This window comes from Heloderma suspectum, chromosome 2 (genome assembly GCF_057233095.1).
Source record: "Heloderma suspectum isolate Gila_16-S chromosome 2, 16-S_ref, whole genome shotgun sequence".
In the NCBI taxonomy this organism is placed as follows: domain Eukaryota; kingdom Metazoa; phylum Chordata; class Lepidosauria; order Squamata; family Helodermatidae; genus Heloderma; species Heloderma suspectum.
This window is the reverse complement of record NC_139459.1, coordinates 190,515,036-190,630,714: the sequence shown is the minus strand read 5'-3', so window position 1 is coordinate 190,630,714 and position 115,679 is coordinate 190,515,036. Positions and strand designations below refer to the sequence as shown.

Below are 115,679 nucleotides of genomic sequence, written 5' to 3'. Positions count from 1 at the left end.
AGACAATGCTGTCTGGACCTCCTTGAAAATTCTGTGGGTGAGGCTGGGCAGTTGTACAATAAAAGCCTCATCTGGAAAGCACTGTTAATTCTTCTCAGCTCCACACTGTTAGAACTCTCACCTTTTGATCAAGATTTCCAATTTTTAAAACATTGGCATTCTTGTAAATTGCAGAGAGTTCTAAAATTGATTCCTTGCTGCAGATTCTTTGCTGTAGATTCTTTGATCTATATCCTTTGTGGTATATTATTTTGCTCTTTTATTCTTCAATAAAACAGCATAACAAAATTATTGAAATTATGGGATGGCATCTCACAAATAGATGGGAGTGGGGGCACTCACAAATAGCAAACTACTTGATGTAATGTGATACATGTATCTCCATATTGCAGACAAAATGAGAGTCATTAAAAACAAAAAGTCCAAAATATCTCAAGCATATACTGCAAGCCCGCACAATCATTTTGACCTCCTGAGAGTGCATCAATCAGAGTATATCACAGCTGCAGAAAGCAAGATACATTGCTTGCTCTTGGATGGGCCTGGTTGAATGCTACTAAGGCTGCAATCCTGTACCTACTTACTGGGAGTAAGCCTCACTGAAGTCAATGGGACTTACTTCTGAGTAGACACATATAGGATTGCAGTGTAAGAGAGGCTGCAGGTTCAGCACAACTTCTAAAATGGAGGTCTGTAAAATGGAAGGCATCAATCAGTTTCATTTCTTTTTTTGGCTTACTAAACAGGGGAGCAGGGCATAGGATTAAGCTGTAGGAGTTTATCAGAGGATAATAAACTGTTACCTGTAAATAAGATGGGGAGGGGGAAAAAACAGAAACACAAATCCAGAGCAGAAATATGAACTCTGTAAATCCTAGGGTGCATTTGTCATTATTTATTACCAAGCAAATGCAAATCTCATAAAGACAGTCCTGGTTTGTGAACTACCCACCCCCCACCGCTGACTCAGAAGTTTGATGTCCACATGTCTGCTTTCAAGCAATGCTTGAGTTCTGTAGACTTTAGCTGTAGAGATTAAGGGGAGATGCTCTACATGAGAAACACCCAAAGGAGAAGAAGCTTGTTCTCCTTTGGGCACTTATAGTTCTTATTCATAAACTGTGGCTGTAAATTAATGGAGATAAATCAGATATGTTCCCTAAATTGCTTCATCCCTGATGTTCAAGAATGCTGTGAAAATCATTAGTGGTGCCTGTTCTAATAGCATCCCCTTATAGAGTACAGGATACTGAGCTAATGAGATGGGAGTCTTGCAAGAGGAGTCCTAATCACAATCCAATAGAAGCGGAGATGACTGGAAAAGTGCAATCTATCCCCCTCTTTTAATTTAGAAGGCAACTGTTTCTTATTCAGAAGTGTTCGCATTTAATAAAGCCAGTTATTATGACATGGTGTTTGAAGTGCTAAATGAGGAAGGAGTGGACCATTGTTGGACATCCACTGTCTGAGAGGATACTGCAGATGGGGTTTAAGAACATGAGAAGAGCCCTGCTGGATCAGACCAAGGGTCCATCTAGTCCAGCATTCTGCTCACTCAGTGGCCAACCAGCTGCCCACAGGAAACCTACAATCAGGACATGAGTGCAACAGCACCCTCCTGCCCATGTTCCCCAGCAACTGGTGTACATAGGCATACCACCCCTGGTATTGGAAGTAGCACATAGCCATCAAGCCTAGTAGCCTTTGATAGCCTTCTCCAGGAATTTGTCCAGTCCCCTTTTAAAGCCATCAACGTTGGTGGCCATCACTACATCTTGTGAAAGTGAATGCCATAGTTTAACTCTGCACTAATTGAAGAAGTATGTCCTTTTATCTGTCCTGAATCTTCCACCGATCAGCTTCATGGGATGATCCCGGGTTCTAGTATTATGGGACAGTTAGAAAAAATCCCTATCCACAGTTTCCTCTTTTGAAGTCAAATGTGACTGTGTTGAACTTCCTGGACAATTTTCCACTTAAGTATATATTAAATCTGATAGCACTGTGGTCACTGTTTTCAATTGGTTCAACAACATTTACATCTGGTTGCACCTGCCAGATTTCTCCTTGCCATGAAGCACTTGAAGGCACATGAGCCCTTCCATAAAAAAGTGGCAACCTTTTTGGCTAATTTGTTATTGTCAACAACAAGAGTTGGTCTGAAAATGCACGTGGACACAAAGTATTATCAGCTGCTAAGTGATGCACTTCAAAACTGCTATGAGAGAATCACTGACTAGGGGCTGGTTCAAGTGGTCACTCTGGTAACCCTGCCAACACTATTGATACATGAACATGTGGAATCTCAGAAACAGTTGAAGTTTGCTGTGTATTCATATATATTGGCTGCTGCCCACTCAGTTTCAGAAGCTTTCAGTCAGGCACCCTAAATGTATGGCAAGGCCAAGCTGAGATCTGGGCACATGTCAAAGTAACCCTTCACAACTGCCTCACTGCAAGGTTAGCTGTAAATTGAGACAACCCCATTATTCCACCCCAGTAAGGGCCAGATCAGTTGATTCCTGTCCCTAATTTATCTAGAGGGAGAGAACACTTCCCTCTCTGTGCCTGCCATGCCTCAAAGGTCACCGGAAGACCTCATCAGGGCATAACATTCGAGCAGAACTGGTGGCACACATAACCTCTAATATGCAAAAGCCCAGATCTATGGCTGATATCCCAGATAAAATCCAAGGTGGGCCAGAAGGGAAGACATTGCTCTCAGTCACTCCCCACCATGCGTATGGGATGTACTGTCCAATCAAGTCATCCAAGGGTCTTGTGAAAGCACTGTCAAACAATGCTTGAATCCAGGTTTGGCTAAATGAAGATTTCCACGCAGAGTTCTTGCAGCTGATAAGATATATACAGGCACTGAAGCTAAATAAAGTTGAAGTGTGTGTGCTTATCTGTATATATTCTGCCATCAAGAAAAGCTGAATTATCCACCGCCTGTGTACGTTTCTGCAAATGCATATAAATCAGCTTTAATTATTTCATGTTTATTCTACTTCACTTAGATTGGGGTGGGGAACATGAGGCCAACAGGGTGCTGCATGCGTTCCCATCCTCAGTGTGGCTCACCACCACTGCTCCTGCACCACCGAAACTCATGGTAAAAAAAAAAAAAGTAAAAAAAAAAAAGGTGCTTTGCTGCTGAATTTGAGTTTCAGTGGCAAATCACTATTACGCTTAAAAAGGACAAACATTGCTTGAAAACAAGCTACATTTGTCCCTTTTAAGCCTACATTGTGATTTGCCGACAATTCGGCAGAGACCTGCATATATATTATTTGCTGCCGCCAATTTTGGTGGTGACAGAAGTGCAGCCCATGGCGGGGGATGGAGGGGGTCTGGGTGGTGGAAAGTAGTTTCCAGACCCCCCCCCAATGTTGGCCACCCTTGTTTTAGGAGGCAAACAAGTGTGATTCAGGGTGCTGAAGCCTTGCTCCCAAACCATTGCACATCCCTTTCAGTATACACCAACATGGCCTATCATTGTAACTTTGAGGGACAGGAACTTAAACACACACACACACATACTTCAACAACTCCCGAAAGCTGAGACTCCAGAATTAAAGTATGAGAAGAGAATTACACCCATAACATTTGGCACTGAAAAGCACAGGCCAAATCCCCCCACCCCCGAATTCTAGGATGCCAGAAATGTCCTTGGATACTCTTGCTGTGAATACTCAGGATAATATTAATTGGTGTGTTATTTAGGGCCAATTGAGAGGTGAGATTAATTGCATTGATGCAATACATGCACATTTTCATTGTTATTGTTAGTCTACACTAGCTCTAGAAGAGCCTGAGCAGTTTTGAGTCCATGGAAGAAGGGGAGGGAAAGTTTAATCTCTTCTCCCTGCCATGAACCTGATCCTCCCCGGCTATTTGCTTGGGAGGGAAGCATCCATTGGTACAAATAACTGCATCAGTGATGATTTTCGTCAGGATCATGGGGGTGGAGGGGAGGTTGAATCGCTCTCTCTCGCCTTCCCCCCCTCCTTCCCTTCACCCTTTTCTGTAATCCTGAAGCTGTTCAGGGTGCAATCCAATGCATGTCCTACAATTCCCAGCATGCCTCAACCAGCCATGTTGGCTGGGGGCATGCTGGGAATTGTAGGATTTCTTCTGTCTAAACCTGCCTAGTTTTGGGAACAATGTCTTACCAGCTCCTGCTGCCTTACATCCTGTCTTCTTGACCATGCCTTAAGATTGGATCTCTATGCTACTGACCTTGGACTCCTGCTTGACTCTGCTTCTGGACTGTGTAACATCTCTGACTGCCTAACTGTGTTTTGATCTCTGCCTATTATCTTGGCTATTCCTGCCTTAGTCTGACCCCATGCATCGGACTGATTGCCTGTGCTTTGACTTCCTTTGTGGTTAGCTCCTCCACTGAGTCTGCTGCAGCCATTGCAGGACAATAAGGCAGAGGCTTTACCCTTGGACCGGAGAAGCTGGGGTGGTGGGGATGAGGAAGTTTCCCACTCTTGACGATGGCCCAGTTTGCATTTGTTGTTTCTGGAGGCAGCAGAAGCAATCCCCCCCCCCCATTGCTGCTATTACCATTACTTATCTTAGACACAGCAGAAGAAGCAGGAGGTCCTTTCCTGTTGGCAACCAGAACAAACAGAGGTGGCTGGGATTGATATTCTGTGATGGGGAGGCAAGTCCTGGAACTGATCCTTATAGACTTTTAAAGAAGGCATGCCAATGCTTTCTTCCAGCAAACAAGAAGGCAAGTGGTTGTGGCAAGGGCAAGGAGGTTGGCTCTAAGCAGGCTCTCATGAAATAAGTAAGGAGTGGACTGGTGGAGTGGGTAGCTTTGGGCATTTACTGGGGGGATGAGTTCAAATTCCTACCCGCCTCCATGGCAAATCCCAGGCAAATGGGACAATAAACAGGCAAATCCCAGTTTAGCCTATCCCACAAAGTTGTTTCGAGTACATCTATCTATGCTCTTCAAAGGAAGGATGGGATGTAAAGTGATCAATGGATATCTCCTTTCCTTGCTTCCTTCACTCAGCCCTCGTTACCTGGGAGAAGGCCTTGTTAGTGGCTGCCCCACGGCTGTGGAACACCCTTCCCAGGGAGGCTAGGATGGCTCCCTCCTTGATGTGTTTCTGGAGGCAGACTAAAACATTCTTTTTTAAAATCTATTTTTATAAATGAAATAAACACTACCAACAACATGACCAGAATCTTCAGTTTCCAACATTACAGTATTCTGAGGGAAAAACAAACAAAAAAGGGAGGATAGCAAAAGAAGGAAAAGAAAAAAAGAAAAGAAAAAAGGATTATATTAAACTTCAATAAGAACAAACCAAATATCCAAATATAAGTCCAATTGCAGATTATACCTATATAGCACTCTTCCAAACATTGCAAGCATTATTAAATCTTCAGTCCACTACACCACAAATGGTGAACGGAACCTAGGGATGTCAGAGAATTCTGCCACGGATCTTGGTGAGGCCGAATGCCAGTGCATTCGGCCCCCTGAAATCCATGGCAGAATGAAGCCCCCCACCCCACCACCCTGCGAAAGGCGTGTGAAACAGGACAATTACCTGGTGCCGTTCGTGCTGCTTTGCGAATGGCAGCCATATCTGCGGCCACCATTTGCTTCTCTATTGTTGCTGTGATAAGCTACATAACTACTTGCGTAGCCTATCATGGCGAAAGACAGGGTGCAAATGGCATAGCAGCTGCCATTTGCGCCCCTTTTTTTTACTGTGATAGGCTACGTAAATATTTACATAGCCTATCACGGCCAAAAAACAGGAATGCAAATGGTGGCTGCCATAGCTGCCGCCATTTGCATCCGCAGGCCCCACATGGTGCCTGCAAATGCACCTGGCTGGCGGCTCCGTGGAGTTGCTGCAGAGCGGAGCCGGCCGGGTTAGGATTTCCCCCCACCGCGAATCACCCTGTCGAAAAGGTAAGTGACTTTCGTACATCCCTAGGTAAACCTTATCTTTCAGTATCATAACCTCAGTCTTATAGTAAAGGAATGGGACCAAACAATCCATACCATTCAGTTAACACATATTGATAAACATTAAAGGGTTAGCCAACAAGAAATAGTAATAATAATCATCATCATCCCATAATGATATTAATAATAATAATAAAAAGAAAAAAAGTTTAAGAAAAAGATAAACAAAAGTAAATCATTTGTATATTTTAAGTAATATCATATCTAAAATATATATTTATATGTGTACACACACACAAATAGGCATTTTATTACAATATAACACCAAAAAAGGAGAAAAAACACAACAGAAATATCCAGACATTTACTCTGGCAAACTGCCTAGAACCATTTACGGCCGTAAAGCTGGCTGCATTTAGGCTAATCTACCAGCTTTACAGCTGCAAATGGTGCCCACTACACCATTTGCATCTGGAGACTTAGCACAGCAGTATGGCATGGGAATGGCTGCTGGCTGTATCGCCAGCGATGCAGAACAGGCAGCTGGCTCCGCAGGATCAATGCACAGAGGCAACTGACCTGGACGCATTCCGGGGGGAGGCGGAGGTGAGTGCTCTGTTCCGCCATGGGCCCCAGTGGGGCTGGATTCTTGGAATCCAGCCTCCTTGAGGTCGGTGGTGGAATTCTCCCCCATCCTTATTTGAGATAAGCAACCTGTGAAGCTCCGCAAGTCACTGCAGGATGCCATGGCTCCAACTGGATGTCCAGATTAAAACATTCTTGTTCCAGCAGGCCTTTGGGACATAGTTGGAACCTGGGAGTAGGCTGCTAAAATGCTGTTTTAAAATGCTGTTTTAATGTTCTAATATAATTTTAATTGTATTGTTTAATTTATATTTTAACTTTTGTATATTTTCATATGTTTTAATTGTATATGTTTTAATTTTTGTAAGCCACCTTGTGTCCCAGTACTGGGAAAAAGGCAGGGTATAAATAAATATTATATCAACAATCACAATAATAACAACCTCCTTCATGCAGCACCCTCTCCTGTCTCCACACATCCTGCTGGGAGACTGCCTCTACTATACCTGGAACAGATTCCCCATTCCACCTTCTCAGTCCTTCCTTGCTATCCACTCCTACCTGATTCTCCCTGAACTGCTCCCCACCATTCATTGTAAATCTATGACCTCTCTCCCCTGCCTATCTTTTCTAGTTGCATGTATTCAACTATTTTCAACCTTTCCCTTCAGAAGCCTGCTCTCAGAGCGCCTGCAACTCCCAAGTATGGCCCCAACAAGGAAGAAAAAGGAGGAAGAACAAAACAGTAGTACTGGATCATTTTGTGTCCCATCCAATATCAGTTAGAGCAGTGGATGCTGAAGGGGGTTAATGGGTGCAGTAAATCTGCCTCTTCCCTGAGGTCTTTCTGGTTAACTGGTCTTCTTCTGCAGCCCATTGTATGTAGTGAAAGAATCAACTGCCTTTACAAATTCTGGACCTAGATCAACTGTAATGTCCAAATCACAGCCTATATAATTATTATTTATTAGATTTATATCCCAGCTTTCTACCAAAAATGGCACTCAGGGTGGCTGGCTAACAATAATAAAAACAGATTTATTTTTTTTTAAAAAAAACTTCATAAAAACAAGTACATTAACACAAATTTCAGCACTGACTTGATAAGGCTAGGTGGAATGAAGATTTCCCGTTACGAACTTGGAAAGAATAATTAGGAGCTTGGCCCCAGGAAATAATCATTTTGCTTTATAGGACAGTTTGATTTGTTGCCATTGTTTATATCACCTAATAACTAAGGTACTCTGGACACTTTACAGTAAAAATAAATAAATTAAAACCATAAAAAGAATTAAAACACCAACATGTAAAAGCAGCATAAAACCATCATGACAGCACAAAACCAAGCCATGATAGGCTACGTAAATCCTTACGTAGCCCATCACGGCTGACTTTGAAAAAAAAAAAGCGCCTATTTTCACCGTAGTCTATGTAAATGTTTACGTAGACTACATGTGTCCAAATAAGGAATGCAAATGGCGGCGCCCATGGGCGCCGCCATTTGCATACGCGTTTTTTTTTCAAAGTCAGCCGTGATAGGCTACCTAAGGATTTACGTAGCCTATCACGATGTTTTTTGAAAATCTAGCCGTGATAGGCTACGTAAATCTTTACGTAGCCTATCACGTTTGCTTGAGGTTTTTTTTTTTTTAACAGGGAAATGGCGGCGGCGGCAGCTGGTCTGAAGACCAGCCGTCGCCGCTGCCAAACCGCCACTGAACCGCCGCCAGGAGCCGCCAGCACCAGGGACATTCGCCAAAGGTAAGTCCCATCCCGGGGCGGGGTGGCGGGGGGGTGGCGGACCGTTTCTCCACTAATTTTGGGGGGCCAATGCATTGGCATTCGGCCTCCTGGAGATTCGTGGAGAAATTCTCCGCCATCCCTAGTGGCCTGAGTACTCCCAGCAGCTGTGTGGGTGGGAAGCTTCAGTTGGTTTCCCGCCTCCCAGCTGAGCAGAGCAGAGCAGAGCAGAGGAAGCTGCTCCAGCTGGTCCAGGGACTACAGAAGCAGGCAAGCTCCCAGAGAGCGAGCGAACAGAGCGAGCAAACAGGGGGAGCAAACAGGAGTTGGCCAGGGGAGTTGGCCAGGGGAGTTCGGCAGGGGAGGTCAAGGGCCCCTAACATTTTTTTATTTTTTTATTTTTTCATTTTATTTTATTTTTTAACTAACTTTTTCCCATTTATTTGTCTTGTAACACACACTTCCACACCAGTGGGACTCTGCTTTTAACCTCTACTGAGTAGAGGAGCAGGCACAGGCTAGTCTAGAACAATCACAAAGCTAGACACAAAAAGGGAAAAGAGGCTATGGAAGGACAGGACTCTCGGTGGTGACCTGCAAGGTGTGTGCAATATCTGTTTTCTTGCCTGAGAACAACATGGCCTACACCTGCAACAAGTGCAAGTTGATCACGCTGCTGGAGGAAAAAGTAAGTGGACTGGAGTGGCGACTGTTGACCCTCCGGGGAATAAGAGAACACGAAGAGTTCTTGGACAGAATGGGGGAACTACAGCAGCAAAGAGAAGACCAGAAGCTTGAAGAGCAACAGCAAGATGAGGCAGTGGGAAATGCTGAGGTGAAGAAAAATGGAGTAGAGGATACTCCTTGGAAAAGGGTGACAGTTAGGAGAAGAAGAACTAGACGCCACTCTGCACCAGTGGAAGCAGTGGAGCTGTGGAACCGATTCCAGGTACTTGCGGATGAGACTGGAGGACAGCCTGCAGAGGAAGAATCATACTTACGTAGCCTATCATGGCTGCTTGAAAGGACGCAAATGGTGGCTGCTACGACGGCTGCCATTTGTGGCCGCAGCAGCCCGGCTGCGGCCGGAACTCCAGCTGTGGCCAGCCCCAGCCGGCAGCTCTGTAGAGCCACCAGGGAGCCAGCCAGGGAGGATTCTGGGGGGAGGGACGGAGCGCCTCCCCCCCACCATGGATGCCCTGGTGCGGAGCCAGGTAAGGGATTCGTACATCCCTACTTTGAGTGCTCTACAGGCAGAAAAGTGTAGTAGTAGTAGTTATAATAATAATAGATCGTCATGAAGGTTGTAACACTTTTACCATTTTGGTGAAATTATGAAACCATGTTCTTATCTCTCCCTTCCTCCCCCACCCCACACTCACAAAGGGCCATAATTGGGGGTGGGGACTTCAAAAAAGATTAAGAACATAATAAGAGTCCTGCTGGATCAGACCAAAGGTCCATCTAGTCCAGCTTTCTGTTTGCACAGTGGCCAACCAGCTGTCAACCAGGAAACTACAAGAAGGGCATGAGTGCAACAGCTCCCTCCCACCCATGTTCCCCAACAACTGGTGTACATAGGCTCACTGCCTCTGGTACTGGAGGTAGCTCATGAGGACTAGTAGCCATTGATAGCATTTTCCTCCAGGATTGCTTGCTGATGGCAAAAATTCCACTGTGCATTGCATCCTCTCCTTCAGCCTCTGGGCTGCTGCCATCAAATGATGAATGCAAAATGCATCAGTTGCTGGGAAGCTGCTAGTTTGAACCTAATACTCTGCATACATGTGAACCTCCACTGATTTGAGCCCATCACTATTAGTGCAATCTTATACATGTCTATTCAGAAGTACATCTGGTTGCATTCAATGGAGCTTATCCCCTGGTGTGTGGGTATATGCTATATACCTGGGATGCAGAACCTCTTTCAGCTCAAGAACCAAATTTCATTTTGGAGAAGCTTTTAGGAGCAACATTCCAGTGGTGGGTAGGGGCAAAGGGGGCAAAGCAACAAGGGTGTGGCCAAATAACCCCAAATGCCCACATATTTTAGCTTCAAGCTCTTCCTGCCAGCCACTAAGCCTTAGGAGAGGCACTTGACTTCAAGCTTTTAGAAAGGGGAAAAAACTGCATGGAAGCCAGGGAAGCCAAATGATTGGTGGTTGGAGGAAAGGAGGTGGGGCAGAGGAAGGAGGAGGTATAACTATCTGGGGAAACCTGGAGGGGTGATTGGGATGCCAGGAGGGCTGAACCTGAGGTTCTGAAGTCTTGCAGTATAGGATTACTGCCTGAATTATTTACCTCCCATATGAACACTGATTCAGTGGGAAGACAGTTGCACTTGGACGTGATTTATGAGAGGCATTTCTCTGTGGAGTGTGATGTAATAAAATTAACAATAGCAAACAATAATGAATAGAGGAGGAGGAAGTGTAAGATAGTATTCAACTCGAGCTGTGCTGGTTTATCTCCCTAGGTGTGATCAACCTAAATCTCTGTTGTTATGATGTGTTGTTATTATTACTACATTGCAATAAAGCTGATAAAAAACACAGAGGAGACTAAAGGCTTGTCTAAAGAAGCACCACCTGAGCCAGAAATTTGAATGAAGCTGGATGATTTGCTGTCCTTAGGAAGGGCAAGTGAATGAAATTAGGGATGTGTGAGAACTGCATTTTCTTTCATTTTTGATCAGAATTTACCAACATTTGCAAATTTCTTCATTTTCAGGATAAAAAGAATTTGAGATTTGAAAAATCTCAGTGTGGTAGAAAGCGAAACCGACAGATTCGTCCATCCATAAGAAAAATGTTGCTTTCCAAGGGGCTTCCCTTTAGGCAACCTACCTCTTTTAAAAGTTCTTTCAAAAATGTGATGCTTTTATTGGTTCATTGCTGCAACAATTCAACATACTGATGATATCTCAAAACAGCATATTTAGTTGAAGGGTGTCAGGGTGGAAACTGAGCCGATAGAACCCCAGAGCAGTTCTGATTCTGAGGAGGATCAGCAATCCGTGGGAGAGGAGTCAGCTCATCCCTCACAGGCACAGCAGTTGTCAGAGATTCCTCCTGCTGGCATTCCTGAGATAGATAGTGACCCTGGCAGTGAGCAAGTGCGGGAGGGGCGCTTGCTGGATGCTTGCTGCAGACGCAAAGAGCAACAAGTGATGGAGGGCGCGGAAAGGAGGCGTAGTGCCCGTTTGGCGCGCAAGCAACGGTCGCCTCCCATGGACTGAAGGGAAAGAGGGAGGATTTCTCCCTAGCCCATACGTTCAGGGTCTTCAAGTGATTCTCCTTCAAGCAGGGATCAACTGCCTACTTGGCATAGGCTACTCTGCTGTTCATTGCTTAGTCGCCGGTGATTAGCGTCTGAAAGAGTCATTAAGTTGTAAAAGGATTAAAGCCTTGAAAAGAATCCATTTGTCTGTGTCTTGAGTTGGCTATTGGAGTGTACTGAAAGAGGCCGCTAGGGCGCTCCTGACAAAGGGTTAGCTTAGGGGCAGGCAACCTAGTACCCACTCAATGTTTTGGACTACAACTCCCATAATCCCTTGCTAGCAGGAACAATGATGAGCGATTACAGGAGTCATAATCCAAAACATCAGGAGGGTACTATGTAGCCTATCTCTGGCATAGCTTCTGATCCAGATTTCCTTCAATCACTTTGTACAGGTGGAGATCCTGTGTGTTCATTCTGTGTGTGCATCAGAACTCCGGCACCCATCAGGAATTGATGGATGGGAATAATAACTTAAGAGCCCTGCTGGATCAGACCAAAGTCTGATCTAGTCCAGCATTCTCACACAGTGGCCAACCAGAAGACTATGAGAAGTGGATGTGAATGCGATAGCGCCCTCCCATTCATGTTCCCCAACTGGTATTGAGAGTTCTACTGCCTTTGATATTGGAGCTAATATTTAGCTATCATGTCCAGTAGCCATTGGTAGCCTTGTCCTTCATGGATGGTATGGTACCCTTCATCCTCAGTACTGACTATAGTGACTGGCAGCAGTTCTCCAGGTCTCTCTCTCATCCCTACCCGGAGATGCCAGGGATTGAACCGGGGACCTTCTGCATACAAAGCAGGGTCTCTGTCACTGAGCTATGGCCCTTCTCTTAGCAATGGTGAAAGTAAGGAAGGAAGACAGGAATGCACCAAGACTATCATGTCCAGGGGAGAAAGACATCCCATCATTATTCAGCTTGATGAACTAGCAAAAGATTATGGGAATTCTTGCAAAACATGTTAGCTACATAGTGGGGGAAAAATAGGAGAATTTGAATTGGTTCATGTGAAAATCACACGGCTTCAATTTTGCAGTTAAACCATATTTCTCCAAAATTTTGAATGGGTCTTCAGACCAAATATTGGATCCAGAGGCAAACATCTGGAGATTATCATGCATGATGACATGCATGCATTCTGTTGCCGGCTGCCGTGTGTGAAAACTAGTGGACTAATCCAATCCTAATGGAGCACAGGCATGAGAATAAGTATAGAATAGGACATGTCTGACATGCTCCTAAAGCATGCAGAGGGAAATATCAGCTTTTTCTAATAGACATTTTTCACAGCTCAGGCTGTACTGATCATGGAATTCAGTATGCAGCCAGACCTGCACATATTCAGCATGGAACAATGAGAATCTTCTTTCAAACAGCACTCAACACTCCCCTGCTGCCATCAGGGTCCATCTGGGGGAGAGAAGGCTCCATCTACCTCACGATCTTCAAAATTCAACATTTGTTTGTAGTAGGATGGGGTGGGGAATGTGTGGCCCTCCAGATGTTTTGGACTACAACTGCCGTAAAAAATAGGGTTAAGTTATCTATCACTGAATTTTCCAACATATTCTGATGTGTGAAAGTGGTCTTGATAATGGACCGACTTCTGTCTTAAGAATAACTCACCAAGTCCTACTAGTACAGTGGTGAGGAAATGGTGGCCCTCCAGATGTTGGACTGCAATGCCCAACGTCCCTCACCATTAGCCAGTGCGGAAGAGCCCACCACCTCCCTAGCTAATTGGTTCCATTGCTGTGTTGCTCTAAACATGAATGACCACAGACTAGGGAAGTGTAATCACAAACCAGTGATTGGACAACCCTGTTATTTATCTAACACGCTTTCCTTTTTTCCTACCAGACTGAGCCAACAGAACCCCATCAGCATCTGTAAGTAGCAATATTGAATATTTGTCCTTGATTTGTTCGTGTAACTTGTAGATTTGGATTTGGATAGACTACGATCGGAATAGTCGAGTGTTTCCTCTCCCCCCACCCCCACCGCTGCCCGTGGTGGATGTAGTAGGGGCAGGAGAAGCAGGAAGTGCATCTGGTGGAACAGGGAGAAGCAGAAGCTGTAGTGATCTAGGTGGCAGCGGAGGGGGCTATGGCATTTCAGAAGCTGGATCTCGAGGTCAGGGATATATTTCCAGAACTGGGAGCTACCTCTTCAGAGTCTCAGGTGCCCCTGGGAGCAGAATATCCAGCTCTAATGGTGGAGGGGCTGATTCCAACGGAACAAGCAGTTTGAGAAAAGTCACTCAGACTTGCAGGATTGGAGGCTATCGCATACACTTTGTAGGACCTAGTAGCTTAGGAGGATTAGGGAGCTCTGTGGGTACTGTTGGAGGAGGCAGACCAGCTGGTCTAGGAAACTCTGGGGGCATCCTCTGCAGCTCTGGAAGTCAGGGACGCAGTGCTGGAGGTGTGGCTCCAAAAGCATGAGCTGTTCTGGAAGTGAGAAGGGTGTCTCAGAAACTCGTGGAGCTGAGGGGCGGGGGACACACATGTTTATGGAAGTAGTGGATATGGCACAAGAGGCATAGGCAGTTCTGGGCATATGCACAACTCGGAGAAGTCAGGCTGCCATCTGAGAGATAAGAGTTATGATTTCACCAGTGAGGGATATGACTACAGAGGCATGGGAACTTCTGTAGGTAGAATGGGTGGCCTTGGAGCTAGCAGAGATGAAGGAAATGTCTTCGGGTGTAGTAAGTACAGCTCAAGGGGTTCTGGAGGTGAGGGCAACTCTGGAAGCAGGGGACATGTTTCTGGAAGTGGGGGCATGGATCCAGAGGTAGTAGCAGTTCAGGAGGAGGAATGAATAGCCCACCAGATTCTGGAAGTGGAGGATATGGCTCGGGAGCAGTTGAGTGTGGGTCCACTGAAGGTGGAGGCAGCTCTGGAACTGGGAAATATGGCTCCAGAAACATTTTCAATTCAGGAGGCAGAATGTGCAGTTCAAGAGGTTGTGAGAGTGGAGGATACAGTTCTGGAAGAGAGATCAATCCCAGAACAAGCAGAAATGCTGCTGCTGCTGATATTGTGTTTGGAAGTGGTGGATATGACTGAAGTTGAAGAACTGAGTCTGGTGGATATGGGTCTCAAGGTGGACCTGAATCACATGAAGGTGGTAGAAGTGATTCAGTCCCACTTCCTGTGTATGGAAGTGATGATTATGGCTGTGAAAGAAGTAGGCACAGCACTAGAAAGAGAGAGTTTGGTTCCAGAGGCATCAGCAGCTCTGGAGGCGGTGTGTGTAACCCATGGGCTTGTGAGAGTAGAAGATACGGTTCTGGAAATGATGCAGATGTCTCTGAGGATTCTGGAATTATGGGCACAACAGGAGGTAGGATTAACTCTGAAAGTGGGGACCATGGCTCCAGGGGCATTAGCTATCTACCTGGAGGTAGAGTGTGCAGCCCAGGAGGTTGTGAAACCAGAGAAGATGGTTCTGGAAGTAGGATCAATCCTAGAATAGGCAGGTATGGTTCTAGTGGAAATATTGGATCTGGAGGGGTTGATGAATATGGCTTTACAGAAGGGGAAGAATCTCATAGAATCATAGAGTAGTAGGTTGGAAGGGGCCTATAAGACCATTGAGTCCAACCCCCTGCTCAGTGCAGGAATCTAAGTCAGAGCATCCCTGACAGATGGCTGTCCAGCCTCATCTTGAATGCCTCCAGTGTGCGAGAGTCCACTACCTCCCTAGGTAATGGGTTCCACTGTCGTATTGCTCTAACAGTCAGGAAGTTTTTCCTGACGTTCAGCCGGAATCTGGCTTCCTGTAACTTGAGTAGGGATGTACGAAAGTGACTTACCTTTCTGCGGATTATGTTGATGGTGGGGGGGGGAGGCGTTCCATCCCTCCCCCCGGAATCCTGGCCTGGGGGGAGGCGCTCCGTTCCTCCCCCCCCCAGAATCCTGGCCGGCCAGCTGTGCTCAGCAGTGATTCTGCGGAGCCGCTGGCTGGCTCCGCCAGCAGCCGGACATCCGGCCGCTGGCTAGCAGGGACGCAAATGGCGGTGGCTGGAGCCGCCGCCGTTTGCATCCCTGCAGTCAGCCGTGATAGGCTATGTAAATGTTTACGTAGCCTATCACGGCTGATTTAAAAAAACAACAACGTGCGTATGCAAATGGCGGCAGCCATGGCCGCCAGCCATTTGCGTTCTTTATTTTGGCACGTCTTAGTCTACGTAAACATTTACGTAGACTAAGACGGTGAATATAAGGGGAACGCAAATAGTGTAGTGTCTACGCTATTTGCGTTCCCCTTATTTTCGCCGTCTTAGTCTACGTAAATGTTTACGTAGATTAAGACGTGCCAAAATAAGGAACGCAAATGGCGGCGGCTATGGCTGCCGCCATTTGCATATGCGCCTTGTTTTTTGTTTTTGTTTTAAGTCAGCCTTCATAGGCTACGTAAAGATTTACGTAGCCTATCATGGTGTTTTTTAAAAATCTAGCCGTGATAGGCTACGGAAATCTTTATGTAGCCTATCACTTTTTTTGTTTTTTTTGTTTTTTTAACCTGGAAATGGCGGCAGCGACAGCCGGTCGGAAGACTGGCCGCTGCAGCCGCTGTTGCCGAACCTCCGCCGGAGCCGCTGCCAGGAAGATCTGCCCAAGGTAAGTCTCATCCTGGGGGGGTGGCGGGGGGATAGCATGCCGTTCCGCCACCGATTTCGGGGGGCCGAATGTGCTGGCATTCGGCCTCCCTGAGATCCGTGGCGGAACTTTCGTACATCCCTAAACTTGAGCCCATTATTCCGTGTCCTGCACTCTGGCATGATCGAGAAGAGATCCTGGCCTTCCTCTCTGTGACAACTTTCCAAGTACTTGAGGAGTGCTATCATATCTCCCCTCAGTCTTCTTTTCTCAAGGCTAAACAGGCCCAGTTCTTTCTGTCTCTCCTCATAGGGTTTTGTTTCCAGTCCCCTGATCATCTTCGTTGGCCTCCTCTGAACCCTCTCCAGTTTGTCTGCATCCTTCTTAAAATGTGGTGCCCAGAACTGGACACCATACTCCAGATGAGACCTAACCAGTGCTGAGAGGAACTAGTACTTCCCGGGATTTGGAAGCTATGCTTCTATTAATGCAGCCCAAAAGAGCATTTGCCTTTTTTGCAGCCACATCACAGTGTTGGCTCATATTCAGCTTGTGATTGACAACAATTCCAAGACCCTTCTCGCTTGTAGTGTTGTTGAGCCACGTATCGCCCATCTTGTAACTGTGCATTTGGTTTCTTTTTCCTAGGTGCAGAACTTAGCATTTATCCCTATTAAATGTCACTCTGTTGTTTTCTGCCCTGCACTCCAGCCTATCAAGATCACTTTGCATTTTGTTTCTGTCTTCCAGGGTATTAGATATCCCACCCAATTTTGTGTCATTTGCAAATTTGATACAGGTAGATATGGTTCTCAGTGTAGACCTGCTGATGAAGGTGGTGTTAATCAGTCAATTCCACCTCCTGTGTGTGGTGAAGTAGTCTCTCTGGCTGTGAAGGTGAAAGAAGTAGACAACACTCTACTCTACAAAACAGAGAACTTGTTTCCCAAAGGCTAGTTAGTCCAGAACATAGAATAGCTAGCTCACATGTTGGGGAATACAGTTCTTGAGGAGGGGACAGTGGCAGATATTGTTCTGGAGGTGGAAAATATGGCTCCAGTGATAGAAGATGTGGGTCTCATGGTGGCACAACAAGCCAGAAGCGAGGACCCCAAGAATGAGAATGCCCACCAGATGAAAACCAATAATAGCATCAGAATGGAATGAGGAAACATCTCTAGAACTTTCCACTGGCTGGAAGATGGTCATTCTGACAGGGACAGTTGGTAGAGGTGTTCAGAGTACTGCAAGCATAACTACATTTATTTAAAATATGTTGAAAGCTATCCTGATGAAAACCTTTAGAATTTGGCTGGAAAATATCTTTGGACAGTTGAAAATGTAAATTTTTAAAACAATTCTTTTGTCTATGAACATATTTTTCTAGAAGGAAATAGCTATCATATTGTCCAACCTCCTTTTCATCAACAAACTGCAAATAAAATTCATCTGCTGTCCATAAATGTTTATGACAACCCACTCAAGAACACCAGTTCTTTTGCTAGGGAAAATGACACTGGGAGTAAGGGGGGGTCTCACTTAATTATTTAGACAACTTTCCATTGAAGGGGATGGGCACATGCCTTCAGGCAAGGGAGCACCGTGTGAGCATTGATACTCTCAAAGGTATCAGTGGACCAGAGTGTGACAGTTAAAACAGGAAAAAATGCTGTTTCTGATGTTACATTTTGCTTAGGGATGTCACGGATGCCCGACTGGGACCAGGATTCCATCAGCCCACCCTCCACCCATAATCCCTGGACCATTCCTGCTGAGCCCCCGCCCTCACTCGCACCCTCTTGTGCCCTCCTGGACTGACCGTGATCCATCTTGTGAGTGCCTGCCATTTAACTGCCTTTTTTTAATGAAAAAAAGGGACCTTAAAAATGTGCATATTTAAATACACACATTTTGGGGCTGGGAAAGCTTAATGTGTGCAATATTAGAGGCAAAAAAAAGGCAGCAAAATGGTGGGCGCTCACCGGATGCGCCCGGGGTGAGTGTGGTGACTCGCTGAGCTCATGGGGGCTTGAGTGTGAGTCTGGGGGGGCAACAGGGGGTGGTGCTTCAGTGGGTGCCCAGAGAACCTGAGCTGGGGTGCGTTCACACATCCCTAATTTTGCTACTGGCATGGTGCAAAAAGCATTTGGGGAAAATAGCATTAAATGGGTCAGACATGAATCACATGGCAGTTTTGCATATAACATTCTACTCTCAGCTACACACACCCAAGTATAAATGCATACACGCTTCATGAGTTATGAAGGGCAGACATGTATAAAATAGCACAATCCTATACATGTGTACTCAAACTTAAGTCCTGTTGAGTTTAATGAGGCTTAGTCCCAGGAAACTGAGTGTCCGATAGCACATCCCCTTCTTAAAATAGATAGAAGCAGTGATAGAAGCAGGGCTACTCCCTGGATTAGCATTCACCTGTATCCAAAAGTAGAAAAGTATATATAGCCAAGTTTGGATATTTGCAGAATTCATTGGAGGTCTAAAAGGAGGAGAGCTGTGCACCACCTCGTTACGAAGCCCGAATAATAAGGTGAAGCGGGCAGATTCGGACCAGCCTCCTTGTGATACCAAGTGGATCAGAGCAGAACTGAGGTGCCCCAAGGCAGAGCGCCTCCTCTGTCTCGTATATTCGGAGCTCTACTTAATGCCTGGGTAGTCCAGACAGGCTGTCTCCAAAATGTATGAACTTCTAGGGATGGTGGAGAATTCCACCACGGATTTCAGTGAGGCCGAACACACTGGCATTCGCCCCCCCAAAACACATGGTGGAATGGCCTCCCACCCCCTGCCCACATGCAGAATCCCCCCTGGGGTGAAAGCTTACCGTAGCCGCCACCATTTGCGTATGTGTGTTTTTTTTTTTTTTTTGGAAGGCTGCCCAGCAGCTGGATGTCTGGCTGCTGGCAGCCCCGTGGAATCTCCGCAGAGCAGAGCCGGCCAGATCAGGATTTTGGGGGGAGGTGCGGAGCGCCTCCCTGCCACCGCGAATCACCCAGTCGAAAAGGTAAGTGACTTTCATACATCCCTATGAACTTCTGAAAGTTCATGCAGAGGGGCAGGAGGAGGAGGAAGAAGGAAGGGGAAGGCGAGAGCAGGAGGAGGAGGGAGTGTGCTTTGGTGAATAGGAACTCTCAGCCAGAACCAATGCCAGCAGTCGCCAATCAGAGAGAGTGGTGGAGGAGGGGTGTATATGCTTCGGGGAAAGGCTGTGTTTGGTTATTGCACTAGCTGTGTCTTTGGGAGAGTGCTGGTGTATAGTTAGATGATCTGGTGTGTGTGTGTGCACGTGGGCGTTCCTTGCAGTTCCTCCTTCTTGTCTTTGTTCTGGGTTACCATAAGGCTTTCCATGATATTTAAAAGGAAACAAACAGTCAGGTTGTAGTGGGATCATTCCCTTGCTCCTTGCACGAGCTGCCCCTTTGGGACTGTGTCTTTGCAACCGTTGCAGCCACCTTCTCCTATTTCTTTCTACCTCCAACTTGTTTGTTCTATGTATTATTCATATTCATCTCTCCTTTCAATATTTTTTTCAAACAAACATAGCTTTACTGTGCTCGTTGCTGTCCCCCTCCCCCACCATTCCATTGTTCATGATGCTTGTGGATCCCAGAAAAGGCTGTGTTTGGGGGGAGTGATGCCCTTGGAGGGAGCTGAGAGGGGCCAAAGTGTTGCGTGCGTGCATGGAAACTGGGAGAAGTTATAGTGCTTTGCTTCAGGAGTTTCTGTGGAAGATATCAGATTTTAACTCCGCCTAGCACAAAAACCACTGAGCCAAACTGTCTGAAATTAGGCAGTTGGCCTCCTCTCCAGGGGGGTGGAGAGGTCCCCAAATGTCATGCCCATATCATAAAAATCAAAAAGGTTATGACCATTTGTGTTTTCCCATGCAAGTCAATGGGAAAACGCCAAAAACAGGTGATCTGGATATCCGAATCTCACTTCGGATTTGGATCTGAGTCAAAGCGGAGGGGATCCAGATTGGTCTGAGGTGGATAGGGGTCAGTTTGGAGGATCCAAAGTGGCATCTGAAGAGGATTGGGGGTCCATGCACAGCCCGAGTCTAAAGGACTGCTTCCTTCCATATGAACCTATCTGCATGCTTAGATTTCTGGCCAACCTGGTGGCCTCCAGATGTTTCAGACTTCGACTCCCATTAGCCCAGCCAGCATGGCCAATGGTAATGGGTTCAACATCTGGAAAAACCAGTCAGCAAGTCCATGGAATCCATGCAACTCGGGAAAAGGCATCCACTGCGAAATCTGCGGGTTGCATTCATAGAAATCTGAAGGCATTTGTATCCATTTTGGATTTCTCCCACATCCCTACTGGCAAATAAACCCTAAGCCTATTCTTCACCCAGCAAAAGTAACTCCCCTGCACTGGTGTGTCAGGTTTTTTTTTTTGTCCTCTTATACATGTTGTTATTGAAATGAGAGGCTGCAAACTTTAGTAGCCGTAAGCTGTTGGAAAATCACAGAAGGCGTGTACTTAATGGAGCAAATTACACCTCGGATAGAAAAGGATCCTTCCTCCAGAAGATGGTGAACTTGGCATTCCTCCTTCCACCCAATAAAATTAACATGGCGTTAACAAGGCAAACGAGTCTGATTTAACGATGCTGCAGACACGGCGCTAAATGAATGCTGTCTCAAAGGCAGACACAACTTAAATTTGAATGAGAGGGAGTTGGTTGGAACAAGGTGGGACAGAATCCCAGAAAATCTTTGTCTGGTTGCCCCACAGCCATCAGACTTGGTGGCTCCGGATCAGGATGTGATCTTTGAAAGTGGCAGCTAGGGAAGATAAATTCCATGAACAATTGCCTGAGTACCTGGCCATCGTTGCAAAATAAATAAATAAAATCATCCCCAAACAAAACACTAACCTCCTCCAACCAAGACATCCAAACTTTGGACAAGTGTGTACCTTTTCTGAATTAGTGACTCGCAAACAGATATCTGTGATGCTTTCGAACTGTGGTGCTGGAGAAGACTCTTATGAGTCCCCTGGACTGCAAGGAGGTCAAATCAGTCAATCCTAAAGGAAATCAACCCTGACTGCTCATTGGAAGGACAGATACTGAAGCTGAAGCTCAAATATTTTGGCCAATATTTTGGTGAAAAGAAAACTCCCTGGAAAAGACCCTGATGCTAGGGAAGATTGAAGGCAAAAGGAGAAGGGGACGGCAGAGGATGAGATGGCTAGATAGCATCACCGATGCAATGAATATGAACTTGAGCACACTGTGGGAGAGAGCGGAGGACAGGAAGGCCTGGAGTGCTATGGTCCATGGGGCCACAAAGAGTCGGACACGACTTAACGATTGAACAACAACAAACAGATATCTGATCATGCAAACACAGTCAGCTCAGTTCAATGGGCAGTTCAGGCTCCTGCCTGAAGTAGAGGAATTCCGGGAGCTCCAAGCTAATGCAGCCCCCTTTCCCACATTCCATGCAAGAGCATGGAGCAAATCTCCCTTCCTTTCACTCCTTTCTCTTCTATGGAAAGTGTTCCTTCCTGCTGTATACAATCAGATGTGTACATGCTGTGCGGGACGACATTAATTTTCATCTGAGCTAGCCAAAGCTTCCCAGCTGTTCCAGTGGTACATAAGATCAAAGCAGAGGAGTGAGTCAGGGAAAATGCCCAGGAACATTTCAAACTCAGGTTCTGCCAGAGGGAAAATTTCCCACCTCTGCTCAGCTTCTAAGAAACATCAGAAAGGTAAAAACAAACAAACACACACCCAAACAAACAGACCCAAACCCCAAAACATATCTTTCAGTGCAATGGATGCATCTCCATTGCATTCAGGTCATTTTGTTCACTTGTTGGGGTTTAGTCCAGGAAGACCAAACAGTTATAGCCACTGCAAGTTCGAGCCTGGGGGACAATTGCTCATCTTCCATAGACATTTTCAGCTTCATCTACAGAGGATCAGGAATTTTCTTTTCCTTCTTGTAGTGGATGATATCCTATTAGCAGCGTCACTCCGAGCAACAGCAGAGGATGAATGGATGGATGAGGCTACAATTTGATAACATCCATACAAAATCGATAACCACAAAAACTGATGGATCTGGTAGAGTCATCACATCCATTTTGAAGTTTCTGCCTTTAGAGTTCTACATGTTCTTCATTTTTGCAAACCCTCCTGTTTCCAACTCCTGTGCTTCAAGTTTTCAGAAGTAATTCTTTCTGGGTAGACTGTCATCTCAAAAAGCACCGGGAAATTCTGAGGCATCTGGAAATCTTTTCCTTTCCCTTGTTGGGTTTTACATCATTTTCTGAGAGTTTGCTCAGTTCATAACATGAGGAATATGGCCAGTACAGTTGAGCTTGCGTCTCTTGAATCACAGCACCCTAAAATCCAAGTCTGCAAAATGTTCCCTCATGCATGGCATTCATACAGAAGGGGCAGGATGGTGGAAGGGTGAAACACACAGAAGGCAAAATGCAAAGGACCTCTCTGAAGCCATTTAGTTCAAGCCTAATTGCCTATGGAAAACAGGCTTATTATTAGATAATACAGCATCATCATGGAGAGGCTTGCAAGCCCAGCGACTTTCTTCAATTTCTGATTACTTCATCAGCATAAGGTTAGCATTCTTTGATGTCTTTTTGTTTGCATGTTTAAAAACACACATATTTACCATTTATGACTTACAAGTAAACCCACCCCATGGATTAATCTGATCATTATCTTGTGGCCAAGCCCAGATCTTCCAGTGTATATAAAGGGTAACTTCTGATGGACATATGAAAGGGGTTCCATTCTCTCTTTCTCTCTCTCACTCGCTCTCTTGCTCTCTCGGTTCGCAGCTCACCTTTGCTCCATCCACCTTGGTTCCGTGTCTCAACAAGCCACCATGAGCCGGCAGTGCTACAGTTCCAGGTCCTTTAATGGAAGACGCGGTCTCTCATCTGGCTCAGCCATCCGCAGTGGATTTCAGGGTGGTCACAGTTTATCCTCCCTCTGCTACACTGGAGCAGGCCGATGCGGTGGCTACAGCAGCATCAGCCACTATAACATTGGCCAGAGCAGGAAGATCTCCGGAGGAAGCGTTGGTGGATACGGAGGAAGATCTGGTGGAAACAGTGCAGGCTTTAGGGATTATAGCAGCTTGGGCTATGGCTCTGGGCCCTTTGGTTATGGAATTGGGCCTGTAAGCTGCGGTGCTGGAATTGGGAGGCCCGGGGGATTTAGCAGTCAAAGTGCCGGGGCCCATGGACGAGCTGGAGCGTTCAACAGCCAAAGCCTTGGAGGCTATGGCAGTGGATACAGTTTCGGCTACAGATGCGGTGGCTTCAGCACCCGAAGCCTGGGTGGCAGCGTGTGTGGCGGCAGAGGCCTTCTTGGTGGTGGTCTGACTTGTGGCGGCTTAGGCTATGAGCCCATTGGCCGCTTTGGTGAAGGCAGGGGCATCCACGCAGTCAGAGTCAACGCAAACCTCTTGCGGCCCCTTGGCATACAGATTGACCCAGAGATCTCTCAAGTGAAAGAGTCAGAGCGAGAGCAAATCAAAACCCTCAATGACAAGTTTGCCTGTTTCATTGATAAGGTGAGGTGGCATAGCCATTGTCTGTTGCATTTGATTACTTTTAATAGTCTGGTATGGAAAATTAACTGTCTCACTCAGCAAAAATCCTGCAATAATTTTTGCACCTGGGTTTGTGTGGGGAAACAGAATGATGCATAACCATGTTCTGCCATAGGTTCTGAGTTCTTCAAACTGTGATTACTTTACTCCTTGCCTTTTTGAAACATCATATTTGCTTATTCAGTTATCATGTATTTGCTTATTTATTTTTATTTATTTGTCTTATTTATTTGCTTTATTTGTCTTGTTTTAGTTGCTAAATTCAGAGTAAATAGCTTTGTATATTAACAAAACTGCAAGACAGGGGTCTTTTTAACACATCAAAAAGAGCTGGAAGAAAACTTACCAGATTACAGTAACACACCGGAGCCAAATAGCTTTTCTATTAACAAGTGTGCTTCTAACTTGCATCTGCACTGATTAAAACTGGCCTGCAATGACTGATCAACTGAAGCAATCCTGCACACCCCTACAGTCCAGAGCAGCTTCAGCAACCATGGAGCCAGTGGTACAGTCAGGGGGACTTAGTGATCTTAAGGGAGTGTGGTGTTCTTTTTTGATGGTAATGAAATACCGTATTTACTTAAGAATGTGTTAAGCCAGCCCTGCTGTGTTTGGGACCACCCCTGCTCATTCTGCTGAGTGGGGCCCTGGACTCTGCCCCCTAGTCTTGCCCTGATGGTACCGTTGCATGGAGCATCAAGGAGTCCCATGTGGAAAACTGTAGGGAAAGATGCAAGGGGCAGCACAGCATCTAACTGCTTACAGTAGCTGAATCTTCAAGGTCCGTGGAGCAAGAGCAAGAGAGCAGCTCAGCTGAGGATTCTGCTGTGTGTTGCTGGATGCACTGTGGAAATTCTAGGCTGTTCTTCCTCTGGGCTACCATGCAGTGGTCCCTCCCTTCTGATTCTCTTGTTCTTCAACTGCTTTGAAACAAGAGGCGCGGGAAGCCAGGAATGCAAACCAGTCGCTCCCCAGGTCACGCCGTTGGGCATGCCGGTGCCCACAGCTGCCTCCCCTTTTCCTGGCTCCTCGTCCTGTGGTTATTCAAGCTGCTCTGACCTAGGGAGGCGGGCTGTGCTGTGATTTGCCGCTGCAGGATTTCACACGAGTAGTCCAGTCCGATCTGTGTCTAATCAGAAGTGAGCAGGGCCTGCTCAAGATACTTTGCTGCCTGGGGTGAAAGACAAGGCAGTGCCTCCCCGTTTCTGGTGCACACACCGATGGACAGGCAGTTCAATCTTATTTCGACACTAGCAGCGGGACAACATCCTCCTGAGGGCAGCAGGCCAGACTTAGGGGGCATAGGGCAGGCTGCATGACCCACACAGCTCTGTCCTCCGACAGCTCGCCCCCCCCCCCCCGATCTGCCATCTGAGGCAGCTGTCTCACTCTGCCGAATAGTAGGGCCGTCCCTGGAAGTGAGTCTCACTGTGTTCGGTGTTGCCAACTCCCGGGTAACCCTGGGTAGGATTGCAGCTGCAGTTGGCTCCTTTACCCCTTCAGTGGATTAAAGCTGCAGTTCTAAACCTACTTGCAAGGGAGTAAGTCCCACTGAAAACAGTGGGGCTTGCTACCAGGTAAGTTGGAAGCGGATTGCCCTGTAAAGCTGACACCTCTGTTCGTTTGCAAATCCTTTGCTTTTCAATGACATATTCAAAAGCCACCATTCTACCATTCACATGTTGTTGTTGTTGTTCAGTCGTTCAGTCGTGTCCGACTCTTCGTGACCCCATGGACCATAGCACGCCAGGCCTTCCTGTCCTGCGCTCTCTCCCGGAGCGTGCTCAAGTTCATATTCATTGCATCCGTGATGCTATCTAGCCATCTCATCCTCTGCCGTCCCCTTCTCCTTTTGCCTTCAGTCTTTCCCAGCATCAGGGTCTTTTCCAGGGAGTTTTCTCTTCGCATTAGGTGGCCAAAATATTTGAGCTTCAGCTTCAGTATCTGTCCTTCCAATGAGCACTCAGGGTTGATTTCCTTTAGGATGGACTGATTGGACCTCCTTGCAGTCCAGGGCACTCGTAAGAGTCTTCTCCAGCACCACAGTTCGAAAGCATCAATTCTTCATACTCAACTCAGACAGCAATATCCTCTAAGGGTTTAGCTATGTGTCACTCAAGCAAAATGTGATCGTTTATGGTTTGATGTGGGGTAGGCAAGCTGGTGCCCTCCAGATGTTTTGGACTTCAACTCCCATAATCTGTGACCACTGGCCATGCTGTCTGGGGCTGATAGGAGTTCCAGTCCAAAACATCCAGAGGGCACCAGCTTGCCTACTCACGAGTAATTCCTTTATTCTGCTTCTTTATTGTCCAGCTAATCCCTCTTTGATTTACAAAGCATAAAATATTGGTGCCCAGCTCTATCCCGCCACCCCCTGCAATCTAATGCAAGAACTCCAGAAGAGATCCCCCCTCACACCCAATAACATACTTAATAGGTATCTATTCACAGTTTGTAACAGTACAATCCCATCTTGGCACCTCTTTAATGACAGGTGCGGCACTTGGAACAACAGAATAAGCTTCTGGAAACCAAATGGAACTGCCTGCAGCAGCAGGGACCCCTTGAGAGGAAGACCATTGACCACCTGTTTACAAATTACACTGGAACCCTGAGGAGGCAGCTGGAGCGTTTGTTGAATGAGCGGGAGCAGCTGCGACAAGAACAAGCTAAATTCCAGGATTTGGTCGAAGAGTACAAATGCAGGTAAGAGAGGAGGAATGGACTGCCCAGAGAGCTTTGGCTATTGGGCAGTATAAAAAATGTAATAAATAACATAAATAAAAACAATAAATAGATGTTAGCTGGTTCAAGCCCCATCCCTTCCTCCACCATGTCCTTCATGGTGTCAGGAGCACCCTAGCGGCCTCTTTCAGTCTACTCCAATAGCCAACTCAAGACACAGACAAACAGATTCTTTTCAAGGCTTTAATCCTTTTACAACTTAATGACTCTTTCAGATGCTAATCACCAGCGACTAAGCAAAGAACAGCAGAGTAGCCTATGCTCCGGGTAGGCAGCTGATCCCCGTTTGAAGGAGAGTCACTTGTAGACCCTGAACTTATGGGCTAGGAAGAGATCCTCCCTCTTTCCCTTGGGTCCACGGGACGTGACCGTTGCTTGCGTGCCAAACGGGCACTACGTCTCCTTTCCACGCCCTCCATCGCTCATCGCTCCCTGTGTCTGCATCGAGCAAGCCCCCCTCCCGCACTCTCTCACTGCCAGGGTCACTATCTATCTCAGGAATGTCGGCAGGAGGAATCTCTGCCAGCTGCTGTGCCTGTGAGAGATGAGCTGGCTCCTCTCCCATGGATTGCTGATCCTCCTCAGAATCAGAACTGCTCTGGGGTTCTATCGGCTCAGTTTCCACCCTGACACATGGCCATGCAGGTCTTGAACCCAAATCTCCCCAGTACAAGTCCATCACTCTACCCACACCCCAACACTGGCTCCCCAACACCCTGTACAGTCTGTTTGCAGCATGGCAGGCCAAACTCTCAGGGATCTCAGTATCTCCTTCTCTTCCATTGCAAGGTATGAAGAGGAAATCAACCGACGTTTGGCTGCGGAAAACAACTTTGTGGTGCTGAAGAAGGTTAGTCATTTGGTGCACCAAAATATGGGGAAGGGCACTGGAAACCATCAAGGAGTTGGAGGTAGAATGGCCATCACAAACCTTCCAGGACTATGGTCTCCCCAATATGATCTGGTTGGCTACTGTAGGAAAAAGGATGCTACTGGACGAGATTGACCTCAGAGCTCTTCTGACTAGGGATGTACGAAAGTCACTTACCGTTTCATGGAATCTTTTGCGAAGGGGGGGGAGGCGCTCCGTCCCTCCCCCCAGGAATCCTCCATGGCTGGCTCCGCTCCACGGGGATTCCGCGGAGCCGTCGATCGGCTCCGCCGGCAGCCGGACATCTGGTCGCTGGCTAGCAGGGACGCAAATGGCTATTTGCATTCTCCTTTATTTTCACCGTCTTAGTCTACATAAATATTTACGTAGACTAAGACGGCCAAAAATAAGGAACGCAAATGGCAGCGTAGCCACCACCATTTGCGTACGCGTTTTTTTTTTAAAACCCAGACGTGATAGGCTACATAAGTCTTTACATAGCCTATCACATCTATGTAAAAAAAAAAGATGCGACCAGACTGCAAAAGGTGGCGGTGGCAGCCGGTTGGAAGACCAGCCACCGCCGCCGCCGCCGCTGAAGCCGCCGCTGGAGCTGCCGCTGGAGCCGCTGCCATCCGGAACATCCACCCCAGGTAAGTCTCGTCCCGGGGGGGATCCGTGGGGGGCGGGGGGGGTGGCAAGCCATTCCACCATGGATTTTGGGGGGCTGAATGCACTGGCATTCGGCCTCACCGAGATCTGTGGCGGAATTCTCTGACATCCCTACTTCTGACATCCTTCTGCAATTAAAAGAAAGGCCCTTTCTTTTTCACTCAGAGGCTTACATTGATGTGAGCCACTTTGAATGTTTCATAGAAAGGTGGGGTATAGATGTATATCACACGTACATCCACAACAAGAGAAAATGTCCAAATTCCTTATCACCATTACTAGGCCAACTCAAAGGTCACAAAATGCTGTGTCCACTTTCAAGTTCTCCATAATTCTTGCATTGATGGATTGCAGTACCAAGATTTTTTTTTTAAAAAAAAACACTCCCCAAAGCTAGTATCAGTTAGATGTCAGATTACAGATATGACAAAAGCAATGGCATGCACCCTGTGACAGCTACGGAACATTGCAATGAGTGAGAGTGGCGGCACAATCCTATGCATGTCTACCCAGATGTAAGTCCCACTGCATTCAGTGAAACTGACATCCAGGTAACTGTAGTGAGGGCTGCTTCAAATGTGACAAAATACCTACATGAAAAGCACCAATCACATAAGCACGCTTTTTATTGCATGTTCATGTGGTGTACAAACACTGGGAAGCTGAAGACTGATGGGAAAGGCCCCTATCTCTGACTGTGCCCCCTCCTCTCTCCCGCCTCCACTTAGGACAAGTAGAATTGCATTGCAATCCTTTACATGTCTATTCAGAAGAAAGTCTCATTGAGTCCAATGGGATTTACTCCTAGGTAAATGTATGTAGAGGACTGCAGCTTTCGTACTTTAATACAGAAAAAATGAGGTTGATTTGATCACAACACCAAAAGCACAGGTCTTGAATTTCATGAACACTGCTCCCTCTCTTTAGAACAACCGTTGTTGAGTTTCAAGAAAAATATTTCTCGTGTCATGTCTTTCAGGATGTGGATTGTGCCTATACTAACAAGGTGGAACTGGAGGTGAAAGTCGAAACCCTAAGACAGGAGTTAGACTTTCTCAGATGCGTCCATGATGCGGTAAGGATCTCCCCACCAGAGACACAGTTTATTCTTTCTTTTTCTTCCAAAATGATTATGCTCTACACTTTTTTTTTTTTACCCTACTTCCTCTCTCATTGCTAGACATCAGGGAAGCAACAAGAGAGTCTCCTGTACTTCTCCACATCCCAACATGAATGGATTGAAAAGACCTCATCTCTCCCTCAGGGGAGAGGAGGGTCTTGTCTGGCTTTGGGAAAGGCAGGTGCAGGGTGAGTCTTGCTTAGAGATTTGAAGGCTTGGAAAAAAACCAACAACTTCGAAAATGGGGGGGGGGAATCAGGGGAAAAACCCCTCCCCCAATTTCCCCCACATCCTTGGAAAATAAAAACAAAACCCTGAGTTTTTCGGTCACTCTCCCCCCGCCCCGCCCCCAGCCTTCATGTCTCTAGTCCTGCTGCTTCTGCCTTCTACAAAGCTAAGTGAGATATATCAGCCTGTCCCAACCTCAGAGTTTTCTGAACATTCCAGGGTACTCAAGGGAGGGTCCGGTTTGTTAAGGACCACAAGTCACGGTTGGCTTAGTTGTGAATTTCAGGGGCTCATAGAAGCTTGTCTCAGCTGAGATGCGAGCTTTTAAAAACTTGAATCCTTCTCCAGCTTGGATCAAAATCCGCATTGGAGAGGAATTCCCACCTTCTTTCCCCAATCCCTGCCAGCTACGAATGTTTGAGAATTTAATTTTTGCTCGCAAAACATGTGAGCGTGCTCTATTTGAACCCTGAACATGAGTGTGAGCATGGATCCACTGAAAATATTTGTGAATTGTCAAACACATGCTCACACACACCTTGTTCCTGATTGCCATTTTGATTTGTGCAAATTTCCTAATTTGTGTGAATTTCCTCAGTAGACCAAATCAGCTTTAGTCTATGGAGGGAATTGACACCAATTAGGGAATTTGCACAATTCTCCCATTCAATTGAGGCTCAGTTTGCACAAGTTTCCTCTTTGTGCAAAGTGATCAGCGATTGTGAACGGGAATCAAGGACAAGAGAAGAGGTGAGACAATGTTCGGTGAATCCCAGTGATCTCTCCTGCCAGCCCTTGCTATTGGAAAAAGCTGTCCCCATCAACGTAACACACTGTTGCCCTTCCCCTTCACATACCTGTCAAGTGGCAGCAGTGAGAACAGCAGCATCATGTGGGGAGAGAAGAGGGAGGGTTTCCCCTCCCCTCCCTTCTTCTCTGTTGCCTTGTGTGCTGGGTAGCAGCATGCTGAGTTGCGAATCCTGAGGGGCCATGGGAAACGACATCTTCCTTAGGCCCCAGGCTTTGCATTCTGGCATGCTATTATGCAGGTAAATTAAAGGAAAGAGGAGAACGTTTGAGGGCTGATGGAGAGAGATTTGGGGGAGAGTGAAAGCTGGCAGGAATGGGTGGGGGGGCATTTTTGAGCCCGCAGATTGGTTGGAAAAACTGCTGAAGTTTTTCTGATTTGGGTGTTGGTGGTGACATCTCAGATAACATCCATGTTACTCCAAGCAGTCCATGGATTAACTTGGACATTATCTAGCAGTAGCCATCTACTGCTAAACATGTAGTCTGTCCTGCAGGAGCACATGCAGCATCATGCACCCTCAAAAGTGTGTTTTCAACCCATGTACTTTTAAGCACTTGGATACATCTACATGCTAAAAACAGAATGCATGAAGCATGGGGGGGGACTTTTGGGGATCCAGGGGACAATTATCCCCTGAACCCACCATGGGCTACCTCTGCCCCCTACATCTGCCACGGAATTTAAGCGGTGCAATAGCACGGTGGCAAAAAGGGGAGATGTTTCTTTAAAACCAAAACAAACAGGCTCTTCTTTGCTGTTGCACCACCAAATTTGGCAGAGGCAGGCAGCAGTGGTGGGGCAGTGGGAGCCACAAAAAAGGCTAGGCTGAGAGGGGCGCATGCAGCCCACAGACTATGTGTTTGCGACCACCCTTGATGTAAAGCAATCCCAAATGTCTTCCTCTGGCTAAAGAGCAACTCACGAAGACATCTGTTCTGCTTAGTCAGGCAAATGGCTGCTTGGACTCTTAGGCCCTGTTCTTCCAGGAGCCCCTGCCAAAGGAAGCTAAGCAGGTGGCTGCAAGGGAGAGGGTCTTCTTAGTGGGGGCACCTCACTTATGGAATAAACTCCCCAAAGAAGTCTGCCTGGTGTAGGGATGGGTGAACTCATTGCGATCTGGGTTGCACACCGCTCGCTGGACCCCTGGCCTCCTGCCCCTGCTAGCCACACGATCCATGGGTGCCTGCCAAGTGGCACGCAGCCACCTGATCCCATGCCGAGTTGCCATTTTATGCAAATGGTGGCCATAAAGCGGCCATTTATGAAAGATTATGGGTGTGAATGGCCACTTCCACCTGTAATCTTGCATCAATGGTTACTTTAGGCTACTATTTCCATAAAATTGGCCTTGACGAAAAAGGCTGAATGGCCATTTTTATTTATTTATTTATTGCATTTATATCCCGCCTTTTTTCCTCTTGCAAGGAACCCAAGGTGGCTTACATTATCCTCCTCCTCTCCATTTTATCCTCACAACAACAACCCTGTGAGGTAGGTTGGGCTGAGAGTCTGTGACTGGCCCAAAGTCACCCAGTGAGCTTCCATGGCCAAGTGGGGACTAGAACCCGGATCTCCCAGCTCCCAGTCTGTCACTCTCACCACTACACTACACTGGCTCTCATGGCTCAGCAAGGGATCGAGGATCCCCGGAGTTGTGGGGATCCACAGACTGGTGCACAGGGGGCCAAGCAATGGGCCTCAAGCCCCAGTTGGAAGTCTGTGATATCCCTAGCCTGGTGCCTCCCTTGTTATCTTTCCAATGCCAGGCAAAGACCTTTCTTTTCTCCCAGGCATTTTAGAGACCTAGTTCTAGGTTATTATGGGCATTTTATTGGTTCCTGTGCTGTTTCTTGTTTTGCATTATATTGTATTTTATTCTTTAAAATATTTGCATTGTGTTTTATATCTTTATGTTCTATGACATTTCAGTTTTTTAACTGTTTGTAATCCACCCAGAGAACATTAGTTATTGGGCAGATGAGAAGTGTAATAAATAAATAAATAAATAAAGTCTAAACATTTTCTTGGCAGGAAATAGATAGCTTACAGACAACAACCGCTGACACCAGTGTCATCGTGTCCATGGACAACAGTCGAGAGCTGGACATGGAGGGCATAATTGAGTCTGTGAGATGCCAGTATGAGGAGATTGCACAGAGGAGCAAGGATGAGGTCAATGGTCTGTATGAAACCAAGGTAACCCTTATGTAGCCCTGTCTGCAACAGAGGGATGTGAGTGGGTTGGGTTACCACTGGGGCTTGATAACTGAATGGAAAGCTGCAAAAATAAAGGAATCCCTTCCCTCCAACATTTTAGTACAAAGAGCTGCAGTCCACATGGGGACGTCACTGCGACAACCTGTGTAGTGGCCGCCGTGAAATCCAAGACCTGACCCGTCTTATCCAGAGACTCAGGGCTGATATGGAGAATGTCAAAAAACAGGTGAGATGTGTCTCCAGTTAAGAAGAAGGAGAAAAAGAAAGGAGATGTTCTCCAGGTCTTGATGCACAGGGAGCAGTTCTCCCATCAGAACTAATAGAAAAGTTTAATATATAGGGTGTTTCAAAATGATGGACCCAATTTCAAAGCAGTATATTTCACGATGGCAACATGTTACAATTACACCAAAACTTACAAATGGTTTAATGAGTTATCAAGTTTTACTTACCATTTTATAAATGCTCTATGTACCCTCCATGTGCTGTATGGACAATATCGAGACAATAGTTGAATTCGTCCAAATTGCCTCTTAAAGTGTCTTCTTCCACTGAAGTCACCGCTGCCGTGATTCTGTTTTTGAAGTCATTCAGATTAGTCGCTAATGTTGGCACAAAAACACGTTCTTTGACATATCCCCACAAGAAAAAGTCGCAGGGTGTAATGTCTGGAGATCTTGTGGGCCAAGAGTGTAGTGCCAAGTCTTGGGGACCCATGCGGCCTATCCAACATTGAGGCAGTATGTCATTTAGAAAACGTCGAACCTGCAAGTGCCAATGTGGCGGTGCTCCGTCTTGCTGAAAAATGAAGTCATCGGAATCTTCATTAAGTTGTGGAAAAAGCCAGTTCTGCAGCATTTCAAGATATGTTTGCCCCGTAACTGTGTTTCCCTCGAAAAAGAAAGGGCCATAAACCTTTTTTTGAGAAACGGCACAAAACACGTTCACTTTCGTTCTGAATTGCGTGGTTGCCCTGTGCTCTTCGCCTTACATAAATGGCCTGTTTCCTTGAATTGTCGGTACCAATGACGAATGCTCTTTGGCATTGGCGGATCAATGCCAAAATGCCATTGAAATGCACGCCACACCACAATTGCAGATTCAGTCTTGCTGAACTGCAGAACGCAAAACGCCTTGTGTTGCGGGGTCGCCATCTTGCGAATGACTGAGGCTAGGGGCTGTTTGTGCACTGAGAGAGGCATCTAGCGGTAATCATTTGAAACTCTATGCCCCACCCTTTCAAGTGGTAAGAGTTTAATTCATGGGCAGTTTATGTTTGCAGAGATATAGTGATTTTAAATCGGGTCCATCTTTTTGAAACACGCTGTATATTTTACAATTAAAATAAATAAATGAACTGGGTGTTTTGCCATGTTTGTATTAAAATTATAGTTTGAGGGCAACATTTAGGAAATGAAGGGCTCTCTCCTGTCTGTGCACCATGTGCAGCAGTGCTTAAGAATAGCTCTCTACATGCAGGAGAATTAATGGTGGGGAGGGGGGTGGGGAGGGTCCAACAGTAAGGGAATCTTTAATATAGAGGAGAGCATACAGAGGGGGAAGGAAAGAAACAGGAAGGGACTGAGGGTCAGAGCCAATGTTATCCTGCTTGGAATAGATCCACTGAAATGAGTGGAACTTAAGTTAGACCAAAGGCCGACCTACATGTTTTACTAATTGTGTTGCTGTATTTCAACCTTCAATTTTTGTTTATGTTTGTGCAAGTCCCTGGTGCTTTAGAAGAGGAGGGTTTAAGCTTTCCCCCACCCAGTTTCCCCCCAAAATTTCTCCCCCTCCATGTAACCCATTGGCTACAACCCTGAGTCATACCACTAGTGATGATGACAAATGTGAGGGTAAGGATACTAAATGTTAACTTTTCAGAAGCAGTACTTTATAAATATTCTGATCATTCTAAAACTAGGATCTCCAACGTGATGCACGTGGGCACCAATGTGCCTGTGGGTACCTATCTTCAGGCTCCCTGCCTCTTTTGATTTTTATTTTATTAAGATTTTCAAAAATTCTTCTTCATTTTAATTGGGAGGGTGTCATGCTCCAAAAGAAAGGGCTGCCCTCCAGAGCCATTGTTATTTGGGTTTGAAAGAGTGGTTTTGTGTTTTGGAGCTCAGACACCCCTCCTCCCACCCCCAGCTCTGCCTTGCACTTAGGTTCTTGGGCAAGTTACTTTTGTTTTCATCTCACCAGTTTGCCTTCTGGGAAATGAGGGTTTTGTGACTCGTCCTGCCTATCATGGCAGCCATTTTGTGAACAGGCAAGCCCCCCCCCCCCCGGTGCTCTATCAAAATTCCTATGGGCTAGATGGTCAGATCATATTACACCAATCCTGTACCAGCTGCACTGGTTGCCAGTGCATTTCTGGGCCTAATTCAAAGTGCTGTTTTTGACCTTCAAAGCCTTGAACTGTTTGCATCCAAGTTATCTAAAGGATCACCTGTACCCATATGCACCTGCCCCCATATGCACCTGCCCATGTTTTAAGATCATCCTCATAGGGTCTGTTTGTTGTCCTCCCTCCAAGAGCAGTGATGTTGGGAGACTGCAGAGCCAGGGCCTTCTCAGAGGTGATCATTACCCCATGGAATTCCCTCCCAAGAGACAGATGGCTGGCCCAGTCTATGGCTTCTGTGGCTGAGGGTTTTAGAAAGTCATCTGTTCTCCCTGGCTTTTAATTGAATAAGTTTATGGTATTCATTGCTGATGCATATTTTGAAACTGTATTTTATTGAAACTTTACTTAAAACAATTAATATTTCATATAATGTTATTATATTTTTTATTGTCATATAGGTATTGTTTTTGTATTTTTGGTATTTATTATGTTTTTGTAATGTAAGCCGCCGTGGGAAGACCTTGGTCTTGAACAGTGGCTGAGAAATGGATTCCCATAAATAATAAACAAGATAAATAAGCCCATGAACCACTAGGTGGCACTGTGCAGGGAGGCACAGACAAATGGTCAGACAACTAAACAATATTCAGTTTGTCACTTAAACATGGAGTCCAGGTTCTCTGTTAACTCTGCATTAGAGACCAGGAAATGAGCAACAGCCAGAAAGGTCTTTAAACTCTGTGGTGTGAAGGACTTTGGAGTTGAAGCTATAACTGAATTGGTAGAGGTGTGTTTTGGGGTCATTTAAAAGGAAAAGAGTTGGGGCAGGAAAAAAGGAATGAGAGGTTAACCTCAGAGGAAACCACTGGAGAATATGAAATATGAGATACTAGGGAGTAGGGGGAATTAGAAGAGTTTGTGGAGGGGAGAATCAGAAAGGGAAACAGCTAAAAATATAGGTGTAAGCTGTGATGAAAATGAGCAGGTACATTTTTTTTAAAAAAAATCCTATTAAACTTTTGCAAACATTCCCAGTTATGTATGATCTTTGAGGTTTCATGTTTCAGAACGGGGTGCACAACCTCTTTGGCCCCCAAGCACCATACACAACGTCAGTTGGGGGCCAGGGGCCACATAAGCATGCAAGTGCACTCTTGTGAGCACACACACATACACTCCCCCCCCCCACACACACACACCAACACACTTTCCCTTGAAACCCAGAGATAGGCCCTCTGAGTGCTGTATCATAGAGCATTGTCTGGGAAGCAGGCCCTCTGAATCCTGATTCCTAGATTGACCTCTGGAAGCAGGACCTCTGAGACCTGGCTCCTAGAGTGCCCTTGGCAAAGGTGGCTGAAAATTAGATGGCAATTTCTGCTGTGGGAATCATGAGGGGCTGCAAATACGAGGGCTGCAGGGGGCCCCTCGCCTGGAATGTTCTAGGAGGCAGAGCATGGGCACATCTTTCTCTCCTTCTCTTTAAGTATTAGCAACATTATTATCTTGAGGATGCTCCTCATGGACCAGCTCAATTTTTAAAAAATCTTTGCCTTTTCAAGATTGACATGATACAGACCGGTATTGCTGACAATGAGCAGCGCGGTGAGTGTGCCTTGAAGGACGCCAAGGCAAAACTCTCTGAAGTGGAGAATGCTCTGCAGTGCTCTAAGGATGAACTCGCTCGAATGCTGAGGGATTACCAGGAATTGCTGAATATTAAGATGGCCCTGGATATCGAGATTGCTATGTACAGGTCACTTCTGGAAGGAGAAGAGAGCAGGTGGGCAAAAACAACAACAACACATCCATCCATTGCTAGCTTCCTTGTTGGAATGTTGCCCTAATATTGCTTTTGGAATGTTAATATACTGTAAACAAGAAATGCTAAACTAATCAGTGGGCATTTGGAATCCAAGGAGAAGCACTGCATCAATTATCTCACCAATTTATGGCTAACTCTTAAGATGGCTAAAGAAGATATAAGATGTAATGACCTTTTCACGTTGGTGAGCCATACTTGCCTTTAAATTCCTCAGTTCCCATCAAAGCCACATTCCAAAACTGAGATTAGAAAATATTTCAAATATTTCAATGAAGTCTTGCCAAATTGGAAAGTTGTAGACATTTCCCACTCATCTGTACAGATTTCTGGGACACGCTTCTTGGAACATTAACGAATATATATATTCTCTTTTCTCTGCAGGTTATGTAGTGATACGCCCATTAACATATGTAAGTAACTTTATGAAAATGCATCCTACATTGTCGTGAATAATATACCAGGCGTTTCACTGCCTAAGGCCCTACCTGTCTATGCCCAAGTAACGAAATGTTGTCGTTTTTCTCCTCCTGTAGCTGTGGTGGGTTGCCCCAACATCTCTGGAGCTGGTGGACCTACGTATGGTGATATGCTGGGCGGAGCTGGAGTTGGAAGCAGGCGTGCCTATGGAAACACCAGCAGCAGTGGAAGATTCAGCTCCCGGAGCGGAAGGCTGGGTTACAAAATTGGATATAGCTCTAGGAGTGGAGGACAGCTTTCTAGATGCACCATGAGCTCTGGGTTTGGGCAATGTGGTACCAGTACTATGGCCCCCTCTGTAGCTGGAGATTGTGGTCCAGTGAATGTAGGGTGCACTGGAGGTGGAGGCTATAGTTCTAGGAACAGAGGATACAGTAACAGAAGTGGGGGTTACAGCTCAAGCAAGACATGTGTTTCCTCAGTGGGTGGTGTTTGTACCTTAGGGGCTCCTGGAGGGAGCTCTGTATGTGGTGTCTACCCCCCTCAGACCAAAGCAGGCTGTGCTGTGGAGAGCTATGCCTCTGGGGGTGCTGGTGGTCCGTATTAGAACTGGGTGCAAATGGCATCTTCGGACTCTCCACCCTATTTGCAGGCAGAAAAACTGGGACTGTTTCACCACATTTCTTCAGGGGGAGGAGAAATTCTTCAACAGTTTCTCAGGGGCAGAGGGGTACTCAGCATTAGCACTCGCCATTAGCACACCTTCTTTCTTTTTCCACAAGGGTTTTATTTCGGTTTTTCTGCTCCACTCTGCTGAACGACTGAACAACAACAACAACTGCTGGCAGCCTGGCCACCATTTTGCATTCTCCACAGGGCCCCAGACTTAGCGTCACTCCAAGGCGTGGTGGAGGGGAAAGGGTGGCTCCTGCCAAAAAAAATAAAAATTGGGAGAGAATATTGAGAGAAAATTCTGCAAATTGGCCTTTCCTAGTAGGATGAGAAAAAGAGGGGGCGAAACCCTCAGAAATATTCTCAGAAGAAAAAATCTTCTGAGAAATTTCAGCTCTGCTCTGGTCTCTATACCACTGGAAACTCTCTGGTGGTGCCACCCGCACATGTCTGGAAATGGGAACTGCAGCACTGGGAATGGATGCTGATTGGGGTATGGAGGAAATTCCTCCATCATTAGATGAAGTTCAGGCACAGAGTCTTGCTTGGGGAGGGGGGATATTTCTCTGCCTGCTGATGGAAACTCCATGCCATTATTCATCAGTGTAACTGGCTTGAAAAACTACACATTAGAGAAATCTGAGCCCTTCTCAGGCATTCCTGCCTCACGGGATTCCAGTTGCATGAGGGGGGAGAGTGGGGGGAGAGTTGCTCCTTGGCCCCACACCCTCTGTCATGCCAGCTTTGTTGCTCTCCACATGTTAGGAGCTGAACGTCTGTAGTGGGGAAATGTCTCTACTTGTGTAGGTTCCCTTGGGGATTTAGAACACACACTTTCCAGGGTTCTAAACTGCACGGGTCAACCTATGTGAGGAGAAAAAACTTCCAGCTGCAGACATTATCCCTCCAACATGTGGATGGTGGATGAAGCCAATGATGGAGGGGGTAAGGTCAATGAGCTCATTCCCATTCTCCTTCTCGTCATGCAAGGGTTGGATGCCAGCAGGGGGCTCTAGGCATTAGGATAAGATAGAGTAACTTGTGGCCCTCCAGGTATTTTGGCTTACAGCTCTATCAGCCGGCATAGCCAATGATGAGGGATCATATAGGCCAAAACATCTGGAGGACCACAAGTTGCCCACCCCTGCATTAGGGAATTCCTTTCCATTTGGCCTTGTAACATCTCTGTTTTTGAAGTCAAAGGATCTGTTGGCCCGGAACAGCCTGATTCTATACATTGCTACAGACTGCTGGTCTACACAGTATGAATGACACCTTCAGGGTGAGATTGCTGCCAAAGATGGTGCCCTCATGGAGGAAGCACCACCATCCCTGCCAGAACCTTTCCAAGCTCTTACTACATGATGTGGTGAGTAGCCCTGCACTTGCCTCATGCTCATGGTGGCTGCTGAGCACAGGAAACACACTCACACACAGCCCTCAGGACATGATGCCTCTTCACATGCAAGAACTTGAAAACATGATGGCTGGGGATGTTGTTGGAGAATTCCCCACAGAGAGGGGCTATTTTTGGCAATCTCTCCATGGTGACTATAATGTACAGACCACCTCTAAGAAGTCCTTCTAAATTCAAAGGATGTCAGCACTCAGTTGTGGGGGGAAAATCCTCTGAAATTAAAGGGATTTTAGTTAGTGTGTTTAAGATTGGGCTGTGATTCTCAGCACTGGAATCAGTGGGACTTATTTCTAAGGAGATATGCTTAAGGTCACTGTATGCAGATTAGTTATCCTTTGACACCAATTAATGAGACTACTAAACTCAGAATCATAGGGCTGTCCAGAGGGTGGGTGGGGGGCAATTTGCCCAGGCCCCCTTCCTCAGCAGCTCTGCACACCATTGATCCTTGACCAAGCTCTGCCACATCGCTCACCCAGGCAGGTGTTGTGTCAACAGTGTGCCTCCCTAGGAGGCTGGGTTGAGGATACCTGCTGTTGTCAGGCCCAAAGGTAGCATCCAGGGTAGGCATGGTCAGGTATGTGCTGAGGGCCCACACCACAGCAGGCAGGAGTCCTGTGGAGGTGCTCCTCTTCACCATTGCACTCTTCACTGTTCATTCACCTGCCTCTCACTTTGACCCAGACCACAGTGTTGGTGGTGAAAAGGAGCAGCAGCAGATGTCACTGGCTCTCTCCCTGTCAAGCAAGCAAGTGGCGGCCATGATGAGAAAGAGGAGGAGGAGCAAGAGCAGCTGGCCACAATGGCGGTGAGAAGGGGACTCACTGAGGGAGGAGGCCCAAGAAGGTGCCTTGCTCAAGGGCCCTCAAAAATCTGGAGCTGGTCCCCAGGCCCATCCCTACCATCCTCGAGAGGAACTTCAGGAACTTGACCTGCTCATTAAAAAGGGAGTTTAATTGATCTATGACTGTGATTATGGAGCTTGGATCGTCTCATTATAGCATTTAATGTTCAAGGAATCAGAGTCAACCATCTCATGTCCATTACATTAGCTCATGAAGAACAGCCCTCTCTGTTCCCTCGGTCATATATCTACACTACGCCTATATTGATGCCATATCAGTTTAATGATTTGTCCCAGAAAGAATCCTGGTGTTTATTGTTTGGTGATGATCCTGATGGTTCCTTGATCCCCTCAGAGTATGGCAGTTTACAGTGTTTTCTGAAGATCAGGAAAGACAGCTAAACCATTTTTGCACTCTCTAGTTTAGATACATCACATCCCCCTACCCCAAGAATAGCTATGCTACAGACCTAGACAGTTTTAATAGTCATTCTCACATTCCAGGGATCCCATAGGACTATAATTCTGTGAGCAGGAGCTAAAATCTTCTCTAGTCGTCAGAGCAGCCTTCCCCAACCTGGTGTCCTCCAGATATTTTGGACTTCAACTCCCACCAGCTCCAGCCAGCATGGCAAATGACAAGTAATGCTGGGAGGTGTAAGTCCAAAGTTCCGGAGGGTACTAGGTTGGAGAACGCTGTGTGTGAGTCTAACAAAAGCTGTTCAGTACTGCACTTAACTACCAACTCCAGGATTCTTCAGGAAGCAGTTAAAAGTTCATGTAAAATTGATACTTATTTGTAGTGCAGGTCTGCCTTATTAAGGGCACAATCCTATGCATGTTTAGACGGAGAAAAGGCCTACAACTCCCAGCATGCCCCAGTCAGCATAGCTGGCTGGGGCATGCTGGGAGCTATAGGCCCTTTCTCTGTCTAAACATGCATAGGATTGTGCCCTTAGTCTCTCTGCTATAATTGAGAGCATACCTTCTTAAGTCAAAGCAGTTGCAATGACTAAATCGCATCCTGATAACTTGAACAGAGAGTACTAATTTCTAAGCTACACTTCTAATTTTCTTCGCAATATACATGGAAAAAAGGTGATTTTATGTTTATGTATATATGTGATGGTTATCCCATTGCCTGCCTATCACTTATCAGTTCTCCCTTTTCTCTTTGCCCTGCAAATAGACCATATTTGTAAATCTTCTTGTTTCATGTAGTTATTAATGTGAGAGGACTCAGCTGTAAGGATTCCAAGTGTCTCAGAATTGCTGTCTAAATTATAGGGGAACGGATGCAATGGCCAAGCTTTCACTTTCTAGCATTACATGTAGAATGGAAGGATGGCAGGAGGTGAACTGAACACAGTTATAGAAAAAGATACTTTCTTTATTTGGAATGATAAATGTAAACAGAACGGTTTACAGAATTGTTTTGGTTACTTATCATTTTGAGGAGAAAGTAACTTACCATTGATTTTGATTTTAGACAATACATTCTTCCTACTTTTAAAAACATCTTTTGCTATACAGTTTAAATTATGAATTGCAAAATAGAATTCAGTATTATGTGAGAATAAAGGCTGAGGTTCCTGTAGACTCACAGTATACAGGGGATCTGCAGAGTTCAAGGCGGATGGCAGTCACTGAAAAGCAGCAAAGAAGAAGCACTGACTATGTACTTAAGGAAGATAGCTACTTAGAGTTCACCTGTATCTATGCTAGCCTTCCCCAACCTGGAGCCCCCCAGATGTTTTGGACAGCAGCTCCCATCATCCCTGACTATGGGCCATGCTGGCTGGGGCAGATGGGAATTGCAGTACAAAATATCTGGACGATACCAGGTTGGGGAGGACTGAGCTGTGCTGTGCTGTGCTGTGCTATGCTATGCTATGCTGTTTTGTTTTTTGTTTTTAAATTCAGGGAAATGTAGGGTAGAATCCAACCAAAGTCCTACTTAGAGCAGATCCATTGAAATGAATGGGGCTTAAGTCAGTCATGACTAACTTAAGACCCATTCATTTCAGTCGGTCTACTCTAAGTAGGGCTTTAGTTGGATTCTATCCATAAACAGAGGTTTTGTGGTGGACCTTCTGAAATCAAAACTATCAACATTCTATTATGTGTGCTTTGTTAAATAAAGCTTCAATCTTTTAGGCTTAGACAACAGTATCAGAGGCTTAGGGATCAAGGTTGTTTTCTATGGAAATTCTCTGGGACATTATTTTGGTGGATACGTCTCCCTGGATTTGGAGGCTATGATTTACCTGATCTTTTGTGCAGGTTACCAAGGTGCACTGATTATATTGCAGCACCAACATACATCTTAATGGGATCATGGGCTCACATCATTCCCTTCCTGCTTTTTAAATCTGTTCCTGCTGTCTGCTTTGCCCATGCTTGGGGCAAGCCTGCATTTAAGGAGGTGGGTCTGCCAGTGTCCCATCTAGTTTGACTCTGAGCCTGCCAAGACGGTCTCCAGTTCAGTTCAATGATGTTGCAGTGACTTGTACACCAAAGTTGCTGGCTGTCTCTAAAAGCTGCATGATGTGCATTTTGGGAAGGAGAAGGCAAATGATGTTATTGTTTGCTTGAGACTTTGTCTTAATTGTGCCAGCCATTCCCCTTTCTTATGCTGGGGCCTGCTCTAAATAAATGAACATTTTCTCTCTAGTTGTCTGAAGTAATTGCCCATTCTGCTTTACTGGTTTTCGTTGTAGGGTTAAGTAATCACTAAAGATTTATGAGAGACTTGTTTAAGTTCATTTTTGATTAACCCAGTTTGCACCTTCCAGACCAAATACGGTTTTGAACGCAATCTGCGGTCAACGTCCATACATTTCCGAGCTTGTAATGTGATCCAAAAGTACATTCAACAGCATGCATACATTTGAAAAATCCACATGAAACAAATGCATACCTTTGGAAAATGTGCACAAACATGCTTTAATCTATGGAAGAAGAATGTGTATATTTCAAAGATATCCACAATTGATGTATACATGTGGAAAAATACTCATAAAAATGCACACACATTTTCATGTGAAAAGAAAAGATGAAGCTCGCAATCTGATATGGACTTGAGCTGGAATGAGCTTCAAGATGGAATTTGGAGAACTTTGGTGAGGTTGAGTTTTGCTGATGCTCACATCCCTAGTAATCACTAGGCTAGGTTGTGTCAATGTGCATATTCAGAACCTTATCCCGAAGAACGTGAGCTGAAAGGCCTTCCAGGCAGGAGCACCGTTCATTTGATGAATGGCCACCACGTTTTAAAAGCATGTAGGTAAACTGGAATGGGTTCAGAGGAGGGCAACAAAGATGGCAGAGTTATGGAAGACAAGTCCTTATGAGGAAAGGTTGAAGGAACTGGGCGTGTTTATCCTAGGGGGTACATGGTAGCACTCTTCAAATATCTGAAGGGCAGTCACATAGAAAAGGACAAAGCCTTATTCTCTGCTGCCGCAAAGGGCAGAACTAGATCTAATGGACTTAAGTTACAGGTTACAACCAAAGTTACTTTGGTTGGCCATTTGGAGAAATGGCTTAATGGTAAGAGACAGTTTGACAATGGAACCAATTAACCAGGGTGGTGGTGGTCTCTCCCTCACTGGAGGTCTTCAAGCAGAAGTTGGACCGCAATCTATTGGGGATGCTCCAGTGCTGGATTTCCTGCATCAAGCCGAGGGTGGACTAGAAGGCCCCTACAACTCTATGACTCTTTCATACTGATGGCTGTCATTCTCTCCAATGGGCAGCTTATGATTTCAATAGTGATGGACTCTTTCACTTGAAATGTGAGACATAACCAAGGCCTTATAAATCAAGATATGATATGCATTGACTAGCACCACCTAGTGGGAATGGCGAGACATACATGGGCAATTTGTATAAACACTGGGGCTGGAATAATTTGGAAGAAAAAGTCTCAAGCACAGTCTTCTTTTGCTTACAAAACTGTGGATTTGATTTTACTTTCTCTTTTTCAACATTCCAAGTCATAGATATTTTTGAAGGGACTTTGGGGTTCATCACACGAGGGCATAAATCTGCATCAATACTGGGATTTTCTCCATCAGGTTTCATCGTGGGATTAGATTGGGCTCCTTTACACAGTTGTTTCTATCTCATTATATTCTGTTCCTCACCTTTTCACAGGGTGGCTATTTTTTTCACAAAAAGCCATTACACACACTGGGGTCATCCTGAAATGTCCTCTCTGGTTCCTGCCCCTTTCCCTCCCTTGCGTTTTACTGGTGGTTTGGTTGTGATTGACACGCAGTGTGGGTGGACAGCAACCTCCATTGAACTGCCCAAACCCTGCCCCCACAGGCACTGGCTTCCTTGCGAACTGCGGGAATGCCAGCATGCTGGCCGTTCTGTGTTGTAGAGTATGCAGCTGAAGTCGGGAACAAAAGTCGGTGCATTGCATTTAGTCATGGCATGGTGGTAAGTCCACCACCCCAGTGTCACTGCCATCATCATGACCAGGCCCCCAACAATCACAAACTAAGTGGCTTTTTTGCGCTATGGGAGAAGTACATGGGCAGACCATGGTGCTCTTGCTGTGCAGGCTGAAAAAATACTGCATTTTCCCCCCGTTTGGGGATAACATGAGATAGATGGGGGGGAATGGTGGGAAAATCAGTGGAGGATTGCAAAGTTGTGTAATGGGCCTGCAAACTTCCATGAGTGGCCAATCATGAATGTGAGATAAATTGCAGATTTAGAGATGCGCTTTTTCTGAGGAGAGGGAAGTAAGGTATAAAACATGGACTTTAGCAAGTACTCTGTATCATTTCCTATTTGGGATGGATCCAGGATCTGCTTTCTGATCATAGGAGGAACCTCCAGCCAGTTTGGGGGGAATCCTCTCCTCCCTCACAGCACAGCTCACACCCCACTCAGCAGGGTCCCCTGACTTTCTGTGTAGCATTTCAGGGGTATGGAAGGGGCTGTTTTAATTTGCCACCATGCCAGATTGGGCCCCATTGAGCTCCCAATTACATAATCAAAATAAGAACGGCCCTTAGAGGCCTCCCTGGCCTGCAGCTGCCACACAGCCCCACATCAAGCCCTTCCTGCCATTGCTCCCTTTCCCAAATTTACCAGGGTGTTGAGGGCTCATGGCAATTGTAGCCCAGGCTGTATCCATTGTCACTGGGAAGCATGGGAATGATGGGATGGATCAATTGCTGTCCGTCCACCAGTGGAATGGACATTGCTGGCAGAAAGGTTGCCCCCCCCTGCAGTCTTCCCCCAACCTCCCCAAAATGCTCTGGAGTGTGGGAGGATCTTCTGGAGCAGACTTGGGGGCCTTGCATGGGGCTCTAGTGGGGAGCAGAGCAAGGGAAAGACCCACTTCATGAGCAGAAGTCCACATACATGATGTTGGATTGAACCCTACATTTCTCATGGATAGTAGTGTGTGTGTGTGTGTGTGTGTGTGTACACACACACACACATATGGGGGAAGTTGACACTATCTAAAAATGCAACACATCATTAAAAAATAAAAAGCACAATCAGAATAAAAGCAGCATAAAGACCGGAAACCAACATAAATACTAAAATCACTCCCTGGCACAACTAGATACTGCCATGCGTGCCTCTGGTGGAATCCGGACCTAAATCCTGAGGCCTAGATTTGCTGTGCCTCATTGTGTTTGGGGAAGGAAGTGACAGAGATGGAGTCATGGTCACCAGTTCAATGGGCCCTTTTCCAAATGGGTGCCAACGTCAAAGAAGTCTGGGCCCAATTTGAAATGGTCTTCGAGGTGGAGCCATCCAATGTGAACTTCCCCAATTACAAGTTTCACTGCACTGCTGGGCATGAGATGTCTGCATTGTGGATGAGAAAAGAGGTGAGGAAGGGTCTCGTCTTTCTAATAATGGCTGCTTGGTGTGCTATCTTATGCGCATGCTCAGCAAGGAGACACAGAAGAATCTAGGCTTTGTGCATGCATGCGCACACGCGTGCGCGCACACACACTGGAAGAGGTGGATTGTGTCCTATGCTCTTTAAAAGTATCCCTTGAAGCTGAATCTCTAAAACCACATTGGAAAAACAAGCACTGTGGTCCAGCGTTGTTAAAGAAACTGTAGCCTTCTACTGGAAACTGCAAGCTATCCAGGTTAGGATGGAGGAGGCAAGGAAAGGGTGTGTTTTTTTTTGCTCAAGATTGGTCTTATTTGTTCCATTTCCCCCTCTTCTTCTTCACATGTAAGCAATGTGACATACTTGCATGCCTTGTCAGAAAACAGAAGTGGTGAAAGCTCTTTTTTTTTTGGATATTCTAAGTGCCCCTGAAGGACTTCACGTCTCAGGAATCTTTTCCGTGTAGGTTGTTGATTGATATATGCATCATCTGTCAACAAGTCTGCTGACTGGTTTTGCACTTGAATGCTAATACTAAGATTAGCATCTGTTTCGTCAGTGGAAAGAGAAGGTGTTTTTGCCTTCTGGCAAAAGGTGCTTGGACGCTTGGTTATTATTATTGGTTTTTTAAAAAGTAGAAATCAAAGATGAAAGTGAGCTCTAACTTTCTGTGTGTGTAAGGAGTGGATTTCCATTTCTGACATCAAAGAAATCAGATCTTCTGGTCTTACTGGTTGCAATTCCCATCAGGTCTGGTAGATTTTTAGTTGAGTTCCAGGGCTGCTCTTGCTTTATGTTGAGTGTAAGCAGTGTTGACAGAATGAATTCCACTGGAGGGCGCCTTCCAATTACACTGTACTGAAGAAATATTCTGGCTAGAGAAAATATGCCTCATCACAGTGTTTGTTTGTTTGTTTATTTATTTCATTTATATCCCACCTTTCTTCCTCTTTCAAGGAACCCAAGGCAGCTTACATTTTCCTCCTCCTCTCCATTTTAGCCTCACAACAACAACCCTGTGTGAGGTAGGTTGGGCTGAGAGTCTGTGACAGGCCCAGAGTCACCGAGTGAGCTTCCGAGGCCAAGTGGGGACTAGAACCCAGATCTCCCGGCAACCAGTCTAACACTCTCACCACTACACCACACTGGCTCTCCTTTTTCTGAAGTGTTTACTTCTTGTTGTTGTTGGGATTCCATGTAGATGGAAGTGGACTTCCCTGCCCCTCCTTCCCATGGCAGCCCCCCCAGCCCCCCTGAAAATGTTACACAGAGAATCAGAAACCCTGCTGAATGGGGTACGCTGTGGGGTGTGTGTGTCTGTGGGGTGGGGGTATCCCCAAAATATGGGTGGAGGGTCCTTCTGGGAGCAGAGCCCTTCCTTTATGGAAGATCCCTTCATCTCATGGAAGGTGGATCCCCGTGTTGTTGCTGTTGCTAACAGTAGTGGCAGGGGTGGCTTGTTGCTTTGTGCAGGTGGGGCAGTGCCAACCTGGATTAGGCCCCACGTGCTTACAGTAAGAAACAGAGTGTAAAATTCCACATGTGCGTTTGTGTGTAAAACAGATCACAGCCCCCTTGGTTTGCATGAATAATCTTGACATTACTTGTCTAGTTTCTCTTTGTTGTACAATGGACACTGAAACAGAAAAATGTGAGTCCAAAGGTGTGGTTCTCTACTGCTGTGTGGATCTCCCCACACCCATCCTGTGCTTTGCAGGTATGAGCTCAAAGCTAATTTACCTCTGTATGCCTTTTCTGTACAATGGGTTTATCCTGTGGATTAGGGATGTCAGAGAATTCTGCCACGGATCTCGGGGAGACCGAATGCCAGCACATTCGGCCCCCCGAAATCCATGGCGGAATGGTCTGCCCCCCCACCCCCCCCCGGGATGGGACTTACCATGCGTGGATCTTCCTGGCGGTGGCGGCTCCGGCGGCGGTTCGGCAGCAGTTCGGCGGAGGCTTCGGCGGCCGGTCTTCCGACCAGCTGCCACCGCTGCCATTTCCAGTTAAAAAACAACAACAACAACAAAAAGTGATAGGCTACGTAAAGATTTACATAGCCTATCATGGCTAGATTTTTAAAAAACACCGTGATAGCCTACATAAATGTTTACGTAGCCTATCACGGCTGATTTAAAAGAAAAAAATGCGCATATGCAAATGGCGGCGCCCATGGGCGCCGCCATTTGCGTTTCTTATTTCGGCACATTTTAGTCTACGTAAACATTTAGCGCAAACATTTTGTGCCTTATTTTGGCACATCTTAGTCTATGTAAACATTTAGTCTACGTAAACATTTAGCGTAGACACTACGCTATTTGCTTTCCCCTTATTTTCGCCGTCTTAGTCTACGTAAATGTTTACTTAGACTAAGACGTGCCAAAATAAGGAACGCAAATGGGCACCGCCATTTGCGTAAGCATGTTGTTTTCCCTTTTAAATCAGCCGTGATAGGCTACATAAACATTTACGTCACCTATCACGGCTGACTGCAGGGACGCAAACGGCGGTGGCTATGGCCGCCGCCCTTTGCGTCCCTGCTAGCCAGCGGCCGGATGTCTGGCTGCTGGCGGAGCCGGCCGGCGGCTCCACAGAATCCCTGCGGAGCACAGCCAGCCGGCCAGGATTCCGGGGGGGGGGGAGGAACGGAGTGCCTCCCCCCCCATCCAGGATTCTGGGGGGAAGGACGGAGCACCTCCCCCCCACCATCAACATAATCCGCGAAGGGTAAGTGCCTTTCGTACATCCCTACTGTGGATGAATGCAACCCCCTTGGCTCCACCTACTGCAACCCATTGTCTCTGCCTACCGTTAGTGGTTAAAGGCCTCTTGGGCATGGGCCTTGGAACACAAAAACTTGAACCCTCGAAGGTCCACTGTGAACAATTTTCCAGAGACTTTGCAGATAACATTGCTCGTATTCATGCTGACTTGGATGCCATTGTTTTGACAGAGTCTGATATGGATGGGGCTGGTGCACCATCTAGTCATATTATGGATACCTTTTGGCTTGTGCAACCTGAGTGAGAACATGGACAAACTGCTTGGAGGACTGAGGCCCACTACTTGCCCTTTAGATCCTTGCCCATCCTGGCTTGTCAAATCTGCTAGAGCTGGGCTGGATCTCTGGATCTCTGAGGTGGTAAATGTCTCCTTGAGGGACGGTGAGGCCCCCATGGCTTTGAAAGAAGCTGTGGTGAGGCCCTTGCTGAAGAAACCAAATTTAGATCCAATGGTTCCAGAAAATTACTGCCCTGTGTAAAGTTTGCCATTCTTGGACAAGGTGCTGGAGCATGTGGTGGCTCACAACTCCAAGCCATTTTTGGATGAAACTGATTACTTAGATCCATTCCAGTCAGGTTTCAGACCTTGGTCACCCTGGTTGATGACTTACGCTGGGGAATGGATCAGGGGAGTGCAACCCTGTTGGTTCTTCTGGACCTCTCAGTGGCTTTCAATACCATTGACCTTGGTACCCTTCTGGGTCATTTATCTGGACTGGGCTTGGGGGGCACAGTTTTAAAGTGGTTCTGATCCTTTCTGGAGGAGCGGTCTCAGAAGGTAGCGCTGAGGGACTTTGGTTCCGCCCCATGGCCATTAGCCTGTAGGGTGCTGCAAGGTTCTATCTTGTCCCCCATTCTTTTTAACATTTACATGAAACTGCTGGGGGAAGTCATCAGGAGGTTCGGGCTGACATGTCATCAGTATGCAGATGATACTCAGCTCTACCTCTCATTTCCATCTGCACATCCCAGGGACTCTTGAACCAGTGTCTGGAGGCTGTTTTGGGATGGATGAGGGTGAACAAGCTGAAACTTAATCCAGACAAAACGGAGGTACTGTGGGATGGGAAGCCAGCTACTTCAGATGGAGGTTTACAACTGGTCTTAGATGGGGTTGCACTCCCCCTGAAAGACCAAGTGCGCAGTCTGGGAGTCCCCCTTGACTCTGAGCTAACTGGGGAAGCCCAGATGGCTGCAGTGTCCAGGAGTGCTTTTTACCAGCTTAGGCTGGTATGCCAGCTGCAGCCCTATCTGGAGAGGACTGACCTTGCCTCAGTTATCCACACATTAGTCACATCCAGGCTGGACTACTGTAATGTGCTATATGTGGAGCTGCCTGTGAAGACAGTTCAGAAACTCCAGCTCATGCAGAATGAGGCTGCCCAAGTATTGGTGTGGGCGAGGTGATTCAACCACTTAATGCCTATACTGCACTGGCTGCACTGGTTACCAGTGTGTTTCTGAGTCCAATTCAAAGTGCTGGTTTTGACCTTTAAAGCCTTAAATGGTTTGGGACCATGTTAGCTGAAGGACAGCCTTCACCCTTATCAGCCTGTCTGCACTTTAAGATCAGAAAGAGAGGCCCTTCTCATTTGCCCACCCATGCGAGCAGTAAGGGGCGATCACACGTGAGAGGGCTTTCTCTGCTGGGGAATGCTGGGAGTTGTAGGACTTCTTTCTGTCTAAAAGTGCATAGGATTATCCTGCTTTTAAGTCAATTCTTGTCTCCCAAAGCAGCTCTCATCAATAAAGAGAGAGAGAGAGAGAGACCTTGCCAACAGGCTAAGAGACTAAAAAGACAAGACATGGAAGGGGAGGGGAGTGGAGGGAAAAGGTAGAGTGGGGAGATCAGTTCTTTGGCCCGAAGAAAGTGGTGAGCCATAAGCAGGCATTTATATCCAGTTAGGGCCAGCAGGACTATCTTCCCTACCTGGTGTTCCTGCACTGAATGGTGGCTCTAATTCCTTTGGCTAATGGATGGGGCCTGAGCATTCTTTTCCCTGCAGTCCCAGGTCTGCTGTCGCTTCTTTCTGGCAGGGAATGGGGAAGTGAGCTGCCTGCATCTACTCCTTCTCTGACCGATGGATCTCTCAGGTTCTAGTCCAACGCTCTGGCCATTATACCATGCTGACTCCTACAAAAATGTAAAGAAGTAGTCATGTCTAACATCATTTTTGTACTTTTATTATAAGTAGTCTTCTTAAACAAAGAACCCACATGACATATCCCCTTTGGCAAGCCTTATAATAAGGGAATTCCAGTAAGATCGTATCATCAGCATTACCTAACATACTTAGTGGAAAATAAAACCACAAAAACACACAAGACAAAAAAGACACTCTGGAATAAATTTGCTAAACTATAATTCATTTTGATGGAGATAATTCTTAAAATGCATAATATTTTGTGCACTGGATATGCAAGCATACACACACACACACACGTGTGTGTGTGTTTGTGTGTGTGTGTGTGTGTGTGTGTGTATATATATATATATATATATATATTCTTACCCTTGCACCGCTTCAGCCTGAGTCCTGAAGCCCGAGTTGAAGCGGGCTGCTTTGGGTCACTTTAAGCCCCTTCCGAGGCAAAGTGGAGGGGGAACGAAGCAACCCGGAGTGGGCTGGAGGCTCTCTGAAGTGCTCGGTGGGCTTTGGAGCTTGGGCACCCCCGACCCAGCCACGCTGGCACCTCCAGGTCCTTACCTGAGCCTCCCACCTCCGCCACTGCCACCTCCACAGCCTCCTCCTCTGTTGCTGTCTCCTTCACTGCTGTCATCACTGTCAGCGATGGCTTTGCCACCGCCGCCGCTGCCGCCTCCTCCTCCTCCTCCCTTCTGGCTCTTATTGCATGGAGTCGCCATCCTGGAAGTTGCCATTTTAAAAATGGTGACTCCCTGCAACAACAGCTGGCATGCATCCAGGCCTCAGGAGCTGGTGGCAGTGATGATGGAGGAGGAGGAGGAGGAGGCAGCAGTGGTGAGGAGGGGGCAGCGGTGGAGTTGGTGGCAGTGGAGGACAGGGTGGCAGTGATGGAGGAGGAGGCAGTGGTAAGGTAAGGAGCTGAGGGTTTGTGTGGGGGCGTCGGGGGGGACCTGAAGTGGGGTTTAGCCATCCAAATCCCGCTTTGGGTTCAGGGTTGAGTCAGGTTGGGGGGGGGGGCTAAATCAGCCTGAGCCGAATCGGGCCTGTCTCTGAAGCCACAAAGCGGCTTTCGAGTCAGATTGGGGGTCCCTGCACAGCCCCACTTTTCATGGGGATTTTTAAATGTTTACCTTGCCTACATACTTAAAAACAAACAAATCAACAAGACACTCTGGACTAAATTTGCTAAACTGTAATTAATTTAGATGGAGACAAGTCTTAAAATGCATAATATCTTGTGCACTGGATATGCAAACTAAGCATTTTATATATCCCTTACCCTTTCATTGCAATTTTTTTATGTGTACTTTGCTGTTTTGCAATGGCATTTATTGCTGGCAGGCAAAACCAAGCCCAAAGGAAGGCCTCATAATGATATTACTTTTTCTGAATCAACCAAGCCCAGATATCACAAAGAGATATAAAGCAGAAGCTTGAGAGTGTCATACTAGAGGGGACCCTTTCCTTTTTCTCTCCCGCAGCACCATTATAGTCTCATACGGCTTGGGCATGAGCCGACAACTGATTGTGGCAAACTCCCTTTCTGGAAGAAGAGGTTTCTCCTCTGCTTCTGACATATGTAGTCTAAGCAGAAGTAGACGGATTACACCTTCCATATCCCAGCCTGGTGGAAGAAGTGGAATTGGTGGCTATAGTACCAGGAGTCTCTCAAATATAGGTGGAAGCAGAAGAATATCTTGTAGTGGAAGCTACCAAATTGGGGGCTATGGAGGCCCCGGTGTTGGACATTGCATTCCCTATGCTGGTCAGAGCTATGGTGGTAGAATGTATTATGATATTCCCAGAAGCTATGTTATGCTCAGAAATTATGCTGGCAGCTCTCGACATGACCACATCCATGGAATCAACTTCAGTGAACACCTCTTAAAACCATTCCATGTAGGACTTGACCCCGAGATCCAGAAAATACGAGTTAATGAGAGGGAACAGATGAAATCTCTCAACAACCAGTTTGCTTGCTTCATTGACCAGGTCAGTGTCTTAATTAATTTGTTCATTCAGTCATTCAAAACAACCCCCTTCCCCCAGAACAGGAGCTGGCATTTGATGTTTCTTCTCATAGGGTTGGTGGTGGTAGGGGTGTACAAAACCTACTTACCCATCCGCTGAAGGGGTCTGTGGTGGGGAGGCGATCCGTCCCTCCCCCGGAATCCTCCCTGGCCAGCTCCACTCTGCAGCGAGTCCGCAGAGCTGCCGGCTGGGTCCATCCGCAGCTGGACTCCCAGTTATTTACGTAACTATCATGGCCAAGGGCAGGGACGCAAATGCCATTTGCATCCACAGCCCGGCAGAACAAAGACAACGGAACGACGATGACAGACCTAGACCGGCTGCTGCCAGGTACAGTCCGTCCCGACTGGCCTTCGTAGGGTGGCTGGGGGGAGCTGTCCATTCCGCCACAGACTCCAGGGGGCCAGATTCTAAAGAATCCGGCCTCATTGGAGTCTGTGGCAGATTTCTCTGCCATCCCTAGTTGGTGGTAGATGATCCTGTGGGGGTGGGGGAGGACACACTCCAGCTGGTACAGGTGTTTGGTATTTACAGATATGAGAAAGTACGTACATAAATAAAACAGACATTGTAGAATTTGTGATCTGGAGAATCATTCTCCTGAATGTTGCAATCTGGCTTGGTGTTTGTGAATGTATGTATGTGTGTTTATCTGCCAGTTCTGCTCACTTTCGTAAGTATTTATTTGATACTAAATGACTTCCAGATTCATCCAGTAATAGTCTGGTTATATTTTTCTCTTCAAAACTGTGAAAGTTGTTGACTTGTATCGTGTCTATTACTGAATACCAGTAATATCCTGAATGCTAAAGGACCACATGAACCGAAGTGAACAAAACTCTAAAATAAAGTTACCAGCATCATAGTACATACATTCAAAAGGTGTTATGGTATTATTTTTCCATGCAGAGTGTGATAGCTGACACCTTTCAGAAAATCCTGAAGTAGAATCCTTGCAATATTTTATACATGTTGATGCTGTTGTAATGGCAGGATTTACTGTTGCCAAGTGCGGTGTACCTAGAAATGTATGAGACCTCCCTGAGCAATGTAGCTAACCTTGGAAAAACACATTTCATTTTCATCAGACTTCCCACAGATACTTGACTGGGGTGGCAGAGCACTTCCATTTCATTTTAATTTGTTGCTTTAGATGAAATTTGGAGGGCAGTTCAGGTGGGGGAGGCAGGAGGAAATCCCTAACACAGCATAGAAAGGGACAGATCACGGGCATGATATGGGCTATGATAATCTCCACCCTGTTTTTATAGCTTTTCAGTGTTAACCCTGGTACCTGGTAACCCTGGTACTTCATATAGGAATGTAAGCAGCTACGATGGAGGTTACTGAATGGAAGGATGGACAGTGGCCTGCTTGGTTTGCATGGGTTGCCATTGCAGATCATTTGCAAATCACACACATGCCATGCCCCTCTGTAGGAACAAAGTGGAAGATAGCGGGCGTGTAGGGAAAGGAAGAATGTGTGAGAGATTGGGGAGGGGAAGTTGTGCATGGGAGTGGATAGTTGGGTACCCTTAAAGAAAAACTGGCACAACAGTTTATTCTGGTGATACTAAAAAGGCATGACCCCCTCCAACTCCCTAAGCTACCCTTAGAAGTCTTCCTGAGCCAGAATGGTTACACTAAGGGCTCAATCTTATGCATGTTTAGACAGAAAAAAGGTGTACAGCTCCCAGCATCCCCCAGCCTGCGTGGGATTGCACTCTAAATGTAGCACAAGTGTTCCAAGGACTTTGTGTAGCAGTTATTAAGATAAGCCAATATTATTGTCTTTAAAATTACAATTGGGAGCTGAGGGTGAGAGATAATAACTTATCTGAAGCAACTCATGACAGGATATGACCTGGGGTCTTCCACTTCATACCCTTAGCAACTATACGACTCAAATTGAGGTGCACTATTTATACATATAGCAATTTTTTTAGCCTCATTCAGATGTTTTACTCATGCATCACTTAGTCATGGGTGCAGTCCTGCATGAGTGGGGAGCAGGGCTGCACTTAGTAGCTACATCCATGTCAACGTATGCACCAGTTAGTTCCATGTGTATGTGTGAAGGCTGTGTCTGTGCAGATCATAGAATAGAATCATAGAATAGTAGGGTTGGAAGGGGCCTATAAGACCATTGAGTCCAATCTCAGCAGATGGTCATGCTGTGTGCACAGATGCAAGGGGGCAAAGATAGTCAGTGCACAACATCAGGCATGTGGATCCTCAGAACAGCCCCACTCATGTGTTGGGACAACATATGAGTAAAATGCCTGAAGAGGGCTACAGTCTTTTATTAATACTTGTAAAATATTGTAATATTATATAGGGATGTCAGAGAATTTTGCCACGAATCTCGGGGAGGCCGAATGCCAGCACATTCGGCCCCCCAAAATTGGTGGCAAAACGGTCTGCCACCACCCTGCCCCCCCCCGGGACGGGACTTACCTTGGGCGAATCCTCCTGGCAGTGGCGGCTCCGGCGGCGGTTCGGCAGCAGTTTGGCGGCGGCGGCCGGTCTTCTGACCGGCCGCCACCACTGCAATTTCCAGTAAAAAAAACCAACAACACACATGATAGGCTATGTTAGGGATGTTCAAAAGTCACTTACCTTTTACGAAATTTGATTCGCGGTGGGGGGGAGGCGCACCGTCCCTCCCCCCGAAATTCTGGCCGGGGGGAGGCGTCCCATCCCTCCCCCCTGAAATTCTGCCTGGGGGGAGGCACCCCATCCCTCCCCCCTGAAATTCTGGCCGGGGGGGAGGCGCCCCATACCTCCCACCACGAATCCTGCCGGCCGGGTCTGCAAATGACGGCGGCCGTAGCCGCCGCCGTTTGTGTCCCTGCAGTCAGCCATGATAGGCTACATAAATGTTTACGTAGCCTATCACGGCTGAGTGAAAAAAACAAAACCAAAACCGCGCGTACGCAAATGGCGGTGCCCATGGGCGCTGCCATTTGCATTCCTTATTTTGACACGTCTTAGTCTACGTAAACATTTACGTAGACTAAGACGGCGAAAATAAGGGGAACGCAAATAGTGTAGACGCTACGCTATTTGCGTTCCCCTTATTTTTGCCATAGACTACGTAAATGTTTGCGTAGACTAAGATGTGCCAAAATAAGGAACGCAAATGGCGGTGCCCATGGGTGCCGCCATTTGCGTACGCACGTTTTTTTTTCTTTTAAATCAGCCGTGATAGGCTACGTAAACATTTACATAGCCTATCACGGCTGACTGCAGGGATGCAAATGGCGGCGGCTACGGCCGCCACCATTTGCGCACCTGGTTGGCCAGGATTCGGGGGGGGGGAGGGACGGAATGCCTCCCCCCCGGCCAGAATTTCGGGGAGGAGGGACGGAGTGCCTCCCCCCCACCAGAATTTTGGGGGGGAGGAACGGAGCGCCTCCCCCCCACCTCGAATCAAATTTCGTTAAAGGTAAGTCACTTTCGTACATCCCTAAACAATATGAGTTCTAAGGACTCATCTCTAACATATTTTAAATTAGTTTGGAATTGGTTTAGAGCATGTACAGACAGACAGACAGAGTTTCAGTGGTGAGCATGTTTTGGAAGTGCACTCAATGCACACACTGCATTTTATCCTTGTGTACCATCTTCATCCCCTGATCAAGCCTATCACATCTTTTTTAACATCTTTGCGAACTCCAGCGGACACAGCAAGGCTCCGGAGAAATCTGCGGGCCCCCAAGTGGCCTGGATGTCCTTGTGGCAGACTCTCCCCTCCCAACCAGACGTTGGGTGGTTTGCCCAGCCCTAATACAACACCCCCCACCTCCATTCTGAAATTTACAATAAGGAAGAAGACAAGGCAGAGTAGAGTCACCTCACTGTAACCTGAAGTCAGACAGTGATCCAAACCCAGCTCATTGTAAACCCAGCACTGTAGTGCGCTGAAATGCACTTAATGCTGCAACCCTAAGCATACTTACTTGAAAGTCAGTTGCACTGAAATCAAGGGCACTTAGAATCAGGCTGCAGATCCAATGGCAAATGTTTAATTGTGAGCTGCGGTACAATTTTACAGATTGACACAGCTAGCACTGTGTGTATCCCACCCACAGGCGATCCCAGTTGCATTTGTTTTTTTTCCCTTTTCTTTGATTTCAGGTCCGATGCCTACAGCAGAAGAACAAGGTGCTGGCAACGAAATGGAGCCTCCTAAAACAGCAAGTGCTGCCTGTTAGGAGAGATCTCAAACCCCTCTTTGAAAACTCCATCTGCAGCCTACGCAAGCAGCTTCATTTCTTGCTGAGCGAAAAGGAACAGATGGAGCCACAGCTACACCACATGCAACAGAGTGTAGAGGAGTTTAAATGCAAGTAAGTATTGGCAATGGTTGATTACGCGCTGGAGAAATCTCATTGTGCCAAAGAAGCAACTTCCGTTTAAGGATTTAGTCAATTGGTCCAAAGTGTGTTTGTGCAAGAGAAAGAACAATACACATTCTATATCCTTCCTTGCATGGGACACAAAAGGCATATCTATGATTACAGGAGATATGGAAACAGGGATGTTTTAAAAATTTGATCCTTATGAATTCTGAGTCAAAATTATTTGGTCTACCCCCCCTCTCCACTCCACAGCAATCAAGTTGCAAATTGAAATTTTGTGGTCTACTTGGAATGCTTTCACAGTTCTCTGAATATAGTAAACACTTGCCATATAGCTTGGAAGTGACACCCAAAAGACTAATTGGGCAGTAATTACATGGGTTCTGTTTACTGCACCTTAAAAACAAACAAACAAACAAAAAAACCATTGGAAAGACTATACTTTGGTTCCACCCAGTTGGAAACACACCTGCCCTGGTACTCTGCATAAACAGTTTGGTCAATATGCCCACCAGTGTGTATGATTCAAGAGGCATCATGTTCTCCCCAGGTCCTTGCCAGATGAAGAGAAGCAAAGACACTCTTGATCTCACCTACTGTAACTGATTGCTATCGAGGTACATTTCTTATCTGAAGGGGAAATCTGTCCACATTCCAACGGGTTAGATTCAAAGGAAGTCTCAAATATATTACTTGTGTACAGATATCTGCACTTTGTGGATCATGTATAAAAATATCCTGAGTGATTAACATTTTAAGAGAAACTAAGACTTAGAAAAAGCCCCTTAAAACATAAAAAAACACCTTGAAGTTAAAATCAGAAGACATTCTGACATAACCATGGATAAACCAATGTGAAAAGGAATCAGAGTGACATCCATACATGAAAATGGTCCAGAAATTATCTGGTGCATAGGGAAGTCAAAGAAGAGGCAGCTCATGGGGAGACCTTTTTTTTAAACACACACACACACACACACATGTTAGAGTTCTGCAGAGTTGGTGTACTTTCTGGAAAAAATAGGGAGGAGATGAGAACGAAGTTAAAACTATGTATCAGACCCAGAATGCATTGCTGACAGCCTTGGAACTGATTGGGTCCCTTTCTCTCTAGAGTTGCACCTCAGACATTAATGCTCTCCACCTTTAAATTAATTGTGGATATGAAGTTCTGGATTTTCCCCTCCTGTCCCTTCCCCCATCCTTTTATCTGCACTGTCTCCATCTATTGTAGTGGGCAGGACTCCAAATGTTCCTCCCTCCCTCCTTTCCTTCCTTTATCCAAACCATTTTTAACCTGCCCTTCCACCAAAAAGGCGCCCAGAGTGGCTTACAAAGATAAGAGAGAAGACAGTCCTTGCCTGCAAGCTTACAATCTAAAAGGCATGACACAAAATGAAAGGGGATTGAGAGGGAGAAGGAGTGAAGCACCAGATCCTTAGTTAGACAATCATCCCATGTGCATAGGATGTGGCTGCCCCTATTTCAGTGCAATCCAGACAATGCACATTTGAAGCTTTGCAAGTGTTTGGAATCCTGGCATCAGGCTGTCAAGTCACAGCATGCCCTCTTTCTCTCTCATATTCCTACAGGTATGAGGAGGAAATCAACCGGCAGACTGCTACAGAGAACGATTTTGTTCTGCTTAAGAAGGTGAGAAGTTCAGGTTGCTCCTAGAGTGATTTGTGTTGGCATTTCATTAAAAGAGAGTCAGTGTTATAGTTAATGTTAAAAGAGGAGGCAGGGAGAGCTATATAAAAATTGATTCACATTTGCATTCATCTGTGCTCACAGCATGCAAATGATCTTTTCTCCTCACAAACACACGCTTTTCCTCTGTCTGCCTTAGAAGATTAACATGTCCATAATCAAAATCACAAACGTTTTTTTATCAGAACCTCTACTTGACTTCATCTATTAGCATGCATTGAAAAGGTTTTACATCCTTGGTTCTGGGTGCTATGGTTGTAGGCTCAAGGGCTTTAAAGCATAACTCTTCTATGTTAAATAATCTTGACTACATGTCACTTTTCTTTCTCTGGGCTGGTTTGCACATCACAATAAGGCACCCAGAAAATAAGGCACCCTGAAAATAAGCCATACTGGGTTGGTTGTTTGCTCACTAAACCATGTTACTCCTGTCAGATGATCAGGAGCTCTGAGGCTTGCCATGGCTAGCTTCCCCTTTAGTTATTCCCCCCTCTCCTGACACATATCCCATGGGCTTTGCGACACAACCTCAGGATGCTACTCCACGACCCTGTTAATGAACGCAAATGTTCTTATTAGCAGCGTAGAGTTTATTTTGTAGAACTTTTCCCCACCTTTGGGGAAATCTGTGCATATTTAACACAGATTTTTTTTTTTTCACCTTTGGGGAGATTTGCACAAACGTAACTTTATTTTTTCCCCACACTGGGGGAGATCTGTGCATACAGTATTTATCTTAAAAAAAAAAAAAAAACCTTGGGGGGAGATTTGTACAACCCCACTAAAGCACAGTAGTTACTGTGAAGAAGTGCAGGAGTTACTGTGACTTTGTGCAAAATCCCCCCAATTAATAATAATAATAATAATAATAATGATGATGATGTTAAATTTGCAAAGATCTCCCTGCAGGTGAAAGTAAATAATGTTAAATACTTGCAAATGTCCCCAAAGGTGGTAAAAATAATCTTAAATATGCGCAAATCTTCCCAAAGGTTTTTTAAAAATAATAAGTGTCACTGTCAAGGGTGGCAACAATGTATGGGAGGAGGGGTGGATGGTGAGGGAAGATGGAGACAGGAGGTGGCACTAGTGAGAGTGCAAGGAGTGACTGGGTTTTTTTCACCATTCTTGCCAGGCAGGTCTGTAGCCCTTTCCTACAAGCCATGCATAAGCCACTCTCCTGGGTTACCAAGTCATGACAAGCCACTCTGAAAACAAGCTACCCTGCACAACCCAACAGCAAGCCATGGGTTCTCAGGGTGGCTTGTGTGTAGTTAACAAACCATGTTGGGGAATCCCTGGGTTCGGATGTCATGACAAGCCACCCTGAAACAAACAAGGGTGACAACTCACTATGCGTTGTCATGTTGTGCGAACCAGGTCTCTCTCTCCCCCTCCTGCCCCCACCTCTTTGCACATAGGTCAAAGGTTAATTCTAGTGATGCAACCCAAGTTTGGACTCAGAGAGTTTGGTGTGCAAAATTTCCCACTTCAGAATTTCCTGGATATTTATGAACTGAACTCAAGCCTGTCTGAAGTCCAGGCCAAGTTCATAATGAGTTCATCCTTGACCTCAGCACCAATCCTTTCCAATACCATAGCTGCCTCCTTGTCTTTTCTGCTAATGTTTATTCTGTGGTTCAGTTACATAAATTAAGGGAGCAATCCTACCAGGATAGGCAGCTGCCTCCAAACTCGGAGGTGATTGCCTATCCAATGCAGGGAAGGAGAAGTGTGGAGGGGATTGTCCCCTCGGTGCTTCAGCCACCCTGCATTTGCGGCTAGACAGCTGATTTCGGCTGTCTAGCCACGGGAAGTCAGAACGGGGGAAGCGGCCACCGGACGACATGCTGGATGTGTCGTACTGGCATTTCTGCCTTCCCTGCCCCGTTCTCACCTCTCCATGCTCCTCTTCCAAGCGCTGAGCACAAGGCTGCTCTGCGTTGCCTGCAAGGCAGCGCAGGAGGGTGTGAAGGTCAGTTCTCAGGGAACCGACCTATCTTATGTCTGTCTAGCTGCTGACTAGAGGCTATAGGATTGTGCCCTAAGATTCTTAACATAGAGGTCCTATGGGCCCCACCTCTTTAGATGGCAACGTGTATTACTTCACTTACTTCGAAATGTAGAAAGCCAAAACTGCCATGCTTGAGGACCCACCTGCTCATTCCGTTGATTAAGGCCCTGGACATCTTTCCAAAAGTCCTGCCCCGTCAGCACTGCTGCAATTCCTTAGGAAAGAGCATTATTTCACTGGGCTGGGTGGGATGGATCATAGTATTTGAATCTGAAGTTAATATACTGAAGCATTGCCATCAGAATGTGTCTATTTCTAAGTAAATAAATGGATTCAAATCCAGTTTAAATCCCGCTTTTTAAAAACTGCCCTTCTTCAAATGCAAAATCAAATGCACTGTTGACTATTATGAATGCTTTTGATGATGTTTGGGGTGGGGTGGGGGGAACACATTTTAAGGCATTCTATCCCCACCTTCCAGGATGTAGATAGTGCTTTCATAAACAAGGTGGAGCTGGAAGCTCAGGTGGAAGCAATGAAACAGGAGGCTGACTTCCTGAGGTGTGTGCATGACGAGGTAAGGAATCTTCTCATCAATCCCCCAAGGAAATAATCACTAGTAGTTTCTAAGGAAAGTCCAGTTTTTGGAACTCTTCTACCCACAGGGCATTGGAATCCCTCCTCCCACACTCAGAATCACAGTAAATGTTTAGAATAAATAAAGAATAATGTTCCCCAAACGTAAAGCTGCAAATCAGGATTTTAGCCATTTAACTAAGAGATTAGCAGATTGTTTTGATCCATTTGGCAATGGGAAGGATGGAATGTACTTACTAGGATGTTATTCAATTTTTTAAAGGAAATTGCTCTGATGGAAGAGCAGATTCAACGTGAGACTGCAGTCATTGTACAGATGAACAACCACCGAGACCTGGGTGTGGATTCTGTCATCCAGAATGTTGAATCCTGGTATCAGAGCATTGCACATAGGAGCAAAGAAGAAGTAAATGCTTTGCACCAAAACAGAGTGAGTAACCGTACACATTTGTTTTGTATGGAACCCTGCAGAGTTCATAATATCAAAACAAAATGCGTCATTTTCTTTCTCTTTTGGAAAGGAGAGATGTGAAACACTTTGCTGATGAAAATAAAATGTGTGGTTGCCTAAAAGTGAACTTTCAGATTATGGTAACGATACGAATACAACAAGACTAGGGTTAAAGTCCAAGTTATGTTAAAATACATAGCATGTAGCTCTGTTATTGTTTTGTTGTTGTTGTTGTTGTTGTTCAGTCGTTCAGTCGTGTCCGACTCTTCGTGACCCCATGGACCATAGCACGCCAGGCCTTCCTGTCCTGCGCTCTCTCCCGGAGCGTGCTCAAGTTCATATTCATTGCATCCGTGATGCTATCTAGCCATCTCATCCTCTGCCGTCCCCTTCTCCTTTTGCCTTCAGTCTTTCCCAGCATCAGGGTCTTTTCCAGGGAGTTTTCTCTTCGCATTAGGTGGCCAAAATATTGGAGCTTCAGCTTCATTATCTGTCCTTCCAATGAGCACTCAGGGTTGATTTCCTTTAGGATGGACTGATTTGACCTCCTTGCAGTCCAGGGCACTCGTAAGAGTCTTCTCCAGCACCACAGTTCGAAAGCATCAATTCTTCGGCGCTCAGCCTTCCTTATAGTCCAGCTCTCACAGCCATACATTACTACTGGGAAAACCATAGCTTTGATTAGACAGACCTTTGTCGGCAAGGTGATGTCTCTGCTTCTGACTATGCTGTCTAGGTTGGCCATAGCTTTCCTCCCAAGGAGCAAGCGTCTTTTAATTTCATGGCTACAGTCACCGTCTGCGGTGATCTTGGAGCCCAAGAAAGTAAAATCTGTCACTGCTTCCATTTCTTCCCCTTCTATATACCAGGAAGTGATAGGAAGTGATAGGAAGGTCTTGGGTGGCCCTGCACGGCATAGCTTATGGCTTCACTGAGTTACGCAAGCCCCTTCGCCACAACAAGGCAGTGATCCATGAAGGGGGTTATTGTTTTACTTAAAAGTAAATGCTGGCCACCCTAATTGGGAGTGCAACATGGGGGAGGGGAAGTTTAATCCTAGTCCCCTACTAACGATCCCCCCCCCCAATGTGCTAAACTAGCGTAAGAAAAAAGCTCCCATTTGGTGCCAGTGGGAGCTTTTTAAAAACCTGATTTGGTGCGGCGGGGAGGAATCTTTGTCAAGATAGTGGTGGGGGAAGGAGAGATGAAACTTCCCTTTCCCACAGCCTGCAATCCTGATCTGGATCAGGGGCCCCATACTTACTTCTAAGTAAAAAAACAACAACAAAAGATAGAGCTATAGACAATGTATTTAACAGAATGTGTAGTTTGACCCTGAAAGGAAAAAAATATTCAGGTCTTTAGGTAAAGATATCCAGGGTTGTTGAACCATTGGTCCATCTATCTTGTGCTGCCCAGTCTGACTGTTAGTGGCTTTCCAAGGACTCAAGCAACTCTCATACTTGAGATCCCCAGGAAAATGGGGGAGATGCCTAGAATTTATTCTGGGATTTCATACTTTTAAAGAAATGTCCTCTACCACTGAGCTATAGCTTCCTATCCAGGTTTTCAAGAGCTTGTCTCTTCAGTCTACACATAAATCCTTGATTTAATTGAACATGCCAGGGGAGGGTGATGGAAGGATTACCATCACACATCCTTCTTCCCATGCACCTTCCTTCCCCGGTGCCTACTTTATAATCACCCTGCCCTATAATCACATTGCTGCCGTCATTTGAAAGTGGAAAACTGACTGTTGTAATTAGGGATGGATGGATCAGAACACATCTGGTCTATGTCAGTTTTGTATGTGTTAATACAGTCCAATTTCCTCACCAGTCTGCAATTATGCCCCCACCAAAACTGCGTGAGACTTCACATTTATTTTTGTATACACAGTTTGGTATGCAACCTCCCCTAATATATACATTTTTGTGCACATTTTTGAGCCAAAAGCTGCACAGTCTAAAGGATAACAGTGTTCCAATCTCCATACTAGTCTGGGATGTGTGAATGAGGTTGGTTTGCCTAAAAATGTGAACCAAATGACTCCCATCCCTAGTTGTAGTATCTGATGCTGCAAATTCTATATTGATGATGCAAACAGCAGACTACAATGTGTGACAAAGCAAATTGGTTGAAATTTTGCAAGTCACAGCAACATATTGAAATATGGCTGCTGCCCTAGGTTTCTAGTTCTAATGGAACTGCTTTACTCCAGACAAACATTATTGGAATGCTTTGGTTTCAGTCACTCTCATTCCAGCAGTGGCACAGGATAGGGATGCATGAGCATTTAGTTTTTGCTCCCAAAACATGCAAGCGAGCCCTGTTTGCAACTTCAAATGCAATCGTGAGTGCGAGCATATGTTCATCAAAGATGTTCATAAATTGCCAAACATGTGCTCATATTCAATTTGTGCAAATTCCCTAAATTTATGCAAATTCCCTAAATTGCGCAAATTTCCCCTGTAGAGTGAATCAGCCCCCTTTAGACTATGGAGGAAATTTCAGAAATTTGTGCAAATTTAGGGAATTTGCACAAATTGAACAGGGTAAAGTTGCAAACATTTCATGTTCAATTGATGCTCAATTTGCACATTTTCCCCATTTGTGCAGAACAAGCAGCGCACACAAATGCAAACATGAATTGGGCATGAGTACGAATCGCTTACCTGGCTCCGCACAGGGTCATCTGTGGTGGGAAGAAGGCACTCCGTCCCTCCCCCCAGAATCCTCCCTGGCTGGCTCCATTCCATGGCGGCTCCGTGGAGCCGCTGGCTGGGGCCATCCGCAGCCGAAGTTCTGGCCACGGCTAGGCTGCTGCGGCCACAAATGGCGGCCATTGTAGCAGCCACCATTTGCATCCTTGCAAGCAGCTGTGATAGGCTACGTAAGTATTTACATAGCCTATCACGGCAAAGAGCAGGAATGCAAATGGCGGCCGCTATGCCTTTTGAGCTCCTGCTCTTTGCCGTGATAGGCTACGTAAGTATTTACGTGGCCTATCATGGTAAAGGCAGCCATGCAAACCGTAGCCTATCACAGTAAAGGCAGCTGCCACATCTGCCCCAGGTAAGTTCTGTTGTGGGGGATTTCGCAGGGGGGTGGGGGGCGGGAGGCTGTTCCGCCACGGATTCCTCACTGGAATCCGTGGCAGAATTCTCTGACATTTCTAGGCATGAGATGAGCGACAAGCCAGTGTTCAGAGCATCCTGGTGATTTCGAGCATTGCTCATTCGCCCTAGCACCAGATCCCAGGCTCTTCCCAATACTGATTTGAGTCCCAGCTGTCAGCTTGAGGAACAGCACCATACTAGAATTCTTTGCCCTATTCCCTCCAGTTAACCTCATATTATTATTATTCTGTTAGTGTATTTGGTAGTTAGAACATTTCCTTGCATTGCACCCAGAACTAAGACTCAGAATATCAGAGGAACAAGAAAAGGGGGGTGCATGAGAGAGTGAGCAGGAGGATGGGAGGAAGAAAACTCCCATATCTTAAACTAAAGATTATTTTTTCTAGGGATGTCAGAGAATTCCGTAATGGATCTCAGTGAGGCCGAATGCCAGTGCATTCAGCCCCCCGAAATCCGCCACGGAACAAAGCCCCCACCCCCCCAAGCCACAAAAGGCGCATGAAACGGAGCAGTTACCTGCTGCCGTCCGTGCTGCTTTGTGAATGGCGGCTGTCCTGCGGTCGCCATTTGCTTCCTCCTCTTCATAGCCGTGATAGGCTACGTCAATACTTACGTAGCCTATCACGGCTAACTCAGGGACGCCATTTGCGTCCCTGCGGAGGCCGTGATAGGCTACGTAAGTATTTACATAGCCTATCATGGCAGGGGGAAAAAACCCACCGTACGCAAATGGTGGCAGCTACCGCCATTTGCGTACTCTGGTTTTTTCCCCCCTGCTGTGATAGGCTACGTAAGTATTTACGTAGCCTATCATGGCAGAGGGAAAAAAACCCCAGCGTACGCAAATGGCAGCGGCTACCACCATTTGCGTACGCTGTGGTTTTTTCCCCCTGCTGTGATAAGCTACGTAAATATTTACGTAGCCTATCACCGCTAAATACAAGGATGCAAATGGTGGTGGCTACTACAGCCCCCATTTGCATCCCTGCAGGGCTGCCCAGTGGCCAGATGTTCGGCTGCGGGCGGCCAGAGCTGGCCGGCAGCTCCGCGGCTTGGCCGCGGAGCTGAGCTGGCCAGGCAGGATTCTGGGGGGGAGGACCAGATCGCCTCCCCCCCCCGTTGAGGATTCCAGGGGGATGGACGGAGCACCTCCCCCCTGCTGTGGAAAGAGAACGGAACGGAATGTAAGTGTTCCGTCCATCCCTAATTTTTTCCTCTCCGTCACCCACGTAAACATGTATGCACACCTCATTGTATGAGTACAACCTCACCAGGACAGGGGTGGTCTGGGCCCTTTCAAACATATTCTTTCCATCAGCAATGATTTCTAGTATTTCTATGGGGAATATTCCATTGGGAATAGTATGGAAAAGGGAATTTCATGCCAGTTATTAAGTGTGCAGATGGGGAATCTCCAGTTTGTGAGCCTAATCCGGTCCATAGAGGTTCTTCATCTGGCCCACAGAGTGTTGAGCTCCCTGAGCAGCCCCCCACTCCCCTCTCCAATCCCCCCCACTCCAGAAGCCCCACCCCCCACCTTGGGGAAGAGGAGAGGAATCCCCTTGTTATCTCTAACCTCTGATAGGAGATAACAAGGGGATTCCCCTGCACATCACTCCCCCTCCCCCTCCCCCCCAAATCTAGTTTCCCACCCCTGACCTAGTGAATGGAAGTACTCTGAAATGGAGGTTGATTTCCTGAAGTCACTGGCAGACAGTTCCTCCCACTGGTAGACAGCCCCCTTCCCATAACACATTTGCCAGAATGCCATCTTTGGAACAGGTGGAGCAATTGTCTCCTGAAAAGAAACCTATCCTCTGTGTGCGTGTGTGTGTGTGTGTGTGTGTGTGAGAGAGAGAGAACGGATCCTTAGCTAGTAGATATGAAGTATCTGTAGAAAGCAATAAAACTGCATAATGTTTATACATGATGGTTGCCCCCTCTATGAGCACTTAGTACCAGGAACTCCAAAACCAAAAGTGCCAAATTAGCAACGATCTGAAGATCAACAAGCGCGAGATGGTAGAAATGAGCCGGATGGTACAGAGACTACAGTATGAAATGGAAAAAAACAAGAAGCAGGTAAACAAGGGAAAACTCTTTGGCATTACTGGCTAGGCTGCCTGCAGTGGGATTTGGTGCAATGGTCTCATGCCAATAACACCTAGCTCAGCTGCTGTAAACGTCAATTTCCTTGTGTGTGTGTGTGTGTGTGTGTTTGTGTGTGCGCGCACGCCAAAAATGCTGTAATGAAGTGAATTCATACTGAATACCTAGGGGATTTAAGCAAAAGAATCTGAGATGAGCAGGACAAGGCTACTTGCCCCAGTCCAGAAGGTGCAATGCATTGGTGTGCAGATCAGCTGTATCTGTGGGCAACTCAGTAATGTATGCAGAGCTCTCTGTGTGGCTCCATATGGCTCCCCATGTGGATGCTTGTGCACAAGATGCTCTGTTTTAATGCACACATTGGCATGGCCCAGCTTTCTGTTGCCTGCACCTTTGGCTGCTTTGAACTCTTGCAATGTACCATACCAGTCATTTTCAAGCTGTCTTCTGGGCTCCTCAGAAGCTCTTCAGGGTTCCTCAGTGAGGGGATCAGCACTTGTCAATAAGCTCCCCTAAAAGACACCTTGCCCACTGCTGCTGATACACAGTCACAAGGGGAATTTGGGTTGGGTACTAGTGAGTTCAGGCAGGGCCGGCCCTACTGTAAGGCAGACTGAGATGGCCACCTCCGGCAGCTGATTGTGACTATCAGGAAAGGACAGCAAATGGGTTGTTGTTTTAATTTCTTCTTACTGTATTTTTACTGACAAGGAGGGGTGGAGGGGCTTATTGTATTTTCTGCCTCAGGTGTTTGTTGTATTTTCTGCCTCAGGCTGGCCTTGAGTACTATACAGTACACCTTGACTTGGAGGGGAGGGGGCACCATTTGTTGCTCAGCAAAATGTCTTGGATTCAAGCATGGCAACATTGAGGTAATTTTTGTGAACTGCCCAGAGAGCTTTGGCTATTGGGTGGTATAGAAATAAATAAATAAATAAATAAATAAATAAATTCTTTGCCCAATGTGAACTAAGTGTGCCCTCTAGGACATACCCTGGAATCCGCTACAATCACCCTTTTTTCCATGACAAACATGGCAGATGATTCAGTGTTGAAAGGCTCTCTGAAGACAGCAAAACCACTGGTAGAAACTAGGCCCCTAGCTGACATAGAATCATAGAAGAGTAGAATAGTAGGGTCAGAAGGGGCCTACAAGGCCATCCATGATTCCTTCAGCTTTAGAGCGAAAAAGAAGTTAGGTCAGAAAGGTTCTTTATACCAATTGTCAATGAATGGAGGCATGCAGCAGAGAAACCATGACACCCTAATTTTAGACTTGGGTTTGAATGTATCTGTAACAGGGGAGCAGAACCTTAGACCTAAGGGCCAAATCTGACCCTCCCCATATGGCCACACCCCCTTCCCCTTTCCTTCAACCACCGACCATTTGGTGGTTTCCTGGCTTTTGTGCAGTTTAGTCCCCATTCTAAAATGTTGGAATGCCTCTCTGAAGGCTCAGTGACTGGCTGCAAGAGCTTTGAGCTACAATATGCTGGTGCTCATGGCCCCACCCCTTTGCCTTTGGACCCACCCACTTGCATTGGGGCCCGCTCACCACTGGAATGCGCCCCCCCCAAGCTTTTCCGAAATGGAATTTGGCCCTCGGATTGCAAGAGGTTCTGCACCCCGACCTAAAAGATCTCCGTATTTGAACGTGATGCTGAGCGAATATTTAGTTTTTGGGGGATGAATGTCAGCCTTTGAGGAGCCAGAGCCTGGGGGAAATATGATATCTTGCTTATCCCTGTGGCAGGTTGCTTGCCTGCAGGCGGCCATTTGTGATGCTGTGCAGCGTGGCGACTGTACCCAGAAAGATGCCCAAGAGAAACTTGACAAGTTGCAGAGCACTTTGCACAGGTCTAAGGATGAGCTGGCTGGCCGGCTGCGGAACTGTCAGGAGCTTCTCAGTGACAAGCTGGCCCTGGATATTGAAATAGCTACATACCAGTCACTGCTGGAGGGAGAAGAAAACAGGTATTACTCTATTACGCTCCTACTGCCTATAGAAAGGCTCATACTAATGTCTAAGCCAATGTTCCCCCACCTGGTGTCCTCCAGATGTTTTGGGGTTCAATTCTCATCATAGGTACTTTGATTAGATTTACTCTGGCTCCTTGTCGAGTGTGCACTCCATGGCAAACATGGGCTTGTGAATGTGTAATGTGTGAAATGACCCTGACAGCGCTTTTCAGTGCAGCAAACAGAGCAATCCTATGATGGTGGGGTGGGGTGGGGTGTGGGTAGGGGTGGGGGTGGGGAGATTTTGTGGTGGAGCAATTCACATCTAAAGCCCCGATGACTTGCTGCAGCCAGGATGGGAGGTGGTGGTAGTGGGAACAGCTTTTTCTAGTTAGTTTTTCTTCCTTTTGTCTCCCCACACCCTCCCTATCCCTTCCAGTGACCACAATGGGATGGTGTTAATTACACCAGCTCCAGGGCTTGTGGACTTTCAGGGCCTGCCCATTTGGGGGCTTGTCAGGGAAATGAGAGGGGCTGAGGATGCTATGGATCCATAGCCTCCACCAACACACCCCTGTAAGGCCCCATTTTGGCCCCCACTGCTGTCAGAACATTGGCAATGGATTTTTCAGCTGCTACATGGGGAGGGGCCTCCCAGTGGCAGATGTGCCTTCCTGCCAGCTGGCCTCCCTCTCCAGTGGAGGAATGGCACTCATGCCACACCCCACAATCCTTCAGCTACCCTTCCAGAGAGCATAGGATTTCTTCCAAACTTGGCTATTGTGTTTTGCATGTGTGTGTGTGTGTTTTATAAGCTGGCTGTTCCTATTAATTTTTAACTGTTTCTCTTCTGTTGCTTTATTTGCTGTTACATTTTGTGAACTGTTTTAGATAGAGTGTGTGTGTGTGTGTGTGTGTGAGAGAGAGAGAGAGAGGGAGGGAGGGAGGGAGGGAGGGAGGGAGAGAGAGAGAGAGAGAGAGAGGGCGCTTTTGTACATGAGGCTGTTAATCTGATGTATCTACTTTCAGTATGTCATGGAACTGAGAACTGGGCACTACACGATTTATTTATTTATTTATATTAGTCACATTTACATACCACTGAATATAATAAAATCTCTCAGTGGTTCACATGATTAAAGTGTTTCCTTTCCGGCTTTTCTACTACATAACCTCTAGGTGGCACTGTGGTATAGCGGAATAGCACAATTTGCTTTCACAAATAATACTGCATTTTCCCAGCTCTAAAAAAACTCACCAAAAATGCTGTTTAAAAACAGACATGAAACTGGAGAGTCACTACATCATCTAAAGAACCCATAAACAACCATGAATAGGGAATGTTGAGCGCACAATAAATGCCTCATGTAGAAAAGCTCAGAGAGAGAGAGAGAGAGAGAGTGAGAGGGAGGGAGGGAGGGAGAGAAAGAATTCCTACTTCTATTAGAAAATATGGTTTCTCACATGACCTAGCTATATTACTTCTCTCTCCCAAATAGGATAATTCCTGGGAGCCTTCAGAGTATAGGTAAGTAATTGTAAAGTTTACCTGTTGGCATTGTCAGAGATGGTGTTATAAGAAGCTGCCTTATACATGTACATAGGGATGGCAGAGAATTCGGCCACTAGACGCTACGCTATTTGCTTTCCCCTTATTTTCGCCATCTTAGTCTACGTAAATGTTTACGTAAACTAAGACATGCCAAAATAAGGAACGCAAATGGCGGCGGCCATGGCTGCCGCCATTTGCGTACACGCATTTTTTTTTTTAAGGTCAGCCGTGATAGGCTACGTAAACATTTACGTAGCCTATCACGTTTTTTTTTTTAAAACCTAGCCATGATAGGCTATATAAATCTTTATGTAGCCTATCACGTCTCTTTTTTTTAAAACTGGAAATGGCGGCGGCGGCAGCTGGTCGGAAGACCAGCCGCCACTGCCGCTGCCACCGAACCGCCGCCGAACCACCGCCGGAGCCACCGCCAGAGCCGCCATTGCCAGGAAAATCCGCCCAAGGTAAGTCTCGTCCCAGGGGGGCAGGGGGGTGGCAAGCCGTTCCGCCACCGATTTCAGGGGGCTGAATGCGCTGGCGTTCGGCCTCCCCCAGATCCATGGTGGAATTTTCTTACATCCCTAGGCGGATGTGGCAGATTCGGCAGCAGTAGCGGTGGTGGTGGCGGCTCCGGTGGCTGGTCTCCTGGCTGGCCGCGGCTGGGCTGCTGTGGCCACCATTGGTGTCCTTGCAGCTGTGATAGGCTTAGGGATGGGGGAGAATTTCTCCCCGAAACTTCGGGGGGCCAAGTGCCAACGCATTCGGCCCCCCGAAATCAGCGGTGAAATTCTCTGCCACTCCCCCCCCCCGGGATGGGACTTACCTTTCACGAATGTCCCTCCTGGAGGAGGGTCCCGGCGGCGGTTCATCGGGTCTTCGTCAGGGGCGGCAGCTGGTCTTTTGACCGGCTGCCGCCTCCGCCATTACAAATGCAGTAAAAAACAAAACAAAACCCCGTGATAGGCTACGTAACGATTAACATAGCCTATCACGGCTAGATCTCCAAAGTCAGCCGTGATAGGCTACGTTAATTGTCACGTAGCCTATCACGGGTGACTTTGGAAAAAAAAAAAAAGCACGTACGCAAATGGCGGCCCCCATAGAGAGCCGCCATTTGCGTTCCTTATTTGGTCCCTGTAGTCTACGTAAAGATTTACGTAGACTACGGTGAAAATAAGGTCAACGCTATTTGCATTGCCCTTATTTTCGTCGTAGTCTATGTAAATCTTTACGTAGACTACAGGGACCAAATAAGGAATGCAAATGGCGGCTTCCTATGGGGGCCGCTATTTGCGTACGCACTTTTTTTTTTTCCAAAGTCACCCGTGATAGGCTATATGACGATTTACGTAGCCTACCATGGATGACTTTGGAAATCTAGCCGTGATAGGCTACGTTAATTGTTATGTAGCCTATCACGGGGGTGGGTTTTTTTTTTCGCGGCTGGGTAGATGGGGCGCTTCTACCCAGCCTGAATTTTGCTGGCGAGGGATGGGGCACCTCCCGCCAGGCCTGAATTTTGGTCGGGCGAGGCGGGGCGCCTCCCCCCCCTTGCATGAACTTCGGGGGGAGAAGCGAAGCGCCTCCCCCCCACCGCGAAGCAAGTTTTGAGGACAGGTAAGGGACTTTCGTCCATCCCTAGATAGGCTACGTAAGTATTTACATAGCCTATCACAGCTAAGCCCCCCCCCCAAAAAAACCAGTGTACGCAAATGGCGACGGCTACGGCAGCCACCATTTGCATTCCCTATTTTTTGCCGTTCTAGCCTACGTAAATATTTATGTAGGTTATTATGGCGAAAAAAAGGGGAACGCAAATAGCATAGTGGGCGCTATTTGCGTTCCCCTTTTTTTTGCCATAATAGCCTATGTAAATATTAATGTAGGCTAGAACGGCAAAAAATAGGGAACGCAAATGGCGGCTGCCGTAGCTGCTGCCATTTGCGTAAGCTTGTTTTTTTGGGGGAGGGATTAGCCGTGATAGGCTATGTAAATACTTACGTAGCCTATCATGGCTGCTTGGCTGGATGCAAATGGCGGCTGCTACGGCGGCTGCCATTTACGTCCGCAGCAGCCCGTCTGGCCCTGGCTGGCTGCTCCGGGGAGCCGCCATGGAGCGGAGCCGGCCGGGCAGGATTCTGGGGGGGAGGACCAGATCGCCTCCCCCCCACCGCGAAAAATTCCGTGGAAAGGTAAGTGAGTTTCGTACATCCCTACATGCATAGCTGAATGTGTTAAGAGTCCTGGGATGGCAGAAGACTGAAGCACTTCAGACTGCCAGTAGGGGAATTGTACTTTTTTAAATGCTTCCTTATGAAAGGGAGTTGGGGACTCATCCACACTGTGCTTTCCCCTATCGGGGTGGATATAGTGCAGGCAAACCCAGTCCCTGGCTGAAACACCAGCTAGAGCTCCAGCTGGCACATTGGCCAGGAACCAGATGATTCCAGGGGCATGGCCACATCCCTTATGTCAAGGGGCCATGCCCCTGACATCATCCAGCCTGTGAAGGGCTGAATGTGTGTGTGTATGTGTGTGCGCGTGTACGTGTGCATGTGCATATGTGATGTCATTCAGCCCATCCACACCCTAAAAGTGTTCCTCACCCCTGCTGCAATATCTAGGACAAAAGCCCTGCCTAGCCTTGCTACCTGAAATCCTTGAACGTGTCAGGGATTCAATCACTGCATGCAAAGCTCAACCACCGAGTTGTGGACCCTCCCCAAATATATATTATTCCCCTGGAGAAATTGCAGCATTGATGTCCTCATACCATTGGTCATGTTCTTTGTTGCAGCGGTGCTCCCTGCCCCAAGCAAAGCAGCTGATGACGGTGGCCATGAGCCTGGATACAGCACTCTAAACGGAGGGTTCAGCAGCAGAAGTGGAAAATATGGTCTTGGAGGTCCAGGGAATGGACAGAACCCTGGAAATGCAGACTGCTCCCCCATGGGATACATGTCCAGAAATATATCTAACACTGTGGGTAAGCAGTGCGTGCCTGGAGGTGGAGATTTCATCCCAGGTGGTGCATACCACTCCAGCAATTGTTGTGGCAATGCTTCCAGAAGTGTGCAGAGGCCCATGGGTACCACTTGTGGGACTGGTGGGTATACCACTGCCATGGTGGGTAGATGTGTGGGTGGCCATTCCAGAGCTGGTAACTCAGCTGGTGCACACTGCTGCCATGGACATCCATGCAAGCATGGTATGAAAATGTCTGCAGCCCCCTCGTGTTTCACAAGAAGTGGCAGGACATAATAAACACAAATCTCCCAAGGCCAGAACCACACCAAATGAGAAAAAAAGGGGGGGATATCTCCAATAGTAAATAATCTTATAAGCTGCTATATAAGAAAGATTCTTATTATCATTCATCATTTCTATAGCAGGTTTTGTGTGCGCAGTGCTTCACACTCTTTATCTTCTTTGGTCACAAACAGTAGTTCCTACGATGTAGTCCCTATTGCTCCCATTTTACAGATGCAGAATTGAGGCTGAGAGGCAGGTAGTCTAGATAGACAAGATAGGTCCAGATAGTGGGTTGGAAAGGATTCCTTAACTTGGGTTAAATGTAGGGATGGGCAACTGAGTGATTTTTGAGATAGCTAGGATACTCCGAACATTGTCTCGCTCACTTCCTGTGTCCAGTTCCTGTTCACATTCGCTGCTCACTCTGCGCAAATGGGAAAATTGTCCAAATCAAGCAGCAATTGAAAGTGAAATCTGTGCGAATTTCCTCCATAGACTAAAGCAGGGCTGATTCAGTCTGCAGGGGAAATTTGCGCAAATAACAAAATGTACACAAAATCAAACCAGGGAGTTGCATAAATTGAATGTGAGCACATGTCTGGCAATTTGCAAACATTTTTGGTGTACACGTGCTTGCGCTCACAATCTCATCCAGAGCTTTGAGCCGATCATGCTTGCATGTTTTGCAAACAAAAATGAAATTCTTATACGTGCCTGCTTAAATGCTATATGATTTTTCAGAAAGACAAACACTGGTGAGCTAACAAAACCAAACTAATACCTTCCAGCAGGAGTCTTATAACTAGGGATGTATGAAAGGCACTTACTTTCGCGGATTATGTTTATGGTTGGGGGGGAGGCGTTCCGTCCCTCCCCCCAGAATCCTCTCCGGGGGGGGAGGTGCTCCGTTCCTCCTCCCCCGGAATCCTGGCCAGCCGGCTGTGCTCCGCAGGGATTCTGCGGAGCCGCCGGCCGGCTCCGCCAGCAGCTGGACATCCGGCCGCTGGCTAGCAGGGACGCAAATGGCAGCAGCCATAGCCGCCACCGTTTGCATCCCTGCAGTCAGCCGTGATAGGCTATGTAAATGTTTACGTAGCCTATTACAGCTGACTTAAAAAACAACAACAACAATGCGTGTACGCAAATGGCGGTGGCCATGGCCGCAGCCATTTGCATTCCTTATTTTGGCACGTCTTTGTCTTCGTACACATTTACGTAGACTAAGTTGGCGGAAATAAGGGGAACGCAAATAGCGTAGCGGATGCTATTTGCGTTCCCCCTTATTTTCGCCATCTTAGTCTATGTAAATACTTATGTAGACTAAGATGGTGAAAATAAAGGGGAACGCAAATAGCGTCCGCTATGCTATTTGTGTTCCCCTTAGTTTCACCGTCTTAGTCTACGTAAATATTTACGTAGACTAAGACAACCAAAAATAGGGAACGCAAATGGCAGCGACCATAGCTGCTGCCATTTGCATACGAGTTTTTTTTTTTTAACCCAGACATGATAGGCTACGTAAGTCTTTACGTAGCCTATCACAGCTGAATACAGGGATGCAAACGGCGGTGGCTACAGCCACCGCCATTTGTGTCCCTGCTAGCCAGCGGCCGGATGTCCGGCTGCTGGCAGAGCCGGCCGGCAGCTCTGCGGAATCCCCATGGAGCGGAGCCAGCTGGCCAGGATTCCGGGGGGAGGGATGGAGCACCTCCCCCCCCCAGCGGAACCCGGCAGAGCCAGGTAAGGGAGGTTTCGTACATCCCTACTTATAACTGTGGAACAAGATGTATGAAATTGCCTTTCAGTGAACCGGACTGTTGACCCATCTAGCCTAGGGCCAATACTAACTGACAGCAGAGCCCCAAGGCCGCTTTTCCTGGCCCTGCTACCCTACGTTCCTTTAGGGATTACCATGCATGGATGTGGTGCTCTGTGCAAGTGCATCGCAAGATCCAATATCCATTCCAGCCAATATCCAACCTCCCTGCTGGCCACCCCCACCCCCCAAAAAGTATCTGGATTTTGCAAGCATTCACTGCCTGATGGATTTGCCCACCTCCCCTCCTCTGCCTCGCCAGCCCCCAACCTTCCACAAAGGGAGAACAAAAAAAAAGAATCATAGGGTTGGAAGGGGCCTACAAGACAATTGAGTCCAACCCCCTGCTCAGTGCTGGATGCCTGATTCCCAGGTGGTCTCTCATCCCAGTACTAACCAGGGCTGACCCTGCTTAGCTTCCGAGATCAGACGAGATCAGGCACATCCAGCCCAAACATGTTCAGAAGCATCATTCTCTAACATTTGCAGCCCATTTCAAGGATTGATTCCAACTCTTTAGATCTGGATGGATACAAAGTGGGTTGCAATTTTTATTTTTTTTAATTTTTGAGCAGAGCGGATTTTCACGAAAAGGGACAGGTCTTTTGAATATTAAGGTAGTGAGGCAGGATGTTGGACTACCTTAATCCATTTGCTGCCTTTGACCTTTAAGATTCGATGCTCCCTCTTGGCATACACACATGGCTGCATGGGGGAGGTGTCACTGCGGGTACCATCCCATGCTGCTTGGGAGTGTGTATGAAAATAGCAGCCAGGAGGGTGAGCAGAGCTGATTGTGTGTGAGAGGGGAGGGGCTATGCCAATTAGGGATGTATGGATTGTGTAAAAGCCATTCGGTCTGTGTTTTGTGGATTCTCAGATGCCTTTTTCCCCGTCATCTGCCCATCAAAACAATCGGATTTTTTGTTTCTGAATTTGCACAAATGTGAAATTGTGCAATTTTGCATGTGCGAGAATGTGCAAATTTCCCCCAAATGCTCTTTTTCACACTTTAGCCTATGGGGGAAATGCGCATTTGTGGCCAGTTTTTTAAATTATTATTTTGCATAGTTTTCTCTGTTGAGATTTGCCCAAAATTTGGGAAATTTAAAAAATTGGTCTGGAAGTCCATGGAATCCACCGAACAGTGGGAAAGCTGGTCCACTGTGGACTTCACAGGTCAGATTCATGAAAATCTGAACTCATTTGGTTCCATTGCAAATTTATCCCTAATCATGCCAATCAATTAAACACACTCTTGTTATTAATACATTATTGCATTGCAGGGATGTTGAACCTTTTCAGCCCAAGAGCTGAATTCAATTTCAGAGAAGCTCTCAGGAGGAGCCACATTCCAGTGGCAGGAGGGACCAAAGGCAAAATGAGGTGGCACCAAAGGCAAGGGCCAGCGCCAAGATACCCCCAATACTAGCATATTTTAGCTTCAAGCTCTAACTAAGGCTTAAGAGAGGCATTCCAACCATGTGGGAACGACTGTGCAAAAGCTGGGAAACCTCCAAACAATTGGTGGTTGGAGGAGATGTGGCTATTTAGGGAAACCAAGTGGGCTGGATTGGGACCCCAGGCCAGATTGGGACCCCAGGCCAGATTTGGGACCCCAGGCCAGATTTTGGGACCCCAGGCCAGATTTGATCTGAGGGCCTGAGGTTCTGCACCCCTGTTGTATTATTGTATCATTATAATTTTAATGTATTTTTGGTGGTGGTTTTCTCCCCCCCCCTTTTTTAAAGCTGCTTTGAATATTCCTGTTTGAGTGGCAAGGTGGGGGTACAAGTCCTGTAATAAACAAATACATATTGCTCACCATCTCTCATCCTTCTTACAGGCCATCTGAACTGGTTTCTGTGTAGACAGTGTATTTTATCTTACCTCTCCGATATGTATGTCGGAATGTGCCTCTGAATGTATACATGTTCGATACCATCATTAATTTTGCTTTGTTAGAACTAGAAGTTCCAACTTTTCTGCTGTGTCTCCAATAAAGTTGGATGAAGAACTGACACTGTTTATTGGTGGTGGTGGTGGTGGTGGTGGTGGTGGTTGTTGCTGAAATATCAAGATGACTTCTCTCTGTGTAGGAATCAGTATATGAAAATGAGTAATAGTAAGAGAAACAGAACCCTTAATGGAGGAGGGAGAGAGAGGCAATGAGATTGGCCAAGTGGAAGTTAATCCTTTGGGGGGAAAGGAATGCCAAATCCAAATCTGGAAGGTCCTCTCTCCAGAATCCTGATGGCATTGCATACCTAGGATCCCACATCACAGACAACTCTGCCAAAGGTTCATGAGCCCTCTGCACATTTGAAAACCCGGGATGCCATTTATGAGAAACTAGTCTGACACACCAAGTGACTATTAAATAGACCTATGTGGGGTACATGTATGCCAAAAGCACAAGTCTCTTATTTTAGAACAGGAACAATGCTTAATTATTATGAGAAATAAATATGACAGGAATTCTCCTTTGCACAACAAACCGCCCCTGTTGAGGCAACAATAGCCCAAACGCACAGAGCAACCCCACCTCCTGAAGCCCTCCTGCCACTCATTCTCTTCCTTGAGGCTTTTGACTACACTAGGAAATGCTACCATGCTGCCTAAGTTAGCACTTGGCAAACCTGTATTCTCATGTCTGCATCTAATAGCATAGCAGGATGTTAATCCTTATGGAGGCCCCACAATTCTGGTACACGTATGAAGATTCACACACACACACACAGAGCCAAACTAAACTTTCCCTTAAGTATGCATAGCTCCACTACTTTTATTTACTCTGAAGTAGGTGTGTGTGGCCCCAATTTAATTGGGACCATGGCACTCTGGGAGGGCAGGGAGGGCATTTTGGGACAAAAATGGGTGGGAGGAAGGTTTGACCCCCTTCCAAAGTGCTGTGGTCCTAATCCAAATTAGGGCCATGTGTACTTCTTTGAGAGTAAATAGAAGTAGTATGCATGGTTCCAGAATGCATGCTTAAGGGAACATTTAATTTGCCTCCCCCACAAAAAACAACAAGACTGAATTATTCCTTCATGCTTGGGAACTCTGGGAGTTATAGTTCTGTGATGGTGGCTGGTGATCTGAAAGAGTCATCTCAGTATTTCCCTCAAATTACATTTCCCAGCATTCTTCAGGGGAAACCTTAATGGTCAAACTGATATAAACCAGGATTGGGGAACCTGTGGCCCACCAGATGGTGTTGGACTCCAATTCTCATCAGCCCTAGCCTGCCTGGACAGTGATGATGGTGGGAATAGTACTTCATCAACATCTGGAGGGCCACAGTTTCCCACTCCTGCAATAAGCATTTGTCAGCTGCTGAAACATGTGAAGCAGGAATTTGTGTCTCTGTTCATACTTTGTTTCACTTCCAAATGATGAAAACAAATTTCATTTCAATTTCATTTCAATTAATATAGTCTAAATTTCATTCTGTTCCTCTATTTGGCAAACCCTACTACTGAGTCTGTTGTCTATTCAAAATGTTCCTTTGCTGTGTGATTGAGATTTCCCCAAAACAACTTCTCACTTTCCTCATAGAAATTGAACTATCTGTGAACATTCCTACACTATCTAGGAGGGCAGCAGCCATAGGATTACTTGTATGGCTGCTGCCCCAGTCTCCTCCCCTCCCTGCCCCCAGGAACACTCCTTTTCCCCATCTCCACCCTCTGTTTCGAGAGCACGGAGAGGTAGCTGGTGTGGTTCTCTCCATGCTGGCCAGAGGGGGAGGGGGAGGGGGAGGGGGAGGAGTGGGTAGCGCAGTTTCCTGGCTCTGAAGTCAGAGCCCTGTTTCTGACCCTGTAGCCAGGAAACGGAACCATCTTATGTCCCCCAGATGCTGTCTAGTGGCCATAGGATTGTCCCTAAAATGCTCATGAACATTTCACATTGTTACAGCAGCCCGGCCAATGAGACTGAATGGGAGATCTTATTTTTTTTTACAGTTCTGGGAACTCCTCTAAGTAAAAGTGTGGGTTACCTATTCTGGCATCCTGGTGGACCATATGAAAATCAGATTCTGCAGATGCATCTAAGCATCTGTGGCATCATCCATTCACTGCCTCTTGGTAAGAAAGGTCAGATGTGTTCTATATGGGGGAAACAATATTACACTGGAATAGGTGGAGACCTGCATGATTTTGTGGACATTTAGAAGGAGCATAATTCCCCCAAGCAGCACAGAGCTAAACTGGTACAGAATCTGATTTTCATTTTTCACATGGTCTATCTAACTTCCTAAGTGATGTCATTACAAAGCAGATTATCTGGATCTTTCTCATTGGGCTCACCAGGAATGGTCCCCTTGAGGTGATTCTTATATGCAAAAAGCACTGTGTATCATCCACATACTCTAGTTTCACAGCACTATTTTGCATATAAGTCTATGGAAAAGGGCTGCTGATCTCCATGTTTTTAAAAAACATGGCGATGGCGACAGAGATGGACGGGCCCGGGTAAGTTGCGGGCTGCTTACTGAGTGCAGAGGGGGGCTTGAGTGCAGCCTGGAGAGCTGGCGAGCAGGGGCAGGGGCTGGGCAGGCACCTGGAGAACCCAGATGGGAGGGAGCTCATCCATCCTAGGGATGTACGAAAATCACTTACCTTTCAGGGATTATGCTGATGGTGCGGGGGGAGGCACTCCGTCCCTCCTCCTGGAATCCTGGCCGGCCGGCTGTGCTCCGCAGCGATTCTGCGGAGCTGCCGGCCGGCTCCGCCAGCAGCCGGACATCCAGCCGCTGGCTAGCAGGGACGCAAATGGCTACGTAACTACGTAAATGTTTACGTAGCCTATCACGGCTGACTTAAAAACAAAACAAAAAACCGCACGTACGCAAATGGCGGTGGCCATAGCCACCGCCATTTGCGTTCCTTATTTTGGCACGTCTTAGTCTACGTAAACATTTACATAGATTAAGACAGTGAAAATAAGGGGGACGCAAATAGCGTAGCCGCCGCCGCCACTGAACTGCCACCAGAGCTGCTGCCGGAGCCGCCGCCACCAGGAAGATCCACCCAAGGTAAGTCTCTTCCTGGGGGTGGTGCCGGGGGGGGTGGGCCATTCCGCCACCGATTTCGGGGGGCCGAATGCGCTGGCATTCGGCCTCCCTGATATCCGTGGTGGAACTTCGTACATCCCTAATCCATCCCTAGTGTACAGTCCACTCTATGTTTCATGAATTGTCAGGTGCCTTTTGTTCCATTGTCTGTTCACAGTTGGAGTCATTTTTTTTCCATTATGTTGAAAAATATGCAAATAATTCTGTAAGAGGATTCTCAGTAATTTACATAATTTACCTTAGTATGTAACATGTAGCGTATTGTCCCACATTCCATTCAACTTTTCCCCATGTATATTTATTTACCAGTCTCAGCAGAAACGTGCATATTTTCTAGGGATGGTGGAGAATTCTGCCACAGACCTCAATGAGGCTGGATTCTTTAGAATCCAGCCCCCCCCCAGAGTCCATGGCAGAACGGAAGACTTAACCCCACCTCCATGCGGAATCTTCTTCAGCCGGATCCTCCAGCTTGGATTGCCAGTGATACGGCCGCCATGCCATATTGCTGGCTGAAGGGGATGTACTGCAGCCGCAAATGGCATCTGGGACACCATTTGCAGCCGTAAAGACCTTAGTAAATGGCTGTATTTACCTTAAACTAAGGCCTTTATGGCTGCAAATGGCGTCCCAGACACCATTTGCTTCCCTGCTTTTACGTGATAGGATACGCAAATATTTGCATGGCCTATCGAGTTAATTAAAAGCATGGACGCAAATGGTGTCCGGGATGCCATTTGTGGCTGCAGTACGTCACGTCCCCTTCTGCCAGTGATACGGCATGGCAGCTCCGCAGAATCACCACGGAGTGAAGCTACCCGGCGAGGATTCTGGGGGGGAGAAACGGATCGCCTCCCCCCCCCGGTGGACACCCAGCAGAAGGGGATTTGTACATCCCTAGTATTTTCCTGAGAATAAATATACATAAATTTCAGGGATGTAAAAAAAAGATGCAGAAGTCCATGGACTCCATGTGGCCTGAGGAGGTTGGCCCACAGCAGATTCCACAGGTTGGATTCTTAGAAATCTGAGCTCTTTTTAGTCCATCTCAAATTTCTCTAGTATCCCTACTTATGTGTACAAGTAATTTAACCCCAAACAATATAATCCATCTTCCCCTCATTGCCACCTGATGAACCAGGTAATATAGGACTGTTTCATTCTGCACATATCCCACCACTCTCCAAAATGTATTTGCCAAAGTAATTTGATGTTGTAATACCTATGACAATTCTCAAAGATTGTCTACTATACATAATCTGGCCACTTCTGCATTTGTTGTTGTTGTTCAGTCGTTAAGTCGTGTCCGACTCTTTGTGGCCTCATGTACCATAGCACGCCAGGCCTTCCCTGTCCTCCGCTCTCTCCCGCAGTGTGCTCAAGTTCATATTCATTGCATCGGTGATGCTATCTAGCCATCTCATCCTCTGCTGTCCCCTTCTCCTTTTGCCTTCAATCTTTCCCAGCATCAGGGTCTTTTCCAGGGAGTTTTCTCTTCGCATTAGGTGGCCAAAATATTTGAGCTTCAGCTTCAGTATCTGTCCTTCCAATGAGCAGTCAGGGTTGATTTCCTTTAGGATTGACTGATGGGACCTCCTTGCAGTCCAGGGGACTCGTAAGAGTCTTCTCCAGCACCACAGTTTGAAGGCATCAATTCTTCGGTGCTCAGCCTTCCTTATAGTCCAGCTCTCACAGCTAGGGATGGCAGAGAATTCCACCAACGATTCCAGTGAGGCCGAATGCACTGGCATTTGGCCACCCGGAATCCGTGGCGGAACAGCCTCCTGCCCCCTTGCCCACCCTGCGGAACCCACCGGGACAGCACTTACCTGGGGAGGCTTCGGCAGTGGCTTCGGTGGTGGTGCGGTGGCGGTGGCATGGTAGCGGCGGTGGAAGGTGTGGCGGCGGCAGGTGTGGCGGAAGGTGCGGCGGTGGTGGGGGCAGCAGGTGTGGCGGGGGCAGCGGCAGGGGCGGCGGCGGGGGTGGCAGGTGCAGTGGCGGAAGGTGAGGTGGCGGAAGGTGCAGCAGAATCCATGGCGGAATGGCCTCCTGTCCCCCCGCCTGCCCCACGGAACCCCCCGGGACGGCGGGGATGGCAGTTGCAACAGCAGCGGGTGCAGGGGCGACGGGGGTGGCGGCAGGGGCGGCTGGTCTCCTGGCCGGCTGCGGCTAGGCGCAGCATATGGAAATGGTGGTGGCTACGGCGGCCGCCATTTGCGTTCACTATTTTTAGCCATTCTAGCCTACATAAATATTTCATGGCTACAGTCACCATCTGCGGTGATCTTGGAGCCCAAGAAAATAAAATCTGTCACTCACTGCTTCCATTTCTTCCCCTTCTGTATGCCAGGAAGTGATGGGGCCAGATGCCATGATCTTTGTTTTTTTAATGTTGAGTTTCAAACCAGCTTTTGCACTCTCCACTTTCACCCTCAACAAGAGGCTCTTTAGATCCTCTTCACTTTCTGCCATTAGGGTGGTATCGTCTGCGTATCTGAGGTTGTTGATAATTCTCCCAGCAATCTTAATTCCGACCTGTGATTCATCCAACCTGGCGTTTCTCATGATGTACTCTGCATATAAGTTAAATAAGCAGGGCGACAGTATACAGCCTTGTCGTTCTCCTTTCCCAATTTTGAACCAATTGGTTGTTCCATGTCCGGTTCTTACTGTTGCTTCTTGACCCTCGTACAGGTTTCTCAGGAGACAGGTAAGGTGGTCTGGTACTCCCATCTCTTTAAGAATTTGCCAGAGTTTGTTGTGATCCACACAATCAAAGGCTTTAGCGTAGTCAATGAAGCAGAAATAGATGTTTTTCTGGAATTGTCTTGCTTTCTCCATGATCCAGCGAATGTTGGCGATTTGTTCTCTAGTTCCTCTGCCTCTTCGAAAACCAGCTTGTACTTCCGGTAGTCCTCGGTTCACATACTGCTGAAGCCTAGCTTGTAGGATTTTGAGCATCACCTTGCTGGCATGTGAAATGAGCGCAATTGTATGGTAGTTTGAACCTTCTTTGGCATTGCCCTTCTTTGGAATTGGAATGTCAACTGACCTTTTCCAGTCTTGTGGCCATTGTTGAGTGTTCCAAATTTGCTGGCATATTGAATGCAGCACTTTAACAGCATCATCTTTTAGGATTTTAAATAGTTCAGCTGGAATACTGTCATCTCCGCTAGCTTTGTTGTTAGTAATGCTTCCTAAGGCCCACTTGACTTCACTCTCGAGGATGTCCGGCTCAAGTTCAGTGACCACACTATCATGGCTATCAGGGACACTAATATATTTCCTGTATAGTTCTTCTGTGTATTCTTGCCACCTCTTCTTAATCTCATCTGCTTCTGTTAGGTCCCTGCCTTCTTTGTCCTTTATCATGCCCGTCTTTGCACAAAACGTTCCCTTCATATCTCCAATTTTCTTGAAGAGATCTCTAGTCTTTCCCATTCTGTTGTTTTCTTCGATTTCTTTGCATTGTTCATTTAAGAAGGCCTTCTTGTCTCTCCTTGCTATTCTCTGGAACTCTGCATTCAGTTGGATATATCTTCCCCTTTCTCCCTTGCTTTTTGCTTCCCTTCTTTCCTCAGCTACTTGTAAAGCCTCATCAGACAGCCACTTGGCTTTCTTGCATTTCTTTTTCTTTGGGATGGATTGAGTTGCTGCCACCTGAACAATGTTACGGACCTCTGTCCATAGTTCCTCAGGCACTCTGTCTATCAGGTCTAATCCTGTAAATCTATTCCTCACCTCCACTGTATATTCATAAGGGATATGATTGAGGTCATACCTGAATGGTTTAGTGGTTTTCCTTACATTCTTCAATTTAAGCCGAAATTTTACAAGAAGCAGCTCATGATCTGAGCCACAGTCAGCTGCAGGTCTTGTTTTTACTGACTGTATAGAGCTTCTCCATCTTTGGCTGCAAAGTACATAATTAATCTGATTTCGATATTGACCATCTGGTGATGTCCATGTGTAGAGTCACCTCTTGTGCTGTTGGAAAAGAGTGTTTGCTATGATCAGTGTGTTCTCTTGGCAAAACTCTATTAGCCTTTGTCCTGCTTCATTTTGTACACCAAGGCCGTGCTCGCCTGTTATCCCGGTGATTTCTTGACTTCCTACTTTAGCATTCCAATCCCCTATGTTGAAGAGGACATCTTTTTTTGGTGTTAGTTCTAGAAGGTGTTGCAGGTCTTCATAAAACCAATCAAACTCAGCTTCTTCGGCCTCAGTGGTTGGGGCATAGACTTGAATTACTGTGATGTTGAATGGTTTGCCTTGGATTCATACTGAGATCATTCTGTCGTTTTCGAGATTGTACCCCAATACTGCTTTTCCCACCCTTTTGTTGACTATGAGTGCTACTCCATTTCTTCTAAGGGATTCTTGCCCACAGTAGTAGATATGATGGTCACCTGAATTAAATTTGCCCATGCTTGTCCATTTTAATTCGCTGATTCCCAAGATGTCGATGTTCAGTCTTGCCATCTCATGTTTGACCACCTCCAGCTTACCTTGATTCATTGATCTGACATTCCAGGTTCCTAAACAATATTGTTCTTTACAGCATCGGACTTTCTTTTCACCACCAGACACATCCACGGCTGAGTGTCCTTTCGGCTTTGGCCCAGCCGCTTCACTCTTTCTGGCGCTACTTGGAAATACCCTCTGCTCTTCCCCAGTAGTATACTGGACACCTTCCGACCTGAGGTTCTCATCTTCCGGCGTCATATCTTTTAGCCTTGTGATACATTCCATGGGGTTTTCTTGGCAAGAATACTGGAGTGGGTTGCTATTTTCTTCTCCAGTGGACCACATTTTGTCAGAACTCTCTGCCATGACCTGTCCGTCTTGGGTGGCCCTGCACGGCATAGCTTATGGCTTCACTGAGCTATGCAAGCCCCTTCACCACAACAAGGCAGTGATCCATGAAGGGGCCACTTCCGCATAGCTGGTTCCTAAAGTTAGGGAGGATTTTGTAAAATCTAACATCAGCCAGTGCCCAAAAAAGAAAAAGAAAAAAGGGTGCATTTCATGGGGAGATCATTTTTGTGATTTTGAGTTTGGTTCATCCCAAATTTTGAGTTTTTTTAAAAAAAATGTTTGCAGGAAAATTCAAGCACTTTGCTAATACACACATTTTTATGTTAAGTGATTTTCTTTAAAAAATGCACGTTTAAACGTTATTTTCACTAATTTATGCATTTCTGCGTGCACTTTCCCCAGACATATGTATTTTTTATACATTTTTTTAAAAACTGGAGAATGCCATTGCAAAATCCAGAGAAGTGCAAATTTTGAAAGATAACTGAGTTTCAGTTCTCATACTGGTATGAAAGTGCAAAATGTAAGTAAGTTTGCATTACAATGAAAACCAGACAGATTTCTCCCTCATCTCTAGAGATGGGGGCGGGATTCCTCCCTCCCTCCACCTTCAGATCTCTTCCCCTTACCCTGGTAGGATTGCTCTGCCTATCTCTGTTTTCTCTGCATTGCATTCTGCTGTTATTATGGGCTACACCTGACATAGCTTGTAATAAATATGACTTCATATAAACTTGTTAAAAGGTTCTATTCATCTTTCCTTTCTCTACCTCTTCCCAACCTGCATTATTATAGGTGCTTTTTTTTAATGTCTGATGTGTCTGATTTAGTGCCCTAGCACATACTGGGGTCTCAAAAATGCTCAGGGTGCATTCTCAAATAAGGTGGACTTCCGGGAACTTGCCAGGTCAGTCAGAGCAATGGATCATGCAACCCATATGGAATATTAGCATGTGATGTAAATGCTGATGGTGCCTGATGCTAGCAGGTGGCTTAGCCTTCAACCACTGTTTGCAGGAAAGGTAAGTAAGATATAGATTTGCAGCAACTCCAACTAAAATCCCCATCATCAAAGTATAATGGAGCAGTAATATCCCCAAAGGTTGTTTGTGTCCTCCTTCTACAAGATGATAAGATATTTCTTATTATAGCTCAACTTCAAAAGAAAAGGTTGTGCCTTTTCCTTTTCCTCAATTTAATTCCAAGTCCACACCCATTGAAGGGAGCTGTAATAATACTCCGAAGACCAAGCTGCGGGTGGGGGTGGGGGAAGAACTGTCTGGTGTTTAAATTTCCCTTCATGTCTGCAATGACACACTTATTTGTCACCTTAGGGTTTGCTGGGACTGCAAATGCAGAGCAATCTTTTCTGAAGTGGATTTCATGTAATTAATTCATCTCATGTGAAAGGATTTAAGAGGACCAGGGGAATTATATTAATCTGGTCTATCTATGCTAGGACTCACTGGAAAAGACCCTGATGCTGGGAAAGATTGAAGGCAAAAGGAGAAGGGGACGGCAGAGGATGAGATGGCTAGATAGCATCACCGATGCAATGAATATGAACTTGAGCACACTCTGGGAGAGAGCACAGGACAGGAAGGCCTGGCGTGCTATGGTCCATGGGGCCACGAAGAGTCAGACACGACTTAATGAATGAACAACAACTATCTATGCTAGGCATCAGATACAGGAAGGGAATACTGCAGAATACTGAGGAATACAGGGCCCTGTATGCCACACCTGGGTTGGATCCAGACCTAGTGATACTTAGAGTAGATCTGTTGAAATCAGTGGGACTTCATGACTAACTTAAGCCCCATAAATTTCAATAGGACTGCTGTAAGTATCACTAGGCCTGGATCCAACCCCTCCCAAATTATGGTTTAACTAAAGGTTGGATCCTGATTTAAGCTGGATTAACTGCACTGGTGGAAGTGGACTTCCCCACTCTTCCGTCCTAGGACAGCCCTTCCATCCACCTGAACATACTACACAGGGAGTCAGGAGACCCTGTTGAATGGGGTGAGCAATGCGTGGAAGGGGGATACCCCAAAATCAGGTGGAGGGATTTGGTGTGAGTGGAGCCCTTCCCCTTGAGGAAGATCCCTTTGTCTCACAGAAGGCTGATCCTCCTGGATCAATCTTAGGATTTATGTGAACTGCTTGGAGACCTTAGGATGCCATGTGGTATAGAAGCAGCTCAAACAAACAAACAAACAAACAAACTCCAGAATTGAAATGTGCATAGCTTGCCCCACTTTTCAGTTTTTTTTTCATTTCCTTTGTATCTTTCCCCAATACACATGCGTGTATCAATGCACAACTTGCAATCTTGTTGCGCACTGTTTTGATGGTGTAACATGAGCTCCTGAATACTGGTTAAACACCACACATGCACAAAGTATTGATTCGACCAGTGGAGGCTGATGGCTCTGATTCAGTGAGGTTGTAAATTCATTCCAAGTTTCAGTCAGAAACTAAAGGAGCTATCCGAGGTGCTGCACCCTAACCCCAAAAGAGGTTTAGCATCTTGGATAGCTCCTTTAGAGTTCGGGTTGGTTCTGACTGAAACCCGGAATGGATTTATAGCCCCACCGAAATCAGAGCCACCAACTTCGACTGGATTCAACAGTATGTACAATCACATCTTGTTTGCTTGTTATGCGGGTGTATCTATGCACACAGCTATACATGCACAGCAATAAAACAAACACAGACACGTTCATGCCTGGATCACACATGTTCATACCTGGATCAGGGCAAATGCTTCCTGCCAGATCTCTTTTTTTAAAAAAAAATTAAAAGTGAGAGTCAAGCAAACTATACATATGTAAGGCTGATGTGTGTGTGTGTGTGTGGGGGGGGATCATGTTTTTATTTGCTCTCTGTATGAACAACGTTTGGGAATACCCATTGTCATTATCTTTAGTGGTAGGGATGTATGAAAGGCACTTACCTTTCGCGGATTATGTTTATGGTTGAGGGGGAGGCGTTCTGTCCCTCCCCCCGGAATCCTCGCCGGGGGGAGGTGCTCTGTTCCTCCCCCCCCCGGAATCCTGGCCGGCCAGCTGTGCTCCGCAAGGATTCTGCGGAGCCGCTGGCTGGCTCTGCCAGCAGCCGGACATCCAGCCGCTGGCTAGCAGGGATGCAAATGGCGGCGGCTGTAGCCGCCACCATTTGCATCCCTGCAGTCAGCCATGATAGGCTACGTAAATGTTTACGTAGCCTATCACAGCTGACTTAAAAAACCAAACAAATGCATGTACGCAAATGGCGGTGGCCACGGCCGCCGCCATTTGTGTTCCTTATTTTGGCACGTCTTAGTCTACGTAAACATTTACGTAGACTAAGACGGCGAAAATAAGGGGAACGCAAATAGTGTAGCAAATAGCAAATAGCGTTTGTGTACGTGTGTGTGTGTGTGTGTTTTAAAACCTAGCTGTGATAGGCTACGTAAATCTTTACGTAGCCTATCATGTTTTTTTGTTTTTTTTAAACTGGAAATGGCAGTGGCGGCAGCCGGTCGGAAGACCGGCCGCCACAGCCACCGCCGCTGAACCGCCACTGGAACTGCCACCGGAGCCGCCACCGCCAGGAAGATCCGCCCAAGGTAAGTCTCGTCCTAGGGGGGTGGCGGGGGGTGGCGGGCCATTCCGTCACCGATTTCAGGGGGCCGAATGCGCTTGCATCCGGCCTCCCCGAGATCCGTGGTGGGATTTTCGTACATCCCTATTTAGTGGTATGGTATATGGATGGCAAAACAACAAAAACGTGAGAGTTCCACATGATGGCCAGAGGAACAGTGATGTTTAGAAAAGATCCTACAATGACAGCTCTAACTTGCAACTTTGCAGAGCATGTCCGCCTTTGGCATATCAGCTGTGGTCAATGAAAGAGGAAGACTCCCTTAAATAGCTTTCTGCCAAACTATAATTAATGCACATGAAAGAAACAATATTCAAGCACAATATTCTTCGAGCAAACAAACAAAGCAATTTAAAAAAAAAACAATCTCACTTTTTACAAAGTTTTCATTTACTATGATGATTTGCACATTGAAAAGCATCTCTGGGCCAGAGGCAACCCTAACCAGAGAAAGCTCCTAAATTAAAATGTTAAACCAATCAAGGCCAACTCCTCAACGGTATATAAGAGTTAGCTTTGAGGTTTTGTGCCAGAGGGCTGCTGTCTCTCCCTTTGCTTTTTCTCCACTGCACCTGCTTCCTTGGAAGTGGCCCATCCCAATTTGTTACAATGGCTCAGCAGATGTCTGCAGCAAGGACCTTCATGGGAGGAAGGGGGTTCAGTTCTGCATCTGCGGTATATGGACTAGGTGGGCACAGAACCTATGCTGCCTCCGTACGGCCTCCAGTCGGAAATGGATACGGGGTCCGGGTCTTCAGTAGCCAAAGTCTTTCCAACCTGGGTGGAAGCAGAAGGATTTCCTATGGAGGCTATGGTGCTGGATGTTATGGTGGCTATGGCTATGGTGGAGGAGGCTATGGTTGTCTGGGTTTTGGAGGCAGGGTGGGTCACTACGGCCCTAGAATTTATGACTCTGTTGGAGGTTGTGGGACTTTTGGAGGATACGCAAACTTCAGGGGGGATGGCATCCATGGGGTCCAGATCAATGAGAAGCTCCTGAAGCCTTTACATGTGGGGGTTGACCCACAGGAAAATGAAATACGCAATCATGAGAGGGACGAGATGAAGGACCTCAACAACCAGTTTGCTTGCTTCATCGACAAGGTGAGAAAGCAAACCTTTTCTGCTGAACTTAAAATGGAAAGACGGGCCATCCCATGGCATAGGTCAAGTGCTTTTAGCATAAATTAGTTTAAAAATGGCTCTGCATCACCGTGCTATGGACCCAATGGGACTTGCATGGAATGTTTCTGAGGCACAATGGCTTACGTACATACATATGATGAAACTGAAATGAACATGAGAGGGGAAATATCTCAAGAGCTCGCTTCAGAATCAATTTTGCTTACCAAAATTTTAAAAATTAAATTTGTATTCTCCTAATTCAGTTTTTTTAAAAACAAAACTCCCAGATTTGGATGAAGTTGAATTTCAGGGTTTTTGAAACAGAGTGTTAGCCCTAATCCAATGTAAAGCTAGTTGCCCTTGAAACCCATTGAAATCAATGGGATTTCCATAAGTTGCAACTAACTGGTCCAATTGATTTCATTGGAACTTAAATGTGATGGGCAGATCAATCCTAAATCTGAGGGAGGGGTCCGTGGCAGAGGGACCGCCACTTCCTAAACCTTGCTGGCTTGCGCTGTCCAGATTGGAAGGTGGGGTAACTGTTTTTTCTTTTTCCCTCTTGCATTGTCTCCAATGAGAGAGAATTTGCTACATCTTCCAGACTGGCATAGTTTCTGGTTTCATTTGGAGCATGTCAGGGAATGGAAGTGGCCTAGAACCTTGCAGATCCTTGATCACCCTGGCATACCCCCAAGTCACCCCATTTTTGTCCCCGCTGCTAGCATTGGACAGCTACAGTGGTAGAAAACTCCACCACCATCAGGGCAGAGCTTCTGTGGGCAAACCTTCTGCTCCAGAAGGGGAGGTCCTCAATATCATAGGACCCCTGGGATGCCCTCCTAGGGAGCATGGGAGTGTGTCCCTCCCTAACTTGAAAAATTGATAATTAACAGTTATTTAGAATTTACTGACAAAGTGTTCAGGTTTTTTTAAGTTCCTTAAAACTGATTTTCAAATTAACATTTTAAAGTAAGTTATTTGAACTGCTTAGGAACCTGCCCCCAAGAATGTTCCCTAAGTCTTATCCAAATCCTTTAGGCTTTGAATTTGTATGATTGTTTATAATACAGTTGATCCCATCTTTCCCCACTTTAAATTTTAATTCACATTACATTTATAGGCAATATTTCTATGGGAATTCTGTTTAAAGCACTTGACTTTGGGGAGGCTATTGCGTGCTTTATGAATGAAATTGTTTGAATGCTCTGAAATAGCATGCGGCTTCCAAACAAGCACAAGGAGAGGACAGACCATTTGTTCCTTTAGCATACTTTGGATTTTGTTATATATTGGGTGAAATCTAATGCTGCATGAGCCGACATCCACCTACACAATGGGGCTTTATCCTTCTCTCCCCCCCCCCCCGCAGTACACCTAACCCCTGCAAAATCTGCTCTGGGGGCCCTCCAACCTCCCAGAACAGATTTTGAGGGTACACTGGGGGATCATCTCCCATCCTGTTCCTCTGATATAACCAGTTCCATCAGCAGAGAGAACTAACTGGATTCCATCTTATGAATCCAAACACTATGTAGGGTCTACTTGTTCACAAAAAGAACAGCTTGGTTTGATCAATTTCCAAGCCCTTGTCAGAGATGTGTAAGCCTGTGGTTTACTAGAGCTGCTTCATATGTTATGTTTTTTCTATGTCTGTATAGAAAAAAATATGCAAATGTGAACATTGCCATGTGGAGAACACACGTTTTGCAGCAAATGCACAGACTGGGAACCATGGCTGGGGATGCTGGCGAAATCTGCTGTGGACTCCAATGAGGTCAGATTCCCAAGAATCCGACCTGTGCAGTGGACTGCCTCCCCTTACCTGTGCAGCCTCCGGATTTTGTGCAGGGTGGTTTTCTGGCTTTTAAAAAAGGCAAGATGTGTTAACTGTGGCTGCAGTTAGCGTATCTTGGACAAATTGTCCCTGTAATTTCCGTATTTTATGCCATTTGCAGCTGTCAAGCACTTAAAAAAAAAAAAAGGTGTCCCCAACCAGTCGTGTCTGACTCTAGGGTGCGGTGCTCAGCCCCGTTTCTAAGCCGAAGAGCCAGCGCTGTCCGAAGACACTTCCATGGTCATGTGGCCGGCATGACTGAACACCAAAGTGCATGGAATGCTGTTACCTTTCCCGCTGAAGTGGTACCTATTTATCTACTAGCAATTTCTTGCTTTTGAACTGCTAGGTTAGCAGGAGCTGGGACTGAAGATGGGAGCTCACTCCTTCATGCAGCACTCGGGTCTCGAACTGCTGAACATCTATATATAAATTGTGGCTGAGAGTACATTATGGCTGCAATTTATGTATAAGTAAGTGCTTTATGGTCTCAAACACCATAAAATATGGAAATTACCATTGCAATTTGCCCAAGGTATGCTAATTGAAGCTGCAGTTAGCATATCTTGTAGGGGTGTATGGAATACTCACCCCGTTCCAGTCCAGGCATCCGCAGGGGGGGGGAGGCAATCTGTCCTCCCCCCCGGAATCCTGCCTGGCCGGCTCCATTCCGCAGTGAGTCTGTGGAGCCGCCATCCAGGCCCGCCCGCAGCCAGACTTCCGTCCACTGCCGGGCTGCAGCCGCAAATGACGTCTGGCATTTGCGTCCCTGCTCTTTTCGTGATAGGCTATGTAAATATTTACGTAGCCTATCACTGAAAAGAGCAGGGACGCAAATGATGTCCCCTACGCCGGACGCCATTTGCTCCACATTCCGGGGCAGCGGATGGACGGCAGCAGAGGACGGACCCGGACTAGCCGGCAGCAGGTAGAGGGGATTTCGGGGGATGGCAGGGGTGGTAGTCCGTTCCGCCACGGACTCCGGGGGGGGGGGCAGATTGTAAAGAATCCGGCCTCATTGGAGTCCGTGGCGGATTTCTCCACCATCCCTAATATCTTGCCTTTTTTAAAGCTGGAAAAACATCCCATAAAATCCGGAAGACATGCCAGGGCTCCAGGGAAATCCAGTGAGTACCAAACAGCTCAGATTTCCCCATGGCAGACCAGATGTTGGGGGATTCGCCATCCCTAGCCACAGTATACATCATTTAATCAATATGTCATTTGAACATAGTGTGTACAGTGAAGCACGCGTCTAGTTCCTCATCCTCACCCACCTTGCTCGCTACCAGAAGATGGGTGATTGGACAAATTCATGGAGGATAAGGCTATCAGTGGCTACTAGTCATTATGGCTATATGTTATGTTCAGGATCAGAGTAGCAAATATCTGAAAACTATTTGTTGGGGCAAACAAGCAGGGGGATGCTCTTGCTGTCATGTCCTGCTTCTGAGCTTCCCATAAAGATCTGGTTGGTCACTCTGACAGAATGCTGGACTAGATGGGCCTTGGTTCTGATCCAGCAGGGCTCTTCTTAAGTTCTCAAATGCAGAAGAGATGAAGCCAACTCAAATGTCTGTCCTGAAAGCAGATTTGCTCTTGAGTTTGTTTTCTAACGAAATACATATTTTTTTGCATCCTTGTTTGCTAAACAGGTCAGAACCCTAGAGCAGAAGAACAAGGTTCTCGAAACAAAGTGGAACCTCTTGCAAGACTATGCCATCCCGGCAAGGAAAAGCCTCGAACCATACTATGAGAATTTCATTTGCAACATGAAGAAGGAATTAGAGTGTTTATTAAATGACAGAGAACACTTAGAACGCCAAGAAGCTGCTGTTCAGCATGTAGTGGAGGAATTCAAGAGCAAGTAATTTGATGATGATGATGATGATGGGCACATGTTGCAATAAAAAGGGCCTGGGTAACTCCATTTGTGCACCATTTCAAAAAATAAATAAATAAAACTAGCAATTGTCCCAATTAAAAAGAGGAGACTGAGGTATGGAAAACTATTGGTTTCCTGTAGTATGTCAGTTACCTTGGGCAGTATCCAGTTGTGTCCTTCCATGCGCAACCAGCCCTGCTGGTTCAGGTCTGCATGCGGAAGGCCCTGCCGGCCCCAATCTGCTTGCCCCAGAAGCATGATATTGTGATGTGCAAGAGTTATGGGTGGCTTGCAGATCGGGGCCTTCCATGCATGGGCCAGAACTGGCAGGGTTGGCCACACATGGAATGACACAACTGGATACATAATTAGCTACTACTTGTTCTCAGTGGAGGCTGGTAGCTGTGATGTCAGTACAGCTGTGAATCCGCTCTTGGTGTCAGCCAGAATCAGCCAGAAGGCTGAATGAGCTATCCAAGGTGCTCCTTGTTCCCCAAATGGTTAAACCATTCTGGTGATGGTGCACAGATTTGGTTAAAACTGTTCAGTCTGTGTTTCACGGCTTGCCAGGTGTCTTTCATTCCAACTTCTGCTCATTGGTGGAACGGGATTTTTTTTTTTAAGGTTTGTATGAGAATGTTATTCCACTTGTGCAAATGTGCATTTGTGCTCATGCACATTAGTGCAAGTGTGCATTTTGCATATCCCCCCCAAGTAAAAACAAAAACAAAACAGTCTACCAGTCTGCAGAATTTACACGACTTAGAAAAACTTGGCCCACTGCAGAATCTACAGATCAGATTCAGAGAAATCTGAACTCAATTTCAGATGTCTTTGACATCCCTAGATACATCCGATGTTGGCTGGGGTCACACACACTTCCCCATGCACACACATTTTAGCATGCAAGGATGGGGAGGTTCAAATTCAGAATAAGTTTTTCTCTACAGAACAAAGGGAGGCCCTAAATAATTCAGTTTAAGTGGCTTCAGGGTAAAGCTATCCCTGTAATATTGTATACTTCACAATGTATAGTTAGGGTGGCCATCTACACACCACCCCAAAAGAGGAAATCCATTGCCAAAATACAGGCTTGCATAAAATTTGCATAAGATAATTTATGTGTCTAGATGGAAATGTGGAATTAATGACTGATATTAAAATACATCTCACCATAATGGGGCATCTTGTAACCAGGTGACCAGGTAAGCTGTGTGCCTGCTCAGTTTGGAGGTCCAGATGCTAAGCATTGATGGGCAACTTCAAGTCCCTTCCCTGCTCTCCCTTCTTAGGATTTTTTAATCTTCAAAATGGACTTGGATTGGACAGTCCTCAAATAGAGAAGTGCCCTCTGTAAAATATGACACATGGCCACCTTGTGTGTGGTGTAGGTAGGGCAAGCTACTTTGGGGTTGCACAGAGCTCTTCTTCCATGTTTCAACAGATACGAAGAGGAATTCAAGAGGCGTACGTCAGCGGAAAATGAATTTGTGCTGCTCAAGAAGGTACGGTGTAGATATTCTGTGCCTTAAACATGAAGCACACAGTGCCACTGCTAATTTTTATATACTCTTTTTTTTCCCGGTGGCCAACTGGAGGACCAGGGGTCATGCCCAGCCTCAACTGATATTTTCAGGGGGGTGCCTCCACCCTAGGCTCTCCACCTCCTTTCCATATTTGACTTTCAGCTTGCCATTTTCTACATGACAGACAGCCCTCTGAGCAGGAAGTGAGAGGCACATTGCTTTTGACATGACCAAAGTTATTGTCAATGTTGCTTGGGAAGTGGCACTGGCTTAGCCCCTGCCACATGGTGCCTCTCCTGTCAGGAAATGGGAGTTCAAGAGGCCTAAGCTTTACTTCTCCAGCCCCTCACAGTCACAGAGGGAGGCCTAGGCTCTCCCATGTTGCTAGGCAATGGCCCTTGAGTCTTGATTAGAGTCTTTCTGAGGCCATATCCCTGGAGATGCTTTAACCTGCTTTCTTAGAAGGCATCATTCTTGGTCAAACTCAACTGAAATTCTGCAAGATTTAAAAATTGGGCTAATTTAGGGGTCCTAATTTGTGCTTGAAATTTGAAGTCTGCTTCAATTGACTAAACGAATGAAGGTAAATAAAATAAAATTTACTGAATTGTATAACATGTCAGCTGTGTCAGATACTGTTTACGTACTGCTCAGATACTGTCAGACGTTAACATTTGCTGCATGCTTACTGTCAAATATGATCAAATTTTCAACACTATATCTCAGGTACTGCCAATTTTGGCGGGGGACTGCCAGTGCTTACCAACTGTTTCAGACTGTCAATTCTTGTCAGTCAGACAACATCAAGTGGTTGTTGACCAGTCAAACATCCTGAGAAGAATATTCAGCATTAAAATTGGCAAAGAATTATGGTGAATCGATTGTGGGTGGGATTCATTTCAGCCCTAGGAGAATAGTCATTTCTTGACGGTTGACACATATTTTAGTTATGCAGAACCTAACAGAGTACCATTGTTTACTTTCTAGCTTCATGGACTTGTACTTGTACTTGGACATATATGAGTGCCTGTTCTGAGCATTTAATCGTTTGCTCTGAGCATTTACAAGCAACAGCTGGCTTTGTCACTATTCTCTCAGCAACTGAAAGTAGTCCATGTTTAATTAAGTGTTCAATCGTCTTTAGGATGTAGACTCCATTTCCCTGAGCAAGGAACAACTGGAGGGGAAAGTGTATTTGCTGAGACAAGAACTGGAATTCCGCAGATGTGTCTATGAAGAGGTAAGAATGATCCTGACATTTTAGTTATTTATTTATTTATTTATTGCATTTATACCCCACCTTTTTTCCTCTTGCAAGGAACCCAAGGCGGCTTACATTATCCTCCTCCTCTCCATTTCATCCTCACAACAACAACCCTGTGAGATGGGTTGGGCTGAGCGTCTGTGACTGGCCCAAAGTCACCCAGTGAGCTTCCATGGCCGAGTGGGGACTAGAACCCGGATCTCCCAGCTCCTAGTCCAACACTCTTGCCACTACACCACACTGGCTCTCATAATCTCATAATCTTAGATATGGAGAATGATGGGCTCAGAAGAATGTAAATAGGATTGAGTCCAACCTAGCTCTCTGTGCTAAACAAAAATATCCCCAAAATATCTCAACCACACTAGAGACATCATCAGACATGTGGAAAAGCCTGAGGTTTTCAGAGAAACAAAGAATTCTAAACAGAAACAAAGAATTAGTATCAAATACAACCTCTTCTGTGTTCCACTGTGCACTGTGGAAAGGGAGTGCTCAGTGGAAATGGTGAATAATAGTTATCCCAGAAGTCATTGCTATGTGCAGATAGGGATGTACGGATTTTGTTAAATTCATCCTATCTGTGTTCCATGGATTGTCAGACGTCTTTCATTCCATCATCTGCTGATTGGCAATTTTTTTAAAAAACCATTCTCCTTGTGCTAATTTGCATTAGTGCTAATGCACACTAATTACCTAATGTGGAGCAGTGCATTTTCACAAGTGCGCATTAGTGTGCTAATGCAAATTAGTCCAAATCCCACCCCCCAAAGTGAAAAACCGGCCTGAAAATCAATGGAATCCACATGACTTGGGGAAAGCCAGTCCACTGTGGAATCTGCAGGTCAGATTCATAGAAATCTGAACCCATTTGAATCCATTGCGGATTTCTCTGAGATCCCTACGTACGGACAACTACCATGTTCCAGCCTGAACTTTGAAAATCCCAGGAGGGACAAACAATAAATATGCAAAGCATAAACTCCCCTAGTGACTGCTTGTACTTAGTATAATAGGAGGAATATAGATACCCTTTAGATGTGACTTCAGCTGCCTCAGAGCTGCTCTTCTATGACTTGATCCTCCGCAGCCAAAATTTCACAAAATACGTTTTCCTGAGAAAATGTCTGGGGGTTTTCTTTTCCTCAGCTCCACAGAAAAAAAGACACCTTGAAGAATTTGCTCCAAATCCCCTCCACTATTTTTCTGGCCTCTCCATCAACCCCCCCCCCCATGCCCTGGAAGGACACTAGACCCAGGGTACTGTGGAGGAAGCAAAATTGTGGCCCGGTGGCCAACACATTTGCTGCTACCCCTCCAAAAAAAAAACACCTAGGAAAAAGGAAGGAAGTGGTGCTACAGCCACAGCTAATGGTGAGCCCCACCCATGAGAAACTTTTGGAAAATTTCTCCTTTCCCCAAAGAAATTCAGTGACATGGTGTGCATCTCCCCACCCCTGTTTCTCTGTATACAAATAGAGGAGAGAATTTCAAGGCCATTTGTGGCCAGCTCTGCCAAACGCAACTGTGTGGGCAGGGACTGGTTGTGTGGGTTGAGCCCACAGAATTGGTATCCCACAGTGCCAGCTGAGTGGTGAGGACTTCCAGAATGGTTGCTCTTCAAAGGCTGGAGGTGCAGATAAAGAGCACCCTGGTTTACAGTGGGAACGGAGTCAGTTGTAATTACAGTGTTCTGAAAAGGAAAGGAGGAGTGCTTATTAAAAGATAAAGAAGATGCTTCACAATATCAGCACATCGGAGTCTGTGGCCATATTGTTTCACTGTCTTTGCAGTTTTGGGAGAACTGCCTTTGGAAAACTGCATGCTGTGGGGCAAGCGGCTTTAAAGTATATATTTTCAGTCTTTGAGTACACATGCAGAGTCCTTTTCCTATTGACTGGCATGTCATTGCAGCCAGCAGCTTCTGTTCATTTAGCGAGAGCTTCCAGGTCAGAGGGCAGTCCTTTTTCTAAAAAAAGAAAAGAAAAAGTAACCACGGAACCATGAGACTCTTTGATGCCTGACTCCCACACGGACTTTCTTTGACTTGCAGGAATTGGCACAGCTAGACTTCCATGTCGGCGACACTAACATCCTTTTAGAAATGGACAACAGCCGAAACTTGGACATCGACTGCATCATCAAAAATGTTGAATCTTGGTATCAGAGCATTGCCCACAGGAGCAAAGAAGAAGCTAATGCTTTCTATGAGAACAGAGTAAGTCATGACACCATTGCACTGAACCTATTTGGAGGACTGGAAGTTCTTACTTGCTGTGTCCATCCCATTCCTCTGATCTACTTCACATCTTGTTGAATTTAGCATATGCCACTTTAGTGCAAATTGCTCATCAGAATGCCTGGTGTTAGCTGCATAGGGACACCCTGGAGAAAATGGTGCCTGCCATTTCCAGGAGTGCTTCCCCTATTTTCAGCTTGGACACTGGGAGTGCAGGTAGCAGCTAACACATACTCAGCCATGAAAATTGGCAAACTGCACAAACGTGACACTAGGGATGCTTCCAAAATTCCCCTCTTCTGGGCCATTAGGCTGAGTAAGGCGGCCACCACAGGCAGTTGATTTTGAGTGTCATGAAAGGGCAGCAAATTGTTGTTATCATTGTATTAATATCATTATCATTATTTACTGCCAGAAAGGTCACTTGTGGAATTTTCTGTCTAAGGTGCCGGACCAGCCGTGGGTACTGTACAACTTGACTTGGAGGGGTGGGTGCCATTTGCTCTGCCTCAGGCAGAAAATTATCTTGGGCCAGCCCTGCCCCTCTTCCAAATCTGTCCAGGTTTTGGTTTTCCAAATAAACGTAGGCCTTGTTTCTGAAGTGGAGCCAATGCATTAGGAAAGTTCCATTGTTCCAGGGTTTTTTTTTCCTGAACTCTGTGAAGTACCCCAGTTTTCAATGCCTTCACTTCATTCATCTCTCCTGTTTCTCCTGCAATAAAAGAAACATGCACACCATCTTGATGTGATCAACTATGCAGTTATTTCAAAAGATTGTGTGTGTGTGTGTGTGTGTGTTTTGACAATGTGCATGAACGCACATGCACAATGGTAAAATACAGCACATTCAACGTGTACAAAAATGCATGCATTAGGAGAAATATGCACACAAATGCTTAGGAATGTTCATGCTGACTTTAAAAAAAATTCTAAGTTTGGAATGAGCTGAACTTAAGACTGGACTTAAACTAAAGATTGCAAAAATAAGAAACTGGGAGAAGCAAAATTGACAAAATTGTCCATCCCTATTGATAAAACACTGCAACAAAAAAAAACCACATTGGCAATGTTGAGGGGGTGAAAGATACAAATGAACTGAAGGAAGAACTGAAAGTTCCAGTATTCTCCTGTTCTGAAATTAATTTTAGAAATGCATCCTCAAATTCAGGAGTTGTGTGAAGCAAGGCAGAGTGAATCAATGGAACAATGAAGGGATGGAATAGGGAAATCCACTCATTCTGATATGGGAACCCTAAACCCTGAGAAGTTTCACTAGTCTTTTTAAGAAATTAGTTTGGCTTTCCTCAAAATTCATTAAGGGTGCAATCCTATGCATGTTTAGACAGAAAAAGGTCCTACATGGCTGGAGAATGCTGGGGGTTGTAGGACTTTTTTCTGCCTACATGCATAGGATTACGCCTTAAGATGATTTGTCAAAGGAGAAACCTCCACATGGTTTTACAGTTGGATCTCCAGTCCCTGGGCCTTATCCAGCTCACAGAGGTTCCCCATATGGTCTGTGGAACCTCCTTGGTTCCAAAGAGGGGCGGGGCTTGGCCCCCTGAAGGAATCCCACCTGGAGTAATCCTCACTGTTATCTCCAGTCTGAGAGGAGGTAACAGTGGGAGGAACAGCCACACTTCACAGCATTGGCTAAGTCCATTTGTGTGGCGCACAATTCCCCTATGGGAATGACATGTGCCATGAGAAGCCAGGGACTCAGCCAGCTCCTCCTCCTCCCAGCACCAGCAAAGTCTCTTTCTCCACACCTCTCTCAGCACGGAGAAAGGCAAAACGGGCAGGGGTAGGGGCAATGGTGTCAGTGGGTGTGGCCATGCCCACTGATGTCAGCTGGCTGGGTGAACTGCCCACTGATGTTATCCTGTCCACAGAGGGACCAGTGGGGGGCAACCTGAAACTGGTTCCCCTCTCCTGTTTTAGGCAAAAGCTGGTGACATCTTTGGTATGCACAAAAGAACTTTGGCTGGGCTTATTGTTGCTTGCTTCAAAATTCTTCAGAGGCTTCATCGAAGGAGGAATTTTCACTTGGTAACCACTGGCAACAACTTTGTTAACGTCTTTATTATTTCTGGATATTAGTTCCAAGAGCTTCAGGAGCAAAGAGGGAAATACTCAAATGATCTGAAGATCAATCAGCATGAAATTGCAGAACTGACCCGGATGGTTCATAAGATCCAGTCTGAATATGAGACTATTAAAAAGCAGGTAGGAGAGACTCTTGGGTATGTTTCATTTCGTATTTGGTACCTGATGGTTCCAACAGACTCTGTGTCAATAATACTATATCTAGTCACAGAATTTTGGTCTGACCCAAAACTACTTCAGTTCTTACAAACTTTTTCTTCAGCATTGAAGAACACTTCCCCTTCTAGAGCTTTTCAGCACACTTGGAGAAAATGTTTGCTTCTTTGTTCAAACCGCTTTGCTTCTCTTTGTTCTCAGTTGTGCCCAGTGACATCATAGCCAAATCTGAACTTCTGTGATTTTATTTCCTGACACCTGCTGATGCCATTGCTTCAGGCATAACTATATTTAAAATATTTATATTCTGCATTTCTTCCAGACAACTCTATCCTTCCTTTCTGCCAGACAACAGGCCTCCAAGAGAACTGACAATAAAATAAAATTAACACACAAGAAACATAAAATTTATTTTTGCTTTCCAAATTAAAACAACAACAACAACAACAACAACAACAACAACAGTGAGGACCAGAGAGATTTCCATGCTACAACTGGTGCACTTTAAAGGTTCTGTAGGGACCCTCTGGAAAAGTCCCCATGGCTACTAGGGTAGCCATGCATCCTATTTTACAGAGGACAGTCCTCTATTTGATGGGTTGTCCAGCCCAAAGGTAAAGAGCTCTAGAAAGGAGGATCAAGGATGCTGAAGTTGCCCATCACTTGCCTCTGGATAGCAGACTGAGCAGGTACACACATCACTTGATCACATTTTTCCCAGCTAAGGTGAACTGTAGTGTATTTTTATTTAAATTATAGCCTTTTTTCTAAAGTCTCATATAGACATATAAACTAACATGGCAACATTTTATGTAAATCTGTCCCCTCTTTTCCTCTTTTTCAGCAATGCATAAGTGCCCCCGCCCCGGAACACACACACAAGCAATAGGACTGGAGTAGCTCCTCTTGGGAAGCCAGGTAGTCTGCAGCTCCTAGCTCATCCCTGCAGCCTGGGTGACTGAAGCAATGAGTGAGGGGATGGATTATGATGATGTTAACTGCCTCCTCCGAGTCCCCAGGGCCTTAGATATTAGTGTTGCTGCTCCTATTTCTGCAGAATTAAAATGGCTGTTTCTCCATGCAGTCATCCTAACCCTGTTCCCTTATTCTCAATCTGTGGACATCTGTGTGCATGATGCGACTATTTCTGGAAGAGAAAGAAGCAGCAGCCAGAGATACAGAGAAAAAGAGTGAATAATACATGGATTACGGTGTGGCAGGAAGCTCAGTTCTTCTGGATCTTTCTTTGGCTTTCCACTCCACTCAGTTGGACACTCTGTTCTTCTGGCCTCTTTGAACTATCTAGATTTAGTGGGCAACTCTTCTATGGTTTTCATCCTTTCCCTCCAATTGCAACTAGGGGGAAATCGTATGCATGGTTAGATGGAAAAAGATCCTACAACTCCCAGCATGCCCTACAACTGGGAATTGTAGGCCTTTTTTTTTGGTCTAAATATGCATAGGATTGCACCCTTAATGGCTGTATTTCCTCACTTCCTCCTTCTATCTGTTGGGGTTCTCCAAGACTTTGTTCTAAATCCTTTCTCTTCCTCTCCTCTATTTACTTTCCCCATCTGCAACCATTATTATTTCATTTATCATCAGTTATTATTTCCTCTTCATAGCTTCCTTAGCTAATATTAACTGTTTGCTTAGCTCAACCATCATTTCATCTTGGATGTCTTCTCATACTGTCAAAATCCAAAATCCTGATCGGTCCTTCTCAGTCTTCATTGATTCCCCCCTGTTCATTAAAGTGAGGTTATTGGTCCATCTCCTCAAGCACATAACCTTAGAAGGTCTTTTTTTTAATTCCTCTTTGTTATTCCTCTTTGACATAATACTAAAGATGCATACAACTCTGCCATGTGAGAATTCACAGTCACATTCAGACTGTTTTAGCCCCTTTTTATTTGTGCCATTGCAAAATCCCACTGCCTTGTTGAGAGTGCACCAGTGTCATTTTCCCTTTAATCAGTTCAGTTTTGTGTGTGTTTGTGTGGACAGGTTGGTGTTTTGGAAACATCCATTTGTGATGTTGAGCAGCATGGAGATTGTGCACTCAAAGATGCCCGGGATAAGCATATTGAGCTGCAGACTGCTCTGCAGAAGGGCAAGGATGAACTGGCAGGCCTGCTGAGGGATTACCAAGAGCTTCTGAATACCAAGCTGGCTCTTGACATTGAGATTGCGACATATAAGACACTGCTGGAGGGAGAGGAGAGCAGGTGACTATGAGACATAATACTAAAGATGCGTACAACTCTACCATGTGAGAATTCACAGTCACATTCAGACTGTTTTAGCCCCCTTTGAAATTCATGCCAACATTTCAGCTGGGCAGGAGCCCCAATTTGGGCTCAGATTTCATCCTAATCACAGGTTTGCTTTAGGCTAAACTCACTAGCAGTTCTCAAGATGTGTAGAAATTCCCTTGAGACATTTTGTCAATACTACTGAAATCCTTTTCGCTTTCCCAGATGTAAATTCCCCAGATGTTTTACCTGAGATGGACTCAATTTGCATTTTGCTTCAGGCCAAATCCTAGCCAGCAGCATCATCTCAACCATGCAGCATTTGAGGTTTGCACACTCAAACTGCCAAATGTGCCCACAGGGCCCCAAAGGTTGCCTACCCCTGGTCTAAATAACTAACGGGAAGTATTATTTTTTAGTTATCAGGTTCAAGATTGTAGATTTATGATTTTGCCAAAAAAGAAGAAGCAAAAACCTGTTGTTGTTGTTGCTTATAAATAAGGATCAGAGCCCTGTAGGAACATCCGTCGTGTGCACCCCACTGAAATGAGTAGTGATTGTGCAAGTTGTGGGAATAAACCCTCATGCAGCTCCAGTTTGTTAGAAATAGGTGTGTGCAGGAGAAATGCCTGGTGGATGCTGTCTCAAGTCCATAATAAGGATAACCTAATGACAATAATGCCTCTCCTTTTCCCAATAGGATATGCACAGGGAATGTTGTGACTGTAGGTGAGTAAGGATAATGAGGTTATGCTGGGTTAGGGTCACCCTCTTCATATTGCTGTCCCCTTTTAAGGGGGCTTCATCTGCTCACCTTTGGGCTTGTCTGCATTCTGCTTTATTTGTGATGGGGGCACTTCATGTTGGGAAAGGGACTGGAGTGGTGTGCGTGCGTGCGTGCGTGCGTGCATGTGTGTGCAGTTTGAAGCATGAAGCCACAATTTTGTTAGCACACTATGGGAAGACGAGAAAGGAAAGTTAGGATCAATTCACACATTACCTTGGTTGCATGGTTGCTTCAGAGATGGATGGTTAATGAATGGTTATGCCACCATTGGGGCAGGAAAATGGGGCTGTGTATAGGATGATTTGAGCTGTGTTGGCATAAATATTTATCTTCAGGTCATTGTACTGAGCTGGTTAGAATGGACCCAACCCACATGGAAGCCACTTCATGTGCATTCTCTCTTCTCTCTCTCTGAGTGTGTGTGCACATATTCACTCGCTCTCACAATGCATTTCCAGTGCAGTTCTTACCCCATAAGATCTGGCATCTCAGCAATGTCAATGCTGCAAAGATAGGTGAGAATCAGGCCTCTATATGGCTCTGGTCCGTCCCCAGCACATGAGCTGAAATTTCTCAGTATATGTTTTTTCTTACAGATATGGTCCAAAACCCCTGCATAGAGGAGTCCACTGGATTCACAACTTCATGTGGATATAGGCCTCTAGGTGGAGCATACAGTGGAGGAAGAGGTGGAGGAATCGGAGGAGGATATGGAGGAGGAAGTGGGGGAGGATACGGTGGAGGAAGTGGTGGAGCATATGGTGGAGGAAGTGGTGGAGGATATGGTGGAGGATACGGTGGAGGATACGATGGAGGAAGCAGTGGAAGATATGGTGGAGGATATGATGCAGGAGGCCACAGAAGATGTAGCAGCAGGAACTACAGCTCCAGAATTGTCGAAGACCACTCAAGAACTGTAGGCAGCAGCAATGCAGCTACAGGACATGCCTCTGCAGATGCAGAATTCTACCCAGGAACAGCATGTGGTTCCAGGAATGTGCCAAATTTTGCTGGAAACCCTAGTAACTGTGTAGGCATTGATAACTCCTCATCAGGAGGTGGTCCAGGTGCAGGATTCAGCTCAGGAAGTGCTTACAGATCAGGCAATCATGTAGGCAGGAGGCGTGTCTCTAGGAATTTAACTGGAAGTTGCCCAGATGGAGGCTACCTCTCTGGGGGTTATGGACCAGCAGGTATCATCCCATTTGGGGGTGGAGGATTGGGCTCTGGGATTGTAGGTGGCCCTGTAGTTGTGGGCTGCAACCCTGGAGTTGCAGGAGGTGTTGACATTGGGACTGTAGGTGTTCCACCTGTAGGAATCCCAGCTGTAGGTGCCCCAGCTATGGGTAGTATAGGCTTTGAGGGAGTACCCTGTGTAGGAGTAGGTGCCCCTATTGATGTGTCCTACCCTGGACCAGTAGGGGCTCCTGTAGGCATTTGCTTCTCTGGACCAGTAGGGGTTCCTGTAGGTGTCTGCTACCCTGGACAGTAGGCCCCATCAGAAATACCACATTTTAAAGTCTTCGTACAAACTCTCAATTTTATGAAACAATTAGTCCTCAATCTGCTGTGATCAGAGTGATCCGAGCTCCCCCCAGGCTACAGGAATACAGATCTAAGTCATGGAATCTTGTCATGCTTTTCTTGGGCCATTCTTTATTTTCAATGCATTCCAGGAAAGAAGCCCTGCCTCCTGACAACTAAAGACAATAATACCCCCCCAATCCTAACCCATACTAAAGGTATCTGCCAGCTGAACCTTACACAGAAACTTTCTCCCATCATCATGAGGACTGTTCCTTTAAAAGAATTTGAAAATTAGAACTGGTGTGTTGCCAGTGGGCTGTCTTCACGAGCAATTTACTGTGAAGTTAGAGGAGTCTGAATTCCTTTGCGACAGGTGACGTCATCTCCAATCTACTGCCAATCAGCCACTTTGCTGCCACATTCTATCCTAGCTAAGTTGATTGATTCTAAACCACATGCCATGATGGTGACCACTAGGGATGTATGAACCCCCTGTCTGGTTGGCAGGGTGTCCATGGAGGGGCAATTTGGGCTGCTCAGGGCCCTGCAGAATCCTCCGGAGCCCAGCTACATCCTCTGGAGTTGGCGGAGCAGCTGTCAGGTTCACTGTAAGATGTGATACACTAATGGCAGCTGCCATTAGCCTATTGCAGGAAAAATACAGCCATAAATTGCATATTGTATGCCATTTGTGGCTGTAAAGCACCAACTTAGACCTAAATTGCAGCTTATGGCTGCATTTAGGGCAAAGGAAGTGCTTTATGGCCACAAATGGCGTACAATATGCCATTAACAGCTGTAACTTTCCTGTGATAAGCTAATGGCAGCCGCCATTAGCATATCACATCATATAGGGAACCAGAGAGCCACCCTGTGGGAACTCTTCCAGACCCTGAGCTCTGTGCAGCTGATTCACTGCAGACTCCGGAGGTCAGATTCTTTGGAATTGGAATCCGGCCTCATTTGAGTCCAAGGAGGAATTCTCCAGCATCCCTAGTGACCACAGAGGTATTTAGAGCCCCTAGCTATATATCAGCAATAGTATGGATGTACAAAATGACTTACTAGTTTCGATTCGTGACATCCGCGGTGGGGGAGAGACGCTCTGTCTCTCCCCCCGAAATCCTTGCTGGCTGGATCCGCTCTGAGGTGAATCTGCAGAGCCACCGTCCGGGGCCACCTGCAGCGACATCCGGCCACTGCTGGGCTGCACAGCGATGCAAATGATGGCTGCTGTAGCCGCTGCCATTTGCGTCCCTTTTTTTCGCCGTGATAGGCTACGTAAATATTTACGAGGCTTATCATGGCAAAAAAAGGGATCGCAAATGGCTACGGCGGCTGCCATTTGCGTTTCCTTTTTTGCTGTGATAGGCTACGTAAATATTTATGTAGCCTATCACAGCTTCTGCAGTGACGCAAATGGAGTCCCTGCTTTAGCCGTGATAGGCTACGTAAGTATTTACGTAGCCTATCACGGGAAAAATCATGAAGCGAATGGCAGACGCGGTTGCCATTCGCAAAGCAGTGCAAACGGCACCAGGTAGGTGCTCCATTTTGCGCGCCTTTCGCGGGGTGGTGGGGCGGGGGGGGGGGCCTTCATTCCACCATGGATTTCGGGTGTGGCGGATCTGAGATCCGTGGTGGAATTCTCCACCATCCCTAAGCAATAGTCACTGTCATTCACAGAGAGTGATGGCTTTCCTCCCTCGAAGTTGCTTTCCACAGTGGGCACATCCCATATAAGTGGAGGTCACTGCGTTAAGAGCAAGAAGCCCTTTGCAAACAAGCCATATTTTTGTTGTTGTTGTGTTGCCATCATTGACAATGTCTTGGAGATTATACAAGCTCTCTGTACTTTTCCATGAGATTAGCGTTCCCAGATCTTTTGCCTACGTATTTGTGGTCGCTGGGTATTTCTCATGTCAGTGCATAAAGTTGTTACAGCGTTACATTAGGCTTTGCTTGTTGCCAAAAATCCATGTGTGTTTCTCCTGTTCTCTGCAATAAAATCCATGCATAATGAAATGATCACCAATGATATTTTAATAATGTGAAATAAAATAACTGAAAGAAACATAGGCTACGCTTAGCTGGAGCTTCCTTCATTCACCCGGTGGCCTCTGCTGAAAAGCTCAGCTGCTCTCAGTTGGACAGAGACAGCTAGGAAATTTAAAGATGCTTGGGACGCACACATTCACTGATGAAAGGAGGGAGGATCACAATGGTAAAGGTAACTTTCACAACAAATAGAAAGCTGAAATTCAGTATGGGTCATAAGACATGCCACTTATTGGAGAAGACTGAAAATGGAGCATCTCGAAATCTCTCCCTTGAAACAGGGCAAATGAATGGTCAGGCTATTTTCACACCAGATAGAAATCTGAAATCCGATATACTCAAGGTACAAGACACCTCCACTAGAAGCACCTGGTTCGATCCAGGGATGTACAAGAATTTTGTTTCTGCTCACAAAACATTCAAACAAATGTAATAATAAATAAAGTGAACAACAAGCCCTGTTCATAAACCCAAAGAAGGCCCCTGTTTCTGAACTTGCAAGCCTGTTAAAAAATGCACATTTTCCGCACTTTACTGAAGTGTGTGGGGGGGAATGTGCATTTGGGACGTGTGCTTTAAAAATGCATTTTCCCCCCGATCAGAGAAAGAGAGATCCAAGGCAAACCAAGCTTTGAGGAGGAATCTGGAAAATGTCGATGAGCTTGAACGTTGCACATTCACCCATCCCTAGTTGGATCCAGTATTAGTCCTACTTAGAGTAGACCCATTGAAATAAATGGGGCAAGTAAGTCATGACTAATGTAAGTCCCATTGTTTTCAATGGGTTTAGCCATGTCTAAGTCTGGATCCAACCAAATGTTTCTAGAAGAGGTGTCTTGTACTGTGGCCTTCATATTTTCATCTTTATTTTATTTATTTAACTTAGGGATATATTTTTTCCTTTCTCACTCAGAAACCTAGGCCATGGCCCATGACACTTATCTCATAATAATACAGACCAGCAGAGAGTAAGCAAAGCCAGACATGGGACTGAAGGGCAGGGTGTAGAATGTCTGTTTCCCCTTTATACAGTTCAACCAGCCTCGGGCTATGGGAAGGCATTCTGCAGCAGCTGTCAGGGACAGAAGTCTGAACATGATTCCCCCTTCTCAAACCTCAGCCATCCCAAACCTTGGATTGTGGGAGGGAAATTCAAGAATGTGCATCTGCAAATGGCATGGGTGTTCCCCCTTCGCACTTTAACTTTGCCCTTGGCTTGGGGTTTCCCAAGTGTGCCCTGTAGCCTGCCTACCCTCGCTGAAGGCAAACTGCATTGATGAGTACAATGGAAAGACTGCAGTCAGGTGGGAAACTGAAGGACGTTGAGATGGTGGTGCCTCAATGCCTAGCCAACCACTGTTAAACAGTAGGCAAGAACCAGGGGAGGTGGGAGGTCCATACATTTCCCAGCTGCCATCAGCTAGCCGCAACTGGGTGGGTATGGCACATTTTGGACAAGGCTGGCACCATGACACCAACCCTTTCCTTGCACCATTCATTTATGTATTGACATTTAATTCTTTATTAAATGTATTAAATGGCTCAAATTCATTTTAGTTTTTCGTGACCACATCCAACTTTTCTGCCCCCACATGGGAACCAAAGATGGGTAACGATGACAAAATGGTGTGCTGATTAGAAACCCGGCACAGCCTAACGAGTACACAGCAGCAGCAGCAGACCAAGAGAACTAAGGATGCTGAATGCCCACTGAGGGCTTTGAACAGTAACGCTCCTTATTGATGCCTGAAGACAAGAAGGGTGGAAGGGACACAACTCGCATCACAATGCCTGCACAACAAGCATTGGGCATTCCCTAGCACAACTACTTAGGGGAGGCAGCCAGGAAATGTAGCTCTGTACAACTGAAAGGTTCTACAGTACTTTGCAAATTAAATGGGTTGAATGAGCATCCGGTAATAATGATGCATGATTGCTCTGATCCAGCTATGGGCCATGGAAGCACTCACTTATCCTAAGCTAGCTGGATAAAGAACATCTTAAGCAAAAGGGTGCTGCCTGAGTGGGGACATCCCATAGCCTGCTGCAAGAGCTGCACATCCAGAGCCAAGTTAGAACATCAACGATCAGGAACGGGAGCAAGAGGAGCTGGATTTGGTCCCCTCCCTGTCAAACATCTGATAGTCCCTGGGGAGGGACTGTAGCTCAGTGGTAGAGCATCTGCCCTGCATGCAGAAGGTCCCAGCCTCCCAGGTTCTATCCCCGGCATCTCCAGGTAGGGCTAGGAAAGAATCCTGCCTGAAACTCTGTGGGAGCTGTTGCTGCCAGTCATTATCGACAGTGCTGGGCTAGATGGATCCACGGTCTGACTCTGGGTAAGGCAGCTTCCTGTGTTCCACTTCTCTAATAGGACTCTGCATGTATAGTTCAATTCAGTGGTGGCTGGTGTTTTTGGCACTGGTGGGGCAGAGGGCACAGTAACTGCTAGTAGCTGGAGCCAAGCAGTTACAATAGGTGGAATCAAGGGGTCTGCTCCACAGCAGGAACCCATTGCACAGAATGGGAAAACAGAGGTGTGAAGTTAAAGACCAAGGAACGGAGCCTCTGGAACCCCTGCGTCCCTTACACCACGGATGCATTATCTCCACAATAGTAAAAACTAAATGGGGTGGGGCAGAGATAGGTGGACAGGCAAGGGGGCATTGCCCTACCCATAATTAGCATAAATCTGACTCTGGTTAGATTGGGGGCAAAGTGATTTCCCTCCACAAAATGCTTGTAGGGCAGCTTTGACCTGCCTCCCTGGAGGAATGCAGCATAACACTGCAGAGTGGAGCCATGCTATGTTGGCTCAGGCATCAAGCCTAGGGGAAGGCATATTGAAGCATGGATTTAGGAATTCATGCCTCTCCTTTTAGCTTCCAGGCAAGGCAAAGCATTCTGGGACTATCTGATTACCATTTAGTAGCCAACAGGGAATTTTTTGCTCCCTTTCCTGATTCACTGTGTGCAAGGGGTTGTGTGGTTGTCTTTTCTCTCCACCCTCTTTCCACTGACAGGGTGGGCTGAGATGGTGTGCTAGTAGTTTTAGGGCCTGGCATTCTTAGTTTTAGTCAAAACACGCAGACACAGTGGTTTCCCCAATATGAAGCCCTCCAGATGTTTAGGGATTCAACTCCCAGAACTCCTGACCATTGGCAATACTGGCTGGGACTGATGGGGGTTAAAGTCCAAAACACCTGGAGGACAGCAGGTTGGGGAAGGCTGAGTAGGGGATGAGTATGAAATGTGGGATAGGCAGGTGAGCATCTTGAGGCACTCTAGTGGTGAAGGGTGGTTTACCCAAACCAATATTTTTCAGCTTCAAGTGACAAGCCATGATTACTGTTCTGATTGTGAGAGAGGAGATGTCCCAATTGTGAAAGGAAACCAGATCCACCTATCTGTTTGTGTAACTATTTGAAATTGACTACATTAATGTCCAGTCTACACATGACACATGAGGATGCATAAAAAGACATTCTTGTTGATCATTTGTTTAAGAAAGGGGGAAGGGGGAAGGATCAAGCTGCAATTTTTAAAAAAGCATGTACTAAGATCATAAGAACACAAGAATGTAAGACGAGCCCTACTGGATCAGACCAAGGTCCACTTAGCCCAGCATTCTGTTCACACAGTGACCAACCAGCTGTCGTCCAGGAACCCACAAGCAGGACATGAGCGCAAAAGCACCCTCCCACCCATGTTCCCCAGCAACTGGTGTACATAGGCTCACTGCCTCTGGTACTGGAGATTCTGTGTGCAGACAAGACTGCAGTAGGATTACCCATCTAAAAAGCTTCTTATGTGAGCTGTAGTCTACTGTGTATGCCCCTCTCTTCCTACCTATGCTCAATTGAGTAGACAATTCCCATGATCGGCGTTTGTGAGAATAAGCTGTCTGCGGTAACATGCTAGTTACCTCTGAAAGGACTAGAGGTAAGCAGTCAGCTGTGGTTTCTCATGGGAGAGACAAATGCCCTCAATCTGTGTTTAGAATTGCTGTGTATTATTAGTACTCATCCAGAGCTGACGGAGCACAGCCATTCCAAATAGATGTTGGCACCGAAAAACACACTATGTACAGAAGCTGATTTTGTTATGAGGTGGCCCCTTAGACGGGGACCGCGGTGGCTTAGTGGTTAAGATGCCCCTTAGACACTATTTTCTGCAATCCATGTTGTGGGGACACATCTTAGGTATGAAGTAACTAGGGATGGGTGTGTCTGCGTGTCCAGTTTTGCTTAATTTCTCCTTGTTCTGACCATAAGTTCATTTTGTCCTGTTTCCACATCAGTTTGTGAATTCAGCCAAAAAAAAAAGTCTGCATGAAAATTTGTACGCATTCTCGTGTACATTTCTCCAAATATTTCCATTTTTCTACACACTTTTTCTAATGTGCATACTTTTGGCAAACAATATTTCCCTAACGTTAAGAGTTTTTGTGCATACTTATGCCTAATATATGCATTTCTGTGTACATTTTGTGATTTGCGAACTGCATCGCAAATTTATGGAAAGTACTTATTTCAGTGCACAGGTGTGTTCTGGTTTGTGTATATGTTCAGAATATATACATGAACTGGAATTGGGTACGTACATATAAAAATGTGGACCAAACACATTTCTCCTGTATCCCTAGTAACAAAGGATTGCTATGGCCAGGGGCAGCCATGTGCTTTGTTCCGCATGGGTTTTAATCTAAGTGAATCTGTTTAAAACAGTGAGTGGTTGTCCCATGAGTCAACCTTCTCACAGTTGCCCCAAAGGCCCAGATAGGAATCTAGAAACATTTGTTAGTTTGGGAAGCAGGAATCATACGCTTAACTGGAAAGCCAAGAATGAGAAATGCTGATGGCTAAAAAAGAGGGGATGTAACAAATAGACTGGATGAGTCCGTAGATGGCTGGAATTTGGGAGAGGCTTTCTAAAGTTTGAGAGCACATCCTGTAGCATGATAAGAAGATTGATAGAGACTGCAACTGAAACACTATTTTTGCTCCTAAACAGGGTAGTTCTCTTTATTCAATATGTGTCCTTAATCTAATTTTGATTAACACTGGAGCTGAAATGAATGATGACCCCAAAATGATCACTTGATTTTTAATACCAAATATCCATGACATATTCCCTGGAAATTGGAATATTTGTCAAATATTTACTATCTGTATTTCATATCTGATGATGTGGGATTTTATTAACATCTGATATTTAACTTTGAGATTCTTTTTCAATATATGATCTTTGATAGCACTTGTTGACATGCAATGGTATTTAGCATTTGACAATTTTTTAAAGCTGACATGCAGTGGTACTTCATATTTAACAATATTTAACAGCTGGGATTTCATATTTGACTCCTGCATAAATAAAATTTTTAAAAATGCCAGCAACTCTAAAGGCGCAATCCTATGCATGTTAAGATAGAAAAAAATCCTACAACTCCCAGCATCCCCCAGCCAGCCAGCCAAGCTGGCTGGGGATTGCTGGGAGTTGTAGGACTTTTTTCTGTCTAAGCATGCAAAAGGTTGCACCCCAAGGCTGCAATCTTCTGCATCTTTACCTGGGAGTAAGTCCCATTGAACTCAGTGTGACTTACTTCTAAGTAGACATGCGTAGTTACAACTTATGTCTGCAATCCTATACCTAGGGATGCTTGAGAAAATTGTTTTAGTTCATTTTTGATCAGGATTTATCCAATTCGTATCGTACCTTCAAGATTGGACACAGACTTGGATGCGATCTGTGGTCGAAGCCTATTCAGTTCTGAGCTTGCAATGTGATTTGTGGTCCAAAAAAAATGTGTTTGACAGCAAGTGCATATTGGAAAAATGTGCACAAATATGCTTTAATCAATGGAAGAGGAATGCGTACATTTCAAAGATGTGCACAATTGATACATACATTTAGAAAAATACATACAGATTTTCATTCAAAAAGAAAAAAAAGCTTGCAATTTAATATGGATTTGAGTTGGAACGAGCTTCAAGATGGAATTTGGAGAAGTTTGGCGAGAGTGGGTTTTGCAGATTTGCACCTCCCTACCTTTACCCACTCACCTGAGAGTAAACCTCACTGAACTCAATCAAGTGCAGTGTAAGGCGTTCGATTTTCATGTCCACAGTTTGAGTTATAAATCTGAAATGCGGCATTCAGAGCCTTGGATCTAGAGAAATGGCGGCAGAAGGAGGTGGGCAGAGGGTGTATTCCAGGCAGCAAGCCACATGGGACACATGTATGTCAGGGTAAACATGCATAGGATTGCACTGCTCAGAGTGAACTCCTCTGCTAATTTCCTCTGTAGATATTGCTTTCTTGCCCTCTTTCACAAACACACCCATATCCAAACACATGCAACTTAATTAAATGTGTTTCTACTATCTTCTTCCTTGTAATTTACTGACTAGATGTTTGTTTAGCAATTTTTTTGGCCACCCAATGGATGGTGGTCCTGATTTCCAGGTGGCTCCTTCCTGACTACTGATGACATTATCTTCTGGGCCAGGATAACCATCACATGTAGTTTGCTGCAGGGCAAAGACCCCACCCAAATTGGTACTTCTGCCTTAACCAAAGTATCTGAGGGCTGTCCCACTGATTACATGTTCATGTTTTCTTAACTGAACGATCCTGTTTGGAATACACCCACAAGTCACTCCCATGCCTAAAAGCAGATTTTGGGGATTGTTCTGTGCCACAGGCAGCCATGAAGCGTTGCAGGAATGAGAATGAGCTGCAGCACAAGCTCAAGGGGAGCCTTAAAATGCCACAATAAGAATGTTACTGAGAGCTTCCTCAGAGAGGGAAATAATATGCCTATCCTTCTTGCTGTGTAGAGATTAGGGATGGACGAATGAGTGGTGTTCAAGACCGCTAGGATTCTCTGAACATAATCTTGCTGCTCGCCTTGTGTTTCATTCCCACTTATGTTTGCAATCCCTGCTCACTTTGCGCGGACAGGAAATGTGCACAAATTGAGCAGCGATCGAACGGGAGATTAGCGGAAATCTCTCCAAATCTGCCCAGATTTCTTAATTTGTGCAGATTTTCTCTGTAGACTGAAGTGGGGCTGATTCGGTCTCCTGAGGAAATTTCCACAAATTAGGACATTTGCACAAGTTGAGCTGGGAATGGGGAACAAGATGAGCGTGAGCACATGTTTGACAATTTGTGAATATTTTTGGTGGGCACGTGCTCACCCTCATGTTCAGAGGGTGAATGGGGCATGCATCTCATACATCCCTAGTAGAGATGCCAGTGAAATCTTGTTCAAACTGAAATTGGAAATCAATCTGGGGGCTCCTCTTCAGCTTAAAAAAAAAAACTGGAGCAAATTCAAGGGACTATTGGCAGACAATGATTCAGTTAAGTAATTTTAGACTCTGCACTTAGTGGTCTTATAGGGGGTCCCCTCTTTGGATGGTAATGTGTATTACTGAACTTACTGAATTTGGGAGACTTTCTGCTGCTTCTGCTCTATGGAGCCCTGGACTTTCCCCCCAATATACATAGCCTCACCCTGATAGCACTGTTGTTCCCAGGAGATGGGGGCAGGCGTCAGTTCTGTACTTCTCTA

The 115,679-nt window shown here is 46.1% G+C and overlaps 3 protein-coding genes across 3 annotated transcripts; all 3 read left to right on the top strand.

Moving 5' to 3' along the window:
- The first annotated feature begins 23,059 nt into the window (after window positions 1-23,059).
- Window positions 23,060-37,663, top strand: LOC146353633 (keratin, type II cytoskeletal 75-like). Its single transcript, XM_084829764.1, has 9 exons — window positions 23,060-23,752; window positions 26,292-26,503; window positions 27,332-27,392; window positions 29,065-29,160; window positions 32,276-32,440; window positions 32,562-32,687; window positions 36,377-36,597; window positions 37,021-37,049; window positions 37,173-37,663. Exons 1-9 carry the CDS (start codon window positions 23,060-23,062, stop codon window positions 37,661-37,663), a joined length of 2,094 nt encoding a protein of 697 aa, XP_084685890.1.
- Window positions 37,664-45,676: 8,013 nt separating this feature from the next.
- Window positions 45,677-74,479, top strand: LOC146353632 (keratin, type II cytoskeletal 71-like). Its single transcript, XM_084829763.1, has 12 exons — window positions 45,677-45,853; window positions 47,341-47,381; window positions 52,282-52,792; window positions 56,972-57,183; window positions 58,788-58,848; window positions 61,401-61,496; window positions 61,779-61,946; window positions 67,064-67,189; window positions 68,970-69,190; window positions 70,675-70,703; window positions 73,525-73,713; window positions 74,379-74,479. The coding sequence occupies exons 1-12, from the start codon at window positions 45,677-45,679 to the stop codon at window positions 74,477-74,479; spliced, it is 1,932 nt and encodes a 643-aa protein (XP_084685889.1).
- Window positions 74,480-89,947: 15,468 nt separating this feature from the next.
- LOC146353631 (keratin, type II cytoskeletal 71-like) lies at window positions 89,948-106,010 on the top strand. Its single transcript, XM_084829762.1, has 10 exons — window positions 89,948-90,442; window positions 93,956-94,167; window positions 95,630-95,690; window positions 96,856-96,951; window positions 99,029-99,193; window positions 101,315-101,440; window positions 103,484-103,704; window positions 104,432-104,460; window positions 104,977-105,033; window positions 105,115-106,010. Exons 1-10 carry the CDS (start codon window positions 89,948-89,950, stop codon window positions 106,008-106,010), a joined length of 2,358 nt encoding a protein of 785 aa, XP_084685888.1.
- Window positions 106,011-115,679: the final 9,669 nt, after the last annotated feature.

Bases quoted from the DNA above. Each gene is read 5' to 3' on its own strand.
- LOC146353632 (XM_084829763.1), top strand. From the start codon at position 45,677: ATGGAGTCATGGTCACCAGTTCAATGGGCCCTTTTCCAAATGGGTGCC. The intron at 45,854-47,340 runs GTGAGGAAGGGT...TGCTTTGTGCAG, and splicing joins CATTGTGGATGAGAAAAGAG to GTGGGGCAGTGCCAACCTGG. The intron at 47,382-52,281 runs GTAAGAAACAGA...TCTCTCCCGCAG, and splicing joins TTAGGCCCCACGTGCTTACA to CACCATTATAGTCTCATACG.
- LOC146353633 (XM_084829764.1), top strand. From the start codon at position 23,060: ATGAGCCGGCAGTGCTACAGTTCCAGGTCCTTTAATGGAAGACGCGGT. The intron at 32,441-32,561 runs GTAACCCTTATG...CCAACATTTTAG, and splicing joins ATGGTCTGTATGAAACCAAG to TACAAAGAGCTGCAGTCCAC. The intron at 32,688-36,376 runs GTGAGATGTGTC...TGCCTTTTCAAG, and splicing joins TGGAGAATGTCAAAAAACAG to ATTGACATGATACAGACCGG.
- LOC146353631 (XM_084829762.1), top strand. From the start codon at position 89,948: ATGGCTCAGCAGATGTCTGCAGCAAGGACCTTCATGGGAGGAAGGGGG. The intron at 95,691-96,855 runs GTACGGTGTAGA...AATCGTCTTTAG, and splicing joins AATTTGTGCTGCTCAAGAAG to GATGTAGACTCCATTTCCCT. The intron at 96,952-99,028 runs GTAAGAATGATC...TTTGACTTGCAG, and splicing joins GCAGATGTGTCTATGAAGAG to GAATTGGCACAGCTAGACTT.